The sequence below is a fragment of the Pseudoliparis swirei genome, chromosome 20, assembly GCF_029220125.1.
Source record: "Pseudoliparis swirei isolate HS2019 ecotype Mariana Trench chromosome 20, NWPU_hadal_v1, whole genome shotgun sequence".
Classification (NCBI taxonomy): Eukaryota; Metazoa; Chordata; class Actinopteri; order Perciformes; family Liparidae; genus Pseudoliparis; species Pseudoliparis swirei.
In genome coordinates this window covers 21,849,699-21,993,877 of record NC_079407.1, presented here as the reverse complement: position 1 = coordinate 21,993,877, position 144,179 = coordinate 21,849,699, and the positions used below count along the sequence as shown (strand labels likewise).

The following is a 144,179-nucleotide window of genomic DNA, read 5'->3' as shown; positions in this document are numbered from 1 at the left end:
TTTGTTTGATGAATAAATATTCCCCTTCTTTTTTAAACCTTTCAATTTTGACTGTTTTTACTCCTCCCTTGCACTGCCCCACCCTAGCCGGCACTAGGGACAGCCCGTGATGTCCACACACACACATCACGTCCAAACACATATTAAAATATGAATTAAAGAAAACAAGAAACAGTGAATTATACACATTTAGTCTATAATTCTGACAGTTTCTCTTAAGCGGTTGTATTTGTTGGTTCATTGCAGTGGTACTTACTGGTGACTTGGTGGACCTTCTTCACCATGGAGTTGTCATTTTCGAAGCCTTCTCTGGGGCCTCCGATTCTGATATGACACGAATGAAAGCAGTCGTGCGTTCAGAGACTTGGAGGTACCGTATGCCACAGGGAATTGAACATGTGTTAAACATTTCACTGAACTCTTACCTCTGGACCCGGGAGGGTGGAGCGAACACTCCGTATTTGGGCAGGCAGCTGAAGTAGCGGACTCCAAACACCGAGCCGTCGTGTTTCCCTGTGGCCTGATCCAGCTCGACCCCGAACCAGTCACCTGCAGGGACACAGAGAGCTCGGGTCACACCTGCCGAGCTCATCGCTCATCATTCTGTCCACCAGAAGAAGGAAGAAATAAAAGTGGTGTTCCCGTTATTCTTGGATTCTTCACCACGAGTGATGAGATAATAACGAATAGGTCGTCCTGGTGGATCTCATCGAGAGGAAAGAGGTTTTCGGTCTGCTGCAGACTGATCTGGGTCGACGGGAACCGGTTCTCTTTCGGTGTTTTTAAAAAACAATTTAAAGAGTTGGAGGTATAAGTTCATCTGGTTGGAGATGTTTTCTTTGACGGAGGCATACACACCTGTGTGAACTGGGTTATGAGGACTTGAGTCTTAGTTTTGGTTTTATTCATACTGTGATCTAAAAAAGGATCTTTCTTTATTTTTCTATATTGTCTGTCACTGTTTTACGTTTTATGTCTGGAACTTTGTGTCATGTGCTCCTGCTGCTGTTGGCCAGGACTCTCTTGTAAAGGAGATTTTTAATCTCAATGAGGCTTTTCCTGGTTAAATAAATGTAAAATACAAAAATAAAATTATTGTGTTAGCATTTGTTTCTGTTGCAGCAGTGTAGCTTAGTTCACACACACACAGTTTAGCATTAACTAGGACGTGTTTTAAAATTACATTACATTCAATTAGTAAGTAAACGCATACAAACAGTAATAACACAAACAAACAAAAGGCAAAAGAGCTTCAATAATCTCAGCCGGTTACTTTAGTCTAACCAATTTGTTAGATTTTGCACATTTGTACGTATTGTATTTGATAGTCTTCAAATTTCAATCGATTACAATTTTTGATTCAGATGAGCCTCAGCTGAGGAGTAAAATATCATCCCAGAGGACAGACCTGGGGCGAAGTCGGTCTTTCCGTAGAAGCGGACGATGCCGTGCTTCTGTCCGGCCACCAGAACCTGGTCTCCAACTTCCACGTTCAATCCATCGGGATCAAGCGGATGGACGACGACCGGCGACTTCTTCTTCTTCTGGGCTGAGGACGCACCGAGACAAAAATCATACTGCATCACAGAGATCCACAGCTGACTCCTCAGGAACACATGGATGACATTTTGTAATCTGAAAGGCCCGAGTCGTCTCTTTTGAGAAATGTTATCTTTGATATTCCCAAATATTGGACACACAGACAACATCAGAGCGATGTTACCTTTCCCTCTCTCCTTCTCTTTCTTCCCTTTCTCCTTCTTGGCCTTCCCAGTGAGACGAGAGGCCAGGTCCATACGGGGGGTTCTGGGGGTGGAGGTGACAGATGACAGCGCCTGATCCACGGCTTTGGAAATCTTTGACACCGGGGCAAAAATGCCTGCGGGAAAAAGACGAGCTCAATGAAACCTCAAAGCCAGCAGACACAGCAGGAGGAAGCGGAGCTGTCTTTGTAGGGGTCGAGGGACCATGATGTTACCGAGCTTAGGAGGGCAGACGAAGTAGCGGACGCCGCCCACACTGCCATCGTTCTTTCCCTCCGGCTCGTCGAGCTCCACGCCAACCCACTGACCGCTGGCGAACTCTGTCGTGCCACAAAACCTCAGAGTGCCGGGCTGAGAGAGACACACAGAGAGGAAGATCCGAGGTCAGAGGGGAAGTCTCTCCCGTGCTGGAAACATGACTGCAGAGATCCCCTAGGTTAGGCTAGGTTGCATGGAGGCACATAGTCTGAGTGTCTGCTGCGGTATTTGTTGATGAAAGGTAAAGGGAGGAGCCGTGGGGGACAGGAAGAGAGCGTGTTGTCAGAGTGGTGTGGGTCAGGTCAGTTAGTCTACGTTTGTGGCCGGCGCCCGGTCCAACCAACCTGTCTGTGGTTTGCAGGCGGGCTGTCGTCTCTGCTCTGGTCTCTCTGGAGCTACACAGTGAGAACACGCGGTTCAGAGCTCAAACATTGGGAGGGTGTGAAGGACAAAAAGGCAGCCATCACACAAAACAACGCCGGCTTTGAGCGCGAAGCACCAGAAATGTCATCTTGATTTTTTATGTCGACCCATCTATTGAACTGAGTTGTTGTCTTGAAATGTGCAATGCAGAATAGATATTGCTAAACTAGGTTTGGGGTCATTTAAATACCATTTGTCCACCAGAAAGCACTCGACTTAACTGGATGGACGGGTCAAACAAACACAGGACTTTCACGCAGGAGGCCGCAGCACGTGTCCCGTGTTAAACCATTTTGAGAAGACACCATGCAGGCAACAAATAGAAACTGACCGTCCAAAACGAATATTAAAAATTCTGATTGGTTACTGAGACCAATAACATGTCACACACCCTAGTTTGATCCAGTCCAGTTACCTTTGACACGGTCATACCAATGTCATGTATATTTTGTAGGTTGGTGTAAACACAATCCAGCCCGAGTGGACGCAGCTCAGTGCTTACATACATTTCTATCTGAAGGATGATCCCACTGCTCACTTATAGAAAACATGGCTATAAAAAATAATAACATTTGGAAATCAAACAAGGATGTAGAAAGCAAATAAATCAGCAGCATGCCCCATATGTGAATATGGTCGATGGAGAACTGAGGCTCAGGTTTTGTTTCCGTACCTTTCAGTTCTGTGAGTCCATTCTGTCATGATCCGGAGTTTTTGTGTCTTGTCTTGTGTCTTATTTTGAAGTCCCCGTCTCTCGTGTCATCCGTTTCCCTGCATTTCCTGCCCTGTATTGTCTGCCCTGTTCCTGATTGTTTCCTCCTGTGTGATTGCTAGCCCCGCCCTCATTGTGTCCACCTGTGTCTCGTTCCCCAGTGTCCAATCACCTCCCTGTGTATTTAACCCTCCTGTTACCTTTGGGGTCAATTTGACCCCATTCAATGTTTCTAAATCTCAAAAAAAATTATTGACATCATTTTTTTTCTTTATATTTCATGACTTTTCCTAATTTATGGGGGACAACTGGAAAAAAATAAAATTCACACGACGATATGTTTTCAATGTCTTGTACACAACTTGTACGCATCGGTGTTCTTTGGGGTCAATTTGACCCCATGGGCTGTTTTTCACTGTGTAGAACATATAAGAAATATCAACTTTTTTATTTCTTTAAAGGGCTATTTAGGTCGTCAACAAACAAACATAAAGTACCTGACACTTAAACGTGGGAAACAATATTAATTCTAATCATTTTCTTGAGGTTTTAATTGCTGTGGTCAAAAAGGGTAAAAGATGTTAGTAAATGTGAAGGTAACAGGAGGGTTAAACGCTGTTCGTCTCATTCCCCAGTGTGGGTTCGAACCGTTTGTGTCTGTGCGTCACCTGTTTTCTGTAAAGGATTAAATCTTCTGTGGAAGCGTTGTTGGCATTTGGGTCCGATCTCTCTCTGGCTACGACACCCTGACACATTTGACATTAAAGTACAAACATTATTGCTGGTAATTGGTCATCTTCATCTCAACATATGTGACTGAGGAATGGTGAATGGACTGTACTTGTAGAACGCTTTTCTAGTAGTCCGACCACTCAGATTGCTTTAACCCGATGTCATCATTCACACCCATTGACCCACTGATGGCAGCCCATCAGGACTTTCACTCATCATTCATGAAGTAAAGGATACATCGGCATGAACTAGCCGAGCTGGCGATTCAAACTGCCACTCCTGATGGAAGGACGACCCAGCTCTACCACTGAGCCACAGTCGCCCCCAAGGAGCACCCAGTCAAGCTCTCAAATCCAGGGCCACCAGTAAAACCACCAGTGTAGTACTAATGCACAATGGAACGGTCATTCATACAAGCAGATGACCACTGTGTCTCTTGTATCTGTCAACTGTTACAATGAATTAGTACGCTGTGAGGCTGAAGCACTCGCTGAAGGCTACCGAGGGTCATATTTACAAGATTTCCACAGACATTTTAACATAACATGTAGGTCGTCTTTTCTTTTTGGACATTTTTGGCGATTCCAACTTGTTTTATGTTGCTTTCCTTTCCTACAGGGGACCTGGGGAAGCATCCAAGATGAGAGTTCAAAGAGGACATTTGAACTGATTCCCATATATTCCTTGTCATAGTTGACGCTCATCCTTTACTCAGCCGAAATGAAGATGGATTAGTGTTACGTCTATTTAAATACGTCTATCTTATTAGCCAATTCCAATTGGTTCCAGCGTCTGTGACTTTCCCCTGAGACCTGGGTTGTAACAATAACCAACATTACTGTGAGTGTTTCATCTTTGATGTTGATGCAATCTAATAACAAGAAGGAAAAGTATCCTTTAACCAATAAGTCTGGTTTGGAGATTGTTTCCTGAATGTTCCTCCTGCTAACCAACCGGCAGAGTTCACCGCCTTTTTTCAAATCGTCTTTTCCCAACACCCCTGATCCTCAGCGAGCCTCTGACCTTCATGTCGTCCAGCATCACGCGCTCGCCCAGCTTCAGCCCCAGCGAGGTCAGCATCAGGTTTCCTGGGATGTTGTCGTAGTTGAGCAGCGTGGCTCTGGGAAGGTTGCAGCTCAGAGGGACGGCGTCCAGCAGCAGCTGCATCAGCTCCTTGGCCGCCATGGCGGCCTCCGTCTTATCCAGAGTCATGTCCATCGGGTCGGGAACCACCTCCCCTGGAACCTGGCCCTTATCGTTCTGCAGAGAGGGAGGGTACAGGGGGCGTGAGGGGGCCAGGATAGAATCATGACTGATGTGATAAGATTACCCTCGCATTGAAAATGCGGAAGGTAATGTTTTGATCGCTGTGTATTTATTTATTTATTTGTATGCGTGTTACTCGCATAAGTAAAAAAGTATGAAACCGAATCGCATGAAATTTGGTGGGATGATTGGTTATTATCCTGGGACCATTTGATTAGATTTTGGGATCGATCGGGTCAAAGGTCATGGTCAAGGTCATGAAAAGGTCAACATCTTCTTTTTACCATAGCGCGGTCAATTTATATCCAATTGGCATGCAAATAATGCCAAAATGTTCATAATTCAATGCCCAATATTGTGATATGCGAAGGTATGCGCTCTACCGAGTGCCCATTCTAGTTATCCACAGAAGAGATACAGAGGAGTACACGGTATCCAGCCGGACCGACAGAGGAATGTAGAGAAAACAAATGATGATCATCATAAGCTCCAGGTTGACTGTCACCTTGCAACGGTAAAGTTAAAGAAAGAGTTTTTACCCGGACAACGGGGTTGGCTCCATGCTCCAGGAGACATTTGACTGCACCCAGACAGAGGTTGGAGGCAGCGATGTGGAGGGCTGTGCCATAGTGGAAATCACTGCAGGTGGAGTTCAACACTGCAAAGAAACCAAAAGATGAACAATTCAGCTCTAACCACGCCTCCTTTGAGCTTTGACCCTTGAGGGATGTGTGTGTGTGTGTGATGTGTGTGTACCTCTTGGTGTCGTGGCTTTGAGCAGCACTCGGATCAGTTCCGGGACGTCGAAGTAAGCGGCATAGTGCAGAGCGTTCATGTTGGTCCAGCGGCTCCTCAGACTCACGTCGGCGCCGAGAGTGATCAGCTGGCTGCTGAGACGGAGCGCGGCCGCCGGGTCACCTGCACACACGGGGAGGACCGAGCTCAGAGAGGCAGATGCAGCGGACGTCACCGACTGGACTGACGCCGGACCTCATCTCTTTGCTCAATGGAGTCCTTTCACTCAACCCTTCTGGGTGTGACACTTTCTACGATACTTCTCCTCCACGACATTTGATTGACAGCTTTGGTTGATTGATTCATTCAGATGTTTGCATGCAAAAGATAAGAAAATGTACAAGTGCAGCTGATTAGTCCGTTATTCAATTCGTCGACTGACAGAATATTGAGATTTGTCACAGGAAAAAAATGTGATGGATCCAGATGTAATAATGTTATTGCTTGTGAATAATGTTGAGGTTTGGACTAAACTAACTGTTGTGATTCTGTGACGCCATTTCTCGCTTTATTCAAAATGTTTCGGGAAAAAAAATCAATCGATTATCGGAGAAAACCTTTCGCGCTCTGGCTAAACACATTATATTTGTGAGCATAATCCGTTCATTGCTGGTCTAATTAAAAGATGGAAAACAACAGCAGGCTCTTCCTTGAACCGATTATTATCTTCCTACAAATGCTGCAAAATGGCGGAACAGGGTCGAATCCGACTGACTGGATCCACATCAAACGATATCTTACCGACTCCGTGCGCTCCGGCCTTGCAGCTGTAGTGAAGCAGGGTCATGTCGGTCAAGCCGTCGCGGTCGTTCACATGGCAACCGCGCTTCAGGATCTGAGACGGGAAACCAGAGAGGCGACGATTGGATAATTCAAAGACAGTTCAGCACAGATTCACACACCTTCAAAGTGTCTTCAAAGACAGTTAACTCCAGCATCAAAAATACATCGTTGTCCTCTCGCCTGCACTGCTATTCATGGGTGTAAATACTTTGGAGATACCAGCCGTAGAGACGTCCGCCTTCTGCCCAATAGAACGGGACTAAATGTCTGATGTGGTGCTCCAATGGCTAGGAAGACATCTGAAACTCAACAGCCGTGTTTCTTCCCAGGAACCGTGAGCTTTGAGTTCCTATGAATGAAACTGCTAACAGCGAGGTTCGTGGGTTGTCTTGATACCTCCATCTGCCCGATGGATCGTGGAGGTCTGGATCGTGGCCCATGCCAACTACCAACTATTCATCCACTCTGTCATATTTATTGAATGTGCTGTAACTCTGTAATGATTCCTTCTGGTCACATGACATCTATTGCTTCTGTCCATCCTGGAGAGGGATCCTCCTCTGTTGCTCTCCTGAAGGGTTCTTCACTTTTTCCCCTGTAAAAGTTTTTTGGGGAGTTTTTCCTGATCCGATGTGAGGTCCTGGGACAGGGATGTCTATGTGTACAGATTGAAAAGCCCTCTGAGGCAAATGTGTAATTTGTGAGTATAGGCTATACAAAATAAACTGAATTGAATTGAATTGATCAACCAGGTTGGGGTTTCTGGAAAGAGACACTGCTGTTGAGCTTTTCCAATGTTTTAGGAGGTTCTCATTTATTTCAACATATTTAGGTCTTTGTCTAAAGATTTTTGTTGTTGCTTTTTTTCTTATCGATGTATGTGGAAATCCAGCAGTAATCAGGTCTTTGTTGATTATTTTACATATTTGTATCAGTTCATTAAAGAGATAAACCCAATAGGAACAGTATACACCTCATTTTTGACGAGCTGAATTGGCTCCTAAATATTAGATTACATTTCTTTGTAAATGCCAGAAATGTGCCAGTTTGTTGGCAATAAGACTGTTCTCATCATCCCCAAGTGAGGGTTATTGAAATTCCTCAATCCAACTTTTCCTTCTCTGATGCTCATAATTGTATTGTGAACGATACAAAGCAGCATTACTCCACAGTGCTCTTGGGCTTATAGGAGAAAAGCTACACACAACATATTAAATAAACAGATTTACAGTATTTCCAACTCCTGGAACAGAACACGAAGATCTCAACAATATAATTTACGGCACACCAAATAGAAATAATGATATGAGAATTCAAAACATCTTTGTGGGGGAAGTTGTTGCACGAGTTACATGTTACAGGAGTAAGATGCCAGCGATTGTCTGAAGGAGACTTCCCTCGGCCATCCTGTCAAACACACAAAACCGGGATGGAAGTGTTTCAGTGTGATTGTGTTTATGGGTTCCCACCTCGTTGCCAATGACGTCGATCTTGTGCTGCACCTGAGGAACCCACTGACGCACGATGGCAAACAGCTCCGGGATGGTGGTCTGGGGATCCACGAGGATCTCCAAACAGGCCGGGTCATTGGGGTCGAAGAAGGTGAAGGCTGAACGCGGACGGAGATGAGAAAAGTTAGTCATTAAGTCCTCAGGTTGAAAATTGAAATCAGTTTGTATAGAAGTTTCCATTCTTCTTCAATACAGCATGGCGGTCCATTGAGAGTCAAATAGACCTTAAAGCAGGTAACAGACAAAACACTGAAAACTCAAGGCTTCAAAACGGCAATCCACAAATCTATAGGTCACGTCCCATGACTACGTCCACTTGTTACACACAGTCTATGCGTGTTCCACAGCTGCATCAGCTGCCCATTGTTTTGTTATAGCACACAGTTATAGCCAGGAGAGAGAATGCACGTGGAAGACACTTCCACATTAGCTTCACTCCTCAGAACCGGAGTTGGCCGCCTGGACAGAAAAAGGTTTGGATGAACCATTTAATCTCGTAAAGCCTTAAGTTCTGCCATATCTGATGCTACTGCAGCATCTAAGCCTTCCTCTTTATTGGAGTGAATGATTGCCTGTTAAAGACAGAAAATGCCTTGTAGGCCTATTCACTGCTGGATAATGGAGAGGTCATGCAGAGTGGATAATGGAGCTGGCCTGCTCTGATTTTGTCTGATGAATACCAACGAGCCTATCGTCCACACAGAAGTCATTCCAGAACTTTTCAAAGCAATCGATCGATGAAAAGCTGTCACTAATACTGTCTGTGTCCACGGACAATCCACTGAGGTCTATGTTGTGGATTGAGTTTTTACTTTTCACCTCTTTTTTTAAATTACTATTTTGTAAGAATAAGAAGCCGGACTCTGCGTGGACAGCATCTGTTGTTGATTGTTTATCCATAACATTCAAGACAAAAAAAACTCTGGGCCAAAGCTAAGAAGTCCAAATTGCTTCGTATGATTTGAAGAGGATAACACTGTGGGCCACTTTCTGCAATCTGAGAATGCAAATGTAAGTTTTCTTCTTTATAAAAATGTCCAGGCAACATAACAATGAAGTCTTCTATATGGAAGGGTATTTACTGAATGTGGATACACCGAATGTCTGTTTCAGTCAGCACGGTTTTAAGGTGGTATGACTTTAGTGAGGGGTAGGAGTGAGTATTTAAAGTCGTATGATGTATTGGGTACAGAGTGTTCATAGGAAATTGACATACTCGCAAGCTCGGCATTTGGGCCGCCACCATCTTGTTTTTGCCATTCCATTGTCATTTTGTCTTTGTGCACCCAGAAGGTGACACGAGAGGGTAGGGCAAAGTACAACCGAGGCTGCCAATATGCTTCAATTAACTTTCATGAAACTGAAAGCACACTGAGGTTGAAGCTGTAAGACAAAAACGTATCCAACTCCCAGACCGTACGGCGGCGTGGAAGCGACCTGCCAATCACATGGCAGCCTCACCCTAAAGCAAACCCAGCTGGACCGATTACTCTACATGGGACCAGAATTTTCTAAATGAGCATCGTGATGTGTTGAAGACTTGAAACTGGCAATTGACGTAAACTCATGTCCACAATGTTTACTGAGGGAATAAATCAAGAGCCATCTTCTCATAGACTTCTATACAGTCAGAAATATTCATATTTTAAAAAATTTTTCTTCATTTCCTCATTCACTCAAACCAATAACCAACTTTAGAGAAATAATAACTGGGTGAGGTGATTTAACAGCACGGCAGTGTATTAATATGGTGTAACAGTGTGCATACCACAGATGTCAAACACAAGGCCTGCGGGCCGTATCCGGCCCACCACATCATTTTATGCGGCCCCTGACGGCTTGAAAGACATATGATCACCTTTTCTGAGAAGAAATTTCAGAAAAATATCCTATCCCATATTTGAAGGTTTCAAATGAAATGGATTCATGTGATAATATTAGAGATATGTTCTTATGTACAATGTTTCTACACTCAAATCAACAATAATCACATGCAAAGAGAGTTATTTTTACAAAATGTTCTGGAGTAGTTTATAGAGAGTTTCAGGTACAACCGGCCCTTTAAGAGGCGGCCATGACGCTGATGTGGCCCTCGGTGAAAATTAGTTTGACACCCCTGGTCTATACGATGTGTATTTAAGGTAGTATGACGTACTGTAGTCTTTGGGGAGCGGTGCCTGGGCAGAGGGGTGCACCATGGCCCGGCGGCGTGGCTCATGAATTGGACTCTGATACGCGGACACCGACAGCGGCTCGGGCTCTGGATTGGCGTCACACTCCGGACCGGCCAGTGGATCCTCCTCTTCTTCCCGCTCCTCTCTCCCCTCCTGCTCCTCTTCCTCCTCCTCCTCATCCTCCACCTCGACCCTCTCCTCGTCCTCCTCTTCTAGCTCATATTCCTCCTCTTCTTCCTCCTCCTCCTCCTCTTTCTGGAGCTTGCCCTCCTCCTGCTCCTCCAGGTCGTGCCTCTCCTTCTCCTGGACCTCCAGGTCCTCCTCTTTAGTCATGGTGAGTTATGCGGCAGCTGAGTCAGAAAGGAGAGAGAACCCTGTTAGTAATGTCATGTATGTTTTTAAGCAGGAACACAACGTCCTCCACCAAATCACATCCACATGCAGGACCCAGGACCATGTCTATATATATTTTAGGCTGCATGCTTGCCCGAGTATGAAAGTTTGTATTTAAGCCAGAGAGGCCCTCAATTTGGAGCCAGGGACAAAACTTAGCAACACACAGTGTGACACAATGCTTTGTTGGAGATGAACAGTGTGGAAAGAAGACGAGGACAGGCGGCAGGTAGTTCAGAGGGTGATGACAAAAATTGCAGTGAAGTCGGACAGACAAAGACAAAGTGAGATTCTTGAGGGAAGATAGTGTCAAAGGATGGCTATTGCATGGATCCAGCAGATATAGCACCAGTGCAGGCACTACAAGACCGCAAACCTGAGACTGTCGGCGCCTTAAGGAAAACGTTAGGCTTCCTGTCTACCGGACATACGTCCAAAACTGTTCACGCGCCAAGCCGCTGTCCAGTCTGCTGTCCACTGAGAACACGCCAGGTAGTCGACTTCAAGGATGAAATGCAATGAGGAGCAAGGGAACACGTAAGAGTGTCACGAAGCTATTAGAGTGGACCCAATAGCACGACACAGACAGGAGTAACAAAGATGACTGTCTTTGGTTGGAAACAGGCTGGGTCAAAACCGGGAGATCAGTCGAAGAAGCAAACAAGTCCAAAAAGGGGCGGGGCAGAGAATCAGAGGTCAGGGCAGGCAGGCAGGGTCAGAAAAGGCAGGTCAGGAATAAACTCTAATAACGCTGGAGAACTTGGCACGAAAACACAAGACAATCTGGCAGAGGACAAGTGGAAGTGAGGGAGCTAAATAGTGAGGGACTAATGAGGGGATGGGCTGCAGGTGAGAAGGGCGTGAGGACCAGGTGAAGGGAATGAGGGACTAACGAGGTGATCAGAGGCAGGTGAGGGGAGTTGGTGTGACAGGATGAAAACAACTATTACAAAAAGGAAGGCGTGGAGCTAAACTGTTACAAAGAGGTCATATCAGCTATCCTCAAGCCAGCCTATCATCTGGACAGAACAACAACAGGAAGTGCTTTGCCAGCTTCTGGAGCAGCTTTTGCATCTATACCGATCACAGACTTTGAGAAACCGTTAGTGTTACACTGTGATGTCTCTCAGCTTGGTGCATTCCTTTATCAGAGGCAGCAAGGCAAGTTGGTTGTCATCGGTTATGGGTCAAGAACACTAACCGCTCCAGAACCTAACTACCAACTTCACCCTGGAAAACTAGAGTTCTTAGCGATGAAGTGGGCAATCTGTGAAAGGTTTAGGGATTATTTGTACCGCGCACCTTCTTTCGTTGTCTATACAGACAATAATCTATGAATTTATGTATTGACAACAGCAAAACTGACTGCCACAGCACACAGGTGGATAGCAGAATTCGCAGACTTTACGTTCTCAATGAAATATCCGCCTTGAACAGTCAATGGAGACGCTGACGGCTTGTCACAAATGCCGCTGGGCATGGAGCAATACGTCCACACATGCACACAGGAAATGGAGCCAGAGGCGATAACAACTGTCACAGAGGCACTGCGACTTGAATTGCACGAGCATGAGCCCTGGATGTGTCCAGTTAGCATCACTGCAGCATGCAATGACGTAGAAAAAGAACGAGTAACATCCCCAGTGGCAGAAGTGTCCATTGAAAAGCTAAAGAAAACACAAGAGGATGATCCAGTCATTGGCAAAGTGTGAGAATGTGTCATCACAAAGACGGACGCAATGACATCTCTGTTCTAGTGAGGGAGAAAAACAAGCTGTACGTCAGTGAAGATGGTATCCTGGACAGAAAGTCAGATGCTCAACTAGTGCTACCTGCAGCATTCCATCGACTGATCTACAGGGAGCTGCATGAGGAAATGGGATCTCGGCGTGGAGCGTGATCCGAGATCGATTCTCCTCGCCTCATATACAAAAAGATGTGGAGCACAAAGCTCGTGGAGTGGAGCTACAGCCAGGGTGTAGAGTACTGGTGCGGAACTTCAAGGACAGAGGAGCGCCCGGAAAACTCAGATCATATTGGGAAGAGAAAATCCACGTGATAACCGAGAAAAAACATAAGGACAGTCCTGTCTACGTAAAACGCTGGGCCGTTTTAAATGAGGGAAACGTCATGCGGCTGTATGCAGTCGGGAAGCGGCGGAAGTAAACAATGCTGTTTGGCAGCCAGTAACTGAGTGGAGCACACGCTGTGTAGAATATACAGGCTACTTCCTTCACCCTGAGCTTCCATCCTTCACCCTTAGCTGCGTCAAATTGCAAAATATCAGTTATTGTCTCCTTTTTGACACGACTGAAACCAGCTCCTGGCTTTGTCAAAAACATTTAAAGAAAGAGGCTTTGTTGTTGTTAGTCAGCAATCAAGTATTTTTCTATTTCACTGTAATTGTATTGTAGAACATGTTTCATGTTGCCTTGAAATTGTTGCTCAATAAATACAAAGTAAGTGTTGCCTGCGTCACTTTGACTCTGAAGTGGAAACTATTGATTTGTTAGTATGATACATGTGTAAATTATTAATACTTTTAGGTTGATCACTATGTTTTAAAGGGCATTTATCACATTTAGACCATATTTGCAATAGGCTACTGGCTTTCAACTGAGAACTGCGCAGTCCATAATAATAATATGCTCTAATGTAGAGGATACAAAAATGGCAAATTAAACATGGTCTAAACGTGAACGTTCAATTAACATCTCCTAATAATCGTTGGATAATTTTAAAAAACGTCGTTTTTTTTCGTGAACCGTATATTTAGTAGAAAGCATCATGTACCAGCAGGTTGAAAGAGACGGAGGGAGGCCAGCATCCTCCTCCTCCTCCTCCTTCTCCATCCAGCCTCCATTTTACAACAAACCAGACCGGAGACATTCCTTCCAGGAGCTGAAGCCCCCGGTGCTCGGCTCAAAGGCTCAAAGGCAAAACCTTCCGGCGACGTCTGTGATCACGACTCAATGTAAAAGCACGACATGCAAACCGAAGCTCATCGGGTTTGGGCCAATGTGCGTAGTGAAGGGCGAGATGCGGGGGGGAAGAGGGGGGGGGGACAACGCCCGCTAACACATAATAAAAACACGCACACGAGGAACAAAGCAGATCAATAAAAGCGTGAACATCTTCTGGGTCAACCGTGCAGCTACACGCGATGCTGGTTGAGTTAGAGTCGGGAGGATGAGGCAGATTTTTTGACGGGTGTTGTTTTGAACATCCGTCTGACTCAGCATCTCAGCATCTCCATCCCGACACACACACAATGCGCACGTCATGAACACAAAACACAAAACACGGAGCTGAAGGTCAGACGGGTTATTTTTTTACCTGAAAACAAGCCGCTGGCGGTTCCGGGATGATGAACCTATGAACCTGTCTCTTCTCAGGTCAACAGTGGAAACAACACTGATGCTCGCTCGCTCGCTCGCTCACGCTCTCTCTCTCTCCTCTCTCTCTCTTTCGCTCTCTCTATTCAATACTGGCGTCACGCACTGATTAAAAAAAAAGAAAAGGCACCAGCGTAAACGGAAGTAACAGCACTTTCTAAAAATAAATGTAGGCCTACTGATGCGTAAGAATATAATAAAAAAGATGTTTCTTCTCCAAAAAAAACGCCTTTACTTTGAACAAATATTTATACTTTCATCACCCACCAAAACAATCTGTACTTTCAAGAAAGGTGCTCAATGTAAAAACCTGCACCCTCCAAAAAATAATATATAAGATGTCACAGGGATCAGCCTCACATGTCATCCTGGGAATGTTTCTGACTTGTGGGATGAGGGGGTCCCTGCACACTCGTTCCTTCCTAATTCTTCCATTAATCTAGTAGTCTATAGAAAGTGCTTACGTCATGCAGCTTTGCACGTGAGTGACAATGTGTTTACAGTAATCAGATGGATTGTTGTTTTGTGTGAAGGTGGTGAAGATGAGTGAGGGAGTGTGTGTGTCTCAGTGCGCTCTGGCACACTTGCATCAAACGTCCAATAGTATATCAAAATGTTCTAGAGAATACCAGAATCAGAATCAGAAAAGGTTTATTGTTACACATTCATTAATTTGGCTTGGTTTGGCGAGCAAAAATACACACAGTGCAATAGTACATTCGACATCATTTTAAAAATATTAAGAAATTAACATTTACAACATGGTAAACAAACAACAAAATAAATATGAGTACGTATGGAAAGAGATATTAAAGTTGATAGACAGAGAATAGATGCATTACGGACTTTCAAGGTGTTTACGGGACCTATCGGTCTGCTCTGATGTGAGTGTTTGTATCCAGTATATTGACAAGAGCCTTTAGTTTAGAATGAAGTTTATATGATGGATTAGAGTACACACTGCCCTCTGGTGGTCACGGCGTAGTACAACATCACTGTATATTTTGAAACTTATATTTTGAAATGTTGAAAAACCTTTACACTTTCAACTTTGCCTACGGACAGTCCCTGTTAATAGTTTTAAAATCGACTGCATTTGCCTTTCATATATTTGTGAATTGAACTCCTTTGGCTTTTTTTCTTTTTGAGAAAAGGAATATATATATATATATATATATATATATAATATATATATATGATATATGTGTATTTTATATGATATGATACATCAGCATGTGTTGTTTACTTTAGCAATTGCTATAGGCTGTACACAAAGCCATCTACATGTGGCTTCATTGCACAATGCATTCAAGAGTTAGGGAAATAAATGCCAAATAGGTCCTACACAAAGAAAACAGTCATAAGAATCTATAGCAGTATCAAAAAAAGGTTTTGTAAAGATTGATTGTAACGGTGTTATTGTGTTTTGAAACACATTATTGTATTCATACAGGAGGTTCGGGTATTTAGTAAAGTATAACATATGCAGGTGATGTAAGTGAGCAGAGTTTGGGCATTTCGCCATCAACCAACATGGCCCTTCTGTATCGCAATCGAAGGTCAGACTAACTCTTGCTCCTGATTGGGCCGGAAGCTGGACCACCCGCCCCCCTCCTCTACAGGCAGCCTATCGCAGAGAAGACTTTGGCCTCTCGCTGCTCTGAGAGCTCCTTCTGTCTGTCACTCAAACCAGCCTCAGCCAATCAGATACTTTTGTCCTTCTCACGTTACATTCGCCGGGCAGTCAGCCCTACAATCCAACATGTCGGCTACGCCTGTGTTCCCCATGTGTGTGCGAGCGGCCCGGGGCCTCCTGAGGCTCAGGAGCGGGGCGGTGGATGTCTCTTCCCTGGCTGGGATGGACAAAGTCCGGACTCTCACCACTGACAAGCCGCCGGAAGGGACGGGCAGTGCGACGGGCGGCCTGGCTCAGGCTATCCTCCAGCAGAGGCTCCAGCAGCAGCAGCAGAGTCAGGTGGGACTGCTAGCCTGCTTACGTGCGCTCGATTTAACTAACGTGTCGGCGAGGTTGGCGGAGGGAGTGCACTGCAACTGTTGGACCTAAAAACCCCGCCCAGCCGAGTTGGCCAAGTAGCTCATATCGAAGCCACTCTTCTGACATTTCCAGCCTCAGGTTTAAGCTAAAAGGCTGATTTATACCTACACGTGTGGCTGTCAAACGGAGAGCAGCATACCGTGTTGATTATGTACTGCGTGTCATATGTCAGAATGAATGTCAACGACGCAGATATGACATTTCAGCTCCACTCTGCGTGTTAGCCGAATGAATGGACCTGAGATTATGGAAGCTAACAGGTTAGCTAGCTCGTGTTAGCATGCGTTTTTATGTGTGTTAATTGGCCGGGTTAACGACTGTAACGCCCGGGAGACACGCGTCAGTTTACCGGCTTTCCGTCTGAGGCCAGTCGCTAGGTTTCCCCAATAAAATAATGAATTGCATCAGATGTTCGCTCATGCTCTGGTGAGCTATGGCGGTTAGCATCGGTCTAACCTGTAACTCCTCTCTCTGGCTCACTAGTGTTTAAGAGTCCTGCTTTTATCAGCTCCTCACCAACTAGCTAATCGTCTTTGACGAAGCGACGTGCTTTTTATCTGCAGCTGTTTGATACACGACTGAGTTGACAAGCCAAGGTTCGTTTGGTTTGAAGGTCAGAACAGATGTCCTCACCTCCCCGCGTTCACTTAAACCTTTCGGGAACTCCAAAATCTGCAGCACACACGCAACACCATGTGTTGCTGACATGTTGTTATAACTCGGGAATCGCGGTTCGCTAAACCGACAACAGTGCTGACTTTTTAAAAGTTTAGAATCAGCTGCTACATGGTGTTTTTCTCCCCCCCCCCCCCCCATTATTTGGTATTTTAAAAGATTTAAACAACATTATTCACACCCTAAATGTTAATTACATTTTAAAAAGGGTTTGTTTCGAAATGCACCGATATTGGGGATTGGGCTGATATTAACTTGATCGAGTCTTAGTGTTAATAGGGCTGATTTATTATATTCAGTTCTGCTATATACTTTATATTCTGGAATTTAAATTCCTGTTTAAGTTTTGACCAAGTTGTTGATTTTGCGCTTGAATTGTAATTTCTTCCAATTTTAAAGACCTTTTTTTTTACCACATTGCTGGTGCCCGATTTATTAATTTTTTAATACAAAATATCAATTTTGCAAGTTTATAATATTGTTGTATTAGTTTATTTGGATTTTGTTGCACAAGGTAAGGACAGCGTGTTCTAGTCGAGACCGATGTTTCCTCACATGAACCTTCAAATCCATTTAATTGTATTGCCCAATATCACAAATTTAAAAAGAAGTGCAACAGATGTTATGTGTACAGAATAAACTATTTGATAGTCTAACAACATAATCACTTCATGAATGATACATTTGAGGGTAACAATAGAAGCACAAATAATAGCAGAATAACACAAATATATTGCTACTAATAATAAACAGAGCAGTCGATAATATAGTTTAATAATAAATGCAGTATTAGCTGGATTATTAATGTATATGTGACTGATGGTAATAACAATAGCAGTTGCAGTGGGTGTACAACAGTAAGCATGACCACGTTCCAGGTATCACCCCCATCCATGATGGTTAATTATGATAGTTATTATTTTTACCAGGGCCAGCCTCCTCCTGAGGGAGAGGAGGGTGAGAAGGAGGGAGAGCGCACAGAAGACAAGAAGCAGAAGGAGAACATGGCTTACGCGAAGAAGATGGTGCTCCGGCTCGCGGGGCTCATGGGTGTCGGCGGAGTGGTCGGCATGGTCTACTTATTTGGTGAGTGCTGAAACTTTAGAGCAGGGGTCTCAAACTCAACTTACCTGGGGGCCGCTGGAGGTAGACTCTGGGTGAAGCTGGGCCGCATCAAGTATTCCATAAAAAAAGGGTTTCAAGTATTAAAAAAAAAACTGACAACTGATCCAATCTTCTCAATCTTTACTAATAAGTCAGAACGTGCAGAACATGAACGGTTCTTCAGAACATAAGCTTAACTTACTTCCTCCTACTCCTTGCTGCCAGAGACTTGGCAGCGCTTCCTCTCACACAGCTGATCCACATTTGGCTTGAGGGAGGAAGCAACTGAGACCCTCAGTATGGCTTTAAGATGGTCATCTTTAAGTTTGGACCTGAACTTTGACTTATTAAAGTTCATTGTGGAGAAGAGCTTTTCACACAGATAGGTGCTGCCAAAAAGGCACATGATCCGCTTAAACATCCTGGAAAGCTCAGGGAAGGTGGGGGGCAATTCTCTCAAAAATTGTCCAAGCTTGTCTGTTTTTCCACTCACCTCTCTGAACTTGGCTTTGAGTTCAGAATTGCACTGCAGGTCAATTAGCTCCATCTGAAGCACAGCGGGGCATCTTCCACATCGAAGAGAAGGGGTCAGCAAAAATGTGAAAAGTGGCTCTGTGTGTCTTGAAGTCTGCAAACCTGTTGTCAAATTCATCCTGTAGCTTTCCAATGGTATCAGCATACTTCTCACCACTGAATGTTGTGCCTGAATCCATGAGTGCCTTGCATGCTGGGAAATGGCAGAGGTTTGTCTGGGAAAGCTGGGCTTTCCATAATACAATTTTTGTGGAGAATGCTCTGACATTGTCATATGCAGCACTTACAAGCTGGCCCTGGCCTTGTAACTTCTTATTAAGTACATTCAGCTCCTGTGTGATGTCAACCAGCCATTTGGGATCACTTAGTACAGGAACAGTCATCCCATCCTTCTCCATGAAGGCTTTCACTTCTGCTCTCAACTCAAAAAACCTCTTCAATACCTTCCCCCTACTAAGCCAACGTACCTCGGTGAAGTAGAGCACGTCCTCATATGCTGAATCTATTTCCTCCAAAAAAGCGCAAAACTGCCGGTGCTTTAAACCCCTGGATCTGATATGGTTGATGAATTTCACAACGTCAAACATCACATTGTCAAACTTCAGGCATTTGCTGCAAAGGGCCTGCTGGTGGATAATGCAGTGCAGAGTAATGGCCTCTTCCACACCCTCCTCTTCCAGTTTTTTTAACAAGTGCCACCAGTCCATTTTTCCTCCCTGTCATTGATGGCGCTCCGTCAGTTGTTATTCCAGCAAAACGCTTCCATAGTAAGCCGGCATCCACAATGGAATCACACAGCTGGCGGAATATTTCCTGACCGGTGGTCTGGCCATGCATTGGAATCATTGTGAGCAACTCCTCCGTCACTTCAAAATTATCATCAACACCACGGACATATATTGCGAGCTGCGCAGTGTCAGTGACGTCTGTGCTCTCAAGAGCGAGTGAGAATGAATGGAAATGTTTAGCTTTCTCACGCAGTTGATCGTAAATGTTTCCTGACATGTCAGAAATGCGCTCTGCCACTGTGTTGGCTGAAATGCTAATATTACTAAACTGTCCCTTTTTTTCCGGGCAGACTATACTTGCAGCCTGTAACATGCACTGTTTGATGAACTCGCCGTCTTTGAATGGCTTTCCTGCCTTAGCGATCATCTCACTCACCACGTAACTAGCTTTGACAGCCGCATCACTCTCTTTGCTTGCTTTCTTGAAAAAAATCTTGTTGCCTCAGTAGACATGTTTTAAGTCTGGCGACCCGGTCCTCTCGCTCATCTCCCAGGTATTTTGCATACTCCTCAGCATGTTTAGTTGAGTAATGCCGTCTGATATTATACTCCTTGTGCACCGCAACTTTATCCGTGCATATTAGACACGTTGGGATGCCCCTGTGCTCAACAAAAAAATATTCCGTCTCCCACTTCTCCTGAAATTGTCTGTGCTCATCGCCAACTTTTCTCTTCACAGCAGGTTTAGAAAAAGACATGACTGGGGCTGAGTGAAAAAAACCGTATAGCACTGGGTGACAGGATATATTTTCCCTCCACTCGGTGACAGTCCCGAAATATGTTACAAGTGACCAATTGCTAATTCGCGTTGTCACGAGCCTGAGCTATGGTAGCCGACAAGTGTTAAAAAAAATAGAAAACGCCCAGATGCATGTGAGAAAAAAACGCGCGGGCCGCACTAACACCAAGCTTTGATTTCAGGCAGGGGGCCACAAAATATCGTTCCGCGGGCCGCAATTGGGCCGCGAGTCTGAGACCCCTGCTTTAGAGCATCGGCAGAAAGGGTCAGGAATTACAAAATATTCAGGCTCACTAATCTTAGGCCTCCTGATTATGTCCAGAGGCTAAAGTGCTGAAATTAATTAAATCATTTAAAAATTCATCAATTTATAATCCCAGAGATTATTAATGATTCTCTATCAGATTAGAACCCCCCCCCCCCCCCCCATATTTAATTTGTATTTACAATGACCCTAATACACTGTTATAACTAGACGATGAACAGAAAGTTATTCAGCACAAATACTTGATAATCTATAAAAGTGAAATGTTTAAATTCTTTGTCGACAAATGCAGACAGTCTGTAAAGTTATGTAACTCTACAGCTGCTCATACTGAAGGAACTCTGTATCATCTGGTCAAATACAGATAACAGGCTTCATAGTGTATAATCAATGTATGATGGCAAGACTTGAAGACTTGTTCAGGCCCCAAAAAAAGGAAGTTGGTTTATGAATGACCATATTATATATAATGACAATTTATATTTATTTCTATTATTAAAGGGCCCGATCACTGACTTTGTCAGAATGGAGGACCTATTGTTCTTCAAATGATTATTTTTATGTAGATTAGTGGTCAGAACAATCAAATGACCTTGGTTCATATAATGTGGATGTGGTGTGGTGACAAAAAAAGTCACCATCACGTCCCCATGTCACCTTTTTCACCCCTCATGAGTTTGCAGGTATGTACTGAGTAAGGAGGCTATAATAATGTTTGACTCATGGCTGAAGTTAAGTTTCTCCAGCTCTCCCCAGGTTGGCAAATAAAGCATCTCAAAATGCATCAGATTGATGCTTAAAAATATGGAATATTTAAATTGTTGTTACGAGGGAGCATGACCCCGGACCCCCCTAGAGGGGTAATATCCTTCTCACCTTTTTCACCCCTGACCCGTTTTCATGCCTGAGACATGTAATGATGTCAGCATGGGCTCTTGATTGATTATTTAATTTAGAAAAATCCAAATAATCAGTAATTGCTGCTCTACTTGCCAGAGAAAGAACTCTGGTATTTTGGCTGAGCTCGGTTGGTCAGAAGCCCTCCTCCAACACCCCCCTCCACCCCCCCTCACCCCCCATCAGTGACAGGACCAAAGATGTTGTAAACACTGGGCATGTTTGGTTTATCGCCCTCAGCTTCCTGTTTAGAGGGACAGCCCACAGAGGGGTGGAGCTACCTGCTGTCAGTCAGAGAAGAGTCAGGCGGAGAACAATAAAGAGTGTTAATTTATCAGTTCATCAGGCAGAAAACCCACACAGAGAAGGTTAAAGCCCTCAGAAGTGGTCGATGCTGTCCTGAAAGAGAAGAACATTCAGATGAGAATCTCCCATGCAGCCAGTCGCTCCCATTTTTGGAGTTTGACTTTGAAGCAAAGACGGCTTTCAGGATTTATATTTGACAAAACAATAGTAAGTGATGAGCTTCGATGAGGAGCTCAGGGACTGTTGGTCAGCCGTGGACAATCCACCTCACCAGAGCGCTGACAAGCCAGACAGGCAGTGAGTGAGTGAGGGGGCCAACAGATTCATCTGCAGGGTTCCTCCTTCTATTCTTTTTAGTCTTTCCAGTGAACCTGAAGTTGTCTTTTTTTTTAAATCCTGCGACAAAGCCACGTCAGGTTTTCCCGGCTGTTGCTCTATTTGCCGTTTCTAAGGAGGCTTTATTTAAAGTGAGGCAGCGTTTTTTGCACCGTCATGATTTCCAGCCTTCTGGAGAGAAGTGGGCGATGGCATGACGGGGAAGAAACGACATTTGTAATTTTAGAAATGACTTTGGAAGCTTGGAGCTGTCTTTTAAACGGTCACTTTCATCCCTCATCTCATCGGTATATATCGGTTTATGCACCTGTGGAATACTGAATCTGAATATGCTCCTTTTTATTAAACACCATGTGGATTCTGACCTGAACGTAACCGGGACATGTGCTCGTCTGCCTCTCTGTGGGGCTCCCTGCAGATAGTTTTATGAAATACTTGTCGTCACAAGGTTTGAGTGACATGCAGATCATATTTACCGAGGTTCCAGCTCTCCTCTCTGACTTTTTTTTTTTTTTTTAAGCAGGTATCCACAAAACTGCAGAAAAAGAATTAAACCTGCACAAAGAAATATATGTTCTCTTGTCACTGCGTATTGTTATTGTCTTCATTGGTTTTTCAAACTGGGGATTAATTAATTATCAATTAATATTTCGACCACTTTTTTTCCACGACACTTTCTGATTGTAATATTCTTCAAAGTAAAAAATTGTCATCAGAAGTCATGTCAATTCTTCAATTGTCATGTTTTGTCTGAGAAACAGTCCAAAGAAGAAATAGTTGACTTGTTTGCTTGAATAGATTCTTCTGATGTTTGAATTGATTAGTTTTCTGTTTGCCAACTGCTTGATTCATCATCTCACCGTTGTCTTTTACAAGGTATTGTTTGAGAAGTTTTGGGACCAGAAAACCGGAGTTCCAGTTCTTGTGATACTTTTCTCTGAATTTTGCCTGAAGAAATTGGCCAAATGTATATTTAACTAGGGCTGCAACTAACGATTATTTTGATAATCGGTTGATTATTCTATCGATTAATCGGATAAAAAAACAAAAACTTTAATTTTCAACCCTTTATTTAAAAACAGGGTCCGTACGGTCATGGAAAACCTGGAAAAGTCATGGAATTTTTAAATGGCTCTTCGCAGGCCTAGAAAAGTAATTGAAAAAAATAAAATCCCAAAATATTTGGAAAAGTAATGCAAATTTGTTTTATTCCAATTTTAATTTACACGGTATATATACGGTATGCTTTGGAATTCTCATTGTTAGTTTAAATACTACATCTTCTCACTTTGTCACGTATAGACAGAGTTTTCACAAAATGTTTAATCATGGAAATTTGGTTTAAAGTCATGGAAAGGTCCTGGAGACCCACTGGTCACCATGGTGATGAACCCTGTTCACTGGTCACCATGGTGATGAACCCGTCACAAACAGACTGACAGCTCTCCTCTCCTGAGCAGTGGTCCCCATGTGGCCCCCTGAACAATATCAGAGACGCATTACGATTTATTATTTTTTTCACCTGGCCCGCTGCCGTTGAGATTGCAGTGAGACGCGGAAAAAATGTGATGTGGTGCTCTTCGCAATAAAACATCTTTGATGGGACGTGTCGCGTCTCGGCCAATCAGCGTTCAGATGTCCACAGCGTTTGGGAAGTTAGGTTAGCTTGAATGTTAGTCCGCTACATCTGCTGCTGTCACGCTGCACGGTGTATCGATACTAACAAAGTACCCGTAAAAAACGATGTGATTCAGCATATTTTTAGTATCGATACTTATTAAAAGAGCGATCAGAGCGCACGCAATGCTCCGCTCCGTTAAATGTTGTCTGCACGCGCAGCGCAGCGCTCACAGCGTATCGTGGCTTATCTCTGTTGCCTTTCTCCATGGAAACATATTTTCCGCTATCCGCCACGGAATAAATAACCATGTTCTCTACGTTATACTCTTGTGGAAATGCCACAGACGTCGTGACATGTAGCGCCCTGGTGTCTGGGTTCATAACGTCACCCGGAGGCGCACTTAGCTCCGTGAATGATTTCCGCATCCAGCGCCACGTGAGCAGCAGCAGCAGCCAATTAGATTCATCAACAGAGGAGCAGCTCAGCGCTGATTGGCTCTCACAACGCAGCGTTCTCTCCTCTCCCTCCACTCTGGTTTCTCCTGCGCCGCTCTGCGCTCAACTCAACTTTGTTTATACTCCGTGACTTATTGAGCGCCGTAATAATCGCGCGACACAACGAATCGATAATGAAATTCGTTGCCAACTATTTTAATAATAATCGAATTTTATCGATTCGTTGTTGCAGCCCTATATTTAACCTGTAGCTATAAGATCAAATAATGAAGTTGTTGATGACAGTTTGTGGAGAAACGTTGATTGGTATCAGAAAAGATCTCTGCTATTAAACAAAAATATAAGTATCCCCCTCAAGGCTATGACTCTAATAGTCATTCTACAGATAAATGTTAACGTTTGAACTTTTGCAGAAAACCCTGAAGGTCTGTTTTGAAAAGGCTCACAGTGCTGTTGAAGCAAAATCCAGAGATGATAAACTGTTTTTTCTTCTTTTTTAGGCACCAATTCAGTGGACGAACAAGGAAATGTGGTGAGTTTTGACTGACACACACGCACACACACACACGCACACACACACTTCCTCCCAGTGTGATTCTGCAGATGTCAGCGGCAGTGCCTGTCTGTGTTTTAAGCTAATGGGGAGTTCAAAGACACATTCACCCATCTGTCTAGGCTCAAAAGGGGCATTCACATGCGTCCCCGGGTCTCGCCGGCACACTTTCGGCACGCCGGTGTGAATTTCAGCCGTCCTTTTCCTCTCATCTCCATTGCTTCCTCCTCTTTAGATGTGTGGCGGTGTGTTTGCCCACCTCACAGGCAGGAGACACACTTCGCAGGTGGCTGTGAGGTGTGTCTCGTCCGACCAGAGGCGTGAATATGGGCGGGCGGTGGAGTGAGCCGTCGGTGTGGGAAAGCCGAGAGCACACTTATCTCACCGCCGGGTCATTGTTCTACTGTGACGCGAAGCCCACTAGTACACTCGACGGCTACCTGAGACGTCGTGTTGGTCTGTGCTGTGAGTTTGGGAAGGTCAGGATCATCAAAGAGCCCAGTTATCCCAATCCACACACACCCGCTGGCCATTACTTCCAGTCTTCAAGTGCCAATACCAGTGCTACTTCAGGTGCAGGATAGAAATGCAGATCAAAGTGTTACCGCACAATCAACTGAGTGATCATTTCATAGATGGGAAGTTGGCTCAGCTCTCATAAGCAGATGCGTACCGGAAATCATTCAACAGTGAGATCACCGGATACATCCGCATCCTCTGAACTCACTCTGAAAAATAGCATAATACGGAGCCAAGAAACCCCCAAAGGAGATCAAAACCTGAATTCTTGTTCCATGACTTAATTAAATTAAGTCAATTACTTTTATTAAAGTAACAGGAAAAGGTAAGACTTGGGATCTCAGGTTTCCAGCTCCCAGCCCTCAGACGGGACCTGCTGTTGGAGGTGTTGGCCTGGGAAGACGGGCCACTTCAAAGGGCACACTTCTCCCACATTAGGATCCTTGTGTTGTTCCCAAAGAGCCAGAACGCAACAGGATGGCCTCCTGCTGAGCGCTCGTTGTCATCGAGGCTTTGAAGCCGTCGAACCCCCTGCAGCAAAAGTGCGGAAGCATTAAACTCTATGGTCATTATTTTACATTGCATGGACATTAAATACTCCACCAAGAGGAGTTTCCTTATCCAGGTTAAAACATGCATCGAGACGCCAGGGAATGAGAACCTCGGCCCTCTTGTTTGGCTGCAGATGTCTCAAAGAACCGGGTTTTGACATTTGACGAAAGTTGCGTGGATGGGCACTAAAAACAAAGTCGCCAAAACAACCTGGCCGTTGTTTTCCGTCCGGGTCTGCGTGAACCTGGCGGTGATACGTGGCGAGGTGTGGCCGTGGGAAAGATGGACAGTCCTTTGTCTCCGCTCGGTCCGCTTCCTTACAGCCGGGGAGGATCAAAGAGCACACTTATCTCACCGGGACATCCTGTCGGGAGCGTCCAGCTCAGACGGCACACGCCAGCCGCCCTGTGCACACTTCTCTCACCTCATCCGACCCGCGGGGTCTCTCTCGTGTCGGCGACATGGGACACGTGGCGTCGCTGGCGTGTGCCGCGGCGGTGTGGGACTTCAAAGAGAAAAAACAAACCTCTTAAAGGAGAGCGGCTTCATCCATTTCATCTTGAGATGGTTTTGGCTGCGGCGCTAATGATCTGCATGTCATGTAGAAAGAACAATGGAATCAATAGACGTTTTTCCAAGTGTTAATAATAATAAATATTATAATTTGGCTGCAAACAATTTCTTTTTTGTGAACATTTAAAATTAAACGAAATGATTTTGATGAAAGATCAATATTTTAAGCGTCACTTTGATTATAAATTCTAACGGAAGCTCCTTTCACATATTATTTGGAGGACCGTGGGCAAATAAAAAATACAACTCTGTTGTGTTTTTATGATTTAGGGCTTTGTTACACGGCGTTGTCTTTGGTGAAAAGAAAACACCGTCGAGTTTGAACAGAGCAATCGAAAGGTAACAATTGAGTTTTGAGTACTATGGAATGATTATCATCACAGTGGTAATGTTAAATTGCGTTTTTATAATCCCAGTTTTGGGTCAAAGAATGAATTTGTTGAAATTATTCCACGTCAATTGACAGCAAATAAACTTTGATAACTAATTAATTATTATTACATCAGGCTTTGTCACTTCCTCGCCACTAGACGGACAGAATGAGGAATTTCCGGACCTTTTCTTCAGACCAATCGGTTAATAAAAAAATCTGCCTGAGATGAATCGGTCATGAAAGTCATCGCACACTTCGGCTCGACCGACGTGGAGGTCACTGCATCCCCGTAAGTCCGTTCAGGCCAGGATGGCGTTCCTGTCGAGCGTTTGTGTTCTCATCGGCGTTGTGTGCGGACGTGGGAACCAGGACCCGTCCTCTCCTCCATGTCGTATTGTGACGATCTTCAACTCTCCGCGTCACACGTTATAAACCCTTCTGGCTGTATCCTGTTTAACCAACAGGCAGACTGGATCACTTCAAAGCCAAGGCAATATGTGCACGTGTCCCAGCTGTCCGAAGGGACACTATGGGGAGGCTCTTCAATAGAACACCTTTCTCATGAGCTTTACGTCTTATTGTGTTCAGATGGGGAAGCGGGACACGCCCCTCTCCTCTCGCCTCGCATCTTGAGGGAGCCAATCGAAGTGCAGCCTCATCACATCTCTACAACCTAATACTGTGCTTTCCCAAAGCTTGCTGTTCTTGCGTAGGAATGAGGGTGATTACTGATGTATCTGCCTCGTAGATCTTCTGGGAAATTACATTAAAAACTATTAACAGACAGAATCAGCAGATCGGGTTTTCTTCCTTTCAAACTTAAGTCAAATCCTCGTGCTTCATCGCTAAAAATAACAACAATTATATTGCTGCAAATCAGTTCTGATTATTGATTGGAAACATTGTACAAAATAGCATAATACACTATAGAGATATTAATGGCACTTGTATGTAGTTCCAAACGTGTGCATTGACTTCCAGCTCCATTCTCCTCTCTGTTCACACCGCTGTTGGGCTCTTGGGTCCTTTATTATCTGGGCCTTTGTTTGGGATGTGAGTCGGTACGTTTGCTCCGCGTGGCGCGTCGCATCGCCGCGCTGCCAAGCTCCGATGTATATTCATAAAACCAACCAGTTCTGTGGGTGTTTCCTCCCCTCAGGCTCAGTGCCTGTACTCTGTGATTCCTTCGGGTGGCGTCATGAGACGGTTTTCAGGGCGACTGCCAGTTTTACCATCGGACGGAAACCGAGGACAGACTGGTGGCCTGTAGAGTTGGTGGATACAGACATAAGAAAATGTATCAGGGTTTGTACGGTCATGGAAAACCTGGAAAAGTCATGGCATTTTAAAATGGTCATTTCCAGGCCTGGAAAAGTCATGGAAAAATCATAAAAGTTTCGGAAAAGTCATGGAAATTTGTTATCACATGTTCATTCACGCGGAGTTTAAAAATAATGAATATGTTTTTTTAAAGAAAGACGCTCAAAATATAAGCCGGCGTCCGCTCTCAACATGCAAAATGATCTAAATTGTTCATATTTATACCGAGATTTCAGTTTGGTCATGGAAATTTGGTTTAAAGTCATGGAAATCCATTGGTGAAAATGTGTAAGAACTCTGATGTACACTTGTGTCTCCATATCCATTCAACCATTGATACTGTTGGTAGTTTTGGGGGTATTGTCCTGTGTATAACCCCCCCCCCCCCCCTCTCCTGCTCTCCCGGGCCGCTACAGCACCGAGTTCGCACCGAGGTGTCGATGAGGTCTTAACAGTGTGCTTCACACCTCGGTCCACATGGCAGCTTCACCCTTTGCCCTGACATCAGGTCACCGCCGCATGTTGGCAGCCGGCTCCCTCGAGTCCCGCCTCAAGACGTCTGCTCGCCGCCCTGGCCGTCGTCGCGAGAGGGTGTTCAAGCGGCGCTCTCGCGGGCGCTTCACCCCGTTCCGTTCTTTAAAGCGCACGAGTCCCAGTGCCAGGGCTTTATTATTTGTATGAGGTACTTCTCCAAACCTCCAGTAGATGGCAGTCTTCACTTTAGCAAAAACCCCGGTAGCTGCACGGTATTCCTGTCCGTTTCTCCGGAGCTCCACCCACTGCAGGTATTCCACCGATTATGTAAGAGTACCTCCTTCAAGCCCACTTCAAAACATCTACACCGTATGTAGGAGTGTGTACGTATATGAATACACGTCTGTATCATGGCCTGGCCACCAGGGGGGGCCATAAACCCTGGATGTGAGCGCTGTCCTCCTTCTTTTCCTTCTCACTGCCCCACATCAGCTGCTTCTCTTATCTTCATTTTCTCCCTGTCTCCCCCACCCTCGCTTCCCCCTCAGCTTCGTCCTCCATACTTTATACAGTACTTCTCGTTCTCAGTCTCATTTCCCCCTACTTCTCCTCCTCCTCCTCCTCTGCTGCTTTGCTCCTCCTGCTGTTGCTGCTGATCATATTCCTCCTTCTCTAATTGTTCTTTCCAGACTCGAGAACTTATGTTTTTCCGATCCTTTTCACTTGTTGGTTGTGTAAACTGTGAGCGTGTCGCCGTGTCGCCCATCACACACACATGCTGAATGATCCTGATGTGATGCCAACATGTTTACTGTAAACACACACACACACGTTCACTTGACTAACTGTTCTCACCTTTCTGCCTCCCTGACAGATTCCAGATGAGTTTGACAGAGGTAAGAAGACTTTATGAACCCTTTTTTGATGTTGTGATCCCATCGTTCCTATTGGCTGGTTTATGTCTGATTTGACCATTTCTTTTAGTTTGTTATATGGCTTCAGTCTGTAACATGTGGTCTGTCAGTACTGGTGTGTCAGACTGTGTGGACTCTTCCCTACAGGGGGGCACAATGCTCATCCCTATAATGCAAATCAAAGGGTTGAAGACTTGGTGTTAGGTTTATAGTTGGTGGTATTGTGAAGGTTAGGATTCGACTGGTAGCGGTTGGAGTAAATTTCCAGAACATTAATTTGATGTCGCAAAATGAAACATGCTAAATAGTGTTTGTGGTGTGTGCCAACTAGCCTTATGCCCCTCTCCCATTATTCATCCCCCCCCCCCCCCCAAACTGCCCGAAAACCCAAAACACACACATGCATATTTACATTGTGGTTATTTATCCAGAGGAGACTTGGCGGCAGAGTGACTACAGAGGTCAGAGGCCACTTAAAACTTAGAATGGCAGAATAGATCAATTATTATGAGTCCCAAAAAGATTTAAAAATACTTTATTGACCGGCAGATAATTTTGTTGACAACAATTGTGACAAAACATATTCATAAGCGATCAGGGGAAGGAAAGTAGCCTCAAAGACGTCTGAGCTCAGGACGAAGGCTGGAAAGGGCCGACTGAATAGACGGCACTTTCTTTGACACGGCTCTCCAAAGAAATGTTTGTAATGTCCAACATCGGCAACCATTAATCAGGTGGGGTTTCTTTTTTCTTTTTTTTTGACGAACAAGGATCATCATGAACACAACTTCTTGTGACCCTGATGAATTCTGACGCGACGGACGAACCGAGTCTGATCGATCCGCTGCAATTCATCCCAGTCTAAACGAGTTCTGATCGCCCGCCCTACTAATAATCACCTCATCAATAGCGCTCTCTCCCAGAGGTCCAGTCTGTGTCTCACACGTATCCCTCTTCTGAATCCATCCCTCCACCCATCATAAAACACTCCCAGAGGTCCACTTTGTCCTCCATTCATCCGTCCCTCCCACTGTGTCTGTAACTTTATTAGTCTCTCTCTCTCCCCATCTTTTCATCTTCCGGTCTGTCTCTATCTGTTTGTTCTTCTGTTTCTAGCTCCGTCTTTGTTTCTGGCTCCCTCGAGGTCCTCGGTTCATAAAGCTAATTTGCCGTTTGCAGCCGGAGGTTCGATAACGTCGAGACAGGCAGGCAGGCAGACAACGGGAGGATGGAAAGATGTGTAGACAAATGGATGCACAGAAGGAGGAATGGCCTGGTTGATTAAACAGAAGGAGGGATGTGGGTTGGACTGCCCCCCCTCCCCCCCAATATACAAACAAAAGTTTCCTCCCACACTGTAGTTTATTCTGAGTCCCACATCCACCGCCATGCTGCCCCAAATACTCACTGGAGCACCAAATGTGGAGTAACCCCCGCTGTCGGTCGTCCACAACCACCATCTCCTCCTGGCTGTTTGATTCTTGAGTGACCAGTTGTTTTAGGAAATTACTGAAACTATGTATTTGTGTTTGTAAAGATTTACATCTTCAGTTTTGAGGGACGGACTCGCACATCGACTCAAACAATAAGTCGTGTTGATCGAAGAACAGTGAACTGGCCGGCCACGTTGTTGATTGGTAAAGAGTGCCGAGAGTTTCTTGGTTTCAGCCTCTTTCAGGTTTGCCGCATTTCTTTTTGTCTTTTGTGGCAACGAACTTCATATATTTGGTTTTTCGACTAAACGAGACATTTGCAGATGGCTCTTTCAAATTAGCGATTCTGTAAATCCACGATTTCAATTTCCAGCACAGAGGAGAGAGAAGGCTGTGCTTTGATTGTGACGCTACACTGGCTGCAGGAAACCAGCCGTCATGGCGGCCACTGGGCGGGGCTTAGTCCATTTGGGCCTCGGGGACCAGGGCCAAATATTCCCTGATGAGTTTAGGGACTCGGGTAAAAATTCACGGTCCCTCAGGGAGCACAGATTAATTCGCTCTGCTCCTTCATCGCCCCAATTTCTCCTCCTCTATCCCTCTCGATCCTCTTCTCCTTTTCATCTCCACCTGTGTACTCTCTTCTCCTCCATCCCGTCCACCCCCCTTTCTCTACTACCAGTATCCTCTGCAATCATCTCCTCCTCCTCCTCCTCAGCTCCTCTGGGAGCAGCAGACGGTGGGCAGAGGGGTGGATGATGGAGGGATTGATGGATGAATGGGTCTAATGGGACGTGTTTGACGACAGACTCTGTTTGCGTGCCAAGTGGCGGCATGCCGCGTGCGTGATGCAAAGGAGCGTCGGATACCATAGCAACCAGGAAATATACCCCCCCCCCCCCCCATCTACACACACAAAGCACTCCCCCTGGATGACATGCGTCCCGACCCTTGATCCTCGCGGGCCGACCATGATCTGCTCCGCGTGTTTTCTGATGCGTACACACTGAGCACGCGGACACATTAAAATGTTCCGCAACGGCGTGGAGGCTCCGAGGTCCGAGACGGCGGAGGTCATTACTTCCTTCGGCTCACACCAGGTCCGCTCCTTCCTCCTCCGCTTCCACGGGCGAGCGCTTTGCGGTCGTCGTGTTCCCGCATCGACTCCCACGAAGAACGTGTTTGTTTGCCCGTTTCGACGTGAAAGATCAGGTTGACTTTATTTATTTATGTTTCATTATTCATTATTATTTAATGAAGAAAAGCAGCGTTTCATTGAATACATTTTTATATGAACAGGAGGAATGATAACAGGAAGTGCAGCTTGTTCAGGCGTCCACGAGGGCACCTCCCTGTTTAAGTGGCGGGCCTCTTGAGGAACAGTGAGCGTCTCTGCTCGTGTTCGGGTTCATCATAATATCAATGTGGAACTTGAAACCTGCTCGCCGCCACTGCTGAACACATGAACACACGCTTCTCCTTCCCTAGAGGCCTTATATCTCTCACACACACACACACACACACACACACGCACTAAAGAGGCCGGGCCACGCTGCCGTTTGGGGGGGGGGGGGGTTCTGAAGCAGATGCTGAGCCTGACCACGGCTTTTGTTTGGGACAGAGGCCCTTCCACCCGTCTCTCCACACCTCTATCTTTACCTCTTCATTTCTTCTTTCCCTCTATTTTTTTCTTTCTCCTTGTGTTTTCCCCTCTTCTCCATTTCTCCCTCATCCCTTTCTCTTCTTCCTCATTTGCTCTCACACTTTTGTATCGTCCCTTCTGGACTCTAACTCCTTCTTAATCTGTCTCTCCTTGTTGCTCATTCTCTCCCTTTAGCACTTACTCCTGTCATTTTTGTCTCTTTTAATCCATTTTCATCTCCTTCCCTTTACCCTCACATCCTCCTTCTGCTCGTCCCCTTCCTTCCTATCCTTTCTTTTCTCTCTCCTCCCTTTTGTATTCTTCTTTTCTCTGTTATTTTTGCTCAACCCTTCCCTCCTTCATTATTTCCTCCCTCCCTCCTTAACTGTTTTTTGTCAACTTGTTTATATCCATGTCTTTTTTAAAGCATATCTGATTTCTTCACTTTCAAATTATGTGGCACTCCTTCCAAACAACAACTAAACAACAACTTTAAAGGATCTTAGTTTATTTTGGGAAGCTTTTAAATTGGTGTTGCCACTTCCTTCCTGTGACCTTCATTTCGCAATTTTATTTGTTCCCCCAAGAAATGTACGTTGCCTATTAAAACTCCTTTTGGCCCACGGGGCTTCCTCTCTCTCCCGAAGCGTTTCCTATTCGTGCGATTGCTGACTGTCACTTTAGAAATTGCAGCCGTGAAAGCTGTCGCTCTTTGATTCTGGAGGACTAAAGGTCACAGGAAGCTGTAAATAAATATTTTGATTTAAACGCGTGGTAAAATGGGACACCATTCAGTCGGTCTCAATCTTCCCCAAAACTGACATACATAGGAGCTCCGTCTTCATGATCCCACCAGGCAGGATGAGTGTCGCCCAGAGAGGTGCGATTAAGGCCGCGAGGGAGGTTGTTTTGGGCCAAGATTTGTCCACCCAGGCCAACGCTAACTATGAAAAGACAACAGAAGGCAAGCAAGAGACGACGAGGACAAATGAGATGTCGGCATCTCTCCTCAAGACGCCCGTGGAATCATCAGGAACACCACTCGTTTAACATCCAGACGCTGCAGCTCGGGAAGCGGACATTCTCAAGTTTGAAGCCAAGAATAGAGGATGGAGGTTGTTTAATGCGCTACCAACATTCTGCTGGAGTTTGAGTCCTGTGAGAGTCCACAGGGGGCGCCACGTTGGTCACTAAAGGGACAGTGACACGGCCACCGTGAACCCGGACTTCGTTATTGTCTTTCAAACATGTTCTCATGCTTTGGAAATTACAGTCATGTGATATCATAAGTTGTCAGAACATCTGTTTTCACATTTCAACCATAAAAGATGATGAAATCGTGTTTCCTCTCAGGCTCAAAGACATCTAGAGAAAAGCTCGGACCATCAAGGGGACATACTCCAGCTACACACAAAAAACAAATAAGCAAATATGCAAAATCCTCCAAATGGTCTAATTACTTAACTTGTTCAGCTCTATGTACAAGAACCGCAATGTTCAGGTGGAAATGTTTGCCAGTGTTTGACAGGAGGACGCTCGTTGTGTCTGACATCACCATCCCATAATACGAGCCTCTGTTTCACTCTGAGAACTCGGTCAATCATTGCCACCTTCCTCCCCTCTTTCCCGCCATCCTTTTCCTGTTCATCCACCCATCGGCCACACTGAGACATCACTTCCACTCCTCCATGCTCCCCCCATCACCTCTTCCCCCTCCTCCCCTTTCAATTACCATGATAAAAGCCAGCCTCCGGACACACGCACGCATCACAGAAGGCCTCCACACATCCTCACAAGGCAGACCTCCATTTGATCTCCAGGGAGCGGCGGCGCCTTCGAAGCCTTTGCCATTTTTAGGAGTGTGTGTGTGAACATTTAAATGTAGTATAGCGACGCATTACCTTGAAGAGCATCAGCATCACGTATCGTTGAACATTATTATTACTTCCTTAGGACTTATGTCATTAATGCTGCACTTTTACTCTACCACTCACCTTCTCTCTCTCACTTATTGTTATATTTAAAGTGTATCTCCCTCAGAGAGCTGCATGGTAATTGTAAAACGCTGTATTCATATTTAAACTTTAATTTCTACATTTCCAACCAAGCTCGAGTTTGCTGTCAAACTGAATCAAACTCACTTTGACCCTCGTTAATGAGATATTCTCTACATCTCCTCTGAGTTTTACCCTGATCTTTATTTACCTTCCCCATCTGCTGACACACACACACACACACACACACACACATACCTACATTCACAAATGCACACGTATACACACAGCCACACGTGTGAACGCGTCGGCTCGTCATCACAGCGGTCCCGTGGCAGATGGCTCCTGCTTCCTGCTTCAGTACGCTGCTATGCACTCTGGGGCATTGAGTCTCCGGGGACCAGTGAGTTAGCTTCAGCATGTGTGTTTAAAGAGAGACGGAGGGCTGGAGTGACGTACGCGTGCATGTCTTGCTGTTATCGTCCCATTTGCAGTAATGAGCCCCATGGGAAAGCAAGTCTGAATCATTATTGGGCATCGACAGCTGGAGGTGTTGTTAACGGGACTCGGCTCGCTCCTCAGCCGATCTCGTCTCGGCCTCGTCCATCAAATGGACCACTGTCCATCTTTTTAGGGAGATTATTTTGAGCACTAGTTATGACGAGAATGTGAAGAAATCGGTTTCTAGTCGTACGTCGAGCTGCGTCACTATCAAAGTGCTGCTAAAAATGTAAGCAATGCAGAGATTTTCCACGACATCTTTGGAGTAAGAAATCAAATTATGCTTGACCAGAAATTGAAAGTACTTCAGCCTTAAACACCGTCGTGACCTCTGCTGTTTTGGGTCCAGACGGTTTTAATAGCCAAGGAAGTCATGAAATACCGTGTTCTGGAAATGTTTCAAATGCAACAGCACTGAGCACGAAGCACCAGCTGTCGGTCTCATGAACATTGATATTCAGTATTGTCACCCTCCGCGTGGCTTGGTAGCTTATCGGGGTCCCGATGTTATCAGCTGTTGGTCTCCTGAGGGAGTTGTAGTTTATGAAACCCATTAAGACTACAGCTGTGCTGAGGCGATCCAACCACGTTCTATTCATGTGATCGTCTTTCTTTCATGGAACCTGAAAGAACACAGCGACTGCTTGTTTGTATGTGAATGAATGAAGGACATCTAATTGTTCCCTGTATATTCTAGAGCGCTGTCCAGACCTCTGTTGACCAGATCTGTCCCCCTGTGTGGTTTTCATTCTTTCTCCCAGATCCCCCCGTCGTCCAACAGTTGAAAAGAACCTTCAAATACTTCCAGGACTACAGACAGGTGAGTCAAACACACACACACACACACACACACACACGCACACACACAGACGCACACACACAGACGCACACACAGAGACGCACACACAGAGACGCACACACAGAGACGCACACACAGAGACGCAGAGACGCAGAGACGCAGAGACGCAGAGACGCAGAGACGCAGAGACGCAGAGACGCAGAGACGCAGAGAGAGAGAGAGAGACGCAGAGAGAGAGAGAGAGAGAGAGAGAGAGAGAGAGAGAGAGAGAGAGAGAGAGAGAGAGAGAGAGAGAGAGAGAGAGAGAGAGAGAGAGAGAGAGAGAGAGAGAGAGAGAGAGAGAGAGAGAGAGAGAGAGAGAGAGAGAGAGAGAGAGAGAGAGAGAGAGAGAGAGAGAGAGAGAGAGAGAGAGAGAGAGAGAGAGAGAGAGAGAGAGAGAGAGAGCTTTACGAATACATGTCATTTAGTTTTTGTCACGGAGACAACAAAAAGAACATTTTACAATAGTTCAACCACCAAATAGACATCTAAATAATATATTGTATTCTACAGTTTTTATTATTGAAGTAAAGCGGAAGGCCGTTGCTCTAATCTGCCGATAACACATTTTTGAGCATTGTTGATTGTGTGTGTGTTTGTTTTCTCATCACACTCAGATGATCATCGAGCCGACGAGCCCGAAGCTGCTGCCCGACCCGCTCAAGGAGCCGTACTACCAGCCTCCCTACACGCTGGTGCTGGAGCTCACCGACGTCCTGCTGCACCCGGAGTGGTCGGTACGTCTTACTTTAAATCCGTCTCCTGCCTCAGCGTAAACGCTGTGTGTGCGTGTGACCTGGGGGTGCTCAAGTCTCCACGTCACATGAAAGTGTAAGTTTCACTGACACACACACACACTTCACACAGTGTGCCGGTTTTGTCGCTGCAGTGTATTCTTCGGGGCTTTTGGAAGAACATTTCCAGAGCCTCTCGATATGCGACGTCAGACACGTCTGGCCCACTTCTGGAGATTAAATGTGATAACTGATAGCTTAAAATAGTGGCAAAAATAATTGATTACCCTGTTCATGGTGGAGTCCCTCTCCCAGTTCACACTGCTGACCGGACCGTCAGGGCAGGGGAGGTAAGCAGGCTCATCACATTTGAGGACATTTCTGACAGTACGGCCAGCTGTGTCTTGTTTTGAAAAGGTTAAAAATTATATCGGGTTAAGAGTATCGTGTTCATGATAATATCATGGGAAGATTTTACACTTAACTTAGCCTGAGTGGCCCACTTGCTGGACTGTAATTTATTTGTTGCTGCTTGCTTGACATGAACCCGGAGCCACAGGGCGCTAGAGGGAGCGTTGCGTCTTCACCACCCAAGAGTGTTTATAAAAAACTGTCTTGTCATCTGCTGAGACATACACACACACACACACACACACACACTGTCCACCTACCTGACAGGTGTGCAGCAGCCGTAACTCGACACCTGTTAAAACAGACAAACACTCAAGTACACACTTCGCTTGCCCCCCCACTCACTCACTTTCCTTCCTGTTGCAGAAACATGCACATTCCTCCATCATTATTATCATCATTATTACCTTCCGCATTGAAAATGCCATTTATTTATTTATTTATTTGTATGCGTGTTACTCGCATAACTAGAAAAGTATTAAACCGAATCGCATGAAATTTTGTGGGATGATTGGTTATTATCCGGGGACCATTTGATTAGATTTTGGGATCGATCGAGTCAAAGGTCAAGTTCATGAAAAGGTCAAAATCTTCTTTTTACCACAGCACGGTCAATTTTTATCCGATTGGCATGCAACTAATGCCAACATTTTCATAATTCAATGCCCAATCTTGTGATATGCGAAGGTATGCGCTCTACCGAGTGCCCGTTCTAGTTTATTTATTTGTATGCGTGTTACTCGCATAACTCAAAAAGTATTAAACCGAATCGCATGAAATTTGGTGGGATGATTGGTTATTATCCGGGGACCATTTGATTAGATTTTGGGATCGATTTGCCCGTTCTAGTCTTGATCTATTTCACCACACAAACACTCTTGTTTCCTCTTTACAGGTTTATAGCTCTAATCACAGTTTACAGATGATCAGCCAGTCCTCAGGGCTGAAACGAAAGTAAACTCTTCACTGTAAAGAGCGTCATCTGTTCACTATCCGTTTACTCGCACACACCCGCACAGGTCCGGCTGCCCTCAGGTTGTTGACGTTCGAGCTGCAGGCAAAGGTTACGACCTCCCGCTGGACGACTGCCCCGCTGTATGCCCCTGTGACTGACTGTTTCTGTGCTCACCTTTCATTCTTTATAAAATCTGTTCTGGGAGTTTTGTAAACCTCTGGGCTGTGTTTTGGCATATTTCAAACCTTTAAAAAAATAAAAATAAAGAACTTCAATCTGTTCCGATCCGAATGGCTGGAGGTGAAATCACTGATTCTTGAGGTATTGTTCACAGCCAATCAGAGCTCTGTCCCTCTGCCTCAACATGCCCGATCACTCGAGTGTCAAACCACAGGCATCGACCGGCTGAACCGGACTGATGGATCACTTTCATCACTCTTTTTCCCTCCAGGTTGCTATTGTTTTATTTGACACGTGTATCTTTGTTTCTGACGTCCTCGGTGTAGCGCTCCGTCACGACTGATTCGCTGGAAAACATCTGGTCTCGGTAATCATCCCAATATTGTGATTTAGTTTGTGTGTGATTTAATACTCAATGCCTCAGGTGACGGAGAATGAGTTTTACGCATCCCGAAAGAAAAGACTGTTCCTGTGTTTCCTCGGACTGATTTTCTTTGATACATTTTTGTTGTTGTTGTTTTGTTTCCAGTTGGCGACAGGTTGGCGCTTTAAGAAACGACCGGGCATCGACTACCTGTTCCAGCAGCTCGCACCGCTCTACGAGATCGTCATCTTCACTGCAGAGACTGGCATGGTAAGGCGTGCACACACACACACACACACACACGTATACTTTACCAGTGTTTATCACTAAATAAGCCACAAGAGGTTTCACTGTCATGCTTTTCACAGGAGCCGCTGGACATTGAGGTAAAGCTGCTGTAAAGGTGCTTTCCGTCTTGCCGCTGGGTGAATCGGAGCCTTCGGTACGACGCCGAAGCAGTTAGCTTAGCACAAAGACGGGAAACGGGGAGAGACTGCTCACCTGGCACTAACGGCGGAACGTCTGACGCCCTCGTGTTCGGGTTCATAACATCCCCCGGAGGCTCACACAGCTCGGTGACTTTAACCGACGACGTAATTGGACGACGCCATTAGAGCAGCAGCAGCCGGTTAGATTCACCGGCGGCGTGACGACGTGGCGACGGGCGGAGCGTCTCAACGCCGATTGGCTTTTACACGCAGCGTCGTGGTCTTCCCTCGACCTCCGCGCTGCTCTTCTTCTTGTTGCTCCTCTCCGCCTTTTTTTTTTTTTTTTTTTTTGATACTCAAACATCTCCTCTCTGCGACTTATTGAGTGGCGCAATAATCGATAATGAAATTAGTTGCAACTCTTTTAAAAATCGATTTGCGGCGATTTTAATCGTTGGTTGTTGCCGCCCTAATAAACTCCACCGACCAGCACCTCCTAAAGCTCACCGGTTGTCATTCTCCTCTAAAAACTAAAGTAACGAGTAAAGATATCACATTGAGGTTTTACATGGCATTATGGGTAATGAATAGCAGTGTGACTGTGTGTGTGACTAGTTTACAGTCGTCTGAGGGACACAGACAGACCGAATCACGAATCTTCTCGTGCAGTCCGAACTTGAGTAAATTATTTTTAAGTGAGTCGTTAATGGCTGCAGATATTTGTATTGATTCGTCAGTCAATGATTAGCTGGATCAATTGAATTAATACCAACGTTTTACTGTGTGTTTTCCAGACGGCGTATCCTCTGATCGACAGCATTGACCCTCAGGGCTTCGTGATGTATCGTCTCTTCAGAGATGCAACACACTACATGGAGGGCCATCACGTTAAGGTACGCGCGTGTGGAAATGTATATTTCTATAAATGTCATGACGTAAGTTAGTCCCAACCGGTCATCATTGCCTCATTTCAAGCGGTAAATGGCATGTTGAACCACTCCCAACCCATGAAAGCCTTGATTTTTGTATATCTGGTAAGAGATTCCAATATTAACATCACCATCTAGTTTAATGCTCAAGTGTGTGCATCGCCTCTTTCTTGATAACATATCTAGCTATAGCATTAATATCTGACCCTCGACCTGCTCTGACCTCCTTCTAGCTGGACGGTTTCCTACTGAACTTCTTGACAACCTGGTTTTCTGACTAAAGATTCCTGTTTTTAAAGTGTTCTGTTTTCATGTCGTAATGAAACATGATAAAACACCAACATGCTGCATTAACCCCCCTGTCTTCCCTCCATGGCCGCCTTCACCTCTTCCTCCTCCTCCTCCTCCCCTCTGTCTCCCTCTCACGCCTCATTAACCTTTCTGCCTCCTCCCTTTTTTCCCCCTCTTCCTCTTATCTCATCTCCCTTTCACCCTCCATCACCCCTGCCTTCCTTCCTTTCCTTCCCTATCCAACCCCCTATCTTCCTCCAACTGTCATCAGGTTTTTATTGACGAACAGTCTGGAGGCTGCAAGAATCTGCTTAACCTACTTCCCAGGAGGAGGACACACTTATCACCTCATCTCCATAACTCCAAGACAGACTGAATGCAACAGATGCTAATGGAGAGTTATTAATGCCCCATATGCTGAGGGAGAGTTAGTCAATGTTTATGGACGTGCATGTTCTGCCGACTACGATCTATAATCCAGAAAGTGTCAAATGCGCCTCAGTGCTCAGAAACACGACAGCACACACACATACACACTGTCTGTATACACACGCACACACACATTGTGGTCAGTCCCAGGGTTTTGTCTTTTTCAAGACTTTGACCCCCCCCCCTCCCCTCCAATAGGAGATTTAAAGTCCATCCAAATGCAACCGACAGAACACTTCTCCTCCACTGAGGCGGCGTTTCCCTCCGCTGTCTGGCTCCCAGCGGACAGTTTTAAAACATAAAGAGAACCAGCTGTGTCCTCTGCTTTTATTACCTTCGCATTGAAAATGCGGAAGGTTATGTTTTGATCGCAGTGTCAGACGTCTTATTGTTTGTTGGCTGTTTAGTTTAGTTTATTAAGCTGTGACAGGAAACACAAAAACAGTGTGTGTGTGTGTGTGTGTGTGTGTGTGTGTGTGTGTGTGTGTGTGTGTGTGTGTGTGTGTGTGTGTGTGTGTGTGTGTGTGTGTGTGTGTGTGTGTGTGTGTGTGTGTGTGTGTGTGTGTGTGTGTGTGTGTGTGTGTGTGTGTGTGTGTGTGTGTGTGTGTGTGTGTGTGTGTGTGTGTGATAAATCGTAGACGGCAGAAAATGCACATCCATAAACATTGACTAACGTACGTAGCATCGCTAACCTTTGAATCACCAAACATGGTCATATGAGCTTACAGTCATATCTCTTTGTCATATAGATATTTTTTTTTTGTATCATCTTCAGCGTAAGCGTGTTTCTTTTGGCGTGTTGCGTCACTTCTGTTCAGAGCTGCTCTTCTACAGAATGTGATGCTTCCTGGTTACTTGGTTACTGTAAACGATGACAGTGTTGCACCAGTTGACTGTCCACATACCTGCGCGCACACACACACACACACACACACACACACACAGGGCTGTGCAGATTTGCATAGACACAATCTGTCGTGTTCTTTAATGGTGCTTTTCTCACTAAACGATTCAAGCCAACGTTGCTGTATCTTGATGTGGGGGGGGGGGGGTTAACGGTGTGTTTTCTGAACTTGTCGTCTCGTCTGTCCAGGACGTGTCCTGTCTGAACCGGGACACCAGTAAGGTGATCGTGGTGGACTGCAAGAGGGAGGCGTTCAGCCTGCAGCCCTTCAACGGCATGGCGCTGAAGAAATGGGACGGGAACTCCGAGGACCGGGCGCTCTATGACCTCGCCAACTTCCTCAAGAGTAAGGCGCCACACGTGTCGTACAGATTCTGCAAATGGTGTTTACGTGAGGGCGAGACGCGACTTCTCGTCTCGCCTCAGACAGAAAGCTCATGCGAGGAATTTCCAAAATCGTAATCTGCAAAGTAACTCAAGTTATCAGATGAATGGAGTTAAGAAGAAAAACAATCCAGCCCTGTAGACATAGTTTGCTCAGCATTTGCAACAATGTGGAATTTCTTTTCTCTTACTGGCTCGTTTAAGAGGGAAGGACGTGTTTGAACGGGGGCTGCTGAGTTCTCTGGGAATGATCCATCCAAATTGCCTTGTGGGGAACAGAATACACAATATTCTGCTGTTTGACCTCTTCCTCCTCTTCCTCTTCCTCCTCCTCCTGTCAGCTATTGCTCTGAGCGGAGTGGACGACGTGCGCTCAGTGTTGGAGAACTACGCCTTGGAGGAAGACCCCATCGAGGCCTTCAAACGCAGACAGGCCCAGCTGGCTCTGGTAGGAGGCGGATCCGATGCGCCGGGTTTGGTTTGTCTGGACGTCGTTTGATTCCGTCTGACCGTCCGTCCCGCTCTCTTTCTGTCCGTCTGTCAGGAGGAGGAGCAGCGTCTGGCCGAGCTCTCCCAGCAGAAGAAACAGGGACTCTCTCTCGGCTCCATCGCCTCGCGCTTCTGGCGCTCCAAACAGCAGTGAGCCCCGCCCCCCTCTCACACTTCCACCAAATCGCAGCCCGGCTCGCCATCTGCGTCGAGGGGAGGGGCTAGAGGATACATTTGGAAGGGAGAGGGGAGGGGAGACCTGTGCACTGTCGCCGAGTAGTCAACCAATCACGTCTCAGTGGGCGGGTCTGCAGTGCTGGAACATTGGCCGTCCTCTGCACCAATGAGAGAGGCACGACCCGCTCTTATGTCGGCCGCCGCCTCCCTTTGGCCATCTTTGTGTCAAGTGATGCGTATCAAGCTGCTGATTGGTTAAAAAGGAAGAAGAAAACCGAGGATCCGGGTCCGGATAAACTCTTGTTGTTGGCGGTTTGGAGGCTGAACTGAGATCAGCGCTGCTATCGCCACTCCGGCTCTGGTTAGCCCCGCCGCTCACAGGATCTGACCTGAGATCAGCAGCGCTCTGTCCCGTACCACACGTTCAGATTGTGTATTTTATTTTTATTTTCTATTCCTTTGTGCGACGGGCTGCTGGAGACTATGTTAAAATAAAAAATATTGATTATAAGAAATAAAGAAACAGTATATAGTGTTCTTTAGAGTTTATTCAATAATTGTATATAATAAGTAAGACTGGCGGCGGCACAGACGGCCACAATGAAGACTGGAATAGCAGCTGAGCTCGACGTGGAGAGCAAGAGACTCCAAGATAAAGTCTCTTTCGGCCTAAGCTTTTATTTACAAGTGAGGGGGAGGAGCCTATCCCAGCATTCCAGCACACCCCCGAGCCAACGTCCTCCATGACCGTAATCCTGCTCGGGTTCTGGGAGGAACCGGGAGAAAACGAATGAGCAGCCTGGAGTCAAACCCACGGACCGCTGCTCGCTGTTGTGTTGCCTTCTCGTCAACAAATTTTAGAAAAAAAAAAAAAAAGGAAAGTAAAAAATGAACATGGTTTTAGTCTGTTGCTCAAAACCATCTGACTTCCTGTCTGTGGCTCTTGGCCATTGGTTCCCCCGGAGATGAAAATCCTTAAAGTTGAGTTTTGAATCAAATAATGGGGAGAGGGGGGAACAAGTGCATTTGCTTGGGACTATTTACGGCGGATTAATCCACGATGTGTGCTTCGGAGAATCCAAACAGTTTTTCCGAGTGTGTGTGTGTGTTCATCTTAATTAAGGCTTGTTAAGGACCTAGTGAGCTAAACTCTAAACCCTCCATGAAGTTCAGAAAACATGGTATATATTTATTATTCACACATGCTAATTTAATCACGGAACAGGCTGACTGACCTGATTTATTTTTGTGGAGCATTGGGTGAACAACCGTCCGCAGCTCAGCTGCTGCTCTCCTGTTGAACGGTTCCGTGTTGATGTGAACTCACCGCTGACGTCAATAAAGAAAACAAACCAAACTGTTTCTCCTCAAAGTGTTTTGTCCACATTCCTGTACATTCAGAGTTTGTCTGTTTTTTTTTTTTTTACGATGGGAGTTTGTTCCTTCTAGAAGAAACAACTGGGATCGTTGCTCAACAGGGATCGAGTCCCAGTGATATAAATTGTTTAATTAGTTATTTTTTCCTTCCCTGTTTACGACTCGGGGATTTCTCTCCGATTCCTCCGTAAAATGCAATTTGCAATCTTTTAGGATTGTTTCTCAAATATTGTTTCATGCAAGCCGTCCAGTTCTGTGTGTCCGGTAACGCTCAAAGAATCGACTGTTTCTGGAGTATTTGAGCCCGTTTCACCAGTTAGACTTCACTTGTGTCTTCTTCATGCTCCGTAAACAAGAATGACTATTATTATGCTACTTAAAGTTTCACTGTAACATATTACAAAGCTCAGACAGTTTACAGATGTTTAGTTTTCCTCCTTTTATGTCTCCATATTACAGTTTGTGATGAGGTGACAGGTGTCGTCCTGTATATTTTAAAATTGTAGAAGCAGGAAAACTAATGTTGAATTCCACCCAAACCTCAGGAGACCCCCCCCCCCCCCCCTGCGGTGCCTTGAAAGCCCTCCATCTGTTTTCCCTGTCCCCTCTCTGTTGGACTCCCGCTTCACAAGCATCCATCTCTGAAGGTGTCAGCACAGTCGGCACCTCTGTGAAATGCGGTGGAAGCCCCTCCCAGTCGGCCTCCAGAGGGGACGGGAACCCGTGTTGGCACGACGGGACTCAGTTATGCATTTTGACTCAACTTGTATTCGTTTAGTTCACATTTCTGCTCAGTTTCTGCGTCATTTGGTGAATTTAGGGCTTCATGTAGTTCTTAATTTAATGATTTATGGAACATCTCCACATTTTGATCCTCCTTTTTTATTTGAATCATTTCCACTTCCTCTCTTTTCTTCCTGCAGTTGCTGATCAAAGCAACAACAAAAAGTTGAAGAATGGAAACATTTTCTTCCATCGTTTTGCAACCATGTTGTACAACTGCGTCTTCACCCCGAGGAGGTCGAGGGGTATAACCGGCCACATCTTGTGTATCCTGACCCCCTCAGACCCCCTCAACCCTCTGTTTAATTAAAGCAAAATAGTCCCATGAGGACGTCCTCACTACCGAATGCATATAGAGACATTCAGCACCTCTTCACTTCAAGACAAGCAGGACGGATGAGAAACAAGAGGAACTGAACCAGTGAGCCATGTGGTTCCTGTTACTACTCCCAGTCCGAGCTGAGCACCCATGGGGGGTCAGCCTGATGCGGTCTGAAGCAAACAGCTTAAGGGGCTCCTCACTCGGCGCTTAATTATCCGAGGCCTGCGATCAGCTCAGGGAGGCCTCCCGCTGAGTTCAGAGGAGCTGTGGAGGCTTCATCCTCACCAGAGACACGCCCGCTGTTTACACAGGTCAGAGGCTGACCCTCTGGATCAGGAAGGCTTCACTCAAGACCACCGACAACTTAGGTGTGGTCACTAGTGCGGGCACATGGCTTCAATTCAATTGAAAATGCTATTTTGTATAGCCCCATATCACAAATTACAAATTTGCCTCAAAAGGCCAAAACAATATGTACACATAGACATCCCTGACCTTTGACCTCACATTGGATCAGGAAGAACTCCCAAGAAATAGAAAACACCTTTAACAGAGACAAAAAAGAGGAAGAAACCTTCAGGAGAGCAACAGAGGAGGATCCCTCTCCAGGATGGACAGAACAATATAAGTCATGTGACCAGAAGGAATCATTACAGAGTTACAACACATTCAATGAATATGAGTGGATGAATAGTTGGTAGTCGGCATGGACCACGATCCAGACCTCCATGATCCATCAGGCAGATGGAGGTAGAGAGGAGGAGTGGGCGGGGCATCAGCAGGGCCATGACATCAGACCCAGCCAGGTCCAAAGGACCCTATGAGACGTGAAGTCACAAGGACTCCGGGGAGGAAGCAGAGTTAGTAATGTGCGATGGAGAGATGACAATTCATCCATAAGGAGAGAGAGAAGAGGAGAGAGATGCTCAGTGTATCCTAAAATGTCCCCCAGATGCATTTGATATGGTGCGAATATTAATATATATTTTGATAGTTGCAGCTTTATCTCAGTATCCGTTAGCTCACATTGGATGTTTGTGAAACTGAGGGTTGAATTCAATTTATTTAGATAAATGCAAAAGAAAAGCAGCCAAAACCCAGATAGTTCTGTGCAGAAGAACCTCCGCGTGATGAGGAGCTTCATCATTGGTGATGAGGGTGAACCAGAGAGGTGAGGAGTCTCTTTCTTTTGTATACATCTATAAAATGGCATTTCCTGCTGTTATGTTTACACTTTGTCATGTGTTTATTGTATGTTGTTCTCTGTATGAGTTGTTGGTGGAAAATGAGTTTCCCCACTCAAGATAAATAACGTTTTATAATCTAAATATAAAAAAGAATACACAGCATTCAAATGTGATCGCAGTTTTTGAAGGTGACGCTAATATTAATGCTTAATATATACCGACACATATTTCACATAACCACCCCACATTTTGTCAACTGGTCACATGTTTTCTATAAAATCTTAAAAGTACAATATTTCCCTCTGAGATAGTTGAATAGAAGTATATAGTATCTCTAGATGAGAATAATCAAGTGAAGAGCATGTATCGTATACTATTATATTGATATTCGATTCAACATGAACAAATGAAAGCGTTGTTCAGGTTGCTGGAAGAAGGACCACCATGCCCCTCTTCCGGAGTCTCCACTGTAATGATAATAATAATATTCACGATGGAGTCGAAGCTTCTCCTGTTGAAACCACGTCAGACCTCCTGACTCCATCTTCTTCCTCCAGGACTTCAGGATCCATATCCTCCGATCCAAATCAATATGTTGGATTGATTGTTACTTTTAAATAAAGTGTGGCAGGTGCGGTGTTACAAGGATTTATAGTGAGGCTTTTAAGAGTTGCAGGGATGATGGATGATGGATGATAGATGATGGATGATGGATGATAGATGATGGATGATGGATGATAGATGATGGATGATGGTCGGACTGTTTTTTCCCTCTGCAAAAGTCCCGATTGGATTTTGGATTATGCAGGGGGAAAAAACTGTGGGCAATAAACTTTGATGATATTATATTTTGTGTTGCAGTTCGCAAATAAAACATCACCTTGAGTTACAATCTGCAGGTCTAAAAGCTCATTCTATATATATATATATAGATAGAGAGAGAGAGAGAGAGAGGAGATCCAGTAAAAAGCCCTCGGGCCTTTTGCATTCGTGTTAATGACGTAGTTTGACAGCAGCGCGTGAAATCAATGAACAAGAGGCGGGAGGAGGGGGCGGGGCCTCACACCTACCTGCAAACTGCTCCTCGCCACCTCTCCTCAACGGACAGACGACCACGTGCTAAAACACTTAATGATGCCCTCGGCATGTGTTTGTGTGTTTGTGTGTGTGTGTGTGTGTGTGTGTGTGTGTGTGTGTGTGTGTGTGTGTGTGTGTGTGTGTGTGTGTGTGTGTGTGTGTGTGCGTGTACTCGCGCCTGCGTGTGTGTGAGTGTGTGTGTGCGTGTTTAAATGACAGTTTGGAGAATTATCCAGAATTATAAACATTATTATCTTAATTCCCAAACCGGGGGGGGGGGGGGTCGCTCCAGTGAGGAGGAGAAAGATGAGGAAGAGGAGGTAACATTCAACATATCATTAGCCCAACAGTCCTGCCATTAACCTGATACATAATACACATTTTGAACAATTAAAATAATGTATTGTTGTGTTCTCAGTTTAAATGTTTTCTTATTAATAACGGATTATAAACAGCTCTTTGAAATGTTCTGAGTGGACCGTTTGCCCTCAGGCAACATTCTGAAATATAAGCCCCCTCACCAACAACACATCCACTGGTGCTATTCAGTGTGTTCCCGCCATTGGACACGTGTTCCAATCCGAAATATCAATACTAATACAAAACTGTGTTAATGTGTAGCTTCATTGAGTCTTGGTCTATTTTTATATGAAGAAAAAAAAACACATCGTTCGTTCGCCCTCTCGGGGCAGAGGGGGCGGGACTGAGAGGAGCCGTGATTGACAGATGCCCCGGTAGGTCGGTCGTCACCATCTCCGGCCCGCAGCGAAAAACAAACGGTGTCGCCGCCGCGATCTGCGCATGTCTGCGCAGGTGTCGGACCTGACACCTCGCGAGGAGGTTTCCCTCGCGCAGATGTATTATGCTTCCCTTTGCTGCTCACACCTCTGGACACTTTCCCACGGGTCCGTTTCTCACCCCCCCCCCCATCCCCTCTTCCCCGGGCACGCGCTGTGTGTTCTCTCACCTCAACAAAAGCTCGTGCCTGGGGACCATTTGGACACGTGCGGGAGGACAAAGGGTGCGATTTTGAGATGTTGAATGCGGGACTTTACCGAACAGAGGGGTTCTCCTCTGTGGAGGTGTTGTGTGCCGATGTGCGCGTGACGGACCCAATTGACGGCCCTTTGTGTGGCTGATCAAAAATCTCGTATAGGGGCACACTGGGGGGGGGGGGGGGGCAGCTAGGGAACAGATCAATAAGCAGATGGCGCGCGATCGAATATGTGCATATTGTCGGCTGATGGCGACGATCGGTGATGTGTGCACGCGTCCCGTCCCCCCCACGCGCTCTCCAGGGAGCGGACGCTGCACGAGCTGATGGACCGGGCGCTTCATCAATGCTCCTTAATATACATCGGGCTGAACATTGTTTTAAAGTTGAATACAACAAGTCGTCGTGTTGAGACATTAAACTTTAAGAGCAACGTGAAGGAATCTTATCTGAGATTTACATACTAAATATATTATATATATATATATATATATGTATATATATATATATGATCATATTTAGTATAATAAATAATAATAGTTTAAAAGGCCTTTCAATCCGCACAAATCCAAGTTACAATCCAGCAGTATATATACTCAGTAAATACCCGCAAAATAAATAGTACATAGTAATATGATAACCATAACAGTGTTTACAGAATATTATAGTGACATTTAATATAAGGTGTGTCATCAGGTGTATCCCTCCTCTGCACCTTTATTCATTACCCTATACCTATCATTAGATCTATAAAAAAACACACACACATCATTATACGGACCACGTGACCTACATCTTTTATTCTATATTGGGGGGGAAAAGCTTTTTCTAAGTCCAAATGGGATCTTTTGAGTCACATCTTCCCCACTTCACTGTTGTTATTATTGTTGTTGTCTAGCACGCGGATGGATGGGCGGTGAATGCAACTTTCCTTGATTGTGTAATTCCTTGTTTACAGTCCGCGCGCGCGCTTATAAATCCTGTTATTCATCAATGTGCTGCTTTTGTTTCACGGCGCCAGAGAGACACACAACATGCGTCTCGGACACAAGCACGATGACAATAGGCGGCTCGGTGCGCGTGTGTGTGAGTGTTTGAAGCGTGCCTCGTGCCATGGTTAGACTGGGGGGGACAATGGAGGCACGCGCTGCGCTCATTAGAATGACAATGGAGGGCGAGGTGGGTCGCCAGCGCCAAAGAAAAGAGAAGGAAAAAAGCAAGTTTGTTAATACACGCACACACACACGTACACACGCACACACACATACGTATACGCGCACGCGCGCGCACGCACACACGTATACGCGCACACGCGCGCACACACACGCCTTGTGTATACCTGTCAGTATACAGAGTGAAGGAAAGCAACTTTATTGAATGAATTACGCATCTACATTATTATTTATTTACGGTTTTCTTAAAACAACACGTGTACTGGGCTGTAGCTCACATTCTAAATAGTTATTCTTACATTTAAAATGCTGTACTGTAACTTTGCATTGTGTGTATTTATCCTGAACTATTTGTTATTGTTTTATGTTTTATGTTGTTAGGTCTCTCAGGGGACTATGCAAATTAGCTGAAGCTACACTCTGGTGCAGCGCATCGAATGGTCATGGACATTTATGTTTTAACTCATGGTCCCTTTTAAATAAAGATAATAATAATAGTTTAAATAAGAGTTTATAGATTTCTTCAGTTTTAATCTGAGGAGGACAATCCCAGGGGCCACAGGAGCTCATTTGACCAGGTGTTTGGTGATTTAAAGGTTTAAATGTAATGTTGTTTTACCGAGACATCTATTCTGATCTTGGCCTTGAGCATTCTGTGTCTTTATTCTCGCACTTTCAATACACACACACACACACATGTAATGCATGGCCCACACACCTTCGTGCTCACTCACTCAAAAATATGTATTCATCCTTTGGCTTAAGACACTCAGACAAGTGCTCTGGAAGGCGGTAGGTATAGAGGTCGTGGTAGACGGGCGGGGTCAAACAAACACATTGACTTTCACCCAGACAACCGCTCTTCATGTCCCCAAAGGACAATAATGACTATTTGACTACTTACATATATTAATTCACATATCGAACGTCCTCATTTCCCCCCAAACTTTGATCTGTTCCTCTACAAATCAAGACCGTTAAGATTGAAATCAGCGTCCATGTGGTTAGGCCATAACAAAAGCCTGTGTGTGTGTGTTTGTGTGTCTTTTGGGCACAGATGTTCATAAACAGTAACATGTTCCCACTGTATTTTGTTGTTGTTTTCTTTCATTATAAATTATTTTTAATTCAGTGTAAAACTATAAGATTTTATAAAATTCATCATGCAATCTACATCTTGGTAAATGCATAATTAAAGTGGGCAATATGGACCCCCCCCCCCCCCCCCCAAAGCATAAATTAAGCCATCATTCTCTTAATTTTTTTGCGGATGTTAATAAACGACCCCGCTGTAATCAGCTACCTGCCAACGTGCTCGTGCGCGCGTGTGTGTGCGCGCGCGTGTGTGAACGCTCTCCGTTCGGCCGGGGAGAGGCAGTAAAAGGAGCGTTTGGCCACTGCAGCTGCCGCCCGACAGTTTGTTCTATTGCCGCTGTAATTGTGTCCCCCCCCCATACCAGACTCCTCAGCCTCCACACTGAAAGAAACACAACACGCCTCTTGACTTTACGCACCGTTACAGGACGGAAAGGCAGCGGCGGAAAGTACACGTATTTTATTTCATAATGCAGAAATACAAAATCCTAAAAGAGCAGAACCTTCAGCAGCCTCGCGGACCACGAGTCTGCAGGTCGAAGTGGTCCAAACAGAGATCCAAACAGAGAAATAAAAAGCTACACCTGCAAAGAACAGAGGCACCGATGGCTCCACCCGATGAGTACACACGTACAGAAGTACAGGAGTAGGCTACACCAGTGCACACGTATCGGAGTACAGCAGTACACAAGGATAGGATTATCGTAGTACACACGTAGGCCTACAGGAGTACACAAGTACAGGAGTATAGGAGTAAAGGAGCACAGGAGTACAGTGACACTGACTGTAGTACAGGAGTAAACAAGGATGGGAGTACACAAGTAGCCTACAGGAGTACACACGTACGGGAGAGTAGGAGTACATGAGTACAGGAGTATACAAGTACAGGAGGACACACGTACGGGAGAGTAGGAGTACAGGAATACACAAGTACTAGAGTACAAGAGTACAGGAGTACACAAGTATCGGAGTAAAGGAGTACACCAGTATATGAGTACAGTGACAATGTAGAACAGGAGTAAAGGTAAAGTAAAGCACAGTGACACTATAGTACTACTGTACAGTAGTACAGTAGTAGCCTACTATAGTACACAGTACACTATAGTACTACAGTAGGCCTACTAGTGTACTGTAGTGCAGTAGTACAGTCGCAGTGACGTCACTCCGCCCGTTGGACAGGAAATTCCGGTCGTGATTGACGTTCAGGAGGAAACAGGGAAAGTTTCGCTTTCTGTGAAGTCAGCCCAGAGGAGGATCCGCTCTTCAGGTGGATATTTTTTGCAGCGCGGCCCCCTCCTCCTGCCCCCCTCCCCCCTCCCCATTCCACCCCTCCCCCTCCTCCTCCTCCTCCTCCTCCTCCTCCGTATAAAGCGGAGGTGCAACCGCAGCTGGCACAGTCCAGAGTTCAGCTGCAAAGCGGATCTCTTCTCCACATCTTTTTTCTTTTCACTTTCTCTCTTTCTCTCTCTGTCTCTCTCTATCCCTCTCTCCATCCAGCCCGCTGTACACACTTGGCTGCCACTCTCACTTTGAACCTTTCCTTCTTCTTCTTTTTTTTATTCCCCGGAGCGCGTTGACTGTTTTGTTGTTGTTGTTATTGTTGTTGTTGTATTCCCCGCGCTGCGTTTCCCTCGGACCCGTGTGGATTTTACGCGTTTTGCCAACCGCCCCACCGTGGACCCGCGGAGCCTCACGCGCCATGAAGCGGCCGTTACTGTCGTGTCTCCTGCTGGTGGCGTCGGTGCAGACGGTGAGTGGCCGTCATGGAACACTCGCAGGGTTTCAGCTCCTGCTCTTTCCAGCTTGGAGAGCCGCTGCGGGGACGCGGGCAGGTTTTGGAGACGCGCGTTATTACGCGCAGCGCGCCCAGCAACTTCTGCAATTTGACCTCATTTGTGCCGGACCTGGTTTACTTCCATTGTAATGTCACATATTGGTGGATATGCAGCCGGCAAATGACGCAGTGCAGAAGTCTGCGGGAATGCAACATTTTGCACTTTACCGTTTTCCAAGCGTTTTGTTTCCATTTATTTTATTTTATTTTACATAATATTTAACATCTACATTTTCTGTTCTTTATATAATCATCATCTGTATCCGAACCTTCTCTCACCCCTCATCAGGTCTTCTCCTCCGGGGTCTTCGAGCTGAAAATCGACTCCTTCACCAGCGCCCACAGCGCCTGCCGCTTCCAGTCCCGGGACTGCCAGGTGTTTTTCCGCGTGTGCCTCAAGCACTCGCAGGACGTTATCAACACGGAGCCGCCGTGCACGTACGGCACCGCGCTCACGGAGATCTTCGGCGCAGACTCCAAATCCATCTCCGCGAGCGCGCCCATCAGGGTGCCGTTCCACTTCAAGTGGCCGGTACGTGACACACATCCCGCGGGTTGTCTTCAAAAGTCCCCTCGGTACTCTGCGTGTGCGTCACAGCATTCTTTATCCAACACAGCTATATTTAAACATGTAACTTTCTTTAACTCGTTGGTCGCCATTAATACGCGATGTTTCCAGTGTATTGTGCATTTCTTTCACTTTCAAAATGAAACATTCACAGGGCGCTCAAGTTTTGAAGACAGTCAAGAGTGACATTTCCATCCATTTTTCTGATTGGCTATTGTGAAGCCCATTTCTTTTTTTTGATTGGCTGATAAGTGGCTCCTCACAGCAGAACTCCAGGGGAGCGCTTGATTCCTCCACGGTGAGGGCAGCGCGGCCAGCTCATGTTTGCGCGCTGCGGCACATTAAAACATTAAATAGCCGAGAGTTTTTTCAGCGTGAGAAATACGATGTGTGGCGGGAGTGCGTGACTTAAGACCGAAATGCGTGAGTCTCACGCTCAATGCGTGACACTTGAGAGCCCTGCATTCAGACGAACGAAGCGACATTCACAAAAGCGACAGATTGGATGAAGTGCAGAGTGCAGAGTGCAATGGTCGATCCCGTGATGGACCCCGCCATTAATCGATCCTCTCCAACCCATTCAGGGGACTTTCTCTCTGATCATTGAAGCATGGAACGCCGAGTCTTCGGGTCTCGAGTCTACAGGTAACTACTGCTGCTGCTTCACCACAGGGCGGCGTTGTTTCCCACTGAAAACACTCGCAGAGCCAATAGAGAGAGAGGGGGGGGGGGGGGGGGAGTGAACCAGGTTTGACTATAGTTATAAACCCTCTTGTATGTCTGTTTGTATTTGATCTTCAAACACAGTAGATGTTAAACATCTGTACATATTGTAAACTTGCAGAACACTAGAAGTCCCTGTTGGCCGCTCTAAAGACCTACTTGAGACCAGTAGCAGCAGCCAATCACATTGCAGAGATCAAAGTGCTACCAGGTCCCTGTAAGATCATTCCAGACAGGAAGATTATGGGATGTGAGAGAGAGAGCGTGTATCGTTTGAAATCTCTTAACTTATCTTCAGGTGGTTTCTTTTAGTCCTCAGTAATCCGACACACGCCATAACCCCCTCCCACCGCCTCTTCCCTCCCCCGCTCATCCAGAAAACCAGAACAACCTCATGAGCCGGCTGGCGACCCGGCGCAGACTGACCATCGGCGACGACTGGTCCCAGGACGTGCACTTTGGCAACAAGAGCGAGCTGCGCTACTCGTACCACGTGGTGTGCAACGAGCACTATCACGGCGAGGCCTGCTCCTCGTACTGCCGGCCCCGCAACGACACCTTCGGCCACTACACCTGCGACGCCAGCGGGGCCCGCCGCTGCTTGGAGGGCTGGAGGGACGAGTACTGCTCTGACCGTAGGTGTTCACACTGACCTTCCACCGCTCATCGAAACCAAAACCACCAGCTCTCACGTCCCATTCCAGTAAATGAAGCAACTCAAAGTAAAACCAACCACAGAAACACCCAAATGGTCCTTAAAGGCACCACCAGCGTGTGTGTCTGTAGTGCCTGTAGCCTATGCAATGTTTTTTTATTATCTACCATCTCTTGGATATCTCTAAACAGTTGTGTCATCTTCATCAAGCAATGAGTTTTTTGAATATTTTCTTTTATTTCTAGTTGAAATGTGACTTCGAAGGAAGTTGTGATCAAGTGATCAAGTTTTAAGAAGGATTTCAACAGTGAAGCTTCTTTTAAATTTGTACATGAATGAAAACTTGGAACACCCGACCGCATCAAAGACAGGCTGAGTTCAGCGTCTCTTCACTAGAACAACAACAATGTCTGTAAAGTGTTTAAAAAATGAAAACATTGCGACCCATGTTCCTCTCTTTTTCTTCTTCTTTTTTTCATCTTAACGTTTCTTCAGATTGGGAGGGGTGGGCTGGGGGTCAGGGTAAAGAATGGGACTTTTGGCACTTAATTTGTTTTGTCCAATGACCTTAAAATTGTTAAGTCAAGCAGTTGTCAACGCCACTGCTTCTCCTGGTGGCTGTGGAGGACAAAAATGATCTTAGAGATTCAATTGTTTCCAGCGTGTGTGTGTGTGTGTGTGTGTGTGTTGGCTCTGGGGTCTGCTCCTTTTGTTTTTAGCCCAACAGTCCGGCCCCCGGTCTGCACGTTGTAACAGGGACACGCGCTGGAGCTTAATGTGCACTGCCTTGCGTGAAAAGAGATGGCATGTGTTGCTTTTGTTGTGCGGGCCAGCTGCTTCGCTCAGTATTTAACAAGCCCTCGAAGGGGTGTGTGAGGCCCCGAGAGGGGGTTGTTTTGTGATCCGAACGAAGAACATGAGACACACATGCCCTCGTAGTAACATTCTCTCTGGTTTCCTCCCCCCTTTCTCCCTTTCCCTCTCTTTCTTTGACTGGCCTCCCTCCCCTGCGTTCCCTCTCCTCTCCTCCCATCAGCCATCTGTGCAGCGGGGTGCAGCGAGGAGCACGGCTTCTGCGAGTCTCCCGGGGAGTGTGTGTGCCGGCAGGGCTGGCAGGGCGAGCGCTGCGACGAGTGCGCCCGACACCCCGGCTGCGTCCACGGGACCTGCCAGCAGCCGTGGCAGTGCAACTGCCAGGAGGGATGGGGAGGCCTGTACTGTGACCAAGGTGGGTATCTGGTTCCTCCACCAGCTCGGGCCAAAACACACACAAACACACACTCACACACACATTTAATTGCCAAGCAAGAGGTTTGAAACACACAGATAAAGACGAAGCGTTGTTTAGCCGCCACTAAAGCCCACGTGTGACCTCTGACCTCCAACTGCTGTCAGCTTACCTGTTAACTAGCCATATATATATTTATATATATATACATATATTTATATATGTATATATATATATATATATATATATATATATTTATAGATATATATATATTTATATATATTTATTTATATATATATATATATATATATATATATTAGACTCCAGTACTTGTCTGGTCCTTTGCTTTGGTTGACTAACAGTTGCAGATAACATTAATTAGTTAATATTCAAATGTTAATCACTAAAAGGCTTTACAGAAATAAATATATATATCACATTGTTATTTTTGCATGTTTTAAGGTCGTATGTTTGACATCTTCTTTGACCATTTTCTAAATCAAACTATCTGATTTTATAACGTCTTCTTGGTCAATTTTCAGTTTTTTTCTACGAAATAATTTCTCTTTATGTTTTCACAGATATTTCTTGTCAGTTATTTAATTGTTGCCTGCTATTGTTGATGAACTTGTGGACGGAGAAGGTCGAGCTGTGTGGGAACGTTTTATTAGACATTCTTATAACCCAACCTCCAAATTCACATTGTCATTTTCCCACATCTCTTAATCGTTTTTCTTCCGTTCTGTTTAATCTGTGAACTCTCGCATTACTTGACGTTATTCCCACATTGCAGTTATGTTGTTTATTGTTCAATTAATTATATTTGGCAGAGAGAAATGAAGGAGCTGCCAGATAAACCGGGTAAACGTAAGCTGCGGCAGTGTGTGCAGGTAAAACACACGGTGCTGTTTAAGATAGTTCACAGAATAAAAAAGTTGTTTTAATGTTCGTTTTGAACATAAAATACATTACACATTTCTATATTCGATAACCATACTGTGTCTGCAGGTTTTACTTGAATATAAAGTTGTTTATTGTCTGCATGAGCAAAAAAGAAAAAAGAGCTCCTTAAAACCAACACCATCTGATCCTTTTCCTTTCACTTGATCATCCTGCAAACAAACACCAGCGTCACGCTAGAACCTTTTTAACCTCACATGTTTAATTAAAATGGTCACAAATCCCTAGCCAGACCCATATTGTAATTCTGAATAGATATTTTGTAACACCCTGTTCTGTTTCTCCTGTGTTCCGTGTCTCGTCTCCTCTCTTAATTGTTTAATTCCCTGCACCTGCCCTCAGCCACTCTTGTCTCGTTACTGTCTGATGTCGTACACCTGTGTTTCCCCCCTATATATTGTGTCAGTCTTTCCCTTGTCTGCTGTCCGATTGTTGTCTCTAGTTCCGTGTCCTTTTCCCGTCGTCCTGTCCATGTTCCTGGTACCGCCTGTTGACCCTGCCTGCCCCGAACCTGGATTCTCTGCCTGCCCCGTTTGGACCTTGTTTTTTTTTAATAACAAAAAAACACTCTTTAATGAGGCAAAACAGTTTACCAAAAAAAACAAGGCCCAAACGGGGCAGGGAGAGAATCCAGGTTCGGGGCAGGCAGGGTCAACAGGCGGTACCAGGAACATGGACAGGACGACGGGAAAAGGACGCAGAACTATAGACGACAATCCAACAGGAGACAAGGGAAAGACTGACACAATATATATGGGGGGGGGGAAACAGGTGTACGACATCAGACAGTAACGAGACAAGAGTGGCTGAGGGCAGGTGCAGGGAATGAAACAATCAAGAGAGGAGACACAGAGGAGACATAGGAGACACGGAACACAGGAGAAACAGAACAGGGTGTTACATATTTCATGATTGGCACCAGATGCACACTTGATTATGTGTTAATCCATCTCAAAACCATCTTGAATATGTGAAACCCCAGAGATTTAAAAAGAGCCAAGATCTATCACAGATTCAACTCTTCTTTAAAATAAACTTCAGATGAAAACAGCAGACATAAAGATATGCTAAATGTTTTGAAAATGTATGTTGATGTTTTAGTTTGAGTCTGCGTGATAAAAGGTGAAACGGTCGATTTAGATGTTTCTGACGAGTTCAGATTATATGATGGTGTTGAAGGCAGTGGGGATGTTTGTTGCAGGACGCCTGGACACCTGGACGAGCAAACTGAGATCCTTTCTAGATGTTGAAAACATCCACGTATAAGAACTTTGTATATTCAGCTATTGAGTTTCAGAGGTTTGGGACCACCTTGCAGAATGTGGTTGCAGAGCATTTGGGTCAAACGCTGTAGTAGTGGTCACCTTGCTGCTACAGAGCAGCTTTATCTGGCACTTTCACCCGATTTGATCTTCATATCTGTCTCTCTCGCAGCAACGTACGCTTTTGACATCTAGAATCCTCAAAATCAAATCAGAGCTCTCATTCCCTAAACACCAATTCTTCATAAGGAATGTGTGTTTTTACCAACCCTTCACCAAACTCCCTCTTTTCCTTGCAAATATATTCATTTCATGAGACAAAATACCGTCCACAATATTATAGTATAGTTATATTACAGCTTTCTCATAATTGTTTGCCCTACAAACAAATGTTTTGCAGGAAGATTTTTGCAATATTTAGTATGTACCACCGTCCAATGACATAAACACAATCGACTGTCTGACCGCCTGCCATCATTTAAAGGGGAGTATGTCGACCACAGAGGAAGCCTGGGTGTCTTGATGACTTACAGGAAAAGGAATTTAAAGCCACGTGAAGACATTTGTGACTCATGTTTGCAGAAAAAAGCTTTTCTTTCTTTCCTCTGCTTAAGTCGTTTCATTAAACAAACGCTTCCGTTACTCTCGTCCTGTGTCTCGACCCCAGACCTGAACTACTGCACCAACCACAAGCCGTGCCAGAGCGACGCTTCGTGCACCAACACCGGCCAGGGCAGCTACACCTGCACCTGCAGGCCCGGGTTCACGGGCAAGAACTGCGAGATTGAGACCAACGAGTGCGACAGCAACCCCTGCAAGAACGGCGGCAGCTGCAAAGTAAGTCGACTCCCCGGAAACTCATCAGCAGTGACCGTGTTTACATGCATTCGAATAACTGGCTTAGTCGGACTGAAATCGAATGATCCGTTTCATGTAAACACCTTTGTTCGACTATGTGCGGTCCGACTACGGTCCGATTAACACGCCTGGATAACTCGATCCGATCCAGTTGATAATTCGACTATCGCGGCATGTAACGGTGAATTGGATTAGGAACTGGACTTTGCGTCTTTGCGCATGCTTGAGATCCCGCCGCCCTCCCTCCCTCCCATGTCGTGACCCGGAAGTCGAAAGAGTCGAAAGAGACGATAATGTCACTATTATCATCATGCAAGAATAGTAGAGGGATGGAGCTTCGCCTTGCTCTCTGTTCGCCATCTTTCTCGAAATGTTGATGTTGTTGTTGTTGGTTGTTGTTGGTAGTGGTGAAGAGGTCAAGCGGAAATGGCTGTATCACCACGAGTTGTAATGAAAACAGCGCCACCTATCGTATCGGATATGACATGCTTTCAAAGGCCAATGATTCGAATGACTCACTGCCATGTATATTGGGATAATAGCAGATCCCCCAAAAGATAGCATCGTCCGACTAAAGCAAGATTCGAATTATACCATCATGTAAACACACTAAGTGAGCTCAACGGTTTTGTTCAATCGGCCTACAAAACGTCCAGACTGTCTTCCTTCAAGTGTTCGTCATGTCATGTTTTACAACCACCTGACCAAGGCAGAAGCGTTCGAAGACTCGATGAACTCACAACACAAGAGAGCAGAGAACTCTTCACCTCCTCACCCTGTTTTCTCTTCCCCGTCTTGCCACCAGGATTTGGAGAACGACTACGCGTGCGAGTGCCCTCAGGGCTTCTATGGGAAGAACTGCGAGATCAGCGCCATGACATGCGCCGACGGGCCGTGTTTCAACGGAGGAACCTGCGTCCAGAACGCGGCAGGCGGCTACAGCTGCCGCTGCCTGCCCGGGTACATGGGCTCCAACTGCGAGAAGAGGATGGACAGATGCAGCAGCAGCCCCTGCGCTCACGGTATGAACCTTTCCTCAGAGTTTATGAAAGTGAAAAACAGACGAAAGCTTTATGAGCGGGAGCAGAGGCAAACGTGGGCAGCTCTTAGTCGATGCAAAATACTCATAAACTCAGGCGTGCTCGTGCTGGTTGCCAACAAACACTGCAGAGTTTCATAGTTGCAGATTTGATCACTCTTGCGAGAACACAATAGATCATCATAAACCAGCTGCAACAAATCCCCAAATCCAGTCTGTCTTCCTTAAGTCTGGTAGGAAATCTGTGAGATAATTTCCTGAATTTCATTCTTTTTGTCAATGAGGCCAAAGTGTACCTGTTTGTGGGACTGATACTGTGCTTACCTGACGAATGTGATGCAATAACAACATGGGGAACATATTAACGGAGGGATATGGTGAATACAAATGTTTAAAAAAAAACACATCTTCCAGGGAGCTAAGCCACTAAACAACCTTTGATTTGTGAGTAAAAAGAAAAAATAACAAACAGGTTTAGGATGCAGACGGTCGGTAGAATTCTGGGAGTCGGAGACTTTAAGGTGGCATTCAACAACTTTGATTAATTTCTCCTCTGATCCTCGTGAAGCAGCTCCAGATATTGATGCATCCTAAAGAGTTTTGCTTTTTTCCCCCCTTGGAGCTTGCGGTACAGGACAGATAAGTTGAACTGTTTTTGTGAGGGGATGCTATTGTATATTTACCTTTGCATTGAAAATGCGGAAGGTTATGTTTTGATCCCTGTGTATTTATTTATTTATTTGTATGCGTGTTATTCGCATAACAAAAAAAGTTTTAAACCGAATCCCATGAAATTTGGTGGGATGATTGGTTATTATCCGGGGACCATTTGATTAGATTTTGGGCTCGATCGGGTCAACGGTCAAGGTCATGAAAAAGGTCAACTTCTTGAATCACATGCAATCTGGTGGGATGATTGGTTATTATCCGGGGACCATTTGATTAGATTTTGGGATTGATCGGGTCAAAGGTCAAGGTCAAGGTCACGAAAAGGTCAAAATCTTCTTTTTACCATAGCTCGGTCAATTTATATCCAATTGACATGTAACTAATGCCAAAATGTTCATAATTTAATGCCCAATCTTGTGATATGCGAAGGTATGCGCTCTACCGAGTGCCCCTTCTAGTTTAATTATGTTTGAATCGCAGAGAGAACACATTCTAGAGATGAAGGTGGCTTATTGGTCTCAAATGTTTTCACAGCTAGTCAAAAATACCAGCGTGAACTCCATCGTGAGTGCTCATACTTGTCTTTCCTTTCACCATCCTGTTTTGGTGAAACCATTTGATGCTTCAACAACCCTCGGTGTGTTGCCTTTATTGTGTTCTCTTTTGTTTGTTCTTGCATCTGTGTGACTACCTCGGTTGAACACTTTTGTATCATGAAGGATTATCAGTCCAATATTTATTCAATGTCAATCAACAATGTCATCAATGTCATCTGACTATTTATAAGAACAAGATGGTATTATGATTAAATGATGCCACAACAAAAGGGTATAGTTAAAGGGAACAACCAGAAAATGTGTATTTTAGGATCAGGATTTTCACGAATGACTTCATTTCAGTACAACTTTATTTACTTATTGGACTAACACTGCCATTTGTGCTCTCGTGTTTTAGTTTCTAAAATAGAGATCGAGGGATGTGGTGTTATAGTTCTCAGTGTACTCCAGAATATGTTTTTCTCTTGGCTCAAATGCAGATATGATTGTAGACTGTTTGGTTTTCAAGTTCGCAATGAGCTCCTTATAAGATCCTAAATTAGCCTCATCAGATTTAGTGAGCTTGCATCATCGTAGTGGCACTGACGGACAGTTATCTGTCATCTGCATAGAGGAATATTTCGTGGTGACAAGATAAGTGGCTCAAGAGTCGAGCCCTGTGGAACACCCCAGGGGCAGTAGACACAGGCTGAAGGTACATTCAAGGTACACTCATTGTCTCAGTGAGAACTCTTCATACAAACTCAGTGTCCAGGTCAAAAAAAGATGAGAAACATAGTTTACTTTAGTATAGAAAGTCAGGATGCAGAGCAGGTTCATTTCTCAACAACTGAAACGATTACAAAATGTTCATTGAAATGTTCAAGCGACCACAGCAAAAAACTATTAAAATATAGGAACATACAGCTAGAAGGAAGGCACATCTACTTTAAGAAAGTGGGTCTGTGAAATGGTGTCATGCTTGAAATACATTGTCTTTCTTCTATTATTTTATGATTCCCTCAGACTTCCTCACTAAGGAATCATAAATCATCAAAATGAATGACTGCAGCAGTTTGTTTTAAGATCCAGTGCTGTTTTAATTTTCTGAGCACATTTCTTACTGTACATCATCTGTTGTAGCAGTATGCCATTTAATAACCATAATGATCATAATATTATAATAGGATCATGATTAATTATAACAAGTATGAGTAAGTTGGAGCAGATGCATGTGGAATAATTTCCTTAAAGTCAATGACCTTTGTGTCAGTGGGAAAACTCTGCGCTCCACTGAATATACCCACAACAGTGGGTCCCATTAATATATTACACACATGAAGTAACATCTGTTGGCCAAACAGGCTTTTTAGTAGTTTTTTATGGCAGGTTTTACATGCATGTTTTGGTCCTTCATTTGTTTGTGTCAAACTAAACTGCAACCATTATTGCTTCAAATATTAATCATTATTTCTAACCTTGTCAATGTCTTGACTATATTTTACATTCAATTTTCAATTCATTTGATAAATAAAAGTGAGTTTTCATGGAAGACATGAAATTGTATGGATGACCCCAAACTTTTGAACGGTAGTGTATTTGTTCATAAACACGTTTTTGAGAACGCAAAGTTGGCTCAAGCATCAAGTACACAAACTCAAGCATTACAGCGAGCATGCTGGGATATGATGCATGACTTGGAGGTTCTGTTGGTGCACTATTTCATGTTTCTGATTGGTACTTAAGTACTCAAATTTGGAACTACCCACGGCCCTATTCCTCGTAGTTAGCCATATAATTTTCAGGATAAGATTACATAACTCAGGCTTTTCGGTTCCACAAAGAAAGTTGAGCAAAATCACCATAGCAACACATTCATAAACTTGAACCTGCTCCAGTGCAGACTAATTTAAGCCAGGATCTGTAATCGCGTCATGATGACTTCCTATACGAGCGCTATCCACTCTGCCCACAAGGAATCATTTATTTACAGACCTTCTCGATGCACATTGAACACAACACGCCGCTGCTGGGCAATGACTGTCTCACAGACTGTATGCAGAGCCTTGTGTTACATTGTTGTACAGTGTGTTACATTGTTGTACAGTGTGTAACATTGTTGTACAGTGTGTTACATTGTTGTACAGTGTGTAACATTGTTGTACAGTGTGCTAAATTGTTGTACAGTGTGTTACATTGTTGTACAGTGTGCTACATTGTTGTACAGTGTGTTACATTGTTGTACAGTGTGCTACATTGTTGTACAGTGTGCTACATTGTTGTACAGTGTGTAACATTGTTGTACAGTGTGTACATTGTTGTACAGTGTGTACATTGTTGTACAGTGTGGTACATTGTTGTACAGTTTGGTACATTGTTGTACATTGTTGTACAGTGTGTACATTGTTGTACAGTTTGGTACATTGTTGTACATTGTTGTACAGTGTGTACATTGTTGTACATTGTGGTACATTGTTGTACAGTGTGGTATAGTGTGTACAGTGTGTACATTGTTGTACAGTGTGGTACATTGTTGTACAGTGTGTACATTGTTGTACAGTGTGTAACATTGTTGTACAGTGTGCTACATTATTGTACAGCGTGTAACATTGTTGTACAGCGTGCTACATTGTTGTACAGTGCGCTACATTGTTGTACATTGTGTAACATTGTTGTACAGTGTGTTACATTGTTGTACAGTGTGCTACATTGTTGTACAGTGTGTAACATTGTTGTACAGTGTGTTACATTGTTATACAGTGTGTTACATTGTTATACAGTGTGCTACATTGTTGTACAGTGTGTTACATTGATGTACAGTGTGCTACATTGTTGTACAGTGTGCTACATTGTTGTACAGTGTGTTACATTGTTGTACAGTGTGCTAAATTGTTGTACAGTGTGTTACATTGTTGTACAGTGTGTTACATTGTTGTACAGTGTGTTACATTGTTGTACATTGTTGGACAGTGTGCTACATTGTTGTACAGTGTGTAACATTGTTGTACAGTGTGTTACATTGTTGTACAGTGTGCTACATTATTGTACAGTGCGCTACATTGTTGTACATTGTGTAACATTGTTGTACAGTGTGCTACATTGTTGTACAGTGTGTAACATTGTTGTACAGTGTGCTACATTGTTGGACAGTGTGTTACATTGTTGTACAGTGTGCTACATTGTTGTACAGTGTGTAACATTGTTGTCCAGTGTGCTACATTGTTGGACAGAGTGTTACATTGTTGTACAGTGTGCTACATTGTTGTACAGCGTGCTACATTGTTGTACAGCGTGTTACATTGTTGTACAGTGTGCTACATTGTTGGACAGTGTGCTACATTGTTGTACAGTGTGTTACATTGTTGTACAGTGTGCTACATTGTTGTACAGTGTGTTACAGTGTGCTACATTGTTGTACAGTGTGTAACATTGTTGTACAGTGTGCTACATTGTTGGACAGTGTGCTACATTATTGTACAGCGTGTAACATTGTTGTACAGCGTGGAACATTGTTGTACAGTGTGCTACATTGTTGGACAGTGTGCTACATTATTGTACAGCGTGTAACATTGTTGTACAGTGTGTTACATTGTTGTACAGTGTGCTACATTGTTGTACAGTGTGTAACATTGTTGTACAGTGTGCTACATTGTTGGACAGTGTGCTACATTGTTGTACAGTGTGCTACATTGTTGTACAGTGTGCTACATTGTTGTACAGTGTGTAACATTGTTGTACAGTGTGCTACATTGTTGGACAGTGTGCTACATTATTGTACAGCGTGTAACATTGTTGTACAGCGTGGAACATTGTTGTACAGTGTGCTACATTGTTGGACAGTGTGCTACATTATTGTACAGCGTGGAACATTGTTGTACCATGTGCTAAATTATTGTACAGTGTGTAACATTGTTGTACAGTGTGTTACATTGTTGTACAGTGTGCTACATTGTTGTACAGTGTGCTACATTGTTGTACATTGTGTAACATTGTTGTACAGTGTGCTACATTGTTGTACAGTGTGCTACATTGTTGTACAGTGTGTAACATTGTTGTACCATGTGCTACATTGTTGGACAGTGTGTTACATTGTTGTACAGTCTGCTACATTGTTGTACAGTGTGCTACATTATTGTACAGTGTGTAACATTGTTGTACAGTGTGTTACATTGTTGTACAGTGTGCTACATTGTTTTACAGTGTGCTACATTGTTGTACAGTGTGTAACATTGTTGTACAGTGTGTTAAATTGTTGTACAATGTGCAACATTGTTGTACAGTGTGCAACATTGTTGTACAGTGTGCAACATTGTTGTACAGTGTGCTACATTGTTGTACAGTGTGTAACATTGTTGTACAGTGTGTTACATTGTTGTACAGTGTGCTACATTGTTGTACAGTGTGCTAAATTGTTGTACAGTGTGTTACATTGTTGTACAGTGTGCTACATTGTTGTACAGTGTGTTACATTGTTGTACAGTGTGCTACATTGTTGTACAGTGTGTTACATTGTTGTACAGTGTGTTACATTGTTGTACAGTGTGTTACATTGTTGTACAGTGAGCTACATTGTTGGACAGTGTGCTACATTGTTGTACAGTGTGTTACATTGTTGTACAGTGTGCTACATTGTTGTACAGTGTGTTACATTGTTGTACAGTGTGCTACATTGTTGTACAGCGTGTAACATTGTTGTACAGTGTGCTACATTGTTGTACAGTGTGTTACATTGTTGTACAGTGTGCTACATTGTTGTACAGTGTGTAACATTGTTGTACAGTGTGCTACATTATTGTACAGCGTGTAACATTGTTGTACAGCGTGCTACATTGTTGTACAGTGCGCTACATTGTTGTACATTGTGTAACATTGTTGTACAGTGTGTTACATTGTTGTACAGTGTGTTACATTGTTGTACAGTGTGTTACATTGTTGTACAGTGTGTTACATTGTTGTACAGTGTGCTACATTGTTGTACAGTGTGTTACATTGTTGTACAGTGTGCTACATTGTTGTACAGTGTGTTACATTGTTGTACAGTGTGCTACATTGTTGTACAGTGTGTTACATTGTTGTACAGTGTGCTAAATTGTTGTACAGTGTGTTACATTGTTGTGCAGTGTGCTACATTGTTGTACAGTGTGTTACATTGTTGTACAGTGTGTTACATTGTTGTACATTGTTGGACAGTGTGCTACATTGTTGTACAGTGTGTAACATTGTTGTACAGTGTGTTACATTGTTGTACAGTGTGCTACATTATTGTACAGCGTGTAACATTGTTGTACAGCATGCTACATTGTTGTACAGCGCGCTACATTGTTGTACATTGTGTAACATTGTTGTACAGTGTGCTACATTGTTGTACAGTGTGTAACATTGTTGTCCAGTGTGCTACATTGTTGGACAGAGTGTTACATTGTTGTACAGTGTGCTACATTGTTGTACAGTGTGTAACATTGGTGTACATTGTGCTACATTGTTGTACAGCGTGTTACATTGTTGTACAGCGTGCTACATTGTTGGACAGTGTGCTACATTGTTGTACAGTGTGTTACATTGTTGTACAGTGTGCTACATTGTTGTACAGTGTGTAACATTGTTGTACAGTGTGCTACATTGTTGGACAGTGTGCTACATTATTGTACAGCGTGTAACATTGTTGTACAGTGTGGAACATTGTTGTACAGTGTGCTACATTGTTGGACAGTGTGCTACATTATTGTACAGCGTGTAACATTGTTGTACAGCGTGGAACATTGTTGTACAGTGTGCTACATTGTTGGACAGTGTGCTACATTATTGTACAGTGTAACATTGTTGTACAGTGTGTTACATTGTTGTACAGTGTGCTACATTGTTGTACATTGTGTAACATTGTTGTACAGTGTGCTACATTATTGTACAGTGTGCTACATTGTTGTACAGTGTGTAACATTGTTGTACCATGTGCTACATTGTTGGACAGTGTGTTACATTGTTGTACAGTCTGCTACATTGTTGTACAGTGTGCTACATTATTGTACAGTGTGTAACATTGTTGTATAGTGTGTTACATTGTTGTACAGTGTGTAACAGTGTTGTACAGTGTGCTACATTGTTGTACAGTGTGTAACATTGTTGTACAGTGTGTTAAATTGTTGTACAATGTGCTACATTGTTGTACAGTGTGCTACATTATTGTACAGTGTGCAACATTGTTGTACAGTGTGCTACATTGTTGTACAGTGTGCAACATTGTTGTACAGTGTGCTACATTGTTGTACAGTGTGTAACATTGTTGTACAGTGTGTTACATTGTTGTACAGTGTGCTACATTGTTGTACAGTGTGCTACATTGTTGTACAGTGTGCTAAATTGTTGTACAGTGTGTTACATTGTTGTACAGTGTGCTAAATTGTTGTACAGTGTGTTACATTGTTGTACAGTGTGTAACATTGTTGTACAGTGTGCTACATTATTGTACATTTTGTAAAATTGTTGTACAGCGTGCTACATTATTGTACAGTGTGCTACATTGTTGTACAGTGTGCTACATTGTTGTACATTGTGTAACATTGTTGTACAGTGTGTAACATTGTTGTACAGTGTGCTACATTGTTGGACAGTGTGTTACATTGTTGTACAGTGTGTTACATTGTTGTACAGTGTGCTACATTGTTGTACAGTGTGCTACATTGTTGTACAGTGTGTAACATTGTTGTACAGTGTGCTACATTGTTGTACAGTGTGTAACATTGGTGTACAGTGTGTTACATTGTTGTACAGTGTGCTACATTGTTGTACAGTGTGTTACATTGTTGTACAGTGTGCTACATTGTTGTACAGTGTGTAACATTGTTGTACAGTGTGTTACATTGTTGTACAGTGTGTTACATTGTTGTACAGTGTGCTAAATTGTTGTACAGTGTGTTACATTGTTGTACAGTGTGCTACATTGTTGTACATTGTGTTACATTGTTGTACAGTGTGTTACATTCTTGTACAGTGTGCTACATTGTTGTACATTGTGTTACATTGTTGTACAGTGTGTTACATTCTTGTACAGTGAGCTACATTGTTGGACAGTGTGCTACATTGTTGTACAGTGTGCTACATTGTTGTACAGTGTGTAACATTATTGTACAGCGTGTAACATTGTTGTACAGCGTGCTACATTGTTGTACAGTGTGCTACATTGTTGTACAGTGCGCTACATTGTTGTACATTGTGTAACATTGTTGTACAGTGTGCTACATTGTTGTACAGTGTGTAACATTGTTGGACAGTGTGCTACATTATTGTACAGCGTGTAACATTGTTGTACAGCGTGGAACATTGTTGTACAGTGTGCTACATTGTTGGACAGTGCTACATTATTGTACAGCGTGTAACATTGTTGTACAGTGTGTTACATTGTTGTACAGTGTGCTACATTGTTGTACAGTGTGTAACATTGTTGTACAGTGTGCTACATTGTTGTACAGTGTGGTACATTGTTGTACAGTGTGTACATTGTTGTACAGGGTGGTACATTGTTGTACAGTGTGTACATTGTTGTACAGTGTGCTACATTGTTGTACAGTGTGCTACATTGTTGTACAGTGTGCTACATTGTTGTACAGTGTGTAACATTGTTGTACAGTGTGCTACATTGTTGTACAGTGTGCTACATTGTTGTACAGTGTGTAACATTGTTGTACAGTGTGCTACATTGTTGGACAGTGTGTAACATTGTTGTACAGCATGCTACATTGTTGTACAGTGTGTACATTGTGGTATATTGTGTACATTGTTGTACAGTGTGTTACATTGTTGTGCAGTCTGCTACATTATTGTACAGTGTGTAACATTGTTGTACAGTGTGTTACATTGTTGTACAGTGTGCTACATTGTTGTACAGTGTGCTACATTGTTGTACAGTGTGTAACATTGTTGTACAGTGTGCTACATTGTTGTACAGTGTGTTACATTGTTGTACAGTGTGCTACATTGTTGTACAGTGTGTTACATTGTTGTACAGTGTGCTACATTGTTGTACAGTGTGCTACATTGTTGTACAGTGTGTAACATTGTTGTACAGTGTGCTACATTGTTGTACAGTGTGTAACATTGTTGTACAGTGTGTTACATTGTTGTACAGTGTGCTACATTGTTGTACAGTGTGTTACATTGTTGTACAGTGTGCTACATTGTTGTACAGTGTGCTACATTGTTGTACAGTGTGCTACATTGTTGTACAGTGTGCTACATTGTTGTACAGTGTGTAACATTGTTGTACAGTGTGTTACATTGTTGTACAGTGTGCTACATTGTTGTACAGTGTGTTACATTGTTGTACAGTGTGCTACATTGTTGTACAGTGTGTAACATTGTTGTACAGTGTGCTACATTGTTGTACAGTGTGTAACATTGTTGTACAGTGTGCTACATTGTTGTACAGTGTGTTACATTGTTGTACAGTGTGCTACATTGTTGTACAGTGTGTAACATTGTTGTACAGTGTGCTACATTGTTGTACAGTGTGCTACATTGTTGTACAGTGTGTTACATGGTTGTACAGTGTGCTACATTGTTGGACAGTGCACATTGTTGTACAGTGTGCTACATTGTTGTACAGTGTGCTACATTGTTGTACAGTGTGTAACATTGTTGTACAGTGTGCTACATTGTTGTACAGTGTGCTACATTGTTGTACAGCGTGGAACATTGTTGTACAGTGTGCTACATGGTTGTACAGTGTGCTACATTGTTGGACAGTGTGCTACATTATTGTACAGCGTGTAACATTGTTGTACAGTGTGCTACATTGTTGTACAGCGTGGAACATTGTTGTACAGTGTGCTACATTATTGTACAGTGTGTAACATTGTTGTACAGTGTGCTACATTGTTGTACAGTGTGCTACATTGTTGTACATTGTGTAACATTGTTGTACAGTGTGCTACATTATTGTACAGTGTGCTACATTGTTGTACAGTGTGTAACATTGTTGTACCATGTGCTACATTGTTGTACATTGTGTAACATTGTTGTACAGTGTGCTACATTGTTGGACAGTGTGTTACATTGTTGTACAGTGTGTTACATTGTTGTACAGTGTGCTACATTGTTGTACAGTGTGTAACATTGTTGTCCAGTGTGCTACATTGTTGGACAGAGTGTTACATTGTTGTACAGTGTGCTACATTGTTGTACAGTGTGTTACATTGTTGTACAGTGTGCTACATTGTTGTACAGTGTGTAACATTGTTGTCCAGTGTGCTACATTGTTGTACAGTGTGTTACATTGTTGTACAGTGTGTAACATTGGTGTACAGTGTGCTACATTGTTGTACAGCGTGTTACATTGTTGTACAGCGTGCTACATTGTTGGACAGTGTGCTACATTGTTGTACAGTGTGTAACATTGTTGTACAGTGTGCTACATTGTTGTACAGTGTGTAACATTGTTGTACAGTGTGCTACATTGTTGGACAGTGTGTAACATTGTTGTACAGTGTGCTACATTGTTGGACAGTGTGTTACATTGTTGTGCAGTCTGCTACATTATTGTACAGTGTGTAACATTGTTGTACAGTGTGTTACATTGTTGTACAGTGTGCTACATTGTTGTACAGTGTGCTACATTATTGTACAGTGTGCTACATTATTGTACAGTGTGCTACATTGTTTTACAGTGTGCTACATTGTTGTACAGTGTGTAACAGTGTTGTACAGTGTGCTACATTGTTGTACAGTGTGCTACATTGTTGTACAGTGTGCTACATTGTTGTCCAGTGTGTAACATTGTTGTACAGTGTGTTACATTGTTGTACAGTGTGCTACATTGTTGTACAGTGTGCTACATGGTTGACCTAGTCTGTTGTAAATTAGTGTTTTGGGTGGATTTCTTTGTCGTAAAGGATATTTTCTGGTGGAAGCTGGTGGCAACTCAGGATCACTCTCGTCTGCTCCATCAGATGACGACACTTGTCCAGCGTTGACCTTGTCTGCTCCATCAGATGACGACACTTGTCCAGCGTTGACCTCGTCTGCTCCATCAGATGACGACCCTTGTCCAGCGTTGACCTCATCTGCTCCATCAAATGACGACAATTGCTCAGCTTCCCCTCTTTCTCCATGCTCCACCTCTGGTTCCATGCTGCCTTCATCATCTCTTACTGGACCCTCCTCTTCTTCGGCGGTTTGCTCCAGTTCTCTGACAGTGGCTTGTGGCTGGAATTCCTCTGCTTTTGCTCTCAGCTGGCTAACATGTTGAAGAGGTTCTGCTGGTCGTGTGGTGATGACTCTCCAGTTCTTTTCGTCCTCCGAGCTACTGTCAGAGTTTCTGTCCTTCTGTTTTTGCTGTTTTTTCTTCGTTATACCTGTGTTCGACTTCTTTTTTTTCATTTTCTTTCTCTTGTTTATCTTCTTCCACAGGCAGGAAGTCACAGGGCAGTAACAGATTTCTGTGCAGTACTCTGGTCCTTCCTGGGCCTCTCTCTGGCTGTACAACGTAGACAGGACTGTCCTTATGTTTCCTCTCGGTTATCACATGGATTCTCTCTTCCCAATATGATCTGAGTTTTCCTGGTCCTCCTCTGTCTTTGAAGTTTCGCACCAGTACTCTACACCCTGGGTGTAGCTCACCTCCATAAGCTTTTTGGTCATAGTGCTTCTTCGCTCTATTGTTCTCCTTCTGGACTGTCTGCGATGCTAGCCTGTATGCCTCCTGCATCCGCCTTCTCCACTTGCTTGCATATTCATTGTGAGAAGCCCCCTGGTCAGTTGGTTTCAGGCCAAACATCATGTCAACAGGAAGTCTAGGGTTCCTACCATAGAGAAGGTAGTATGGGGCATATCCTGTTGCTTCACTTCGTGTACAGTTATACGCATGCACAACCTTAGCTAAGGAGTTCTTCCAATCTGACTTTGCATCTTCTGTCAGATTTCTGAGCATAGAAAGGAGTGTTCGATTAAATCTCTCCACCTGACCGTTTCCAGCTGGATGGTAGGGTGTTGTGTGTGAACCTTGGATGCCACAGTATTCTTCGAGCTTGGAAAACAGTTTATTCTCAAATTCTCTGCCTTGGTCATGATGCAACTTGGCAGGAAATCCAAACTTGAGCACAAAGTCACCAAATATCTTTTCAGCGGCAGTTTTTGCTGACTTGTTGGTGCATGCGTATGCCTGCGCGACGCGTGAAGTGATCCATCACAACTAGGATATACTCATATCCTCCCTTACAGCTTTCCAGATGCAAGTAGTCAATTGAGACCATCTCAAAAGGGTAGGTAGTCACTATATTAACCAGTGGTGCTCTGGTTGGCTTGTTCGGTCTCTTCCGTTTGAGGCAGCTGCACACCTTGGTCACATAGTGCTCCACATCTTTTTGCATATGAGGCCAAAAGAATCGATCTCGGATCAGACTGAGTGTTCGCTCCACGCCGAGGTGTCCCATTTCCTCATGTAGCTCCCTATAGATCAGTTGATGGAATGCTGCAGGTAACACTAGTTGCGCTCGAGACACTGACTTTCTGTACAGGATACCATCTTCATTGATGTACAGCTTGTTTTTCTCCCTCACTAGAAGAGAGATGTCATTGCGTCTGTCTTTTCCTCCCAGATGAGGCCACTGTCCTGTGATGACATATTCTCTTACCTTGCCAATGACTGGATCATCCTCTTGTGTTTTCTTTAGGTTTTCAATGGATACTTCAGCCACTGGAGATGTTATTCGTTCTTGTTCTACTTCATTGCATGCTGCAGTGATAGTGACTGGACACATCCAGGGCTCATGCTCGTGGAATTCGAGTTGCAGTGCATCTGTGACTGTTGTTATCACCTCGGGCTCCATTTCCTGTGTGCATGTGTGGATGTATTGCTCCATGTCCAGCGGCATTCGCGACAAGCCGTCAGCGTCTCCATTGGCTTTTCCAGGCCGATATTTGATTGAGAACGGAAAGTCGGCTAATTCTGCAATCCACCTGTGTGTCGTGGCGTTCAGCTTTGCTGTTGTCAATACATAAGTTAAGGGATTATTGTCTGTGTAGACAACAAAAGAAGGTGCATAGTACAAGTAATCCCTAAACCTTTCACAGATTGCCCACTTCATGGCTAAGAACTCTAGCTTTCCAGAGTGAAGGTGGTAGTTAGTTTCTGGAGCGGTTAGTGTTCTTGACCCATAACCGATGACAACCAACTTGCCTTGCTGCCTCTGATAAAGTACTGCACCAAGCCCCTGCTGAGAAGCATCACAGTGTAACACAAATGGTTTCTCAAAGTCTGGGTAACCTAGCAGTGGTGGACGCAAAAGGTGCTCCAGAAGCTGGCAGAGCACTTCCTGATGTTGTTCTGTCCAGACGATAGGCTGGTTTGAGGAGTGCTGAGCTGACCTCTTAGTTTTCCCCTTGCTCCTGGTTGCTTTTGATCCTTGAACTTGACTACCTGGCATTTTCTCAGGAGACAGAAGATTGTACAGCGGCTTGGCGATGCGTGAAAAGTTTGGGATGTATGGCCGGTAGTACGACAGGAATCCTAACATTTTCCTCAAGTCGCCGACAGTCTCAGATCTGCGGTCTTTTAGTGCCTGTACTGGTGCTATTTCTGCTGGATCCATGCAATAGCCATCCTTTGACACAATCTTGCCTAAGAATCTCACCCTGTCTTTAAACACTTCACACTTTTTAGCTGTCAGTTTTACTCCATGTGCTTGATAACGACGCAGCACTTCTCTCAAATCTTGAAGATGTTCTTCAAAGGATTTGCTGTGGACAAGATTGTCATCCAAGCACGGCTGTGATGTTTCATCTCTGAGACCTGTAAGACATTCCTCCATACTGCGCTGGAATTCTGCTGGAGCTGAGGACAGGCCGAAAGGGATCCGTACCCACTCATATAAGCCCCATGGTGTAATAAAAGCAGTAAGCGGTCGACTACTCTCCTCCATGAAACCCTGATGGTAAGCCTTGCCTTGGTCCAGCACAGAGAACCACGCACTTCCACTCAGGCTGTTTAGCATGTCTTGTACTCTGGGAATAGGGTGCCGATCAGGAATCGATTTTTGATTCAGTTCCCGGTAATCTATGCACAAACGCAAACTTCCATCTTTCTTACGCACACAGACAATTGGTGAAGAGTATGGGGACCGGGAATTCTTTATCCATCCTCTATTCAGTAGATCCTCCAAATACTCCTTCACCTCCTTGTGAAGCGGTTTGGGTACAGAGATGTAGGTGCGTCTTACCGGAGTTGTGTCACTTAATCGGATTTTCAACTGCAGAGATGGGATACATCCCACATCACTGTCGTCCTTTGAGAATGCCACACATTCTTCCCGTAGCATTTGTCTAACTTGTTCCTGCTGGTCTGTAGTCAGGTGATCAACTGATACTGGAGGGTCCCATCCATCTTCTTTGACTGTGTTCCCCTGACTGTGTTGTTCTTGGTGCTTCTCAGGAATGCTGTCTGATGTTGCCGTGATTCTCTGACAAGCTGTTCTGACTGTTAGCTCACTAGCATGAACTGGTTTACATCCACTGGATATATAGCTTTGACTTGTTGCAGCTTTCCCAACACTGTGCGAGGGGAGAGAGTGATGTCTTGCTTGCTTCCATTAGTGACAGGGATAGCCACTCTTGACCAATTTCCTTTCTGCAGGCAGATGACAGTGTCAGTAATGTTCAAGCCCTCTGGCCACTTTGGGATCTCCTCAGCTTCAAAAAGAACTTCCTGTTTTGTATAGAGGGGACCTGTCCTAACACTACACTTCACCTCTCTGGTCTGACCTGCTGGAATCACTGTCTTTAGCCTCCCAAGCTTTACCACTCCTTCCCGGTCATTCTGGTCACGACTCTGTATCAGATGGATCAACACATCTGCTTTTTTACAGTCAATGGAGAAAGCTTCTTTTACCACAACAGGTGTCTGTTCTGGATGCTGCTCCATTCCACTCATTACAAGATGCTCGATTGCATTGTAGCCAATAATCGGTGGGTCTGCTACACCTGGCTGGTCCGAAACAAGCACTGGCACGAGTAGCTCTGGTTGAGGACCCTTACTTGATGCCAACTTGAACTTCAGCTCAACCCAGCCAGCAAAGGGGATGGGTGTTTGATTTGCTGCTTTGCCAACAAGAGTCTCATCTTCATCCAAGAGTTCATTCATGCTCCGTAGCCGGATATGTGGGAGACAGCATTTCCTCCAACTTTCGTTGATAATCGTGACTTGTGAACCTGTGTCCCACAGTGCTTGTGTTGCTACTCCCTCAAAGAAACAGTCCACCATACACTTTCTTCCAATAAGGGCCTTCAGCTTGGCTTGGCGACGTAGTGAGAGATGGCTAGCATAGGTAGCACCAACTGTCTGTTCAGTCTTCCCACTTTTCTCCAACTCCGCCTCCAGCTGCCTGATACGGTCACACAACAGCTCGTGCATCTTTTCATCTGGATCTGTGTGGCTTGGAGCTAATGCTTCTGGGGGTGAGACTGTTTGGATCGTCACATTTAAGTGGTCAAATTTCCTATCCGCTCTACAGCCTCTGGAAAGGTGCCCTGTCTGACCACACTTAAAGCAGTGTTCACACTGATCACCTGTTCCCTGCTCCTGACACGCTCTACATCCTCTCTTCGTAGTACCTCTGACTTGGCGTTTGGGCCATTGGGAGTTAGTTAGGCTTTTCTTCATTTCTGCCATTTCTTCCCTCAGCAATCTGACTGTTTCATACAGTTCTGAGTCTCTTGGACTGGTGACAGCAGGTGTTTTATAATACTTAGGCTTCACAACCTCTGCAGACTGATCCTGAAACCCAACTCTAGCTTTGACTGCACCCTGATGCTGAGGACTGGGCTGCATTTCTGTCCGTAGTTCATTCACTTTTGGTGATTTACTGCTACTGCTCCTACTTTGCTTCGACTGTCTCTCGAGTTCTACACTAGCTGCTTCGTTCATCCTGTCAATGAGTATTTCATCTGTCACTCTCTGTTCATCAAGATAAGGCTTGCTGAAACTTGATGTGGTCGCTAACAACCCAGTACTAACTGACCTCAAGAATTTCTTCTGGATAAGCTCAGGACTGTATTGTTCATCTGACTCTCCCTCTCTTGAAGCAAGTAAAAGTCTTTCTTTCAACTCAATGGCTCTAAAGAGGAAGTTTTGAGGGGACTCACGACTCTCTTGTGTTATATTTACTAGCCTGTGGTATAGGTCAGTAGAGCTTTCCTCTTTAAAGTGCCCCTTTAAAATGGATTTCAACTGTGGCAGGGTGAGGTCACTTTTAATCTCAAGCATATCTTGAATACTCAAACCCGGACTGATTGATTTGATCACAGCCTCCATGACTTCAGCCTCACTGTGTCCTCCGCGGAGACCTTTATCAATCTGGTGCGTCAGATTTGTGTATGAGAGTCTGTCTTTCTGTCCTTTTTCCCCAATCTGGCCACAGATCTTGAACTCTCTCCTAATGGTTACTTCTGGTGGTCTGTTCACAGGAGAAAATAACACATTTGACGAAGCAGGACCTGATCTTGGAGGTGTCCCGCTCATTCTGTCGCTCAGCCTCCTAACTTCATCATGTAGAGCTTCACTAGAAAGCTGGAGCTGTGAATATTTTTTAGCCAAACTCACTTCATCAGTTACTTTCTGACTGTCTGATCCTGTATTTTCTGTACTTTCCTTTGTTTCTGTGCTTTCAGTATTTCCATTTATCTGATCAACGGTTTCCAACATTGTCCTTAGGAAATGCCTTGCACTTTCCTGATCTTCGTCATTAATGACATCATCCATAGATTCGTTTATTTGTCTGATTAATGCTCGTCTTGTTATGACATTACCACTTTTGATTTTAGCTTCTTGACACACCTCTTTGAGCTGACTCAGCTGCATCAACCACAGTCTCTGCGACACGGTCTCTGCCAACTCCTCAAGCTCCATGGTGTCTGATGAAGCCGCGCCCCCTTAGCTGCGCGCGGACCGTCCCTGTAGCTGCGCGCGGACCGTCTCCGTCAAATCCCGCTCCTTGTCACAATGAGCCCGACGTTAATCATCCCAGCGGTGCCTCCAATATTTGTTGCACACTTGGACATATGACATCCAGGCGTGTATGGTTTTTGAATGGTTTATATCAACTCACGGAAACTGAAAGCACAGAAACAGAACACACTCAGCAACATCACTGCAGACTTGCAGGCTGTGGATCTATCTGGCTAACTACTTTATACATATACATACAAACAACACATTGGCTTACTCTATCACTCTAACTACTCCATTCACCCTGGCGACATTCTGCACGTTCACACAACTCTCATTCTCACAGGTTACAGGTGGTTACTACTGTTCCTCACTCGCTAGCATGACTCTGACGCACTATATACCCTTCGACACATCATCACATCACATTCACGCAACTCCGACATACATTCACATATTACATATTACATATTCGGATTACTGACGATGATCCCTGTCGCTACCTTTATATAGTTAATCACGTTTACTGACCTGAAAGCACAGAAACAGAACACACTCAGCAACATCACTGCAGACTTGCAGGCTGTGGATCTATCTGGCTAACTACTAGCGGAAGGTTTTCCCTCGCTTTCATCCAGAAGGACCCCTGAGCTGACCTGAGTGCCTGTACCATTGTTAACCCTTCACACACATGCATACACACACCAGGAGAATAATGACACAATTAACAATCAATAACAATACAAATACAATAAAATAAATATCAATGTCCAGTGTTACTGAGGGCCCCACATGTTACATTGTTGTACAGTGTGCTACATTGTTGTACAGTGTGTTACATTGTTGTACAGTATGCTACATTGTTGTACAGTGTGTTACATTGTTGTACAGTGTGCTACATTGTTGTACAGTGTGTTACATTGTTGTACAGTGAGCTACATTGTTGGACAGTGTGCTACATTGTTGTACAGTGTGTAACATTGTTGTACAGTGTGCTACATTGTTGTACAGTGTGTTACATTGTTGTACAGTGTGCTACATTGTTGTACAGTGTTTAACATTGTTGTACAGTGTGCTACATTATTGTACATTTTGTAACATTGTTGTACAGTGTGCTACATTAATGTACAGTGTGCTACATTGTTGTACATTGTGTAACATTGTTGTACAGTGTGTAACATTGTTGTACAGTGTGCTACATTGTTGGACAGTGTGTTACATTGTTGTACAGTGTGTTACATTGTCGTACAGTGTGCTACATTGTTGTACAGTGTGCTACATTGTTGTACAGTGTGTAACATTGTTGTACAGTGTGCTACATTGTTGTACAGTGTGTAACATTGGTGTACAGTGTGCTACATTGTTGTACAGTGTGCTACATTGTTGTACAGTGTGTAACATTGTTGTACAGTGTGCTACATTGTTGTACAGTGTGCTACATTATTGTACAGCGTGTAACATTGTTGTACAGCGTGTAACATTGTTGTACAGTGTGCTACATTATTGTACAGTGTGTAACATTGTTGTACAGTGTGCTACATTGTTGTACAGTGTGCTACATTGTTGTACATTGTGTAACATTGTTGTACAGTGTGCTACATTATTGTACAGTGTGCTACATTGTTGTACAGTGTGTAACACTGTTGTACAGTGTGCTACATTATTGTACAGTGTGCTACATTGTTGTACAGTGTGCTACATTGTTGGACAGTGTGTTACATTGTTGTACAGTCTGCTACATTATTGTACAGTGTGTAACATTGTTGTACAGTGTGTTACATTGTTGTACAGTGTGCTACATTATTGTACAGTGTGTTACATTGTTGTACAGTGTGCTACATTGTTGTACAGTGAGCTACATTGTTGTACAGTGTGTAACACTGTTGTACAGTGTGCTACATTGTTGTACAGTGTGCTACATTGTTGTACATTGTGTAACATTGTTGTACAGTGTGCTACATTATTGTACAGTGTGCTACATTGTTGTACAGTGTGTAACATTGTTGTACAGTGTGCTACATTGTTGTACAGTGTGTAACATTGTTGTACAGTGTGCTACATTATTGTACAGTGTGCTACATTATTGTACAGTGTGTAACATTGTTGTACAGTGTGCTACATTGTTGTACAGTGTGCTACATTATTGTACAGTGTGTAACATTGTTGTACAGTGTGCAACATTGTTGTACAGTGTGTAACATTGTTGTACAGTGTGTTACATTGTTGTACAGTGTGGTACATTGTTGTACAGTGTGGTACATTGTTGTACAGTGTGCTACATTGTTGTACATTGTGTTACATTGTTGTACAGTGTGCTACATTGTTGTACAGTGTGTTACATTGTTGTACAGTGTGCTACATTGTTATACAGTGTGTAACATTGTTGTACAGTGTGTAACATTGTTGTGCAGTGTGTAACATTGTTGTACAGTGTGCTACATTGTTGTACAGTGTGGTACATTGTTGTACAGTGTGCTACATTATTGTACAGTGTGTAACATTGTTGTACAGTGTGTAACATTGTTGTACAGTGTGCTACATTGTTGTACAGTGTGTAACATTGTTGTACAGTGTGTTACATTGTTGTACAGTGTGCTACATTGTTGTACAGTGTGCTACATTGTTGTACAGTGTGCAACATCGTTGTACAGTGTGCTACATTGTTGTACAGTGTGTAACATTGTTGTACAGTGTGGTACATTGTTGTACAGTGTGCTACATTGTTGTACATTGTGTTACATTGTTGTACAGTGTGCTACATTGTTGTACAGTGTGTTACATTGTTGTACAGTGTGCTACATTGTTATACAGTGTGTAACATTGTTGTACAGTGTGTAACATTGTTGTGCAGTGTGTAACATTGTTGTACAGTGTGCTACATTGTTGTACAGTGTGGTACATTGTTGTACAGTGTGCTACATTGTTGTACATTGTGTTACATTGTTGTACAGTGTGCTACATTGTTATACAGTGTGTAACATTGTTGTACAGTGTGTAACATTGTTGTGCAGTGTGTAACATTGTTGTACAGTGTGGACGATGAACATCAGGAAAGCCGCTGCACGCCGTGCTGCTTGTAAAGTTTATATGGCATTAAGAAACTTCCCTCGCCATGTCTGAGTAAATGCAATCAATGAGGGTGTTTATGGAATTGCAGGTAATTGAGTTATTCAATATTTTACCATTTAACATAAATCCATTCCCATCACTATTCATTACGGAGTTTATCATTATGCCCTACGAGGGCCAGCTCCTCAGAAGTCGTCTAATCTGGAGTCTTTGGTCCTTCCCCCTGTCTCGACCATATCGGCCCTCGTTCTGTTTGCTATATGAAGGACGTGACAGCGACCATCTTCTCAATGCATTACCATGGCACATATTGTATTGACTCAACATTCTGAATAATGTTTTTGTGCTTAGTTTTTACCTGCTCCCATGTCCTCTGGATGGCTGGGTTGCAACTAACACAGGCTTGAAAGCACTGACAGTGTTATTATTACACCATAGCTTCTCGTTTTTGGAGAACATGATTAAGGCGGACTCATGATAAGAAGAGATCGAATCACAGACAATTTATTTTCACTGCTTCAGTTTATTACATTTCTGATTATGAATAATACATACATACACACACACACACACACACATACATACGCATACATACATACATACACATACACACACACACACATACATACATACACACACACATACATACGCATACATACATACATACACACATGCATACATACACACACACACACTCACACCTATACACACATACATACATACACATACATACATACATACACACATACATACGTACACACACATACATACGCATACATACAGACATACATACACACACACATACACACACACACATACATACACACACACATACATACACAAACACACACACATACATACATACACACACATACACTACCGTTCAAAAGTTTGGGATCACCCAGACAATTTCGTGTTTTCCATGAAAACTCACACTTTTATTTATCAAATGAGTTGCAAAATGTATAGAAAATATAGTCAAGACATTGACAAGGTTAGAAATAATGATTTGTATTTGAAGTATTAATTTTTTTCTTCAAACTTTGCTTTCGTCAAAGAATGCTCCTTTTGCAGCAATTACAGCATTGCAGACCTTTGGCATTCTAGCTGTTAATTTGTTGAGGTAATCTGTTGAAATGTCACCCCACGCTTCCTGAAGCACCTGCCACAAGTTGGATTGGCTTGATGGGCACTTCTTGCGGACCATACGGTCAAGCTGCTCCCACAACAGCTCAATGGGGTTGAGATCTGGTCACTATGCTGGCCACTCCATTACAGACAGCATACCAGCTGCCTGCTTCTTCCCTAAATAGTTCTTGCACAATGTGGAGGTGTGCTTTGGGTCATTGTCCTGTTGGAGGAGGAAATTGGCTCCAATCAAGCGCTGCCCACAGGGTATGGCATGGCGTTGCAAAATGGAGTGATAGCCTTCCTTATTTAAAATCCCTTTTACCTGGTACAAATATCCCACTTTACCAGCACCAAAGCAGCCCCAGACCATCACATTACCTCCACCATGCTTGACAGATGGTGTCAGGCACTCTTCCAGCATCTTTTCACCTGTTCTGCGTCTCACAAATGTTCTTCTGTGTGATCCAAACACCTCAAACTTGGATTCATCTGTCCATAACACCTTTTTCCAATCTTCCTCTGTCCAATGCCTGTGTTCTTTTGCCCATACCAATCGTTTCTTTTTATTGGCCAGTCTCAGATATGGCTTTCTCTTTGCCACTCTGCCTAGAAGGCCAGCATCCCGGAGTCGCCTCTTCACTGTCGACGTTGACACTGGCATTTTGCGGGTACCATTTAAAGAAGCTGCCAGTTGAGGACCTGTGAGGCGTCTATTTCTCAAACTAGAGACTCCAATGTACTTGTCTTCTTGCTGAGTTGTGCACCGGGGCCTCCACTTCTCTTTCTGCTCTGGTTAGAGCCCGTTTGTGCTGTTCTCTGAAGGGAGTAGTACACACCGCTGTAGGAAATTTTCAGTTTCTTTGCAATTGCTCGCATGGAATAGCCTTCATTTCTAAGAACAAGAATAGACTGGCGAGTTTCACATGAAAGTTCTTTTTTTCTGGCCATTTTGAGAGTCTTATCAAACCCACAAATGTGATGCTCCAGATAATCAACTAGCTCAAAGGAAGGCCAGTTTTATAGCTTCTCTCATCAGCAAAACAGTTTTCAGCTGTGCTAACATAATTGCACAAGGGTTTTCAAGGGTTTTCTAATCATCCATTAGTCTTCTAAGGCGATTAGCAGACACAATGTACCATTAGAACACTGGAGTGATAGTTGCTGGAAATGGGCCTCTATACACCTATGGAGATATTTCATTAGAAACCAGACGTTTCCACCTAGAATAGTCATTTACCACATTAACAATGTATAGAGTGTATTTCTGATTGATTTAATGTTATCTTCATTCAAAAAAACAATGCTTTTCTTTGAAAAATAAGGACATTTATAAGTGATCCCAAACTTTTGAACGGTAGTGTACATACATACACACACATACATGCATACATACATACATACATACACACACATACATACATACACACACTTACATACATACACACACATACATACATACACACACACATACACACATACATACTTGCTTGCTTGCTTGTAGTTGTCCATCGAGGCCGATGATGACGTCCACTTCTGACTTTCAGCGGTGAGTTTTCTGGTGGCTGTATAGTCCTATCCTGGATCCACAGGTCTTGTTGCAGGTGGGACATGCGTATGTAGTCGTGGTGGTACTGGCAACCTTGGTTGTTTTTCTTGTATGCCTTCTTTCCTGCCTTTCCTGTCTCCTGGCTGCCCTGTCCTCCTCCAGTGCTGTGGTCCCGTCTTGGCACATCTGACGCCAGGTGTTACGGTCAGCAGCCAAGCCCTCCAGGTCCCCTGGCCTGATTTTACATTTCTTTAGCGCTGTTTTTATCTGGTCTTTATAGCGCTTCTTCTGCCCTCCAGCAGAGCGCTGGCCTCGGGCGAGCTGGCCATACAGCACTTTGTGAGGCAGCCGATTGAGGGGCATCCTTATAACGTGCCCCAGCCATCGTAGCTGGTCGTGGGTGATGGTGGCCTCCATGCTCCTACAGCCTGCTCTCCTGAGGATCTCGGTGTGTGGCACTCGGTCACGCCAAGTGATTCCTAGCATTCGCTGAAGACAGCGGATGTGAAAATGCTCCAGGGACTTCACATGGCGGCTGTAAGTGACCCAGGCTTCACAGCTGTAGAGGAGGGTGGTGATGCAAACTGCTTGATACACCGAGATTTTTGTATGGAGATATAAGTTCTTGTTTTGAAAGACCCGGCGCCTGAGTCTCCCAAAGGCAGCTGATGCTTGTTTGATTCTGTTCTGGACCTCATTGTCGATGTTATTGTCCTCAGAGAGGAAACTCCCGAGGTATTTGAATGATGGTACTACAGACAGATGCTTATCAGTGATGCTGAAGATGGGTGGCGTGGGTGGGATGTTGGTGCTCCACTGACAGACTACCTCTGTTTTGGTGATTGTAGACGACCGTGGGATCTCCGGGGCACAAAGGGACACGCACAACTGGGTTCGTCAGAAAGAATAATCGTTTATTTCGTCTCCAGCTCCCAGGACGCTGCTGCTCGGCTGCCAGGTCCTGGTCTCCCGCTCCCTCCCTCGCTCTGTCCCTATATCGGACAGATAACACCCGTAATTTGGCGCAGCTGCGGTCACTTTGCCACCCCGGCACCATTCCTCGAGCCACGCCCCCGCTTCCTCCCCCTCTGCAGCTGTGCTTCCGCACCCCCCTGCTGCCACATACCTCCACCGCCCGACTTAGGCCGGGGCAACATCCGGCCGAACCTACTCCCCCTCCCCCCCATGAGAGCGGGAGAGGAAATCGGCCACGACCATCTGTGTACCCGGCCTATGGATCACCTTGAAATTAAAAGGCTGTAAAGCCAGATACCACCGAGTGATTCGGGCGTTGGTATCTTTCATGCGGTGGAGCCATTGGAGCGGGGCGTGGTCCGACCAGAGGGTGAATGAGCGTCCCAGGAGGTAGTAGCGCAGGGAGTCGACCGCCCACCGGATGGCGAGGCACTCCTTCTCCACCGTGCTGTACCTGCCCTCCCTCTCCGACAGCTTGCGGCTGATGTACAGCACGGGGCGGTCAAACCCCCCTACCTGCTGGGACAAAACGGCCCCCAGCCCTCTGTTCGACGCATCAGTCTGCAGAGTAAAAGGGAGAGAGAAGTTAGGTGTGTGGAGGAGTGGCTCCCCACAGAGAGCTTGTTTTACCTTTTCAAGCGCCAACTGGCACTGCTCCGTCCACTGGACCGGATCTGAGGCACCTTTCCGGGTCAGGTCAGTCATGGGGCTGGTCAGCTCGGCGAAGTTCGGGATGAACCGCCTGTAATAGCCCGCCAGCCCCAAGAACTGCCTTACCTCTTTTTTAGTCTTGGGCCGCGGGCAGGCTGCGATGGCGGCGGTCTTGTCTACCTGAGGGCGCACCTGCCCGGCGCCCAAGTGGTACCCCAGATACCATACCTCCCTCCGTCCAACTGCACACTTCCCCGGGTTGGCCGTCAGCCCCGCCTGCCTCAGGGACTCCAGCACCGCGCCCACCCGCTGCATATGCTCCGCCCAGGTGGTGCTGTGTATGATCACATCATCCAGGTAGGCGGCAGCATATGCAGCGTGCGGCCGCAGCACCCGGTCCATGAGGCGTTGAAAGGTGGCCGGGGCCCCGAACAACCCAAAGGGAAGCGTGGTGAATTGGTACAAACCAAACGGAGTGGAGAAGGCCGTTTTTTCCTTAGACCCTGGCGACAGAGGAATCTGCCAGTAGCCCTTGGTTAAATCCAGTGTCGTAAAGAAACACGCAGTGCCCAGTCGGTCCAGGAGTTCGTCGACCCGGGGCATTGGGTAAGCATCGAACCGTGACACATCGTTCACCCTGCGATAGTCCACGCAGAACCGAATAGACCCATCCTTCTTGACCACAAGAACAATGGGACTACACCAGGCGCTGTGGGACTCTTCTATTACCCCCATTTTCAGCATGGCCGCTAATTCCCGCTGAACCACTTTTCTCTTGTGTTCGGGTAACCTGTAGGGCCGCGACCGCACCGCCACGCCTGGAGGCGTCTCAATCTGGTGCTCTATGAGGTTTGTGCGTCCTGGAAGGAGAGAGAACACATCAGCAAACTGCTTTTGCAACCGGGCAATGTCTGTTTTCTGGGTCCCGGAGACGGTCTTCACAAAGGAGCGAGGCCGGATTAGTGGATTTTGGGACCTCAGGCCCCAGCTCCTCTCTCTCAGATACCGAGGACACCAGAGAAACCGACTCCGCCTCCCTCCATGCCTTTAGGAGGTTGAGGTGGTAAATCTGTGTAGCTCCGCCCCTATCAGAACGCACCACCTCATAGTCGACATCCCCCACTCGCCGTGTGACCACAAAGGGTCCTTGCCACTTGGCGAGGAGTTTAGAGCTGGAAGAAGGAAGCAATACAAGTACCTTCTCTCCCGGTGTGAATTGTCTCAGCCTGGCCCCTCTGTTGTACAGCCGCTGCTGACGCTCCTGGGCCTGGAGCAAATTTTCACGTGACAGCTGACCCAGGGTGTGGAGTTTTGCTCGCAGGTCCAGGACGTGTTGGATCTCGTTTTTACTGGTGCTCGGCCCCTCCTCCCAGTTTTCCTTAATGAGGTCGAGCACCCCCCGTGGAGTCCTGCCGAACAAAAGTTCAAAGGGAGAAAAACCCGTGGAGGCCTGGGGAACCTCCCGTACTGCAAACAACAGAGCGTCAAGCCATTTATCCCAATTACGTTCATCATCATTAATAAATTTACGGATCATGGATTTCAAAGTTTTATTCAGACGCTCCACCAGACCGTCGGTCTGTGGGTGGTACACACTGGTCCGAATAGACTTGATGCCCAGTAACCCGTAAAGTTCTCTCAGTGTTCTTGACATGAACTGGGTGCCCTGGTCAGTCAGAATCTCTTCGATTCCTACCGGAGATGACCTGAAACAGCGCCTGCGCGACACTCTTGCGGAAATGTTGCGCAATGGCACCGCCTCGGATAACGTGTTGCGTAATCCACGAAGACTAACACAAAGCGATATCCGCGTGCACTCCGGTGAAATGGCCCGATGAGGTCCATAGCGATACGCTCGAATGGAACCTCCATTAATGGCAGCGGGCGAACGGTGCCCTCGGAATGGCCGGAGGGTTTACAAATTGACACTCCGGGCAGGACGCACCAACGGCGCACATCCGCCCGGATGCCCGGCCAATAAAATCGGGCCATTATCCGGTCCAGAGTTTTATCATATCCCATGTGACCAGCCATTGGGTTATAGTGAGCCGCCTGAAAAATAATTTCCCGGCGGCTCTTTGGCACCAGCAACTGGGTGCTTTCCTGCCCTGTGTGAGTGTCACGGCTCACTCTGTACAGCCTGTCCTTAATCAATGTGAAGTGCGGATATGTCTGCGCTGCGTCAGGGCGCACCAGCTGACCATCAATTTGTATCACTTGGTCAAAGGCTGAGCGTAGAGTATCGTCCCGAGACTGCTCGAGTGGAAAATCTTCCATGGAGTGAAACTCGGGAGCCGGCGGAGTCTCCCGTGGAGGCTCCTCCGGTTCCCCCTCCCCGTCTGCAGTGTCGGACAACCTCGCGTCACCGCTGCGCACGGCGCACACATCGCATGACCCTGTCTGCCGCGAACGCACCCCCGCAGCGTTCCCCATTAATCTATTAAACCCCGCCAATCGATTCCCAAGATTAAGGGGTGCGTAAGGTGGAGCTAACCGCGACCTTTACGTTATGCTTTTTCCCCGTATCTAATTTCCACCGCCACCATAGGATATTCGTGAATGTCCCCATGCACACACCGTATTTTCACCCACGACGCCTCCACCAATGCCCCGGTCGAACCAGGCTCTGGTGGATCATAGACTGCGACAGCCCGAATCCACCATTGCCTGGTGTGTACCCCTGATTCTTACCGAACGCTGCACGCCGGTCCCGGACCTGGGAAGAGGCTGGCGAGCCGGCAACCCGGATCACCTGGCCCACCTCCATCAACGGACACTCCTCCGGAAGTGCCCGGGCTGCCCGCATCTCCAGCACTCCTGCCCTGGCGCTGAAATACCCCTGTGGGTCAGGAAGAGTACCGGGCCCGGTCGAGACCCGGCTCGGGATCCGAGGAGGGGTGTCGCCACGGCGCCGGTCGTGACGGTTGCTGCGGAGGCAGCCTCCTTGGCGGGTATCGGCCGGCCCGTAGATGGCGGCCGATCGCCTCCCCTTCCTGGGCCATGGACCGCCAGGTGGTCCTCCGCCAGGGTGATGGCGGCCTTCATCCCCCGGCCGATGGCAGCGGACCCAAGCCGATGTGCGGGCGGGAGCCCGCCGACAAACTGCTCGAGGCGATCAGCTCCACCACCGCCTGCGCCGCTGCGAGTTCCCGGGTTGCAGCCACCTGGCTGCGGCATCCCTCAGCTGCTGGCCGAACGCGAACGGTCGGTCCTCAGGCCCCAGCTTGGCCTCCCGGAACCTCCGTCGGTGGTCCTCCGGGGACAGCCCGAGCCTGTCCACCACCGCTTTGTGGATGTCCGCATACACCCGCCTGGCTGCCGGGGGTAGCCCTAGTGCCGCTGTCTGCGCCTCTCCAGTCAACAGCGGTAAGAGACGGACCGCCCACTCGTCCGCCGGCCAGCCGCACGCCTCCGCCGTAGCCTCGAAGGTTTCGAGGAACGATTGTACGTCGTCCTCTGCCGTCATCTTCTGCAGGATTACCCCCGCCAGCTTTGAAGGTCCTGTTGGTGCTGGAGCTGCCGATGATCGGTCGGTCAGCACCCGCTCCAGGGCCGCCGAGTGCAATTGGCCTTGTTCGTGCAGGGCCCCCAGGAATTGTCTGGTTGTCACCGCCTCCTCGCGCTGCATAACCGTAATCCTTTCAAGCATTTGCCCTAAGGCCACGAGCGGCTGGCCCGGTGCCCCCGCCTGCTGAGCTTGCGTGTCCATGCTGCCCTCCTTAGTTGGGCTCCACTGTAGACGACCGTGGGATCTCCGGGGCACAAAGGGACACGCACAACTGGGTTCGTCAGAAAGAATAATCGTTTATTTCGTCTCCAGCTCCCAGGACGCTGCTGCTCGGCTGCCAGGTCCTGGTCTCCCGCTCCCTCCCTCGCTCTGTCCCTATATCGGACAGATAACACCCGTAATTTGGCGCAGCTGCGGTCACTTTGCCACCCCGGCACCGTTCCTCGAGCCACGCCCCCGCTTCCTCCCCCTCTGCAGCTGTGCTTCCGCACCCCCCTGCTGCCACAGTGATGTTGATGGTCAGCCCCATCCTGCTGTAAGCCTTCACAGCTGCATCCAGGACAGCCTGGAGGTCTTGTGGAGTGTGAGCCACCAGAGCGCAGTCATCTGCATACTGCAGCTCAAGGACCCTCCCTCTGTGCAGCTTGGTGGTTGCTTGCAGCCTCCTGATGTTAAAGAGGTTGCCATCGAGCCGATAGACGACTGTCACCCCGCTGTTCTCCTCAATTTCCTTATGGAGAAGCTGGGTGACGCATAGGAGGAAGATGTTAAAGAGCACTGGTGCTTGTACACACCCCTGCCTGACCCCTGTGCACACAGGGAAGGAGGCAGACTCTTGTCCTCCTATTGTCACCCGAGCATTCATACCATCATGAAACTGTCGGAGGATGTTGACAAACTTGTTAGGGCATCCAAACCGGAGCAGGATGTCCCACAGTAGGTCTCTCTGCACAGTGTCGAAGGCTTTGGAGAGGTCGACAAAAGCCATAAACAGGTCTTGATGTTGCTCCCTGCACTTTTCCTGAAGCTGCCGGGCTGTGAAGACCATGTCAACTGTACTCCTGTTCTTCCTAAAGCCACACTGTGATTCTGGGAGCAATGCCTCTGTGATGTTGTTGAGTAGCCTCTGCAGCAGCACCTTGGCCAGGACCTTACCAGCAACAGCAAGGAGTGCTATACCCCTGTGGTTGCCACAAATGGTCTTGTCACCTTTGTTTTTATATATAGTGACAATTTTGGCATCTCTCCATTGCTGTGGGATGTTTTCATCAGCCCATACTTTAGTGATGTGTTGATGTAGCGCTCTTGTACAGAGGTAACCACCCTGTTAAAGCAGTTCCGCAGGGATATTGTCCATGCCGGGAGACTTGTTGTTCTTCAGAGAGCGGACGGCTGACAAAACCTTCAGGAAGGTCGGGGGTTGGTTAAGGTTGTCAATCGGTGGAAGTTCAGGCAGTTGATCCAGGATGGTGCGGTCTGCTTCAGAGTCCTGATTAAGCAGGGTATTAAAATGTTCAGCCCACCTCTCCAGTATACTGCTCTGGTCTTTTAGGACTCTGAGCCCATCTGCGGTTTTAACAGGAGTGATGCAGTGGTTTGTTGGGCCGTCGATAGATTTGACTGCATTGTAAAAGTTATGCATATCATTTCTATCAGCGAAAGATTGAATTTCCTGTGCCTTCTCTGTCCACCACTTGTTTTGCATTGTCCGGAGGGTCTTTTGCACTTCACGCCTCGCCCTCTGCCATTCCTGTCTGGCGGTGCTCAATGAGGGGTTTTTCAGGGTTGCCTGGTGTGCTTTGTGCATGGCGTTCACTGAGTTACGGATGGTGTCTGAGTTATTGTCAAACCAGTCCTGGTGGTTTTTGGTCTTATAGCCGATTGAGTGGGCTGCTGCTTCATGAAGGGCTGAGCTGATAGCGGTCCACTGCTGGTCTGTGTCATTCCCTCCTCTCAAGGTGAGTTCAAGCTCTTCAAGTTTTTCAGCCAGGGAGCATCGAAACTCATTTCTTGTGCTGGTATCTTTCAGACGGGCACAGTCTAAGCGTTTCCCATTGACCCCACGTTTCCGCATGGGGGGGCGTACGCTCATGTGGACTTTGGCCACGATCATCCGGTGGTCTGTCCAGCATTCTGCACCTCTCATTCTACACACACACATACACACACATACATACACATGCATACATACACACATACATACACACACATACACACATACATACGTACACACACATACATACGCATACATACAGACATACATACATACACACACACATACATACACAAACACACACACATAAATACATACACACACATACACACACATACATACACACACACACATACATACGCACACACACAAACATATACACACATATACATACACACACACATACATAAATACACAAACACACACACATACATACATACATGCCTACATACATACACACACATACACATACATACATACACACACACATACATACACACACAAACATAAATACACAAACACACACACACACATACATACACACACATACATACACACACAAACATAAATACACAAACACACACACATACATACACACACATACACACACAAATATAAATACACAAACACACACACATACATACATGCCTACATACATACACACATATACATACACACACACACACACATGCATACATACACACACACATACATACACACACACAAACATAAATACACAAACACACACACACATACATACCTACATACACACACACATACATACCTACATTAATACTGTACATACTGATCCGCCTATACACAGATTTGCACACACATAGTCAGACTCCTAGTTCTATATGGTAAGAGTGTGCATTTTCTACCTGTGAGGCGAGACTACTGACTAGAGATGCACCGATCAGGTTTTTGGTGCCGATCACCGATCACTGAAATCAGTATCTGCCGATTACCGATAATACCGATCACCGATCACTGAAATCAGTATCTGCCAATCCGATAATACCGATCACCGATCACGGTGTCGATTGAAGCATTCTATTTATTGTGTAGCATTATTGCCTAGGACTATGAGGAAATACATATATAAAGCAACTCAAACATTAAAGAAATTACAGATTTCTTTAAACATTTAGGACTTTTACTTTGAAAAATGTCCTAATTGATACATTAAAATTGTTTGATTGCTATTGTAGGGGATTTCAGATATGTATGGAACACATCTGCATTATTCATTTCCTGGAGCTCTTGGGGAAATCTATATACAGGACTTTTTGTAACATACAAAAGTCTGACTTATTTTTATAAACTCTTCCTTGGTACAGTAAAACTGTTTTAATGTTAGCATAATTTAAGCTAAATCTCAGAAACGATCTATAAAGATACAAAATCAGTTCATTGTTTACTTTTATATGTTCGTGTATGATTTGTCGACATCTTATTTTGATAAACGGATGTTGTTTCACGTGGTTCTTTCCGCTAACTTTGCAAAACCGGATGTTGTCACTTAAATCCTTCCGCTAACTTTATCAAAACCCTCGTGCGCTCCCGATGGAATGCGTTTACCGTGAGCATCAGTCTCTAGGGGCAGACATGTGAGAGTCGGCTGAGTCGACCCAGAGATTCAACTCGGGGGACGGGGACGCCGCTCGGTGGTGAGGATCCCCTCGTGGACCTCTCACTCTGCGGCCCTCACCGGGCGCATTGTCTCCGTTGCGATGCGCTGCGATTGAAACGTCTCTGATAGTTCTCGCAGATGTTACGTCATCTGATCGGCCGTTTTGAGAACGCCGATCAAAACCGATAATGGGAATATCGGCCGATATGGATCGGCGCCGATCAGATCGGTGCATCTCTACTACTGACGACTTGGATCCTGCTAAGTGTCTTCTTTAAATTAGGATCGGGTCTTTAGCGTCAGCTGTAGCGTCATCGGACGAAGACTCGGAGGACAAAGACATAGGAGTCTTCCGTTGGAGTCGAGACTCGGAGGACAAAGACATAGGAGTCTTCCGTTGGAGTCTTCGTGGTGGCTGTGTGTTTCACCATTTTGTGAATATGTGTGTATTTTCCATACCTGTGCGTATCTCTACTCGTCGTTACTATAGGACTCGTTCATTCATGTACCGGAACCCCTCCTCGGTTATCCTTCCTACCCGTTCTACTCACACCCAGCACCTGGTCACAGGAGGCCTCTGGAACTGTCAGTCAGCCAACCGCAAGGCTGACTTCATCTCTGGCTTTGCTGTGGAGCAGTCGCTTGACTTCCTGGCTCTCACTGAGACCTGGATCACAGCAGACAACACGTCTACCTGCTCTCTCCTCTGCCTTCTCCTTCAGCCACACACCCAGACCCTCTGGTCGGGGTGGAGGTGCAGGTTTACTCATCTCACCCAGATGGTGTTTCTCTCTCTACCCGCTTCCACTCTTTATCCCACTGACTTTTGAGTTCCATGCTGTGACGGTTACTCATCCGGTTCAACTACACATTGTTGTTCTCTACCGTCCCCCTGGTTCTTTGGGAGATTTCTTGGAAGAGCTAGACGCCTTCTGTCGAACTTCTCGGAACACGGCCCCCCGCTCATCCTTCTGGGTGACTTCAACATCCAGACAGAGAAGTCATGTGATCTATTACTCTTACTGTCTTCCTTTGACCTCTCACTCAGTCCCTCCCCTCCCACTCACAAAGCCGGCAACCGCCTTGACTACATTTTCACTAGAAACTGCTCTACCTCCAACCTCACTGTAACTCCTCTCCATGTCTCTGACCACTTCTTCATCTCTTACTCTCTCTCGCTCTATGGTACTGACAACCCACCCATATCTACAGACTCTGCACCTGTACGCCGCAACATTCGCACCCTCTGTCCCTCCTCCCTGGCCTCCTCTGTCCTATCTGCTCTCCCCTCAACTGGCTCCTTCTCACTCATGCATCCTAACTCTGCCGCAGACACTCTCCTCTCTTCCCTGTCTTCATCTCTTGATTCTCTTTGTCCTTTTAAGACACGACCGGTTCGGAAATCCTCTCCGGCTCCGTGGTTGTCGGACTCGGTGCGCGCCGAGAGAGCCACCCTGCGAGCGACGGAAAGAAAATGGTGCAAAACGAATCAAGCGGAAGACTTGCTCTTCTATCAATCTCTTCTCTCCTCCTTCTCTTCCTCTATATCTGCAGCCAAAAGCTCGTTCTACCTGACCAAAATTCAGTCTTCCTTCTCTAACCCCAAATAACTCTTCTCTATCTTTTCCAACCTCCTTGATCCCCCCTGTCCCCCTCCTCCTTCCACCCTTTTGCCGAGCCACTTTGTCGACTACTTTACAAACAAGATAGACGACATACGCTCCTCCTTTACTCATCCATCTTCTATCACCTCACCAACACTAACTTCTTCATCCCCCTCTCTTTCCTCTTTCACCCCCCTGTCTCCCAATCAAGTTCTTATCTTGGTGACCTCCGCTCGACCGACCACCTGCGCCCTTGACCCCGTCCCGTCTCCCATTCTCCAGGCTATTGCTCCTGACCTTCTGACCTTTCTCACCCATCTTATTAACAGCTCCCGCTCAACTGGCTGTTTCCCCAACTCTCTAAAGGAGGCGAGAGTCAACCCTCTCCTGAAGAAACCACGCTCGATCCGTCTGAAGTCAGCAACTACAGACCGGTCTCTCTTCTTCCTTTTCTCTCCAAAACTCTGGAGCGAGCTATCTTGAGCCAAGTGTCCTCCTATCTCCACAGTAACAACCTTCTTGACCCTCACCAGTCTGGATTCAAGGCCGGTCACTCGACAGAGACTGCCCTCCTTGCTGTCTCTGAGCAGCTTCACACTGCTAGAGCAGCCTCTCTCTCCTCTGTCCTTATCCTTCTAGACCTTTCTGCAGCATTTGACACTCTGAACCACCAGATCCTTATCTCTTCTCTTCAGGAACTTACCGGGTAACTTGGAGAGGATCTGTGTCTGATCCTTGTCCTCTCACTACTGGGGTTCCTCAAGGCCCCGTCTTGGGTCCCCTGCTCTTCTCTGTACACAAATTCTCTCGGCTCTGTCATTCGTTCGCATGGCTTCTCCTACCATAGCTATGCTGATGACACCCAACTGATCTTCTCGTTTCCACCGGCCGAAACACAGGTGGCGGCGCGAATCTCCGCCTGTCTGACCGACATCTCTCAGTGGATGTCTGCTCACCACCTGAAAATCAACCCTGACAAGACCGAGCTACTATTCCTTCCAGGGAAAGGCTCCCCCACCCATGACCTGACTACCACCTTCAACAGCTCTGTGTTGGCCCCTACCCTGACTGCCAGGAACCTCGGGGTGACACTAGACAGTCAACTCTCCCTGACGGCCAACATCTCTGCGACAACGCGTTCCTGTAGGTACATGCTGCACATCAGGAGAATACGGCCTCTTCTTACTCAGAAGGCGGCACAGGTTCTGGTCCAGGCTCTGGTCATTTCACGCCTTGACTACTGCAACTCCCTCCTGGCTGGTCTACCTGCTAAGGCCATCCGACCTCTGCAGCTCATCCAGAATGCAGCAGCTCGACTGGTCTTCAGTCTCCCGAAATTCACCCACACCACTCCGCTCCTCCGCTCTCTTCACTGGCTACCGGTGGCTGCCCGCATCCGCTTAAAAACACTGGTTCTGGCGTACCGTGCTCTGAACGGATCGGGCCCCGTCTACATCCGGGATATGGTCACACTGTCCACCCCGGCACGTTCGCTCCGCTCGGCAACAGCCAATCCTCTTGTGCCTCCTGCACCTCGAGCTAATCACTCTACATCCAGACTGTTTGCTGTCCTGGCTCCTCAGTGGTGGAATGAGCTCCCCACTGACATCAGGACAGCAGAAAGTCTCTACATCTTCCGCCTGAGACTGAAAACACATCTTTTCCGACTATATCTGGATTAAAACACAGATTTGCACTTCAGTGGCACTGGGATGGCACTTATTGTGGTGCTTTTGTGGTTCGACTGAGTTGAGGAAGTGTTGCTTCCTGTGTTCTTGTTGTTCTTGGTTTGTACTCTAGGTTGAAATGCACTTATTGTAAGTCGCTTTGGATAAAAGCGTCTGCTAAATGACACATACATGTTTGTACACATATATTACATGATACATAAGCACATACAGTACATATATCCTCATAACTTAAGCATCTATTAATTCGTATCAATTAGATACTCTTTGCGTTTGTATTTATCTATTTATTCTGAAAGAGTTGGGATCATTCTTTTCGCTAGCCAGACGTCATTGGATGATGCACTCCATGAAGTCAACTGGCAGCAGCATTTAAAGAAATATAGTCTGATTGATTGGGGTGATGAGGCACTTAAAATTAAATTAGCCGATACATTTTCCCAACACTTGCTGCGTTCACACGAAAAGCGTTGCGAGTAGATTCCTTGCAAAGTCAATTCACAGACGCTATTTTCATCCAGTTATCCAGACGTAGTCGGTGAAAGTCACGAGCTGTGTGAGCCTATGGGTGATATTATGAATATATATATATATATATATATACTAGGGCTGTGAAACGATTAAAATTTTTAATCGGGTTAATCACAGGTTTTTGTGGATTAATCATGATTAATCACATATTTCCGATATTCTCGGTATATTTTGTGAGAACATAGAGATTTATGACAAAAGACGGATATATACATTGATACATTCTTCTATACAATGGTGCTGCAACTCAGCAGTTATTTTGCAGTTTTCTTCCATATGGAACATTAATACATCTTCATCCTAAACAGAATGTTTAACCCTCCTGTTACCTTTCGGGTCAATTTGACCCCATTCAATGTTTAATGTCGGTGTTCTTTGGGGTCAATTTGACCCCAGGCTGTTTTTCACTGTCAATCATATAAGAAATATCAACTTTTTTATTTATTTAAAGGGCTATTTAGGTAGTCAACAAACAAACATAAAGTACCTCACACTTAAACTTGGGAAGCAATATTAATTCAAATAATTTTCTGGAGGTTTTAATTGCTGGGGTCAAATTGACCCCGAGGGTAAAATATGTTAGTAAATGTAAAGGTAACAGGAGGCTTAAACAGAACATTTTTCTCTTGTTTGTCAACCATTAACTCCACTATGATACAATCTAAAGGCCTCTAGTCTTCCTTTAGCAGCTGCTGAGGCAAACTGACTGTGTGGGTTTTCTTCATGAACTGGGCCGTGATGAAAGGGACGGCGGGGACACCGCTGCAAAGCTGAAACCTCACCGGCCCGGACAGGTGGACAGATTGACAAGTGACTTTTTTTTTGCTCGGTCCCGATGCGCACGCACGGAGCTCTGCGGCGCGCGAGACGGAGATCGATAAGTGTTAACGCAACGCGAAGAGACAGAAATGACATGCTGCTGTGGAGATACGATCAACAACAGACGCTTAGTTTAATAAAAGAACAAAGACGTGCTATAGAGAACATGTCAGGGGGCGGGCCAATCTTTTTAATGTCATGCGATCTACAAACACTACGCCGCGATCGACGTGTTGAGACCCCTGATCTACAGGAAGTAAAAGTCGTAACAAGGTTTCCGGAGGTGAACCTGCGGAAGGATCATTACCGATGAACAGACCGTCTGCATGAGAGCGGACAGAGTTCAGATTGAAGTGGTGTTTTGGAAGCTCATTTCGCAAGTGACTTTTTTTTCGTCCCGACGACCAACAACAGACGGATTGGAAGCTCATTCTGCGTATGCGTTAAATGCGTTAAAAAAACAAAACTAGTTAAACCTGTAATTGAATTAACTGAGTTAACGCGTTATTTTTCACAGCACTAATATATACACTACCGTTCAAAAGTTTGGGGTCATCCAGACAATTTCGTGTCTTCCATGAAAACTCACTTTTATTTATCAAATGAATTGAAAATTGAATAGAAAATATAGTCAAGACATTGACAAGGTTAGAAATAATTATTAATATTTGAAGTATTAATTTTGTTCTTCAAACTTCAAGCTCAAAGGAAGGCCAGTTGTATAGCTTATATCACCAGCATAACTGTTTTCAGCTGTGCTAACATAATTGCACAAGGGTTTTCTAATCAGACATTAGTCTAATAAGGCGATTAGCAAACACAATGTACCATTAGAACACTGGAGTGATAGTTGATGGAAATTGGCCTCTATACACCTCTGGAGATATTTCATTAGAAACCAGACGTTTCCACCTAGAATAGTCATTTACCACATTAACAATGTATAGTGTGTATTTTTGATTAATGTTATCTTTATTGAAAAAACAGTGCTTTTCTTTGAAAAATAAAGACATTTCTAAGTGACCCCAAACTTTTGAACGGTAATGTATATATTGTGAAAATCCCACAATATATATATATACGTTTATATATATATATATACATATATATTTATGATATTAATGTTATGAACCCAACACGAGGTGTTTGATGTTCCGACGTTTGTGGGATTTTCACAACAAGTATAAAGCAGAAATAGTGTTTATTTCTTCCCTGGTGGATGGTGGAAAGTATAACTGTTTCCACAGAGTACAGCCACAGCGATAAGCTACGCCCCCTCTCCAGCTCGAATGACGCAATCTGTTGTGGAAATCCCACAAATGTCGGAACATCAAACACACATTACATCACCCGGAGGCTCACTCAGCTCCGATGTCATCTCCCCCGACTACGTCTGGATAACTGACTGCTGCTAGAGTTTGATTCACCAAAGGCACGACTTCAGTGATGACGGGTTGAGCTTCTCAACGCTGATTGGCTTTCACAACTCAGCATCGGGCGAATTTTTCGCTTCATCCATTCGCATCTGGACATTGACTTTGCATGGAATCTTCTCGCGTCAAGATATTGCAACGCTTCTGGTGTGAACGCAGTGTTACCGCATTTAACTTGTCTGCGATATTTTGCCATGAGCAGCGGTGGCAGTGTTAAGGTGCGTTCACACCAAAAGCGAAACTATTTTTTCACGCGACCGAATCCCATGAAAAGTCAACGTACAGACGCTTGTGGCTGCGATAGACGCGATATTTTCCCGGGCGCCGCGTTTGGGGCGACGCGATGTGGGCGGCGCGTTGACAGTGGCGCGTTTACAGCGGCGCGTTTTCAGCGGCGCAATTTTCGCCCCGAGTTGAAATATATCAACTTTGAGGCGGTCATCTCGCAACTCGGGCCAATCGGCTCTTGAGTTCCGCTCTCGTAGCGCTGGAGGCGGAAGTCTTTCAGACGTAACAGTAACTTCATCGGTGAAAGTGACCGAGCTGAGTGAGCCTACGGGTGACGTCATGAACCCAAACACGAGGGCGTTAGTGTGTGGGACGTCCACGACAAGTATAAAGCAGAACTAGTGGTTAGTTATTCTGGTGGATGAAGGAGATGATAACGGTCTTTACGGAGAAGAGACACGGAGATAAGCCCCGCCCCTCGCACAGCGTCTCGACGCTCATGGTGAGAACACGGTGAACGGTCGAGCGAGTAAACTCACGCGTTTTGGGCGACGCGAAAAATAGTTTCGCTTTTGGTGTGAACGCACCTTTAGACTTTGCCATGATTATAGTCTGGAAGTCCTCAGATGCGTTCATGATCATCTCCTGCTCGTTGGCGGAGAAAAAAGAGGCTCTGTCTTTGAGTTTATTTGCCATCGTGCTCTTTTGGTGGTCGACGCTTCCCCCTTTTGAAGTAGGACGGGCACAGGCAACTATCCTGATTGCTGAAGTCTGGTTCCAGTTAACGAGATTGTTTGAGCGCCGATCAGTCTTTGAGAAACAGAGATAGCCTGATTTCAATCATCGGGTTAATTTAAGATGGCTAATAGGACCTTTGATCGATTTAGTTGAACCGCATACCAGGAACGGGGCCTGGTCTAATTCAGTCCTGATGACATTTTTACGAGACTTGTTTCGATAATTGATGATATGAAAACTCATGATGTTTTGATTGAGTGTGGTGGGGGATATTAATATCTGAGGGCAGATAAACACTTTGATAGTCACGATGGAGCCTCTTGTCTACGTCTTATCTTCTTCTGTCTGACAACCCGAACATGTTCGTCCTCATTGTGGCCGTCGTAGACAAGCTTGTTTTTAGCCCTGGAGACTGTCAGACCTCTCAACTCTCTCTCTCTCTCTCTCTCTCTCTCTGGCAGGAAGCCAGAGCTGGCAGCGCTTTTTTTCAGCCCGATACAGCAATCAGCGCCGGGCTGAGTCTAAATCTTGAAATGCCTGCTTCCCTTGTCTGCCAAATTTTTTTTTACAAGATCCCTTGCACCTCACTGTGGCATGCACATGTGAACCCATGCACGTCTAACTCATTTACCACGATCAACACTCGTTACGTCGCCGCTGATATTTCCCAAAACATTCCTTCCGCTTTGAACTTCACTTGCTTTCTTCCCGGCAGCATTACTTTCACTTTGTTTGTTTGATTACCTTGCAGGGGCGTGCAACCTGCTGCAGAGAGATAATCCGGCATCGTCAACATGGTGTCCATCGGTTTAGAAAGTGCAAACTCTCAGTCTGGTGTTTGTCGCTGGTAAAAAGTACAAGACAGCAAACACAAGAAACCAAATGGGCATTTTCTCCCCAGCTCATGAAAAGTACAGTGCAGATCCAAATTCTGATCAATCTTTACAAACATAAATTAAAAAAGCTCAGCTCTCTGCACAAACTGACATGTTATCGCCCAATGCTGCAATTACCTTCCAGTTGTAATCTCTGCAGGTCCCGGTTCAGCATTCAGTCGTCCCTCGGGTCGTCATTAGCGTGTGGAAACTGCTTATCTTTGATCTGCAATCATTCCTGGCTCTCGATGAGCCTGACAGCGAGAGAAAAAGGAGACTCTCATAACTGCTGAGTGGTTGTTTTTGTGTTGCAACACATTGGCTGCAAAGAGCAAATATGGGGCTGAGTCGGGCCCAACGGTGTTTATCCTGTAGCGTTGCCCTCATTCGACCCTTTAGGTCCCAGTTAAACATCTCCGTAGGTTCAGTCGCTGCAGGAGGACTGTCCTCGGGTCCTTTCCTCTCCTCCTTCTCTACATGCTAAACAAATGGTGGTTGTTTGCAAGGTTTATTAAGAAAGTAATCGCAAACAATGAAGACAGAGTCAGTAAATCTTAATTCACAACTCTTTTACATTAAACCCTATTTTATGGTGGGAAACATTCCCTCAGAGTGCTTCTAATTACCCACACATTGCTCTCCTGATGAGCATCATCTGTTGTGAGGGATGTTGTCATACACATGGTTGTGTCCAGATGGAGTCTTTTCTTCTGAACTCACTGTCTTTTTTGTAAAGTGTGAAGATTTCCAAATTATTGGACGTGTTTGCGATCCACAACCTCTTGTAAAAACACCAAAGGAAAAATAACTTATTTGTTAAATCCAACATTACTTACCATGAATCTTCCCTTCAGTTTTCAATTCAATTCAGATTATTTTTTATATCCCAAAAACACAAATTATAAAATTGCCTCAGAGGGCTTTACCATCTGTACACATCCGACATCCCTGACCTTTGACCTCACATTGGATCAAGACAATCCAATGTGACGGGCATTCTAAATGTGATCCGCACATGCAGTCGATTACAATACACATAAAGTCTTTATGGCTGGCAGAGACACTCAATTCCCCAAGGTGCCATTCCTGGTCCTCTATATTTCCTGTGTACTTGCTACTGCTATACTGCCAGGAAACACCAGATTTCTATGACACTGTAATAATGTTGTCCACACTGATAAGTACTAAATAAATATTGATTGAAAAGGCAATATTCCACAATCCTACAACCCACAGAATATTTCAACGAGTCTGCTCTACTCCCTGACATGTCAGCGGCAACTTTTTTCATCCTCACTATTCCTTTGACATACTTCCTGGTCGAGATACTCAACAGTAAAAACAAAACATGTCTTTTTAAAATCGATCCCTTTCTCTCCCACATTTTAATTCATTTGGCGGACATTGGCTCGTTTCCATTTATTGTATATTTACCTTCGCATTGAAAATGCCGGAAGGTTATGTTTTGATCGCCGTTTATTTATTTATTTGTATGCGTGTTATTCGCAAAACTCAAAAAGTATTGAACCGAATCGCATGCAATTTGGTGGGATGATTGTTTATTATCCGGGGACCAGTTGATTAGATTTTGGGATCGATCGGGTCAAAGGTCAATCAAGGTCATGGAAAGGTCAAAATCTTTTTTTTACCATAGCACGATACATTTTTGTCCAATTGGCATGCAACTAATGCCAAAATGTTCATAATTCAATGCCCAATCTTGTGATATGCGAAGGTATGCGCTCTACCGAGTGCCCGTTCTAGTTACCTTTGCATTGAAAATGCGGAAGGTTATGTTTTGATCGCCGTGTATTTATTTATTTTTATGCGTGTTACTCGCATAACTCAAAAAGTATTAGACCGAATCGCATGAAATTTGGTGGGATGATTGGTTATTATCCGGGGACCATTTGATTAGAATTTGGGATCGATCGGGTCAAAGGTCATGGTCAAGGTCATGAAAAGGTCAACATCTTCTTTTTACCATAGCGTGGTCAATTTATATCCAATTGGCATGCAACTAATGCCAAAATGTTCATAATTCAAAGCCCAATCTTGTGATATGCGAAGGTATGCGCTCTACCGAGTGCCCGTTCTAGTTGTATCATGTGATCAGACCCGTCCCTCCTACCATCCCGTCTTCCAGCTGTGTTTTGACTAAAACGTCTTCCTGTGTCCGTCCCTCTGCAGGCGCTCAGTGTTTGGACCTCGGGAAGCGTGTCATGTGCCGCTGCCGGGTCGGCTTCACCGGCCCCCGCTGCGAGACCAACGTCGACGACTGCGCCGGCGGCCCCTGCCGCAACGCGGGCACCTGCGCCGACGGCATCAACGCCTTCAGCTGCTCGTGCACACTGGGCTTCAGCGGCAAGGACTGCTCCGTGCGCACCAGCCCCTGCGACCGGTTCCCCTGCGACAACGGCGGCGCGTGCTACACCCACTTCACCGGCCCCGTGTGCCAGTGCCCGCCGGGCTTCATGGGCGCACGCTGCGAGTACTCCGTCAGTAGGCCGACCACGATGCCGGCTGGGAACGCCGACGCCCCCTCGGCTCTGATCGCCGCCGCGGCCCTCAGCCTGGTGACAATGACCCTGCTGGTTTTCGCCGCCATCCACATTCTGCGCCAGCTCCGCTGGGGCAGGGCGCTAGCGGGCATCACCTCGTCGGTGAAGAACGACCTGGAGACGGTGAACAACCGCAGCGCGGTGATCGGTGGGGGCGGACCCTACAGTGGGAGCCTCCCGGGGGCGCCGCTGTGTAGCCTGAGAGAGAAGGAGGCCTTCCTCATCCCGGGGGGACAGTTTAAAGTGTCAAATAAGGATGCAGCGCTGTCGGAGAACGGTGGTGACCACATGGCCGTCTTTAAAAACAAAATGGCAGACTGTAACCTGGCGAGAGATGAGCAGCGCCTGGTCAGGAACAAGTTTGACCCGTAAGAACCTGACAATGGTTTTCATGGCTCTGTGTGTCTGTTCCTGTTTTCGTCTGTTGAAATATGTCGTTCTTTGAAATCCCGACTGTTGTGTAAAGACAAGTCACAGCATGTTTGTCTGTTATCTGATCATAACTCCCTCCCGAAGTATTTGACTCGTGTTTTCCTGCAGCTGTACCAACCCTCTCTCTCTTTCTCTCGAACAGTAAGAAGTGTGACTCGTCAATCGTCGTTCCTCCTCTCAGTTTTTCAAAGGACGGCCTGTATCATCCGGTGTTCATCATCACAGAGCAGATGGAGCCGTGTGTGTTTGCAACTGAGGTAAAGACACATTCACCAGCACAAGTATGCAGGGTATGCAATGTATTTCAAATTTGGTCCACAAGAGACTCATCACCCACTTTGAATGGATTAAAAGGACGACTGAGTAAAGTTTGTCAAGAAGAACCAAATGTTCTACAAACAAAACTGATTCAAAAAGTACAATAAATATTCACCGTAAGAATAAGATTCCTAAATTATACAGAAATTACAATCAGCACAAGGCGTCTTATCAAATGTATTTTTAAATTGAACATTTAAATCTATATATATATATATATGGCACTCTGAGATTCTCGAATGAAGAGTGCCTTATAAATGGAATCCATTATTATTATTATTATTATTATTATTATATATGTAGACAATGGTCAGGTCAGACAATAACAGACATAGTCGTGTTATTTAACAGCAATACATCCGCTGGTTGACACTGTTAAATATCAAGCCAACATGTCAGTTGTTATCGCTTTCGATAATGAATCCTCCAGATATGGACACGTCTAGTTGGCATTTCTCAACATTTTAAGTAATTGATGCAAATAAAAAACAATAATCCTAATAAAACATGATGCGTTTAAGAAAAAAAGACTTTTGTTAAAAGAAAATGCTACAAACCAACATCTTCCATTTCTTTCAGCAACTTCATCTAAAGTCATATGTGGCTCCATACTGGGAAAAGATGATATTTTCAACTGTTTGTTGGAAGTAAATTTTATACCATATGTATCATCCTGTTTTGTATACGATAGCATGTTTTTATTTGTCTTTTTTAATTGGACCCAGAAGAAGGTTTGCCATGTTGCTGACTAATTGCTGTGACTCTGTCCCGTTCGCAGGTCTAACCTCCAGGTTTCAGACAGCCGGGGGAGATTTTATCCTGAAGGCTTGAAAAGTTTTCACCCAGGAGGATCTATTCGACACACTTTATCGTATTTAATATTTATTTCTGCTGCTCAACAGAAAGAAACTAAAGAAGAAAATAGTTTTTTCATTATTTTCTGCTTCACTATTGACAATATTCGGATGACAATTAATCTGTTAAGAATGAAAGAACAACAAAGGAGAGAAAAGAAAAAGAGGAAAAGCAAATATTCTGCATCATTTGCACTATTTATCTTTTTGTTTATACTTTAAATGTTAATATAATAATTCTGTCTGTATAGCTGACTCTTTTTTGGATCCAACGGGATTGAGAGGACTAAAAGAATTGGAACTGTCCACCAATTGGAAAAAACGGTGCCTTAGCTGTGCTCTCGTCACCGTTCCCTGTACAATCTCACACATCATGACGTGTCAATCAATCGTCGGCGTGCCTGCCGACAGGAGCGGGAGACGGATTGTTTGTTTGGCGTCAGACAACCTGAACATTCTCTGTCTGAAAGCTGAACGAGTCTCCGCTCGGTCCATTTGACGATGTTTTCCGATGAAGAATCACATGGTGGCCTGTAACATAGAAACTCTGAAGTGCCTCTTCTTATGGAAAACTGCAGCAGGACCCAAACTGGGTCTTTATGAGCCCAGAAAACCTCATTCAAGTCCACTGGAGTCCTTTCAACTGGTGATGTATTTTTATATGTATTATTCATATCCCTGATTCTAATCCAAGTCCAAATAATGTTTTGGCCTAATCTAGGAGACTTTGTACCTTTGTTAACAACCAGCTGTTGGCTTCATGTTCACCTCATGATAATCTACCTTTGATAAGGCTTGGATGAAGGTCCAGCCAAGCTGGATTCATCTTACAAATCAAAACTATTTTACCGTTGTCTTCCTGTGATAAATGCTTGTGTTGTTTCCACTATAGTACATTTTCAAAGTTTATTTTTTCTATGAATCAAAAAGCAAAAAAAAACTAAACTTGCCTTTTCTCCCGTCATCGTTAAAACAAGCAAACAGGGAAACAGTAGAAACACAGAGGCTCGACCTGTCAGTCACTATCAGGGTGTTTTATTTAAATTTGCTAAGAAAGAAACTTTTACAACAGTGGAGGACACCAAAGAGAGTTGTTTTTTAATTCCTTTAAAAAAAAATCCATATGATACCAAAAAATATGTGTAGTCGTGTCTTTGTACTATCTTAGTTAATTTAAGAAAACAATGCAATGTGTAAATATCCTCCAGAAGATAGTTTTCCTATTTAATTTGGCCTTTTGTAAATAATTGTGTATTTATGAAAGAATTGTATATATGTCTATGTTAATGCGCCTGTTGTCTCAGTCAGAATGAAGAAATATATTTTTTCATAAATAAATTTGAAAAATAACACATACTGCGTTCACATAATTTGTGTCTTTCAGCTCTCATAGCACCAATGCTCATTGAACACACCACATATGTGACCCGTCATGCTGTAAGCACGTCACGAATGGGAGGATGAGCGCCACAATGAATTTCATGTTCATAAACACGTGGAAATCCATAACTTAATTTCCCACAGAACAGAATGGGAACTGCTCATGAAACACAACACAAGATGTGCCACCACAAGAACAACCACATCGAGCTGGTAGCGAAGTGATTGGGATTAAAATGTAATCGAGCGGAAACCATTTTAAAAGACGATAAAAAATGAAAAGGAAGTGAGTGGAGCACAGAAAAAATGATATTTAACACACATGAATAATTTATTTATAACTCATCCATCCATTATACGTACCAGCTTATCCCGAGGCATAGGTCGCCCTGGAGGCCATGGCACGTCTGACAACCATTCACGCTCACATTCACACCTACGGGCCATTTAGAGTTATCAATTCACCTTTGGACCGGGGGATGAACCCGGAGGGAACCCACACTGCCGTCTTGTCAGACGTCTCTTTTGCAGTTGTGGTCTTGGGGGGAAATGCTTTTTGTGCCGCGGGGAATTGCACATTGTAATACCACCGGTGGCCACTGGAGATTTATCCACGTGTGATCCGTGATCCAAAACCAACAATGTTTGTCCGCCTCTCAACACAGTCTGAACTCTCGGTGGCTGTCAGCTCCAAGCCCTTTGGTTCCCAAGATATAATTATTTAAAAAACGAAATATACACAGCATACTTCAATCTGTACGTTGGTATTAAACTTACTCAGCTAGTCATTGTCGTTTTTTAATCAATTATTTCAAGTGGCGTATCAATCCACATTTGGTGCTCTAGGGAGTATTCTTAAAAATAAACTACAGTGTGTTCATGTCACCAACTGAAGCTCATTGATGTGACTTTAAAGGAGCTCTATGGCACAGAGGAGGAAGACTTGGGTCAGTTGTTATGTACAGCTGCGTGTCGTCAGCATAACAGTGGAAGGACATCTTATGTCTGCTGATGACACGACCGACGGGGAGCAAGTAAATAATGAATACGAGGGGGCCGAGGACCGACCCTTGCGGATCACCACAGGAGACGTATAGTCACCGTAAGGCTTTTGGCAATTGCCATCCTGGTTTTTGACCGTCACCACCCTATTTTGTTTTTTTTATATAAGAAAGAGGGTGGAGCTAAGTACAACCGAACAATCAACAAGTCATCTTTAGGCTACCAAACTGATTTCATGACTTGCAAAAGGGTTAAAGCTGTCAGACAACAACACCGTGGTGGCGATTGTGGCAGCGGGTCGTCCTTCAGAGGATCGATCCCCGACTGGTCCATGTGTCCTTGAGACACTTCACCCTAATTTGCTGCCGTAGATTGTGCCTGTAAAAATGGGTGTGAATGGTTTGCTAGTCCTGATGGCCAGGTGGCACCTTGCATGGTAGCCCCCGGTCATCAGTGTATGAATGGATGTGAATGATGTCATGTAGTGTTATCTATTTTATTTTAAATGGACCGTAATTCACAAAATAATTCTCGTGCTTTATTAAAGAAGACTTGAAAATAGCCATTTCGACCATAGACTAGCATGTTTACTGAGTAATACGTACATTTATCTTGTAGACTTCTATACAATTGGACTTTTTTTTTTAAACCAGAGGAGTTGACCCCTACTGGTCATTAGAAGGAATGCAAGGCGCTTCTCATTGGCTCCTCTCACCACCTGCTCTCTTTGTCTCGCTTTTCTTTGACTTTTCCTTTCTCCATTCAGAGTTTCAATGTTTTGGTCATTGATACATAGTCTCTTGGTTAATGAGTAGCTGCTGTTACATGTCATACAGTTAAACACACACACACACACACACACACACACACACACACACACACACACACACACACACACACACTCTGAAGGAAAGTGGAGAGAACTTCAGACTCTGACTCACCTGCTGTTCACCCATTTGGCTTTGTCTCTGAAACACACACACACACAAACACACACACCACACACACACCTGTCCTCAGGTTAAACTGAGAACTCCTCTCTGTCTCACCTGGTGGAAATGGAAACAGACTCCCAGCAAGCGAGTGAAAGATCAAAGATCTCCCAGCCTTCCTGGAGCCGTGCTGCTGAACGGCCCGACGTCGCCAACGCGTGGGGCCACTGACCGGGTGCTCCAGTAGACACTGGGGGTCCCCACTCAGAGAACGAAACAGGCAAACAGCGGATGAAGTTTGAGTTCATATGCCCTGCTGTTGATCTTCGGATCTCTGTTTTCTCATCGGAGCAGAAATCATTAAAAACCAGTGATGTGAAGCTCTGTGTGCTTTGCCAGCCAGAGGGAAGCATTAGAGGGTCGCACCACAGTGACACACACACACACACAGGGCCCTTCCCATTGGCGCCTCTTTATCCCCTCCAGGCCTGTGACCCAGAAATCTATCTCATCTTGAACAACTTCACAATTCCTAAAATGCACGAGAGGAGGCTCGCTGGAGGAGTGAGCAAAGGTGTACAGGCGCATCCTATGTGGAAGAGGCGTGACAATGAACCGATGATGCAGCTGTGCACACGACACGCTCCCCAGCCCCCTTAAAGCCTGTTAGGGTTAGTTTTGTTATACTATGAGACTATCAATCAGAATCACGTGTAATAATAATAATAATAATAATAATACATACAACATGCATATTTTTTTATTTAGAAGATGCTACCATTTACAACCCCCCCCCCCCCCCCCCACACACACACACAAAGTTCTCTGTTCAGGTGTAGACATTACTCCACCATGTCTTTATAGCTCATAGTTGTTTGATGATATATTAATGCTCTGAATTTAGCATCTTTAAATAAAGGATCTAAATACTTCTTACAGCCCTGGTTGAATCTAATTCGATTTGGGAGAAGACGCATTTTCTTAAATACTATTCACACTTTAGTGTGAAGGCGAGGAGCAACCGGAACGGGGGAGAGTCAAGAAAGCCAAGTGGGAGAGAGAGAGAGAGAGAGAGAGGGACAGATGAAAGAAGAGAGAGTGAAGAACATACATCTGTCATCACTTCATCACCGTCCTCCACCTCTGACCTCTCCTCCCTCTCTCTTTCCCAGCTTGTTTTGGATACACACAATCTGTCTGCCCTCAATCCTGCATGGTGTGTCAGGAGGAAAGAATACATGAATCAAGTCTTTTTCTGTTATCTTCTTGCTTGTCCTCCACTTCCTTCTGTCACAATTATTATTTCACACACACACACACACCATGGGATCCACATTACTTATTAATGGAAATACATAACAGCACATGAACATCAGTTTTCTCCCAAAGAGATATTTTCCTGGTCGGTCAAAAGTTCAAGCAGGAAGGTGGGACTGTAAAACTACCAAAATAAACTTGTTGTACAGAGAAACCCACGACAAAAAAAACAAATCAGCTGGTGTGGCTCTGAAAGGTCAGAGGTCCTTCGGGCAGGAAGTGACAGAGCAGCAGAAATAGACAGACAGACAAAGTGGGAGCGGAGTGTGTTTTAGAGGTCAGAAAGGTGAGAAGGAATGTGAGGTTCTCCAGAGTCCTTCACAGTCCTGGTGCTCTGTCTGATACACATGCATCTGATTGAGATGAGGTCAATCCTCAGTTTAAAAAAAAGAAATATTTACTCTGAAATTCAAACTCTGAAATTCAAACAACTTACTGCAACTGTGCACACACAGTTTCCCAGCGCAGATTATAAACTAGATTTCAGTTAGACCTCCAAATAAAGTCTGGGTATTCAAATAATTGAATAAGTAGAGGTAAATATACTATTGTCCAAAAATACCCCAATACGTGGAAAAGTCCTGAATTCACATATTATGCACAAAGTTAAATTAATATACGTGAACATATGAGTCCACTTCAGGGCAACTCTGTTAATGTCAGACCTTTCCACACAACCACATACAAATCATTCTAACCAGTCCTATAAACATATAAAAACTAGAACGGGCACTCGGTAGAGCGCATACCTTCGCCAGACCACCCCTAAAACCCCCACCCCGATCGACTCTACCTCCCCCACAACCTGTGAAGAGACTTGCACCCCAGCGTCCCATCCTGGTGTCAGGATTACCGCTAGAAAAAACTATCAGCACTTAAGATATACTGAAACTACAGCAAACCTAATAGCTGTTCCCCAACAGTCTATTATTTCTCTACTGCCTGTCACTAAAACCATAAAAGCTGCATTACTTAATGTAAGATCGTTATCGAATAAGTCTTTTCTAATCAATGACCTGATTACATGAATTAGATTTCATGTTCCTTACTGAGACCTGGCTTGATATGAATAACAGTGTTCTTACTGAATCAACCCCAAATTTTTACTTCATTGATGCCCCGAGTAGAAAAGAAGGGGGAGGAGTTGTTATATTTTCAGATGTGTTTCAATGTAGGCAGATATCATTTGGGGACTTTTTTCATTTGAGTATCTTGCTGCTGTTCTGAAATGTTCCGTGTTTTACTACTGATTATTTACAGACCCCCAAAACATTCTGGAAGTTTCTTTGATGAATTTGTTGAACTGCTGTCCATAGTATCCATGGAATATGACTGTCTGTCTATATCAGGAGATTTTAACATTCATATGGATAACCCCAATGACAACAATACCAAAGAACTTAATAACTTACTTGACACCTTTGGACTGTATCAACATGTCTCCGGCCCACCCACAATCGGGGCACACTTTAGATTTATTTATCACAAAGGGTTGTAAGTCATCATTTCTTACTGCTATTGATGTTGCTTTGTCCGATCATCTTTGTATCTTCTTTGAAATGTCCATTATTCCTGACATTCATAGTAGATCGGAAATTGTTGGAAAACGATATATCAATGAGAATACTTGCACTGTTCATGGAAACTATCTCTGTCACCAGCTTTCACCTCAACCTCTGTTAATGGTTTTCTAGATAATTTCAATGCTAAGATTGTGAATGTTATAGATACCATTGCACCTGCTAAGGTTAAATTAATTTCGAGAAATGCTGCATCTGTAAAAATACAGAAAAAGAGTGCCGAAAGCTGAGTAAAAATGGCTAAAAACTAAACTCCAGATTCACCATGACATCTTAAAGAGAGACTTAATCTTTACAATCTAGAACTGAGAAGTGCTAGACAATCCTTTTTCTCTGACATCATTAACAAAAACACTAATAATGCACGACTTTATTTGCCACTGTTGATAGGCTGACTAAACCCCGCACCAATAGCCCCTGAACTCCTATCCACTGATAAATGCAATGAGTTCGCTTTCTTTTAGGGATAAAATTCTAAACATCAGACAAGCCATAAATATTTCTATGTTAAACAAAAAAATGATATCACCACCACAGTCACACAAAAGTAGTTTAATAAACATGACACAGTTTAACGCAATTGACTACAAAACTCTGGAGGAAACTGTGCAACTTCTTAAGCTATCTACCTGTTGTCTTGATCCTTTGCCCACAAGCTTTTTTAAAAAGGTTTTTACCTGCTTAGCAACAGACTTACTGCAAATAGTTAACAGCTCTCTCCAATCTGGCATTTTTCCAAAGGCTTTGAAAACAGCAGTTATTAAGCCTCTACTAAAGAAATGTAACCTAGACGCTACTGTACTTAGCAACTACAGACCTATATCAAATCTACCCTTTATAAGTAAAATAATAGAAAAGGTCACATTTCAGCAACTTAGCAACTTTTTAACCTCAAATGGTATCTTAGACAAATACCAATCCGGATTTCGACCCCATCACAGCACTGAAACTGCTCTCACTAAGGTTTTAAATGATATTCGCATAAACACTGATTCTGGCAAAATTTCTATCCTAGTGTTATTGGATCTTAGCGCTGCATTTGATACTGTCGACCATTCAATACTTCTAGACAGACTAAAATGGACTCTGGTACGGTCCTAGACTGGTTCAAGTCCTACCTACAAGACAGGGACTATTTTGTCTCCATTGGCAACTATGTATCTGAGCGGACTAACATGACGTGTGGAGTTCCACAAGGTTCAATCCTTGGGCCTCTTCTATTCAACCTCTACATGCTCCCCTTAGGCAGAATTATGCAAAATAACAAAATCGCTACCATAATTATGCGGACGACACTCAACTATACATAGCTCTCTCACCAAGTGACTATGCTTCCATAGACTTAGCCAGTGCACAGACCAAATCAATGATTGATGTGCCAAAATTTCCTCCAACTAAATGAAAATAAAACCGAGATAATTGTGTTTGGTGCTAAAGAAGAAAGGCTGAAAGTTTGTGCTCATCTGGACTCCCTTTCTTTAAAGTCGAAAAATCAACGTAAAAATTTAGGTGTTATAATTGATTCGAATCTGAATCTTAATACCCACATCAAATCAATAACAAAATCAGCCTATTACCATCTAAAAATATAGCAAGAATTAGAGGATTTATGTCCAAACAAGATTTAGAAAAACTAATTCACGCCTTCATCTCCAGTAGGTTAGACTATTGTAATAGTCTTTTCAGGTCTCCCAAAAAGCACTGACAGCTACAACTTATTCAGAATGCCGCTGCCAGAGTCCTAACAAAGACTAAGAAAGTTGAACACATTACACCCATTCTCAGGTCTCTGCATTGGCTACCAGTACATCAGAGAATCGACTTCAAAATACTGCTGCTCGTTTATAAATCTCTAAATGGTGTAGGTCCAAAATATATCTCTGACTTGCTTCCACCTTATGAACCCTCTAGGCCTCTTAGGTCATCTGGGGTCGGTCTGCTAACTGTTCCCAGGGTTAAAACAAAACATGGTGAAGCAGCATTCAGTTATTATGCCACACACAGTTGGAACAAACTTCCGGAAGAGCTTAGATCTGCACCAACTCTTACTACTTTCAAAAACAGGCTAAAAACGTTTATGTTCTCCATTGCCTTAAATTGAATCTTGTATTAATCCTGAAATAATAAGACAACGACAGAAGGAATGATTCTTTGCACTTAGATTTTTATCTTTATTTTTTCTTTTATTAATCTTCTTTTATGCTTTTATGCCTTTTTAAATTGTTACTTTGATGCACTTTGTATTCCTTTTTTTTATTTTTATTTCTTATTCTTGATCTATTTTTTGTAAAGCACTTTGAATTGCATTCATGTATGAAATGTGCTATATAAATAAACTTGCCTTGCCTTGCCTTGCCTTGCCTTGCATATCACAAGATTGGGCATTGAATTATGAACATTTTGGCATTAGTTGCATGCCAATTGGATAGAAATTGACCGCTATGGTAAAAAGAAGATTTCGACCTTTTCATGACCTTGACCTTTGACCCGATCGATCCCAAAATCGAATCAAATGGTCCTCGGATAATAACCAATCATCCCACCAAATTTCATGCGATTCGGTTTAATACTTTTTTAGTTATGCGAGTAACACGCATACAAATAAATACATAAATACACGGCGATCAAAACATAACCTTCCGCATTTTCAATGCGAAGGTAATGAGAGGAAAACCTTCAGCCCCAGTTCCAAGCTGTGTGAGTAAAAATCTTCCTCTTTCTTGCTTTCTCTCCCCTCCTTCTTTTCTCTCTCCTCTTTTCTTCCTCCTTCACTTCCTCCTCCTCTTCCTCACTTCCTGCTTCATGGACAGTTGTCAGACGTCTCTGACCTGCAGCTCCGACAAACCTCTCAACTTGTTCTTCACAGGACGGAAAGTGATTTTAGCTTCAGCGGGGAACAGGAACTGCTGCTGAGAGCAGACGCCAACTGTGGACACACACACACACACACATACACACACACACACACACACACACACACACACACACACACACACACACACACACACACACACACACACCTACTCCCCATACAAAACTGGTTTGTCTCAGCTGGACCTCGACATTTTAAGTGGCATAAATCTCTGAGGGCCACCCAACTCTCTGCAGGTCACTGCATGGGAATCAGAGGCCAGAGGAGAGTAAACACAGTTCATTGGTGTTTTGAGTGTGTGTGTGCGTGGGTGTGTGTGTGCGTGTGTGTGTGTTTGTGTGTTTGGTAAAATCAGGGTCATGATGTTACTGTATGAATGGGTCTGCTCTATATCCACAAAGACTTTGAACTTTATTTTGTTTATGTGTGAACGGGTACAAACTTACAGTATTTACCTCATATCTGTATGATGGACACTACCGTTCAAAAGTTTGGGATCACCCAGACAATTTCGTGTCTTCCATGAAAAATCACACTTTTATTTATCAAATGAATATAAAATATAGTCAAGACATTGACAAGGTTAGAAATAATGATTAATATTTGAAATATTAATTTTGTTCTGCAAACTTCAAGCTCAAAGGAAGGCCAGTTGTATAGCTTATATCACCTGCATAACTGTTTTCAGCTGTGCTAACATAATTGCACAAGGGTTTTCTAATCAGACATTAGTCTTCTAAGGCGATTAGCAAACACAATGTACCATTAGAACACTGGAGTGATAGTTGATGGAAATGGGCCTCTATACACCTATGGAGATATTTCATTAGAAACCAGACACTTCCACCTAGAATAGTCATTTACCACATTAACAATGTATAGTGTGTATTTCTGATTAATTTAATGTTATCTTTATTGAAAAAACAGTGCTTTTCTTTGAAAAATAAAGTCATTTCTAAGTGATCCCAAACTTTTGAACGGTAGTGTATATCTCTATCCACAAGTCAATGATTAGCATAATGATCGGGAATTCCAAATCTGCCCTCCAGGAACAAGCAGTTAAACATTTGATCAGAAAAAACTTATAGAATAAAAAATATAGCTAATCTTCTTATGCTGATGAAATGTTTTTAAAGGTGGACGCTAAAAGTGAATTGCACACACAGACCGCCACATGGTTCTCAACATGAAGACGAAATTACAAGATGTTGCATAGCAAATAGTTGTTTGGTGTCATATTAATGCTCTGCATATAGAGAACCGTTAAATGCTCATCATAAAAACAATATGTTGATCAAGTGAAATGTGTAACTTTGATCACAGTAGTTTTCCTTAAGGTCAGGTAAGATGAATGTTATCCATCCAGAGGGAAATTGTTGTGTAGCAGCTGCAGTATGATGTGGAAAAGAATAGCAAATAATGTAAATTTAACTTATTTTCAAATACATTACCATCAACCGTTTGATGATAAGTGTTTTGGTGGATCTATAAGCCTCCCATTTGATATTTTAACTGTTATCAATGAAAAAGAAATCAAAAATGGGCACAACAAAACATGTGAAGAAAACTCTCATCAACAACATCACTGACAGATCAGAAACATGTTTTAGTCCATCTCTCTTCCCCTCTATATTTCCCACCATCCTCCTCCTCCTCCTCTTCCCTTCTTACATCCGCCTAGGTGCCGACCTTTGACCTCGCCCATCGTGGGAACTTTTTTAGGAGGATGAGTTGGCGTGACGACTGGGAGGACATTACCACGGGGATGATGAGTCTAACAGAACCGCAGCACCTGTCTGATTCCCCCTCACCCAACAACACGTGCACTGGAATGTTGTTTCTTGGGTTTTTTAGAGTGAAAGCCCTCGGATCCCGTAAACAGGGCCTCGTGTATCCAACATCTCAAGTTAGGAACTATCTGAAAGAAATAAACACGAGTGTTTAACAGCCATGTGGACTCACATCTTCACACAATAACCAGTGATTAATCTAACCATCTGCACGTGCACATGCAGGCTCATTTTATTTTCCCCATAGCAACATTCTAACTTAAAAGACCAAATAAAACAACTGAGTGTGGTGTGAGATTTAATTTGTTCATCGTGAGGTCAACAAACCAACTGTCAGTCAACTTATAAACAACCAACAGCATCTTGGATGGTGAGAAAAGCCCCCGGAAAGACAACCACAACCCGTTACAGCCCCGGCAGCCTGAATGTGAAAGTACCAGGAACATTGAAAAGATCCGGTCAGAAAATGAGGCGCGTAGGCCTATAACTTTTTATAGTTTCCTCTTCACTCGCCGCTGTATTGTCACAGTCATACGTTCCATGTCGGATGTCTTTTTTCCTGCTCCAGGGCTCTCAAGTTTTGAAGACAGGCAAGAGTGACATTTCCATCAGCACCCCCCCCCCCCCCCACACACACACACACACACCAGAACGAAATTTTCGGAAATCAGTCAGTCGCGACCAATTCCAGGATGCTTTATTGTCATTGGTTGCTGGATTAAATCTTACCCAGATACAACAGATACATGTTTTTTTCTGATTGGCTATTGTGTAGCCCATTTCTTTTTTTTGATTGGCTGATAAGTGGCACCTCACAGCAGAACTCCAGGGGAGCGCTTGATTCCTCCACGGTGAGGGCAGCCAGCTCATGTTTGCGCGCTGCGGCACATTAAAACATTAAATAGCCGAGAGTTTTTTTCAGCGTGAGAAATACGATGTGTGGCGGGAGTGCGTGATTTAAGACCGAAATGCGTGACACTTGAGAGCCCTGCTGCTCACACATTTAAAACCTGGTTCCATGAGTACAATGTTTTGCCAAAGCGCTGCCTTTTAATGATGCAAGTAAAGACAGTAAAACACACACAAAATAACATGTAGGCTACAAATGTAGTAGCTAGCCGTGTCTGTTGCCTCACAGCAAGAAGGGCCTTCTGTGTGAAGTGGGTCTCCCTCGTGTTAGCTTCCTCCCATGCTAACATGCTATCTGTGTCTGTGTGTCAGCCCTGTGGTAGATCGTCAGGGTTTATGATCTTGCCATCGCCTAATGTCAGCTGTGAATTATTCAAGCCCCCCCCCCCCACCTCCCTACCCCCCAACTCTGAATAGGATAAGCAGTTACAGATAATGGACGCATGGACATTTGAGGGAAGGAAGTTAAGTTTGAAAAAAGAAGAACTTTCCTCTCCCACTCAATTCAATACGCAGAAAGTTCGAGGAATCTAGTTTTCAGATTGACCTCCCTCATCCCTTCCAAGTGATGAGCCTTTCTTAAGTATATTATGATAAACATATGAGCATCTCGCAATAATTCAAGTCAGATCAAATAAGAGGGAGGGGAACACCAGAGAGATCCAGGGTGTCAGGATCATCCGAGGGTGGAGGAAATAAAGGAGCAGGCAGCGTAGGAGACTCAGGCCGAGCAGGAAGCAGCTGATCCGAGGACTCAGAGTACTCATTGTCAGAGGGAGACGTGCCGTCCTTCACCTGTTTCTAAAATACTACAAATATGATTTATAACTTTGAATCCTGCACGCCAGATCTCTCCCCCGTGGTTCTGCCGCTTCCGCCACTTCTCCGGTATTGGATCTCTGACCGGTCTACTTGGCAATGCCATCCACTGCGCCATGCAGCACCAACCTGCTGAAGGTTCATTCCAGCAACTATAAAGAGCTAAATCAGTTTAAAGGGAGTGATACGATGAATGAGAGAGAAGGTTGGTTCAAGCCGAACCTCGACAAAAGGAGACGACCAGGTTCTGAAGTTATCAGAGGAACACAAATCCGGCGAGAGGTGGAAGAGTTTGATTCAGCGAACTACGATCCTCCAACATGCAGCAGATGTTCATAGAGGAACATCCGTCACTGCATGCAGCTTCCCCTCGCCTACACTGAGAGAACTTAACGGGTTACTGGGCATTAAGGTTATTCGGACCTGTGTGCACCACCCACGGACCGACTGTCCGGTGGAGCGTCTGAATAAGACCTTGAAGTCCATGATCCGTAAATGTATGAATGAAGATGAGCCTAATTGGGATAAATGGCTTGATTCTCCGTTGTTTGCCGAACGGGAGGTCCCCCAGGCCTTCACAGGATTTTCTCCCTTTGAACTGTTGTTCGGCAGGCCACCGCAGGGGGTGCTCAACCTCATTAAAGCAAACTGGGAGGAGGGGCCGAGCGCCAGTAAAAGTGAGATCCAATATGTCCTGGACCTGCGAGCAAAGCTCCGCACACTGGGTCGGCTGTCACGGGAGAATTTGCTCCAGGAGCATCAACAACGTCTGTTTGACGGAGGAGCCAGGCTGAGGCAATTCACACCGGGAGAAAAGTTACTTGTATTGCTTCCTTCTGCCAGCTCTAAACTCCTCGCCAAGTGGAAAGAGGCCTTTCGAGTGGGGGATGTCGACGATGAGCTGGTGTGTTGTCACAGGGCGGCGCCACACTGATCTACCACCTCAACCTCCGAAAGCCTCGGGGGTCTGCTGTATATGAGAGAAAGCAGCTGGGGCCTGAGGCCCCAAACTCCACGAATCTGACCTCGCTCCTTTATGAAGTGTAAAGTAGTTCTGAAACTGGGCACTTCGCAAATGATGGAAAACAGGCTTCCGGACGCGCGTGAATTAAGTTATCAACATTTAATGGCAGGAAGGGTTAAACAAACATTCAAGGCTCACGATCGTGCTCTTCTTCGGCTCCTCCGCCCTCCTTCCGACATCGAGAATACCTGTGGAAGAGACCCGATTTCTCTAATCCACGGAGTTTTATACTCAATGTCACCGGTCAAAACGTCACTTCCGGTCAAGTCGCTAAACAAGTATTTTCACAATAAGAGTCCCGTCTTGTTATTGTCCGCATTAAAGTCACTTTCACAATAAAAGTCCCTTGTTATTGTCAGTCACTTGACGGAATTCAACCGGCCTCGTCAATCTATAATACGAACATACAGTCACTCTCATACAACATACATTAATCCCCAGGGAAATTTGTCGAGTCAGTAGCAGCAAAACTGTTGAGAGCTCATAGCCCGTCGGCAGGAATGTTCTCCTGTCTCTCCTTGTGTGCGCGCGCGCGTGAGACGTCTGGAGAGAAAAGTACCTCTGCTGTCCGAGGAGTGGTGGGAGAGGGTGGTCGGGTTGTCCCAGCCCCTAAACAGTTTTGTTAAGGCGGCTGGTGTCACCGCCCGCTGCTGCCCCCCCAGCAGACAATGGCAAGTGTAGTACACTGGCGACAACCGACTGGTAGACACGTTGAGAGGAGATCAAGCTTCTCAAAAAAGCGACTCATCCCCTTCTTTCAGTCGGCTGTCGATGGACGCGCAGGTACTTGTACTCCTCCACCATGTCCACGTCCACCCCAGGACAGAGGTGGTGTAGGAGCTGTCGCCTCCTGAAGTCCACCGACCACACACCGCCACTGCCAGCTTCTCACTCAGCAGCAGTGCCATCCAGGTGCGCCTGCAGCAGGTAGATGATGGCGCCGCGCCCACTCCCACACATGGCTGGTAAAAATTGCTGCAGAGAGGGTCCGAGGATTTCACTGCGGCGGAGGTGGGCCAAGACCTGGACAGGCAGACACGCCTTCCTTCCACAGCACTTCCCCAGCCTCAGGCTGAGGTTGAAGAGGCGCTGTGGCGCTTTGGACCCCTGGGGCTGATGCCATCAGACCTTCAGCTCTCGCGCTGGGTGTAGTTCTCCAGCTGTCTTCACCTGGTCAGTCAGTCACAGAGAGGGGAGGGAGAGGAGGCCCATTGTTATTGAGGCTCGGTGGATGTGCAGCTCATGTGAGGAGAGGGGGGAGGCTGTGAACTGAACCTATTGAAATTGTTCAGCTGGTGGCCCAGCTTCCTCCTGTAGGAGTCCTGCTGCCCTGAGCTTCACTCTTCAGGTTGCTGGGCTTTCCTCAGCTCATCCAGACCAGCTTTTTCTTCTTCATGTTAAGCGCCTTCAGGGTCCTCCAGATCATCCAGTTGTTGTTGTTGAAGGCGCACAGTCGTGATGGGATGGTGGTGGATGTCCTCCGCGGTCCACACACCACACACACATCCCAGTCAAGCAGTCCTGTAGAGCTCCGTAGCCTATAGACCCACCTCCTCACCTCCCACAGTCCTGGGGGTCACCCCCAGCCTCTCACCAGAGGAACATGGTGTGTCACGGACCAGGTGTCAATCAGACCTGAGGGGGGGGAGGGCAGGCGCGCTGCGCCGTCCTTAGTATTAGCATACAGCAAGTCCAGAGTTTTTGTTCCTAGTTGGGTCTAGGTGTATTGATGGAAGGTTGGCAGAGCTTTATCCAGTGTGGTGTGGTTAAAGTCACCACACTGCCATTTACATTTGCATAGAGTAAACATTACCCCTATGCTTCATAACACATTAATAACAATATCAATATTCTCCCTAATATTTTCTATTATAATATCTTTCTTTATGTATTAATTTAAAACATAATACCTCTGCAGATGTTATCAAAATAAACTATTACAACCTAACAGAAGACTGTCTCTCCGGGACCCAGAGAACAGACATTGCCCAGTTGCAAGAGCAGTTTGCTGACGTGTTGGCTCTCCTGCCAGGACGCACAAACCTCATAGCGCACCCGATTGAGACTCCTCCGGTAGTGACGGGGCGGTCGCGGCCCGACAGGTTACCTGGACACAGGAGAAAAGTGCTTCAAAGGGAATTGGCTGCTATGTTGGAGATGGGGGTAATAGGAGAGTCCCACAGTGCCTGGTACAGCCCCATTGTGGTCACGTGAAGCGTCACGTGACGCGTCGTCTGTCTCTGATAACAGCGACCACTAATCACATCTGGATCAGCTGTTAAAGTCTAACAGCTGGAGAGAATTTTGACAGATTTTGTATCTGAACACATGATCAGTGAAACGGCATTTTGTTTCCTGGTATAAAAATCGTGATCAAAATGATCGGATGTTTTCAGTTGATTTCATGGTGTTAAACTACGACTTATAATGAAGACACAGTTATCATGACGGTCAGAAAGGTGATGTTTTCTCTGTCGTCTGTTACCTGTTAAACAAACTGCATTGTGTATTCATACACAGTTCTGTGTTCTGCGTATATATCGTATAAAAACAGTGCAGTCTACAGTCACTGAATATTACATACACTACCGTTCAAAAGTTTGGGATCACCCAGACAATTTCGTGTCTTCCATGAAAAATCACACTTTTATTTATCAAATGAATATAAAATATAGTCAAGACATTGACAAGGTTAGAAATAATGATTAATATTTGAAATATTAATTTTGTTCTACAAACTTCAAGCTCAAAGGAAGGCCAGTTGTATAGCTTATATCACCAGCATAACTGTTTTCAGCTGTGCTAACATAATTGCACGGGTTTTCTAATCAGACATTAGTCTTCTAAGGCGATTAGCAAACACAATGTACCATTAGAACACTGGAGTGATCGTTGATGGAAATGGGCCTCTATACACCTCTGGAGATATTTCATTAGAAACCAGACACTTCCACCTAGAATAGTCATTTACCACATTAACAATGTAGAGAGTGTATTTCTGATTAATTTAATGTTATCTTTATTGAAAAAACAGTGCTTTTCTTTGAAAAATAAAGTCATTTCTAAGTGATCCCAAACTTTTGAACGGTAGTGTATACAGACAATAAATGTAACTATTTTGCACAGTATTTATATTGCACGCTTTGGAGTGAAGTGTTTGAGGTGATTGGAGTCTTGTGTCTACTGGGAGCTCAGCTGGTTGTGTCAGCAGCACGAATGAAGGACTTGTGGACTCTCCTTCACACACCGGGGGGTGAGGCAGCCGCTGTGTGAAGGAGCTGTAGAGCTGCATGAGTGCCCTGCATGGGGTGGGAGGTGTTGTTCATCAGGGATGAAAAGCTTAGCCATCATCCTCCTGTCTCCCACCTCCTCCACCATACCCAGCGGACACCCCAGCACACTGCTGGCCTTCTTGACCAGTTTGTTCAGCCTCTTCCTGTCAGATGTTGAGATGCTGCTGCTCCAGCAGGCCGCTTCATAAAAGATGGCTGATGCCACCACAGAGTCAAAGGAGGTCTACGGGACCTCAGTGTCCTCAGCCGAAAGAGTCTGCTCTGTCATTTTTTGTAAAGTGCATGAATCGGTCCGGTCCAGTTTATTGTTCAGGTGATCACCCAGGTACTTATCAGATTTTACAATCTCAATGTCCCTTCCCTGGATATTCAGTGGTTCCGGAGGTGTAACAGTTTAGCTCCACTCCTTCCTTTTTGTAATAGTTGTTTTCATCCTGTCACACCATCTCGTCAATCCAACTCCCCTCACCTGCCTCTGATCACCTCGTTAGTCCCTCATTCCCTTCACCTGGTCCTCACGCCCTTCTCACCTGCAGCCCATCCCCTCATTAGTCCCTCACTATTTAGCTCCCTCACTTCCACTTGTCCTCTGCCAGACTGTCTTGTGTTTTCGTGCCAAGTTCTCCAGCATTATTTGAATATATTCCTGACCTGCCTGTTTTGACCCAGCCTGTTTCCAACCAAAGACAGTAATCTTTGTTACTCCTGTCTGAGTCGTGCTATTGGGTCCACTCTAATAGCGTTGTGACAGGAGTAGAGCGTTTACCCCAGAGTTTTCATGTTTGAATGTGCTCATTTACTATTTGATTAAATTATCTGGTACTACTTTAAGTTGCTTCCTGATTGTATGCTTTTTTTCTACTTCTTTCTTCTTTTTGTAATTTACAACAAGGCTTTCATGTGTATGCCTCATGGACTGCATTCAGTACTAAAAAAACTACAGTTCCCCAGAGGTGGATCTTCTACCACCAGAGTGTGCACAGGTGTGTTGCATCCTGCCGATGATTAAGAATGGGATTAGTTATTTTTACCTGCTGGAAATTGTAGAATCGTAAATGCTCTGCTGAAGGTCTGTTGGACCTCTGTTCAAAGTGTGCGGCGCTCTTCTAAGTTGTAGATTTGTTTCCCATCATTAAAGTATTACTGTAGCATGAAACATTGTGGTGGCGGATCCAGATCCGAAGCAGACAGCTGCAGTCACATAATAATAATAATAATCATCATTTATTTTATACAGCGCTTCTCAAGGCACCCGAAGTCGCTTAAATGTAAACTATCCACTGTCATCGCAGAGAAGTGACCATCCCATTGTCTGTTCGCCACAACTTCAACCATGTGTATCTGTGAGCAAATAGTTCATTCGGTAGTGCGGCGGGTGGACGATGTCTATAATAATACTTCTAATTTATATACGTATATGCTCTATGTGTGACATAACACATGTGTATAAATAACAATGATTTACATCAGGCCTATTCAACTAGCGGCCCGCGGGCCGGATACGGCCCGTTTGAGTTTAACTACGGCCCGCAAGACTGCCTGCAAATCAGTATAGCTTGGTAAGAAAAAATAAAACTGACGGACACGCCTCTTTTATACATTGAGACATCTAACCCAGAGCCATTGAGTTTCACTGTTGCCTCAACCAAACCTGTATGGTTACATCTTTATGTTACGCACCCGTGTTGGTTGCCGTTGTTACACCCCTACTGGTTTTCAAACCTACTGGTTTCCCTGCGCGTGCGTTGTGTTCTCTTCACATCTGCAGCGGGGCTCTGTCTCGCTCACCATATTCGTCACACATTCACAAACATATTGCTGGAGATCTTCAAGCCACCGTTCATATCCATTTCGGCGATTACGATTGTATAAGTGAGCAGTGCATCACAGCCACGTATGAAGAAATACATTTTAGAACAAATAAAAATAAAAAGATCGCCCGACCTGGTTTCGATCCCTTTCACGCAAAAGGAGACTGCACTCAAAGACGCGCAGTCTGTGCGCTGCGCCACCAGATATTAGTTCCAGCTCAAGTAATTTATATATTGATCCGTTAAATCACATTTCTTATGTTTTCATGGGAATAGTTTGGTTGAAGGGACCTGAAACAACTGGTTACCTCCTTGAGCGGATATTTACACTTTGAAACATGTTTATAGTGATGCTTGTTCGCAACACTTTTGCCACACAATACCGACGCATTTTCGTGTGTGACTGTTTACCTGTGGAAATATACATTACTGTTTTTCATTTGTAGCCATTATTTGATCAATATCCTGTGCGGCCCTCACACCCCCCGTGATTTTCTTATTCGGCCCACTTGCTACTGAAGTTGAATAGCCCTGATTTACATCAAGCATTTATTTTTAGACATTATGCCGAATTTAATTTCAAGTGAAAATGAAAGTTGTTGTGAACACAGGTACACTCACCTGACAGAGATCATAAAACAGAGACTCTCACCAAACAATGGACAGCTGGTGCAGCTGTGCCACACGTCGTTTCATTGAAGTCTCTTTAAAATGGCAGCTGCGTGTTCCCTCGACTCCTCTCTCCTTGGCTGGAACACACCTCCCCTCCCACCCTGCGGCCTTTTGCACTTCCTCGTTCACGGGCAAAATAATTGCGTGGCATACTGTTTTAGGAATTACAGCTTATTCTTTGTAGGTGTAGCTATGAATGCTGGAGGAGACCAGGCTGCTGACGTCGTTGACTTGAGGCCGACGGGCGTTAGTGTTTACTTGAGCTAGCGAGTTAGCGAGCGGTTTGCTTACCTTAGCTAACGTAAGATGTGATTACATGCAATGCAACGTGTTGGTGAAGACTGTGACACCATTGTAATGGAACTTACTTAATAACAAGTGTGACTTAATGCCTTTACGCACCGGAGGCTTTTCTTTTGGGCACGTCCATATTTCTCATTCTGTTGATTTTAAAATAATAAAATTACATGGAGAGAAAAAAAAGGGTCACCTTTTATTTACAAGGATTTTAAAGCAACAGTGTGGATGCTTTGCAACCTGGACCAAGACAGCAAGCTATTTCGACAAAGGAAGTACGCACTGGAGCCATTCCATCCATTCTTGCCTTTCACAATAAAAGCCTTAGACATATACTATTCGAGGACGAATACTAAACATTTTCATATTGTTTATTGTTAGAATTTGATAAAAAAAGAAACTCTGAAAATTCACAATGATATGTCAAAACTCTAAATATGCAATAGGATGTTGAGGAAATCATAAATGTGTAAGTTTTGGTTCTGAGCTATACAAAACAAACTGAATTCAATTAAATTGAAATAAATTAAACCATCCGCTTTTGCTCTCAAAGAGCTGATGAAGGATCAATAATTGTAGTAGCATTCATTAAAGGATCATCGTCTTCATACAGATGCTTTCCTTTGAAAGAGCGCTTCATGGATTCATCCTTCATCTCCTCTCCCATGGACATGCAGAGAGTGAGACAGTGGCAGTGAATGGAGGACAGAGAAAGAGAGCGAGACGGGTGTGAGACGAACCATTTGAGACAATGAGGATCAGAATGGATGTAGCTGAACAACCAAATAATGGACAGCTGGTGCGGCTGATCCACATACGTACATATTGATTTGATGTTGCTTTAAAATGACGGCACTAAAATAGATATATATGTACATTTAACTTCAAGAGCTTCATGGAACCGCATCAATTAATTCGTGATGTAGACAATGATGCAATGCAGTTATTTACCTTTGATATTTTACAACTGCACCTATACATGTTAGTTTCATACAAGGATGTACCTTAAACATTACATGACATTTTATATTTTTATTATTATTGTTATAGCACGTGCAGATTCCTACTCCTTTTATTTGAAATAGTCAGTGTTAAAGTCCGACTCGTCATCTGTGAAGTACAACAAATCACAACAGAGCCAGCCAATCAACACACACTCACACACACACGCACATTCTTTGGGAAAAGCCCGATTGAAAGCAGCAGATTGTTATCAGCCCTTGACTACAACATCCTACTTCCTCTTCCTGTTTTCTCACAGCCATTTGTGCTCGCAAGCTCGGCTGTCAATCGAAACCGGAAATGACACGCTCCGTGATTAATTGATCGCCGCTTGATTTATGATGCTGCTTTGTGCTACAAGAATACTAAATAAGTATCTTATCGTACCAGTAGTCTTCCTGAATGGCGCGTTCGAATTCCTGAGCCGATAGAGCAACTTTGACTAAATTGTTGGAATAAGAGAAGGATGACATCATGATGACATCGTGTTTTATGACTCGACTCAGTCAGTAACCCCGTCTGTGTCTAACGTAGAAAACCTGGAAATATTCACTTTCTGAGAGACTGGAAATGTTCAACTTCTTAATAAAATTATTTTAAATATTGCAGATTGATTCATTGCTTTTTAAAAGTGTTTAGAAGTAATTCTATGTATTTATGTGATTTGTATAATTGATTCATGGACTAATGGTTTTAGCTCTATGCTTATCACTATTTCTGGAGGATCCTGCTGGGGAAGTCCACCATATGACCACAACAGTGTCTCTCTACTGCAGGCTAGAGGCGCCAGGGTACACAAAGAGGTGCATCATGGGCACTGGAGGCATCAGGCTTAAAAAAGGAGCATATCTCTGATTATGCTGCATCAATTTGAACCAAACCTTTCTCTTTTGCACAAGACAACTAAGTGGTGGAATTGTACAGAACATGCATGTATTCTGAAGTGCACTGTGAAAGAACAAATAATACACGTCAGCCAATGATATTTTCGACAAAGAAAACAACTATTTAACACATTTGTTTTTCAGACAGTCTACTCCACGTCAGCCATCCCTCAGTTTGATGCTCTCTATCTCTCTTATATAATTCCCTCCACACAAAATTTCTTTGGATTCCCTCCCAGACACCTTTGCCATACTCCCCAATTCATCTCCTGCATTTGTCAGCTTCTGGCTGATAACTGTCGGCGGAGTGCAGGTGAGAGGTCGTCTGTGGGCTTCCTTCTGCAGCCGTTCTGCAGAGCTCACATTCCTGGAAATGTGCAGTTCATGGCTATAATTTCACAAAAACAACGACACGAACAAGTCAAGCAGAAGCTGGAGCGATGACTGGAGTGATGACTTTATAATTTTCTTTAATGAAAAGATTCTAACTATTAGAGGCAAGACTGATGATCTCTTGCCCTCAACCAGTGCCAATCTGTCCTCAAGTGGAGTGGCCTTGGAAATATCGGTATACCCTGGTTGTTTATTTGGATGGCTTTTCTCCCATCAACCTTGACCGACTGTCTTCAACGGTTTCTACAGTGTCTCACCCAGCAGGTGACCCTCAGAAATGCGGCGTGCTACAAAAAAGATGGCGGACCGCCGACTCGTGCCCCCGTCGACCAGCCGGGACAGAAGGTTTGGCTCTTCACTGAGCTCCTGTGAGTTGAATCCAGGAAATCGAATCCCCGGTTTGTCGGTTATCGCCAAGGCGATCGAGCCGGTGGCAGTTCAAAACCAGAGGATCGGCGGTCCATTTCGATGTGTGCTTAGGAAAGACACTCAACCCCAATGCACTCCTGTCGCTGTGATACGGTGTGTGAATGTTGTGTGACTGGTTACTTAAACCTTGAAACGAGTTGATTGTGAGCGAGTGCGGTCCAGGGAAATGGAGGATTTGGCGTTGCCGGGACAACAGATGAGCTCCCCTCCGACCGCCGGCCGAACCCCGCCGGTCAGTTCATTTGGAAAACCACCAACGTTTCCCTTGAACAAATTAGATCTCAGCACATTTAAGAAATTAAAATGTTTTTTTTCCCAACAATAACCAGACTCACATCTTTAAAAATGTATAAAGATTTAAAGTAAATAAGGTTTAAGACTCGACTGTAAAGCATGACCAGTGTGTCACACTGGCTGCACCCTATCAAAATTAAGCCGTGTGTGTGTGTGCGTGTGTGTGCGTGCGTGTGTGTGTGTGTGTGTGTGTGTGTGTGTGTGTGGTGAACATAGATCTCAGGAGAACTGAAGCAGGAAATAATTTGCCGTCAGTCAGAATCTGGCCGTGTGTCAGGAGGGTTTTCCCTCTCCACTGATCTCTGATCTTTAATCTCATGTGACGGTAATCATGACTTTTCCTGAAAGGCCTGTTTTCAGATTTACTGGAACATTCCCAACAAACACCCTGCTTCACATCTAATACACTTTTCGATTATTCTGCCATCGGTGCTCATGCTGCTATTACTCTTCTCATTTGTAGCATGTATGTCACATGGATTGACCATGTTGTTATTCTATCGTTCTGTAGACATGACATCTATTCAAATAATCACCCGTCCTCGACAAGGGATTCCTCTTCTGTTGCTCTTCATAATGAAAGATGTAAATGAGGCAAATTGGTAACTTTTGGTGAATTTAGGAGAAATCTACAGACACAAATGGATAAAGTAGTAATATGAAATGTGTATTTTGGAAGTTTTCTTTTCATTATTCTTAGAGAGGACATGTTATGGAAGCAAAATCAGAAAATGTGATCAGTGCACGTCACCTCAGTTAGCGGAGGAAAAATGTGCTTTATCAACTCATTATTTTCAACCTAAAAGTTATTGCAATTTGAATCTAATAATTTACACAGACAAGCCTATACTTGAGATCCGATCTGCTCATATTGGCACTGATCAGCTGGATCAGGTGTCAGCGGTTATATGAAAGATCCACAATAAAAACAGTGTCACTGTGTTATGCAAATCAGAGTGGAGTAACGAAAACCGATGTGAAGCACAGACATGTTTAAAGATGGTGTGGTGGAGCAGCACTCACAGCTGCTGAGGGTGAAGCATGAGAGGGAAACTGAGACGGATAGAAATCAGGGACTCCTGACGAGAATGAAAAAAATCGCAAAATGACATAAAAGTGTGTGTTTTTCGTAATTCGTGCCTTTGTTTTGTTTAATTTGTTTTTTTCTTCTTCAGAATAAGAGCATTCCAGTGTCTGCTTCCTTCCAGAAAAGCGTGACTCTGGGAGTGGCTGATGGGAAGAAGGCCAGGGCTTCATTCAAGATTGAGAAGTGCGCGTGTGTGTGTGCGTGTAGGTGTGTACGTATGTGTGTGTGTGTGTGGGTGTGTGTATGTCCTCGCAGCAGTTTAAATGTGTTGTTGTACAGCCTGCAGCATGTGTTGCTCAATGCTTCATAATCATTGAAAGGAAAACATTGTACAGAGCGCTTGTTGTTATCCTGAGGAACATGAAACAGTTCCAACACACCTGGAGAGAAGCTCATTCTGACAGATCTGCAGTAGCGCAGACTTTATTCCATCAACTGATGTTTGACCAACATTATGCCTTCCTCAGGGCTTTAAGAATAATTCAACATTAAGAGAAATAAACATATTCATATTCTGAATAAATGGGGAAAAACGTAGAGCTTCAACTTATAAGAGCCTTTTCTTCGACTCAATAGCCTTTTTAATATTCATATGTGAAGTCCCATTACTCAACATTGTCCATGTAGATATACCGATGAGTCAGGAGGAATCACAGAAAGTGATGAATCATAAGCATGGTTGTTATACTGAAAGTGATTATTCACTCATTACTTTAAATACTTTGTTTATGTAAAGACTTCTCTGTCATACAGGCTTCCCGATTATTAATTTATGAATCCAGGTTATCGCAAAAGGCCCAATTAGGTCAGTTATTTCCACAAACAGGTTGCTTTGTGCAAATTAGGAACGATTAGGAAATTAGGAAAAAGAGCACTTCTGAAAGTTTTTACTGCCCACTGTTGATTGGTTAACATCTCAATGATGTATTGGTTATATGTTGCTTGGTGCTCGAATATATTAAAGTTAATAGACAATGTTTTCCTGATATTGAGTTTTGTATGTTTAGATTTCGGACATATTTTCTATCCAGAGAATTGTTTTGGTTGCTGCTTTTTAAAAATGAGAATGCGCTGCTATTTTTTCCTCTTCTTTTGGTTCTCATGTTTCTCTTGAGTAAAAACTGGGCTGCAAATCGGACCTGAGTGCACGCCTGTGTGGGCATCACGTCATATGCCGAGGTCAAGTTTCACACCAAAACCCAAAACGCGTGAGTTTACACGCGTGTTCACACCAAAAGTGTTGCGAAGCTCCGCGAGCGGCGGGGCTTATCTCCGTGTCTCGTCTCCGTAAAGACCGTTATCATCTCCTTCATCCACCAGAATAACTAACCACTAGTTCTGCTTTATATTTGTTGTGGACATCCCACAAACGTCTGAACATCTACCGCCCTCGTGTTTGGGTTCATAACATTAATATAATATATATATATTTACACATGACATCACCCGTAGGCTCACTCAGCTCGGTGACTTTCACCGATGAAGTTACTGTAACGCCTGAAAGAATTCGGCTTCCGATGGTACGAGAGCGGAACATCTGTTATTGTGTTCATAACATTTTATAATATTTATATATTCACACATAACAGCACCGGTGCCTGTTTTATTCTCTGTGAGTCAGGTACTCACAAGAGGTATTAAAGAGCTCCGGGTGCCCGCAAACCGCAACGATAGGTGTGTCCTCCTTGTTCCGATTCAACAGCGGCGGGACAGCGATGACCCGCGGATAGGGATGAGAATTGATAAGATTTGAACGATTCCGATGCCTTATCGATTCGATTCCTTATCGATTCTCTCATCGATTCTTATTGGGCAAGGGGTGAAAAAAAGAGCACAAACGGGTTTATTTACATTAATTTTCTTTTATATAATTTTCTATAATGCTGCACACACCATATACAGTATGTATACATACACATTTACATTTTTTTAAATAACCAAAAACATTTATACATATTCCTCTTGAACTTAAAATAAAACTTACATAAAATGTATTCTGTTTAATTTAAACATGTTCCTAGAAATTACAGTGCTCCTTCCTTTTTTTTAAAGGGTATATGAACTGAGCTGCCAAAAATGAAACTAGCAGTGGCAAATACCAAGTGTGCAACCATCAATTATATGGATCATCAACAATTCTTGTGCAGAAAAATAAGCATGTCTGCTTTCTCCGGGAGGATACGCGATCTCTCAGGACTTATTGTGTCTCCAGCCGTGGAGAACACTCTCTCAGATGGGCTGGAGGATGCCTGAACACAAAGATATGAGGAGGTGTACAAGACGTGCTGTAGCCTGTGACCCAGACAGACTACCAGCCTCTGAACCGGTCTGACTCTGAACCTCATCAGCTAAATTGGATGGCAATGGAGATTATTTACATAGTGAAAGCTGGTTTACACAATGAACGCCTCCACATGTGGACCGGCCCCCTGAACAATACCAGAGACGCGTTCCGATTTTTTTTTTTTTCCACCTGGCCCGCTGCCGTTGAGATTGCAGTGAGACGCGGAGAAAATGTGAAGTGGTGCTCTTCGCAATAAAACATCTTTGATGGGACGTGTCGCGCCTCGGCCAATCAGCGTTCAGATGTCCACAGCGTTTGGGAAGTTAGGTTAGCTTGAATGTTAGTCCGCTACATCGGCTGCTGTCACGCTGCACGGTGTAGCGATACTAACAAAGTACCCGTACGTTAAAAACGATGTGATTTAGCATGGTTTTAGTTTCGATACTTCATTAAAAGAGCGATCAGAGCGCACGCAATGCTCCGCTCCGTTAAACGCTGTCGGCGCGCGCAGCGTTCAGCCGTAATGCGCGCACACAGGTGAGCACACTCACCTCACACTAGCACTTTTTGTCGTGTGAAATAGAGCCAAACTTTAGAACGCCTCTGCCTAGTTGCCATGTTTGCTGCAGTCTGAAGAAGAAACTCAAAAAGTTTGCGCATGCGCAACGCCACAGAGAACTGAAAGTCTAAATATTTCAACTAGGGGCGAAAAACCCGCAGGCCAAACCGCGTCGCCCCAAACACGTCGCCCGGAAAAATGTTGCGTCTATCGCAGCCACACACATCCGTACGTTGACTTTTCATGGAATCTCGTCGCTTTCGGTGTGAACGCAGCATTACTCATACAGACTCCGTCCTCTACTGGATGTTATGTGTAATCCTCTCCTCCAACCACCAACTGGAACAGTTTAGATCCACACCTTCCTTCTTGTATTAGTTGTTTTCATCCTGTCTCTAACTATCATGTCATTCCAGATCCTGCTTCCCATCTCGTCAGTCCAACTCCCCTCACCTGCCTCTGGTCACTCCCTCGTTAGTCCCTCATTACCTTCACCTGGTCTTCATGCCCATCTCACCTGTTGCCCATTCCCTAATTAGTCCCTGTCTACTTAGGTTCCCTCACTTGCACTTGTCCTCTGCCAGATTGTCTTGTGTTTTTCCGACCGAGCCCTCGAGCGTTCCACAGTTTGATTATTCTGTCTGTTCCGTTCCTGACGACGCTCTCCGTAAAGGATCTTTATTTGCATTTTTGTCGCCTGAGTCGTGCATTTGGGTCCACCCTAATCCCCCCGTGACACCAACAAGCGTTCACCCACTGATAATTTGCGTAGCTGGCCAATCATTACGTGCCTACGCGGATACCTGACAACCCAACAGTACATAAGTAGCCTACTGTTGCCGCTTCAAGAACCTCCTCAGTGGCCCTGATGTCTCATGGGGAGGGAGTTCTACGTGGAGGGCCTCGGCACTGACCATGCAGAGAGCGCTGTTCGGGCCTCGGCAGCTGTGGGGACATGTCTGACGCTTTGATTTGATGTTTCTCTGCGAAGAGAGCTGGAACATTGACCCCAGCTGCCACGCCCCCCTCCACCAGACATCTGGTGGTGTTTCGAGGTGTCTTGGCAGCTGCCCTTGAAGAAGAGAGCCCCGGTTGCAGATTTTGGTTGGTTTTTCCTCAAAGAGCACAGATGCATCTGATATAAAATCGTCTCTCCAGCGGATGGGAAGGTTCACTTGTCGTGTCAAGAGCTTTCTTTGTGGTATTTGTGCCTGCTGCTTCGTCGCATCTTGTTTCCAATGTGACAATCCGTTTGAAGGTGTCCGTACCAAGCGTCCATGTTAGAAGACAAGATGCCTTCCATCACGTTATTGTCCATCACGTCAAGAATATCCTGGCTCGCCCCAAAGTCATTATGGTGTCACATCTACACATCCTTGAAAAATTCAAATTAAATAGTCATCCATGTAAGTTCCTCAGTATTTAAAGAACTTATATTCTCAAAAGGGTGCCGCATGATTTTTAGTCTGTAATGTAACTTAATATGAACATTTATTTGGCATTTGTGTTTACACAAAATAAACTACAGATAATATATCAGAAGATTTCAGCATTTGAATACCTCGTCTTCCCAGAAAAAAGCCCCCTCATGTGTTTGTTGGGAAGTGAAGAGCACAGCTTGTTGTAAACTGTTGTGAATGCTCTCAAGAGTTATTTACTCTCCATGGTATGATAAGATCAGAGTGGCAGGGCAGGGAGTTTCTCCACATTCTGTTGCTGTAGGAGGTGGGAGTAAGGGTAAATATTAACATTTAATTCCCATCAGTCGCCTTCTTGAGGAATGACCATCTTTTCACAGTGTCTTTTTGTGTCACATTTACTGGATGTGGTCAGTAAAACTCATTTTGACACTCGCGTTGTGCAACAGTAAAGAAACACGTTTTTAAAGTAGCGCATCTTCCGGATGTTGGCGTCGTGATTTACACATCTATTCTGGATCCATGAAATAGTTTTCTCCCCAAAAGAGGAAGAATACAATAATTCAAATGTCCATTTAGTTGATGCCCCCAGTGTTGCATAACTTCCATTCTTTCGAATGGCCACCAGGGGGCGACTCCTGAAAGTTTGAAGTGAGAAAATTGAGAAAATGACAGTACTGTGTACATAAATATTGTACAAATGAGTTTCAAATCTTCTTTAGAACATCATGATTTAGTTCATTTTGTAAATTATGTGCACATGTTGAGGATAATAGGCGCTAAAGCAGGGTATGCTTTAGGGCGTGGCTACCTTGTGTGATTGTAAGGCTACCAAGGCATTGTCCGTATGTTCATGTTAGTTACTCATGACATTTTAATCTTCTGGTTAAAAATGATTGATTAAGCATCTGGTTGTACTTCACTCAATCCTATTGCGCACTTGAGGTAGCAAAAACCAAGGTGGTAATATCCCAAAAGCCACGCCCTCTTCTTCTATACAACCTAAGGTCAGTCCACTACACATAGCATGTTCAGCTGATATCCCGACAGAGCTAACCATCCTCTGACTCGATACTCTTTTTCTAAATATATATATATACAGAGCTAACCATCTTCTGACTCTATACTCTTTTTCTATATATATATATATATATATACAGAGCTAACCATCTTCTGACCCTATACTCTTTTTCGATATATATATATATATATATATATATATATATATATATATTTGTAGAATATATATATATATATATATACAGAGCTAACCATCTTCTGCCTCTATACTCTATTTCAATATATATATATATATATATATATATATATGTGTGTGTATATATATATATATATAAACGACTACATTTCCTGTTGTACTAGTTATACACTGCAGCACACTGTCTTCTTGTGTTTATTTTGTCTTCTCTGTTGGTCTCATTTTTACTTTCTCTTGTGATTAATTCCATTGTTTCTCTCCATGTCAGGAACCTCTGACTTCACATCCTGTTTGTTGAATCATTGTGAAACAAGTTAACTAAGTGCTCTGGAGTATGACAGGAAGAACAAGGAGGGCGAAGACTTTTTAGAAACCTTCGTTAGTTTTAAACTCTTTGAATCACGTCCTCTCCTATACTTTCTGGAATACATTTTTAAAAAACTCATTTTGGTGGAAACAGTGATGGACATTTGGATACGAAAATATGATAATTTTGATTTTTGTTAATCTATTTAGATTAGTGTGGAACTCATTTCAGTGTGTTCAGAGAGTAGAAGTCATGGCAGGAGATGAGACATGAGATTACTTTTCTACCAAAGTAAAGTAAGCTTGCTACAAAATAATAACAAATAACTTTTCAATCATCAAATTTCATTTAAGTTCAAGCGGCGCACAGAGCGACTCGCCCACCCGTGATTCGTCGACTCGAGAGGAGTTGCGTGAGTCTGATGAGTGATGTCACTCGAGTCAGCCTCCATTAGGGCTGAGGACTACAAGTGAGAGAGAAGTGACCTTAGCAGACAATCTGTACTTGCTCCAGTCTGCTGCAGGTTAAAGGCCAAGTGTTAGCCATCAAGCTGCATTGTGGGTAATATAGGGTTTTGATGGAGAAGAATGCATGGATGGAACAAGATGATATCTCTGGTTCTGCTGCACCGGGCTGTGGATCCTCATCCTCACTGGATTAGGACCACATCACCTGTTGCTGTCTGAATATCTAAATAATCTCCAGTTTCATTTCCCCAAATCAATCTCCCTATTTCACACAGGACTCTGTTATCAGCAGCTTTAAACTGCGGGTCATCATCCGATGACTCGCAGTTTAAAGTGCATTTTATTTCCACTGCAGCGTCACTGGACGTGTGGCTGCGTGAGTGTGTGTGCGGCGCAGCCGGGTGGAGATGACGGAGGATAGAAGTGAGGATGTTATGACTGCTGTTGGGACACACTGAGATTCGACTTCTGTTTTCATGCAGATATCCAACTCGTTGATTTACAGCCTGCTGATGTCTTCACCATGTGTTCTTCCTGTTATGACTTCACACACACACACACACACACACAAACACACACGCATCCACGCACACACAAAGTTGGGAGAGAGGGATAATCTGACGCCGCTCATGTGAGAGCTTCCTCTGACTTCCTTCTTTCGTTTTTCCTGAGACTTAAAGACCTTTTTAAGATTTTTAAAATTGCATGTTATCATTATAGTGACCTCAATATCATCCAATACAACCCAAACCTATAAAATAGGTCGATAAAATGTTGATATTTCAGCCTGGGGTCAAATTGAACCCATAGAACACCGATGTGCACGAGTGTGTACAAGACATTGAAAACATGTAATCATGTTCGTTTTATGTTTACCCAGTTGTCCTCTTTAAATAAGGAAAAGTCGTGGAATATGAAACAAAAAACATGATGTCAATCATATATTTTGAGACTTTAAACATCGAATTGGGTCAAATTGACCCCAAAGGTAACAGGAGGGTTAAAGGAGCCGCATGAATATTAATATAGAAGCTATATCACCATTTGCCTATATGTGTTGTAACTCTGTAATGCTGTTCATTCTGGTCACATGACATCTATTCTGTCCATCCAGGGAGAGGGATCCTCGTCTGTTGCTCTCCTGAAGGTTTCTCCACTTTTTTCCCCCTGAAAGGGTTTTTCTGATTTTTTGGGAGTTTTTCCTGATCCGATGTGGATCGTCCCCGCTGCGCCCGGGAGAACTGAAGCAGGCAGTAGCTGTTGTGTCGGTCGGCATCCAGAACCACCTCTGCTTCCCTGACCCTGGAATGTGGAGAACCCTCAGAAACAACGGGGGATCTACAACCTCAACGGGAGAAATGTTAATTGATTTAATCAAAACATTTTTCACAGGACTGCAGAAGTCTAAAGCGGAAGTCTTAGACTCTCGAAGATCTACGAGGCGGAGTAAACCCTTTTTTCCAAGCAAGAAAATGTATACTTTTGAATTTGATCCAAGGGAAAAATAAAACTTGGTAACACAGTTGTAAAAACTAGAACGGGCACTCGGTAGAGCGCATACCTTCTCATATCACATGATTGGGCATTGAATTATGAACATTTTGGCATTAGTTGCATGCCAATTGGATAAAAATGTATCGTGCTATGGTAAAAAAAAGATTTAGACCTTTCCATGACCTTGACCTTTGACCCGATTGATCCCAAAATCTAATCAAATGGTCCCCGGATAATAACCAATCATCCCACCAAATTCCATGTGATTCAAGAAGATTTGACCTGTTCATGACCTTTGACCTTGACCTTTGACCCGATCGATGCCAAAATCTAATCAACTGGTCCCCGGATAATAAACAATCATCCCACGAAATTTCATGCGATTTGGTTCAATACTTTTTGAGTTCTGCGAAAGATTTTGACCTGTTCATGACCTTTGACCTTGACCTTTGACCCGATCGATCCCAAAATCTAATCAACTGGTCCCCGGATAATAAACAATCATCCCACCAAATTTCATGCGATTCGGTTCAATACTTTTTGAGTTTTGCGAATAACACGCATACAAATAAATAAATAAATAAATACACGGCGATCAAAACATAACCTTCCGGCATTTTCAATGCGAAGGTAATAAGAGCTATTGTCTTCCGATAAGCATATGGCCAGTTTGATCCCCGGCAGCTACTTACAAAAGTGTTGCTGTGCTTAAACATCATTTATGATTGTCTTGTGTTTTCAGCTACAGTTTAAAAGTAGCTTCCCACTATACACAAACAAATGCTGTATATTTACTTCTATAGATAGTAAGATCTAATAAAATGGAAAAAATACTGCATGCATGAATGGAATTGCAGGTTATCCTTTATTATGCATGACATGTAAGCGCACTACACACACACACACACACACACACACACACACACACACACACACACACACACACACACACACACACACACACACACACACACACACACACACACACACACACACACACACACACACACACACACACACAGGGTGGTAGAGCTGGGACTCTTCATGGTTCCTGAAGGGTGTTGAGGAGACTGGAGGCTTCTCCATGTGTGAGCGTTGGATGAATGTCAGTGTGGGTGTTTTATAGCGACACAAGAGGAGGTGATGATTGGACATGGTCACGCCGCTCAGCACCGCAGCTTCCTCGGCTGTGAGAAGTAAAGTGACCCGCCTCTTCACCCGTCTGTCAAAGCGCTCGTAAAAAAACAACTGAGATGAGTACATCAACCGCACAGACGTCACCTCCTGTCTCCGTCTGGCTCCACAGGAAGGGTCAGAGGGCACACGGTCCAATCGTGTACAAGTTGTGTTCAACCCAGGACAGCAGAGCGCTGACTTCACACATTATGAGACAGAGGGTCCCTCAGTCCGGCATATACAACGACCACTTTAAGATAAGATTCTACTCTGCACAGCTGCTGCTGGTTTATTTGTCATCACAAAGATCTTGAGGTAAAAGAAGGAGATACAGCTCTGTGATTGGAGGACGAGCCGCTCCTCCACTGTGCTACAGTCGCCCACATTATAATAAACGGTGCTCTCTAGTTTGCTAAAGTTCCACCGCACACTGCGATGGGTCCTTGCATTTTTTTTATTCACTCAGAAAAAAAGATATGCCATTTAATGTGCAGCATAATATTTCGAGACAAAAATGATTTATGTGATTTAATCTCATTCCCTCATCAAGTCGGGCAGTTCAGTGCTTCACAAACAAGCCACAAGCACAAGTGTGGAGCATGAAAACAACAGAAAAGTCAAAAGAAATGACACCATTACGCACCCGACTAAACATATATTCAAATTGAATGGAATAAGCTTTAATAACAGAAATAGTAAACAAACGAAATACAATAATGGATTATTAAAAAGGAATACTTTTTACTTGAACCTAAACATTAAACACAAAAACTTCACACAAAAGAACAAAATCGTACTAAAAACAGAACAAAATACTAAATCTAACCGATTGCATTGAACACGCAATGCATCAGCGGTCCGAGATAACAAAACTAAATGAATTCAATATCAAATACAGCAAAGGAGAAAGTAAGAAAAATAAGTAGACAAAGGGTAAACTGGTGTTTATTTAGTTCATGCCTGAAGTCCGTAAGATAAGATGTCCGTTAGGATGTCCTAAAAGGGAAAGAGGGGGCGTGTCCAGTTAATCTCAAGTCATATTTTTCCAACATTCCTCTGCTATAAAAAGATGAGATGACTGGTTATGAAAGTGAACCCATTTGAGACTTGTCATGTATGTGATCAGTTCTCTTAAGAAGAAGTAGAAGAAGAATGGAGGTACTCTCTCACACATACACACAGCCTGTTTGTGCGTCCAATCAAAGCATTGCCAAGAAATGATCACTGACCAATCAGGAGGCTGTAAACACACAGAAACTGGAGGAGTTGAGGAAAGACACTTCATGAGCTGACACGACAACGTTCCAGAGATAAATACAGATGAAGAACTGCTCCTCCCCCTGGTTCCCTGCAGGGCTTTCCTCCGTCCTCCTGCCCCCCCGCTCACTTGCATGTCCAGCTGTGTGTCTTGTTCATCAGGTAGCTGATGAGAGATGAGGTCACTCAGTTCAAATGCTCTTACTGCTCGTGAATCTACACGAAAAGCTGCTCCAAGGAAGACATCCATTTCCTGTCAGCTCATATCCTCTTCCTCTTGGCGAGAGGTCACATCCTGTCGTCTCAAAGGGCAGCTGATCTGGACCCGACACACTGCCGCTGTGTCTAAATGCAGTCATACGCTGACCGGCATGGATAAAAGGAAGGATGCAACGCTTCAATTAGGGAAACTGGGGCAATGCCCAAAGATTAGGGTAATTAAGCAGACGGCACTAATAGGATGCCACGTGGGACTGATTGCCAAATACTGTTGTCGTCATTGTCTTGTCGTTCTCAGTACAAATTTGCCTCAGAGGGCTTTACAATCTGTACACACACGACATCCCTGTCCCGGGACGTCACATTGGATCAGGAGAAACAAACAGAAAAGACCCTTTGACAGGGGGAAAGGGAAGAAACCTTCAGGAGAGCAACAGAGGAGGATCCCTCTCCAGGATGGACAGAAGTAATAGATGTCATGTGACCAGAAGGAAACATTACAGAGATACAACACATTCAATGAGTATGACAGAAATGATGAATAAGGAGTGGTAGGCATGGACCACGATCCAGATAACCACGATCCATGTAAACAGAAGGAGGTAGAGAGGGAGGAGAGGGGCATCAGCAGTGGGAGGCAGGAGGCCAGGCCCCCTCGAGTATCTAGTTAGTGGTTGGATAGTAACTATGGTCACTATGAACTAAGTAGATTATCTTCTACAGCACACATTTGGAAAACCTGATGAAAATCATCAGATATAATATGGAGCAGTTTTCCAGAACAAAATTAGTAACTTAGGGTCTGAATACCATGTGATATTTCAGTTTTTCTTTTTTAATGAATTTGCAAACATTTCTATATTTCTGTTTTTTTCTGTCAAGATGGGGTGCCGAGTGAACATTAATGAGAAATAAAATGATTTATTTTATTTTAGCAAATAGCAATGAAACAAAGAGTGAACATTTTACAGGGGTCTGAATACTTTCCCTACCCACTGTATGTATATATATATATATATATATATATGTATATATATATATATTTGCTCTTCTTTTTATGGGCAAGACCAAATCTTAGTTGGGTATAAAAAATATGTCTTTAGTCATTTCACGCGAGTGACGTAAAATGAAAAAGTGAGAGAAGCTGATGAAAGTGGGGGGGAGGGTCAAACAAATATAGCACTTTCCTCCAGGAGGATAGTTTTTGTATCCCATTTGATAATCAGGTCTTGTTGACATGTTTTTCCTTACATTGAAGTACTTCAACTTAAACACATATTTATCCACATTGACGACGTGGCGTAAAATGACATAAAACAACCTTCAAATGCGTATGACTTAATGTTATTGAAAGTTGCTGTTTATTCCCATGAGATCACGATGAGACCGGAGTCATGACATGAACACTGCTGATTGACGGCATATGTCGGAGTGGAATCTGAGTTTGTGCTTGTCTGAGGGTTATGAAGAAGACCAATATGTGATCACATCTTTTTGCATATAATTGGCGGATAATAAAGGATATATTGCTCTTAATTATACAAGAAAAAAAGATGAGCAAAGTGTAATAATCAACTAATGTTAACTCAAATGAGGTCATCTAAGCATAAATCCGGCACTTCCTCACGTAATATTCAAACATTTAAACTCAACACAAATTACTTAAATTTTCCGTAGGCATAGTTGCTTCATTTGAGTCACTTAATTTGCAGCCCGGCACAAATAAACATACTTTGTAATTAATAGAGCCTCACCAAAAGTTTGCTTGTCAACATTAAAATACACATGTATTCCATGTTCCTCTGTGTATATAGTATTTTAGTATTAGTATTTAGTATTTATTATTGTTAGTTTTATTTTTATCTTTTTTATTTTTATTAATGCTCTTGTTTTTTATTAATACTCTGATGTGCACCCGCTGCTGTGATCCTGACATTTCCCCACTGTGGGACTAATAAAGGATCATCTTATCATATCTTTTCTTATATACTTCTATACATATAACTTGTATAGTGTTATTAAAACACAATACTGTGAACAAACATTATATGAGCCACTTTAATGGTGAATTCATTCTAATGTTTGTATGACGTTCAGCAGTTGAGTTGAGTTGGGTCTGTGTCTCTGAGAGTCTTGAAGGGAGCCGACTAAAGCGGCCGTGTGTTCGGGTGCTGCGTGTCTCATCACGCCCCAGCTGTTCTCCGCTATGTCAGCCGGCCTCCACCTGAGCGCTGCTGCAGTCACAGAAGCTGAATCCCAAACACAAAGGGATCAGAAGAACGACATCTGCCGACCGGTAGCTGGATGTTCCTGTTGTTCAGCTTTTCAGGAGTGTTTTTTTAAATAGCTGTGTCGGCGGGCGAGACCAGCATGTGAAAGGTTTAATCCAAACACAATGAATTAATCTCCCGCTCTTTTGAGCAAAACCTGATGAGTTATTCACATCTGCAAAAACAAAAAATATATATATACAGGACTGTCTCAGAAAATTAGAATATTGTGATGAAGTTCTTTATTTTCTGTAATGCAATAAAAAAAAAATGTCATGCATTCTGGATTCATTACAAATCAACTGAAATATTGCAAGCCTTTTATTCTTTTAATATTGCTGATTATGGCTTACAGCTTAAGAAAACTCTAAAATCCTATCTCATAAAATTTTAATATTTCCTCAGACCAAGTAAAAAAAAAGATTTATAACAGCTGAGTGTTTGTCAAGGCTCAGGAAACCCTTGCAGGTGTTTCGAGTTAATTAGACAATTCAAGTGATTTGTTTAATACCCTACTAGTATACTTTTTCATGATATTCTAATATTTAGAGATAGGATATTTGAGTTTTCTTAAGCTGTAAGCCATAATCAGCAATATTAAAAGAATAAAAGGCTTGCAATATTTCAGTTGATTTGTAATGAATCCAGAATGCATGACATTTTTGTTTTTTTAATTGCATTGCAGAAAATAAAGAACTTCATCACAATATTCTAATTTTCTGAGACAGTCCTGTATATATAGCCAGAAGCTGGCATTTTGGGTTCTTTCAGTCAACAGATGAAGATGAAAGCAGCTCCTCTGAACAAATCAAATCCCCGGGCTGCCGGGCAGCGTCGACAGGGTTTCGGGCCTCACTAATCTGGGGAAAGTGGTTACATTCTGCCTCAAGAAGGACGGAGACCAATGATTTCACTAGTTTCATGCACACTCAAAGTCAGACCAGTCATATGTCTTGGCATTTTTGGGGCCATTGGGACAAAACTATATTTGCACATGTGCGTGGAGAGCTCAATTATAAATTTCCAGCACGTTTGGTGATGTTTGGACCTACTGTCATTGATTTATGGGCCGATTTTTGCCCGGTCCATGCACATAATTGGAGCCCTATTGACCGATTAAAAAAAAGTGGTTCAACATAAATATTGAAATGTATCCTGCAAGTTTTGTGGAGATTGAAAAAACAATTTCTGATGTATCGTCCAATTTATGTGATTCCACGCCTCTTTTTTTGCATTATAGCGCCCCCTAGTGGTAAATATGGATGAACTTAAAGGTATATTTGAACATTTTGTTCCGCTTATCTGCAAAGCCACTCCTATTTTGAAGTATATTGGCCAATATGTTGAAAAAATAAATAAGATAGTCGTGTTCAGAATTCTTCTTTCAGGACAAAGGCCCGTCTTAGATCGACAGTTATAATAAAGCGTATTTAACTCCTTTAGTTCCAGTGTGTGTGAGGCTGACAAGACAGGCAGGTGCACGACGGAGGCCGGTGATGGAGAGACAGATGTGGCACCTTACATTTCTGGTTTTCTTTTGTCAGAGCTCTGCGGTCTCTTTGTTGCTCGAACACGCCCGGATCGGTTTCTGGGGGGAAACTAAACGGTTGCACCTGTTGTGGTTAATGGGAAGTCTGGCATAGTGAGCAGTGGGAGTTCTAACTCTTGTTCTAATGTTTCTTTCTGCTGTGCCTCCCACCAGATAGAGGGAAACACGACCACGATTATCAAAAATAGTGCGCCGATGGCAGAACTGTATGGAAGTGACATCACTTCTTTTCCTAGTTCTACTTCTCCCTGGGTCTGAGTGACCCTCCTGATTGGGCAACTCTTCAGCGGTTGGTTGTGATGCTTTGGCCGGCGGATCTGCAAGTAGACGATGCGTTACACGGTGCCACTGGGTTTTGGTCCGGCCTCTTACCTGGAGGGCGTGTGGAGACTGCCAACGGCCCTGTCCACCGTGGCTCAGTCCACTTTCAACCTGACCAAGTCACCGAGCCCCGTGTGTTACACCTAGATACTTCTCAATGTGTTCCATTGTCAGATTGGATTTTTCTGGGAACTCCATATCTTGGTATGAGCTCGTTCTTCAACCATTTCACGGACAGTCTTGGCATCCTCTTTTCTGCAGGGGACGGCTTCAACCTATCGGGCGTATCTGTCCACCATCAGGAGCAGGAATCTGTATCCTGATACTTTGGTTTCTGTTCCCACGTCTGTATAGTCAGTACAGATTTCTTTGAAGGGAGCGCCTGCAACTGGAAATGCTCCTTGAGGTGCACAGGTGGTGCATTACTGAGGATATAGGCCGACCAATTTGTTCATATATGGATGCCATCAGAGTCTGGAAACTTCTCCTTCAGTTCTTTTGGGGTTGACATGAGAGCCATGAGCTTGTTTGATGGTACCTCGGCACAGTCTTGCTGGTGCCACATGTCTTCCATCATGTGATCTCTACAGTCCTTCTTTCTTTGTAGCTCCCTTTTGTTGCACACCTGCTTCTTTCTGCATCAGTTTGATGTCTTCAATTCCCGTTGTTGGCAGTTCTGATGTTCTGTCATTTGTTTGGTATAACCTCCAGCTGTCTTTGCTTCTAGGTCTGCCGCTTCATTTCCTTGAGCTACTGATGTTTGTGATTTCGGATGTCCTACTTTGGTTGGTCGTAGAACGGCCTGGAGCAATCCTTCCAATAATAGCTCTTTATGTTTGACAGGTGTCTTTGCTGTTGTCAAAACACCTCTTCTCATCCATTGTGGTCCGACTGCATTTGTACATGTCTTATCGGTGTCATGGCGGTGGCCTGTGACTGTTTCCCATGTGTCTGCAGCTCTCTTTAGGTATGTCTGTGAGACTTCTCGCAAAGTATCTACATCTTCTGGTCATCAGCCCTGACATTTTGTTGTCAAAGTTCTTGATCTTGAATCACTTTTCCACCAAAACCTATTCTCTGATCACAACAGTGTTATTCAAATAATAGATCAACCTTCACCCCTCACCCTACATTCCTACATCCCACGACCCCAAACTCTTTCTACCTCAACCCTTTTCCACTTCCTTAATCGAACCCTCTCATTCCATCTTGCAATAAGACTTTTGAAACACATATCGTTGTTAATAACCGTGTTCATTGATAGGAAATGTCTGTATCGTCTGAACTAAACAAAACCAAAATACAACCGGAAACTCCCTCAAATGAGAATGAGGAAGAGGCAGAGGCCTCGGGGCTTTCAGCCGGGAAAGTAAAGCCATTAAAAATCAGATCATTTTTCAAAGAAATGATTAACTACTTTAGTTTCACAATTACCCAACATGCAGCGGAGGACCGCCCCAACTCATTTGCGTACAAGGACACATACATGTCACACATAAATAAATGAAGAAATACGTGTGGACACAGACATAGATAAATAAATGTAGAAATATATTTATTTAATGATGTCCTGTTGATTTATAACTTATATGTATTCATTTCTGTATTTATTTATAAGTTTATTTAAGCCTGTATTTATTTATTTATACATTTATTTAAGCATTTATTTATTTATTCCTGTATTAATTTATACATTTATTTCAGCATGTATTTATTTATTCTTGTATTTATTCATGCATTTATTTATTTATACTTAAGACATTTTAAGTCCTTCATAGATTCAAGCTTCGTGTTCGTTTTTTGCTAACGCCAACAGCCCTGCAACAAACCTAAGATAGATAAAGTTAGAAACTAACAGGTGAACATAGTAGAATAGCATTTTGTTTTGGGGGGTATTAATGCCTACTTTAAAAAAAAGGTTGTGTGCTATAAAGCGTTGAGTGTTTCAAGAGTCTGATGAATGTTCTTGAGTTGGTGTCTGCAGACTGCCATCCAGAACATGTGTGACCACCACAATAAATAAGGTAGCACATCCTGTCCTATATGCTACAATGCAAGGTTTTACCGGAAAAACCTGTTACATAATAAACAGGTGTGTACGTGAGTGTTTGTATGTGTGTGTGTGGTGTGTGTGGATATTTTAACTGACGTTGTAAAGTATAGAATTTGTAAATCTTCGGGGAATGTAGAAGTTGAGAATGTGTCTTTCCTGCTGTATAATATGTAAAAGCATCCTCACTGGGAATCTGCTCCTTTATACTTATGAACTAGAACGGGCACTCGGTAGAGCGCATACCTTCGCATATCACAAGATTGGGCATTGAATTATGAACATGTTGGCATTAGTTGCATGCCAATTGGATATAAATTGACCACACTATGGTAAAAAGAAGATGTTGACCTTTTCATGACCTTGACCTTTGACCCGATCGATCCCAAAATCTAAACAAATGGTCCCCGGATAATAACCAATTATCCCACCAAATTTCATGCGATTCGGTTTAATACTTTTTTACTTATGCGAATAACACGCATACAAATAAATGGCGATCAAAACATTACCTTCCGCATTTTCAATGCGAAGGTAATAATGAAGCATTATTTCAGAACATCCACAGTGAGGCTCACAGCGGATGTAACACATTTACAGAAGTCT

The 144,179-nt window shown here is 44.3% G+C and overlaps 3 protein-coding genes across 3 annotated transcripts in view; 2 read left to right on the top strand and 1 right to left on the bottom strand.

Moving 5' to 3' along the window:
• Nucleotides 1–14,234, bottom strand: part of clip3 (CAP-GLY domain containing linker protein 3) — a 19,783-nt gene extending 5,549 nt beyond the window's left edge. Inside the window, exons 1-13 of the mRNA XM_056441988.1 lie at nucleotides 14,147–14,234; nucleotides 10,399–10,767; nucleotides 8,202–8,341; nucleotides 6,691–6,784; nucleotides 5,911–6,072; nucleotides 5,694–5,812; nucleotides 4,912–5,148; nucleotides 2,366–2,416; nucleotides 1,979–2,114; nucleotides 1,724–1,879; nucleotides 1,409–1,549; nucleotides 426–549; nucleotides 257–324 (exon numbers count right to left, since the gene is read on the bottom strand). Of these exons, the coding sequence (XP_056297963.1) occupies nucleotides 257–324; nucleotides 426–549; nucleotides 1,409–1,549; nucleotides 1,724–1,879; nucleotides 1,979–2,114; nucleotides 2,366–2,416; nucleotides 4,912–5,148; nucleotides 5,694–5,812; nucleotides 5,911–6,072; nucleotides 6,691–6,784; nucleotides 8,202–8,341; nucleotides 10,399–10,750 (1,780 nt within the window). The 5' untranslated portion in view covers nucleotides 10,751–10,767; nucleotides 14,147–14,234. The remainder of the gene's footprint in view (nucleotides 1–256; nucleotides 325–425; nucleotides 550–1,408; nucleotides 1,550–1,723; nucleotides 1,880–1,978; nucleotides 2,115–2,365; nucleotides 2,417–4,911; nucleotides 5,149–5,693; nucleotides 5,813–5,910; nucleotides 6,073–6,690; nucleotides 6,785–8,201; nucleotides 8,342–10,398; nucleotides 10,768–14,146) is intronic.
• A 1,731-nt stretch (nucleotides 14,235–15,965) lies between these two features.
• On the top strand, nucleotides 15,966–43,699 carry timm50 (translocase of inner mitochondrial membrane 50 homolog (S. cerevisiae)). The gene is made up of 11 exons (XM_056441087.1): nucleotides 15,966–16,180; nucleotides 17,866–18,022; nucleotides 24,482–24,513; nucleotides 29,220–29,241; nucleotides 35,591–35,649; nucleotides 36,285–36,404; nucleotides 38,477–38,581; nucleotides 39,534–39,632; nucleotides 41,482–41,638; nucleotides 42,018–42,124; nucleotides 42,221–43,699. The coding sequence occupies exons 1-11, from the start codon at nucleotides 15,968–15,970 to the stop codon at nucleotides 42,317–42,319; spliced, it is 1,170 nt and encodes a 389-aa protein (XP_056297062.1). The 5' UTR covers nucleotides 15,966–15,967; the 3' UTR covers nucleotides 42,320–43,699.
• An 8,078-nt stretch (nucleotides 43,700–51,777) lies between these two features.
• On the top strand, nucleotides 51,778–104,553 carry dlc (deltaC). The gene is made up of 10 exons (XM_056441057.1): nucleotides 51,778–52,099; nucleotides 52,473–52,715; nucleotides 53,336–53,396; nucleotides 53,852–54,109; nucleotides 55,166–55,357; nucleotides 58,247–58,416; nucleotides 59,243–59,459; nucleotides 101,225–101,963; nucleotides 102,170–102,284; nucleotides 103,124–104,553. The coding sequence occupies exons 1-10, from the start codon at nucleotides 52,049–52,051 to the stop codon at nucleotides 103,127–103,129; spliced, it is 2,052 nt and encodes a 683-aa protein (XP_056297032.1). The 5' UTR covers nucleotides 51,778–52,048; the 3' UTR covers nucleotides 103,130–104,553.
• Nucleotides 104,554–144,179: the final 39,626 nt, after the last annotated feature.

Coding starts and splice junctions, on each gene's coding strand:
- timm50 (XM_056441087.1), top strand. CDS start 15,968: ATGTCGGCTACGCCTGTGTTCCCCATGTGTGTGCGAGCGGCCCGGGGC. Junction 29,242..35,590: donor TCCAGATGAGTTTGACAGAG/GTAAGAAGACTT, acceptor TCTTTCTCCCAG/ATCCCCCCGTCGTCCAACAG. Junction 35,650..36,284: donor ACTTCCAGGACTACAGACAG/GTGAGTCAAACA, acceptor CATCACACTCAG/ATGATCATCGAGCCGACGAG.
- dlc (XM_056441057.1), top strand. CDS start 52,049: ATGAAGCGGCCGTTACTGTCGTGTCTCCTGCTGGTGGCGTCGGTGCAG. Junction 52,716..53,335: donor CGTTCCACTTCAAGTGGCCG/GTACGTGACACA, acceptor CAACCCATTCAG/GGGACTTTCTCTCTGATCAT. Junction 53,397..53,851: donor TTCGGGTCTCGAGTCTACAG/GTAACTACTGCT, acceptor CCGCTCATCCAG/AAAACCAGAACAACCTCATG.